Source organism: Phaenicophaeus curvirostris, unplaced genomic scaffold (assembly GCF_032191515.1).
Source record: "Phaenicophaeus curvirostris isolate KB17595 unplaced genomic scaffold, BPBGC_Pcur_1.0 scaffold_46, whole genome shotgun sequence".
NCBI classification, from domain to species: Eukaryota; Metazoa; Chordata; class Aves; order Cuculiformes; family Cuculidae; genus Phaenicophaeus; species Phaenicophaeus curvirostris.
In genome coordinates this window covers 287,952-419,220 of record NW_027206669.1, presented here as the reverse complement: position 1 = coordinate 419,220, position 131,269 = coordinate 287,952, and the positions used below count along the sequence as shown (strand labels likewise).

At 38.4% G+C, this 131,269-nt stretch overlaps 3 protein-coding genes across 3 annotated transcripts; all 3 read left to right on the top strand.

The window, feature by feature from the left end:
* Positions 1 to 20,491: 20,491 nt before the first annotated feature.
* Positions 20,492 to 22,991, top strand: LOC138733932 (endogenous retrovirus group K member 10 Gag polyprotein-like). The gene is made up of 2 exons (XM_069881450.1): positions 20,492 to 20,732; positions 21,889 to 22,991. The coding sequence occupies exons 1-2, from the start codon at positions 20,715 to 20,717 to the stop codon at positions 22,654 to 22,656; spliced, it is 786 nt and encodes a 261-aa protein (XP_069737551.1). The 5' UTR covers positions 20,492 to 20,714; the 3' UTR covers positions 22,657 to 22,991.
* Positions 22,992 to 23,409: 418 nt separating this feature from the next.
* LOC138733915 (cilia- and flagella-associated protein 43-like) lies at positions 23,410 to 78,323 on the top strand. Its single transcript, XM_069881431.1, is given in 54 exon segments — positions 23,410 to 23,419; positions 25,908 to 25,967; positions 26,863 to 26,942; positions 29,892 to 29,972; positions 30,695 to 30,752; positions 32,144 to 32,164; positions 32,827 to 32,940; positions 33,988 to 34,157; positions 34,889 to 35,041; positions 35,479 to 35,609; positions 36,327 to 36,492; positions 37,067 to 37,180; positions 38,150 to 38,227; positions 38,958 to 39,083; positions 39,536 to 39,640; positions 40,395 to 40,511; positions 41,322 to 41,531; positions 43,218 to 43,424; positions 44,196 to 44,285; positions 46,312 to 46,462; positions 48,213 to 48,272; positions 49,169 to 49,248; positions 49,983 to 50,114; positions 50,981 to 51,097; positions 52,200 to 52,280; positions 53,098 to 53,163; positions 53,165 to 53,247; positions 54,261 to 54,364; positions 55,135 to 55,275; positions 56,323 to 56,492; positions 57,224 to 57,376; positions 57,814 to 57,944; positions 58,662 to 58,827; positions 59,411 to 59,524; positions 60,494 to 60,571; positions 61,302 to 61,427; positions 61,880 to 61,984; positions 62,740 to 62,856; positions 63,667 to 63,876; positions 65,562 to 65,768; positions 66,540 to 66,629; positions 67,396 to 67,473; positions 68,308 to 68,433; positions 68,921 to 69,040; positions 69,122 to 69,229; positions 70,314 to 70,400; positions 70,702 to 70,790; positions 71,162 to 71,369; positions 72,288 to 72,400; positions 73,117 to 73,273; positions 74,091 to 74,255; positions 76,064 to 76,144; positions 77,436 to 77,589; positions 78,166 to 78,323. Coding segments are annotated over 54 exon segments (6,417 nt in total).
* A 3,269-nt stretch (positions 78,324 to 81,592) lies between these two features.
* Positions 81,593 to 123,621, top strand: LOC138733914 (cilia- and flagella-associated protein 43-like). The gene is given in 46 exon segments (XM_069881430.1): positions 81,593 to 81,640; positions 83,798 to 83,948; positions 85,698 to 85,757; positions 86,658 to 86,737; positions 87,472 to 87,603; positions 88,470 to 88,586; positions 89,687 to 89,767; positions 90,585 to 90,650; positions 90,652 to 90,734; positions 91,748 to 91,851; positions 92,613 to 92,753; positions 93,801 to 93,970; positions 94,701 to 94,853; positions 95,291 to 95,421; positions 96,139 to 96,304; positions 96,888 to 97,001; positions 97,971 to 98,048; positions 98,779 to 98,904; positions 99,357 to 99,461; positions 100,217 to 100,333; positions 101,144 to 101,353; positions 103,039 to 103,245; positions 104,017 to 104,106; positions 104,873 to 104,950; positions 105,785 to 105,910; positions 106,398 to 106,517; positions 106,599 to 106,706; positions 107,791 to 107,877; positions 108,179 to 108,267; positions 108,639 to 108,846; positions 109,767 to 109,879; positions 110,596 to 110,752; positions 111,570 to 111,734; positions 113,256 to 113,360; positions 114,116 to 114,232; positions 115,043 to 115,252; positions 116,938 to 117,144; positions 117,916 to 118,005; positions 118,771 to 118,848; positions 119,683 to 119,808; positions 120,296 to 120,415; positions 120,497 to 120,604; positions 121,689 to 121,775; positions 122,077 to 122,165; positions 122,537 to 122,828; positions 123,601 to 123,621. Coding segments are annotated over 46 exon segments (5,631 nt in total).
* Positions 123,622 to 131,269: the final 7,648 nt, after the last annotated feature.

Below are 131,269 nucleotides of genomic sequence, written 5' to 3'. Positions count from 1 at the left end.
AACCTTTTATATGTTTACAGGAGAAATGATTAATAGCTTTTGTGCTAGTAGACAGCCAAATGAATAGCCTCTGGAAAAACAGTGGCAGGGAAATAATTTCTGTTCATTCTAGTTTAAATTGGAATAAGTGATGCTAGAATGGGTTCTCTACTGCTTAGTTTTAGTAACTTTGTTTAGAACTGCAATCACTTGTGATTTAGTTGAGTTAGGATTTAGGGTTTGTTTCAAATGTTTTGTTTTGGGCTCCACAATACAAAAAAGGCATTCACGTAGTGGACAAAGTTCAGCACAGGGCCACAAAGATTATTGCAGAGTCTGCGTGTGTCATACAAAGATGGGCTGTGAGAACTCTCTTCAGCCCAGTGGAAAGGAAATGGGGGATTTTACTGTTGCTTCAGCTACTCATGAAAGGTTACAGACAGGATGGAACCTGACAGGCAAAGGGCACAGTTTGCATCAATGGAAATTCTGAGTAGAAATTAGGGAAAAAAAATACTTCCACAGTGAAGGTTGCCAGACATTGGGACAAGTTTTGATTTCTCAAATTAATTTCTAATTCATCAGACCACAGTAGTACTGTCACTTTAAATTATGTGTACCAGCCTTGTCCTTCATCATCACAGCACAAAGTCCAAAGAATATATAGCCCGTTGAGCCTTTTTACTCACAAGTAGTAAATCATCTCAGATTTGAAGTTGGGACACATGGTTGCAATGAATTAAACTTGATGTTTCTTGTTGCCTTTGTGCTTTCAGGTGGCAAACCAGAGGATCCACAACAATCAGTTTTATTTGCCGTGGCATTTTGTAACGGGGGACTGTATGCAGCTGGAAATGTAAGGCATCCTTTATGCTTGTAACTTATTGTGTGAAAACCAAAAAGCATTCAAATGGAGTGTATTTGCAGAGCTCACTGCAAAGACAGAAGTCAGAAAAAAAGTGGAGGTCCTCTCTGGTTTTGTCATATATCTTCTTTGTTAGAACTTGAGACAAGAACTCAGAAAGGAGCAGGGAGGGAAGAGATTCCATTTTTTAAGTCAAAGAAGGAACCAAAGAGGACAATACTATTTTTAACAAAAGGCAAAGAGAGTTCTAGAGGAACAGGAAAGAAGGATGGACAAAAAATAGGAGAGGAGAAAAAAATGACCAAGAGAACCACCAAATTGTTTTGTGCTGAATCTCACTCAATATTTAATCCAAAATGATGATTACATTATACAGTGCTGCTTAAGAGAGGGACAAATCCCTATACTGTCACAAAAGAAACAATGTGGAATCTCAAGTGTTTACTAATGAGAGAGTCTGTTATCAAACATGGACTGTTAGTAAGACTTGTATTAAAAAACACCTTGATTTTTCAAAAAATGCGTTATGCAGGATAAGAGTCATCTGGATTTAAACGTCATGAAGGCAGATGAGACCATTAGCAATGGGATACAGTTAAACACACTTGCTCCAGAGAATTTCAGAAGGTTTTGCCAGTTCAGTTTGCCAGAGTGGGTGGGTTAATTGACCTTCAGGCTGGGATAATTGACCTTGACCTGATGTGGATTTGTACTTTTCTGCACAGGGGGGCGTTTTATTCTTTTATCACATCAAAGATCTGCAGTATGAGACGAAAATCTGCGTTGATATCTTAAAACCCATATCCAGCCTCATATTCTCACCTGATTACGCTGTGCTTCTGCTTGTCACTGACCAGGTATAGCATTTGAGATAACGGCATTATATAATGGCATGTTCCTTTTATTCTGTATGTGCATGCTGGCACTGCCAGTATGAAATGTCTGTAATGTAATCACACAAGTCAACAAATTATACCAGAGGTAAACTTAGCCCATCTTGTGTTTGCAATGAAATCTTGGGCCTTGGGTACATCAGACCTACTGTGGCTATGCGGGAGACTTGTTCTGTGCATCTATCTGAATTTGTCTGGCCACCCAGTCAAAGATCCTTCTTTGACCAGCCTGATGTCCAGAAATCTTACACAAGAGTCCCAAATCCTCAAATTATCCCTGGTTTTCCAGACCTTTAATAATTTAAATTGGCATTTAAATGTGGTTTGTTTGGGTTTTTTTGTGGGGGTAACTTTGGTCACACTTTGTCTCTGATTTCACTCTCCTTTTGTAAAATGCGTAGAGAAGTTCTAAAATCTATGTCTACATTAGTTATGAATTGTTTCTAAAAGGTTTTGAGGTCTTTAGATAAAAACATCTTTTGAAGCTTAAGATTTATTATTTGTGTTTTATGTTGCTTTAGAATATTGATTGGTTTCTGGAGCAATACGAAATAGGGTGGTTTTAAATTAAAGCAGTTATGAGAAACAAAACTTGGAAACGTGACTAGCTGGATCACTCTCAAATGAACCATCCTGATTTTCAGCTAGTGTAAATTTATATAATTTACTAAATTCAGTTGAATTCTACTGGGCACTTTTTACCTCAATTTAGAGTAGAGTATGAAACTTTAAAGAGCTCAGGAAGATGAGTATTTTTTCTTGAAGTCTTTGACAGCTTTTAATGAGAAGTCTCATAGCCCAGGGATGGATTATCTCTCTCTGTTTGTCAGGGGACAATCTATGCTTACAAACCTGCCCACAGTGGAGAAGCTGTCAAACTCCTGGACACATGCAGTAGTTGTTTCCTGACAGCTGATTTTCTTACTCCAGGGGACAAGTACTGTGTGGTAAGAAATTATTTTCTTCCTTATATATAATTGTGGCTCTTTTCAGATGACCAAAACGTTGGTAAGACACAAAATCAAAAGCCTTGCAGAGATCGTGACTGTTCTGGTGTTTGTTACAGTTGTGGAAAACCTTCTCATTACGGAATTAAATGGCATTAATTCAGGTATGGCCTATAGAAGGGTCAGAACTTGCCCTGGAATGCAGGGTGGATAATTCGCAGGCTGCTAAAATGTTGTATGGTTCTGCTGTTTATTTGCTGTCTCACTAGTGGTCAGGAACACAGCTGAGCAAAAGGTTGATTCAATTCAGAGAACAGATGTCGGAACAAGGAATCCCTGCTGATCTTTTCAGCCTCCAGCACAAACTGGAATAGCCTGAGAGATGCCTTTGTCCCAGGTCCAGGGACAACGAGGCATTACTCATGGATCTGTTCATTCTGAAATATTCCTTGCTTTCCTCCTGTGTCTTGGACTCCTGCAACTCTGATTCATCTCAAGGCCATGAATTCTTCAAGTAGCCAGCCCTGAAATTCTGGGGTGTGAATCAATTAGTTTTGCTGATAATCTGTTTGTTTGTCAGTAACATGGGAATGACAAATTTTACCTGAGTCTGAATGAGTGATGTGAGGGTTGATTGATCTCTAGCCACACTTCACTGTGGAATTATAAAATTTCCTGGTTATAAGAAGGCCTCAAAAACATGATACACATAATTTTTCATGTGAGAAAACCAGATGTCACCTTAAGCCCTTTCCTGTGCAAACAAAATGATAAGCAGGTTTTCTATTGCAGGCTGAATGGTGGGAGTGCTAATATTGATCAAGCTTACATGTTTTGCCCTAGATTGTCTCATTCTGCTTAAAAAACATTCCTGTATTTGCATCAATTCACAGAAATGATTACACATTTTCCGTAGGTAGGCGTACCTTGCAGCAACTGGACTTAAAGGGAATTCAAGGTAATTTCAAGCAAAACTAGTAATCCTTGATCTGCTCTGCTCAGACACTATTTGAATTTATATTCTATAAAAGATCACTAGTCATTTCCAGACTATTTGGTTATTCCACTCTCTTTTGACTATGTTTTTTTCTCTGTTCAATAGTCTGTAACAATTTCAGGTGAAGTACAAGTTTGGTTCCTGGAAGATGGAACTTGCCTCAGCAAGCTCAACCTTGATATTCAGGTACACGCAACCAGGAGCTCATTTAGTGACTGATGCTTGAAGTTTTCTTTAGTATTTCTTAATTCATAGCATAATATTCCACAGATTTGGATCAACCTGTGGTGAGGAAAGATCAGTAGTGTCTCTGTACAACCCATGAAAGAGATTTAAAAATATTACGTTTACTTGAACTAATCATCTATTGAACTGGGCCATAAAGCAGAGGCAACATGTCAACCTCATGTCATAGAATCATTGAATGGTTTGGGTTGTTGTCGTGATGTGTCTTTAAGCACATATTTGTAAATAACAATCTAAATTTTTATAATATTTGATGAAATATTTATTTTTAATGAGTGTCAGAACTGAATGGAAAAGTTTTGAGTCTGTAAAAACTAAATGCCTTGAATGACCAGGCTCTTGAAACTGAGTTGATAAAAGTATTTAAAACTGTTAATGCTTTGTCCTGATTTAAGATGCATTCAAACCCTGAAATCTGACACAGTAAGAGACTCATCCCTTTCTGTAAGAGCTGTACACATAACAATGCACTCACTGTTTCATTGAGGTGGGACTTATTTCACTTTAAATGTGGATATAATGATTTTTTTCTGAGGAGTGCAGAATTGGCTTTTGATATGTAGATACAGAGCATAGGGAAAAAAGCCAAGACGTCTCTAAAATACTTTGTTAAAAACAAGTTTTTTAGCTGAACCATTTGAGGTTTCTTCTTCAAATTTTAGGGACTTCTAAATAGTAAAAGAAGTCGCATACTAACATACAGAATAGTTGTAAAAAAAGGTATGGAACTGTTAATCATATTTTGTTTCTCAACTAGGCAACAGCTATGGCTTGCTGTCCCTCCTCCAGCAGCGTTGCTGTTGGGACCATAAGAGGTCAAATCTTATTTTCTTGATGTTACCAAAGCTGAAGCTCCACGGGTTGTTCACAGAATTTTTCTTTCCAAATTTCCAGTGTTGTCTTTGCAGTAAGTATGAAGCAGCAGGGGCAGTAATATTGTCAATCTGTTTCTTGAGTAACACTGTTAGTTGAACAAAAAAACTGTTCAAGCTTTGATTCCAAAAATAACAAAGTAAAATATTTTGATGGTTTCAATTATTTTCCAACATATTCTGAATTGCTTGCAAGAGAGGTAGTGGCAGGATTTATATGAGAGAAATATAATAAACCTGTATTTTAAGAAGGTTTAACTGAGCACTGAAAATACTCATGTATAAGATCCTTTCTGGCAGATCACTGTGTGCAATAATTATGCACAATTCCATGTATCCAACTTTAGAGGGCCATTTCTCACTAGAAGTAAATTTAAGTTTTTGTGAAATTAAGTTTAAGCCTTTTGGTCATCCCTTTTTATACGGTGGATTTTTATTACCATTGTTAATTATTCATTTGCTCACTGTTCTGGAATTTACCAGTCCTCCTGTAATAAGCTCTAGTGATGTAAAAGGCTTTTTTTGTTTGGTTGGTTGCTTTTTTCCATTATTGAAAAATCTGAGAGTATTTTACTTCTACTTTTTAAAAAATAAAATGGATATTGAACAGTTAAACTTTAATATTAGTCTGCCTGTTATTTGGAGACTCAGATGTGATCACTTTCCACAGCTACCTAAGATAAAACATTAAAAATAGATACGGAAAGCAACTCATTCAAGGTCAAATCAATATAAACAGAGCCATGTCTATTAAAAATAATATCAAAATCTGTATAGCCGTTTTATTTTTAAAAACATAAACTTCATTAAAGATTTGCTGAAGTTGTTAACAGACTGCTATGGAGCATCGTTAGCTTTAGATTGACCACCCACACAATTAGAAATTGCACTCATAACTGCACTTTATATCAGACCCTAATCCTGTAAACCTAGAAGCTGAAATTTCAGTTGCGTTTATGCCCTCAGTGAAGTCAGCAGAGTTATTGGAGTGGAATTATTTGACTCTTTTTATTGAGCTGTTTTCTATTTGGATTTTTTTTTTCACCTAGTTATGACCAGAGTGGCCGGTTCCTCATCACTAGGGCTGCAGAAGGACATATCTTTATTCTAGATGCCCGGCCTTCAAAATTATTCCAAGTTCTTGGATATGTAGGTAATAAATGTTACAGCATTAACGACACTGTGTTTTCACTATTTACTGTATTTTAGGTGTACTTGCTTTTTTTTTTTTTTTATTTAGTTTTAGTTAGCAAAGGAGCAGGTAAGTCAGAGGGAAGAGAATGGATTAGCTAACCAGCTGATCACAACTCCAGCACAAAAGGAATAGTAGTGGCAAAGAACTTAAGACTTTTGTGGCTCATCTTGAGAGAATTTAGAGTAAAAATCATGATAGCTGGGTGCAATTGCCTGCCCCGGACATCTTTAACGTGAGGACTGCTGGAACTGTCAGCTTTGCTGCTGGATGCTAAAGAATAAAAATGATGGAATTTTAAGTCACAGAATAATTCTTCAGAAATTTGTGTATTTGTTTTTGCAGCCTCTCAATTCCACTAACGTTATACTTACAGATCGCATCTATAAGTATAGAACTTCATCATAACTTTAAGTGGTGGTTATCAGCAGAGAACCTCAAAATTGCTACAGTTCAAGCTGGATGTAAAGTCATATTTGAATGTTTAATGTCATAGTAACACTTAGCACTCTCAGTGCTGGATGCCTCTAGCTGAAGTTGTGTGCGTGCCGCACTTTCCAAAACCAGGTTGTGGCTTGTCTGATATTTTCATGCAAGTTCCAAACTGTGTGGTTGAGCTGAGATGTGTCCTGAACATGGGTCTCTTTGTTTGATGTGATAACTCAGCAAAAACGTTACCGTGATTCAGTAACAATTTGCATTGATGTTCCCTACCTGCTTCAGCCTTAGCAGATGAAGTGCTGGATCTCTCTGTAGTTTCTGACTTCAACAAGGACTTAGTTGAAGTGGCGGCACTTCTTAATGTGGGAGCGGGCCAGAGAGCAAGACTGGAAGTTTTTTATCTACCTTCAGAACTCACAACAGGTAAGAATATATATTCTGTGATATTTTTCTAAGGGAAGATCATATTATTGCCATCCATTAACACAAATCTTAATCTCTTTCTTCATCTCCTCTGTACATTCTCCTGGGACATCATTTCTCATACAGCATTCGGTAGGCTTTATAGTCAGCTCAATCATTGCAAAATGTGATCTTTTAAGGGAAGGCCAAGGAAGGAAGAAGTAATTCATTTGCAGATTCACAAAGCCATCGCTTAACAACTACTTCTACTGGTGGTGGTTGTTATTGCTGTTATTATTACTATTGAGTGGGCAATGCCCGAAGCCAGTCACAGAGACCTTGTTCTAGGCATCACCCTTTTGCAGACTAGCATATCGGGTGTTCAAAGGGGAATCAATCCCACCAGCCTCTTCAAAGAATTATTATAGGTATGTAATAGCTCAGAAGGAAAATATTAAAGGTTGATCTATCTAAAAAAATAGTGATTCCCTGTCTTTGTTATAGCTTTTCTGTGTAAAAGCACCAAGGAAAAAGTCTACTGTGTTTAAAAAATATTACCTTGTGTCCCAATAGGAAATGTTAAAGAAACTTTCTATGAGAAAAGTGTCACTATGAGGAAAAGGGGGGGGTGGGTTAAGGACGCCTAAGAAAGGCAAACTTCCATTCACCTTCTGGAAAACTGATATTCTTGGAATGATCAGTTCGGGGCACTTTCTGGAAACAGGTGGAAAACTAATTCAGTTGTCATGAGAGGTCTTAAATGCATAAATTTAACTAAGGCACAGCAGAGCAGGGTAAATCAGGGTATGCAAACAATTACATCACTGTGGTTAAACCGTTTCTAGGACTTCTTTAGAGCTGTCTCTCTGCTTCACTGCAGTGTGCTAGATTGGCACGACCCCCAGAGTAAGTGTCAAACCTAGGTGTCTTAATTCCTAGTCTCCTTGAAAACTCACATAATGCTCACTCCTTGCTGAGACTGATTTTCTTAATTACTTGATGGGTGAAGCACCTGCATTAGTGGTAATGATGCCTTTTCCTCCCTGTTTCTTTTTTCACGCTTCTAGATAATGATGAGTATGTTAATGACCAAGGAATGTTTGATGCTAGTGCCATTAAACAGGAGCGTTATGATCTGGATTGCCCTTTGAGCTCAGCAGTCAGATTGAAGGATAATATTGTGTATGGTTACTGTACCTCTGGACTTTTCATCTGTAAATATCATCTCACTGAAAAGGTAATTTTCTGAAGCTGCTTTATTTTGGGTGATGGTTAAATACCATCAAACAAAGGCTGTAGCTGAAGTTAATATAGCAGGATATTATCATAAAAAGTCATCTCTGCACTCAAAATATCTACTCCATCCATAAACATCAACTTTTAGTATCCTACCACCTGCTCAGAAATCTGGCAAAAGCAATCTTCTTGTTTGATTACAGAGAAAGCCAAATGTTGCTTCTTAAAACTTGTACAGCTTGCAGGCACTTCATGTGTAGCTTCTGTGTTGGAGCTGTGCTTTTGTGCAGTCTGCTGAGTAACTGGAGTATCCAGCTCTTAAAAGCACTGAGCCCATGTGAGCCCATGACGCTAAGACACAACTGCAAACCCAGCTCAGCCCTGCCTGAAATTAAGTAGTGGTCACTGTCATTGCCTGCTGATGAACTGGACCTCTCTGTAGCTCATAGGTCTCCCCCAGTTTGAGTCAGGTCAAGGAAGAAGGTGAATTCCAAAGGTGGGCATTCCTCCTTGACAACTCTGGGCCCAGGCACATAAAAACACACAGACCCTTTTGAAGAGATGAGAAGCAAATCATCGTAGCAATGTTACTGCTTCCTGAGCTCAGAAATCCAAGTGTTTGGATTGTAAATCACCACATGTGATAACCCACAAAACTGCCATCAGCCTTCTCAAAATGGCATAGACATCTCCATAATCTGAACTGCTGCTAACATTTTCTTTGTTCGGCAGACTATATCGGAAGACCCATCAGTATTTTTATCAGAGAAGAGGATTCGTAGCAATCAGTTTGGATCGGGGATCCTCTGTTTATCACCCAACGGCCGGTGGCTGGCATCAGCAGCGAACGATGGTGTTTTGTTCGTCTATCACACTCCTACTATGGTAGGTAGGCATCCAGGTACAGGCTTTGTTTGGTGTACGCGAGGAAGAGGTGTGCAAGCTACTTTCTTTCACTGGAAGCTTTTCTTTGCTTGAATATAAAGTGTTCCAGAAAAATTTACGTTGAACATGAACTGTCATAACATTATATAGTACAATTGTTTTTATAACTGATGATTATACAAACTACTTACTTTCTTCTCCAGCAAATCTTGGGGTAGATAATTTTACTACTTTTCGTTATCATCACCTGCAAAATTAGTATTCTAGAAACTTGTCCCATCTGTAGTCAAAAATCACAAAATCATAAATCCTAGGCTTTTATATACTTCGTGTTGACATTTTGGATTGACTTCTATAAGAAAATACAGAAGCATAGTTTATAGACATACCCTGTTACAAAAACATATTTACTCATACTGCTTCTGTGACTTTTCTAGGATATACTCGCTCGTATGCATTGTCACTCATATCAAGGAGGAGGAATCAGATCCACGGTATTTTCTCTGGATAGCAAATTTATCCTTGTTATTGGGAAAAATGATGGTGCCCTGGTGTGCCTGAAATGGAAGTATGTATAATATTGATGGTGTGAATTTTTGTATCCTGACAGGCAAATTTTGCATCTATTTGTGATTCTAGACTTTTTATTAGTCTCAAAGTAAGGTTAAGAATTAGATGAAGTCACTCCTCTCATCATTAGAGGTAGCTTCCCTAGCTCATTTAAAGCTTCCCACCAGTGTTGTGGAGAATGTCTTGGACTTTGGGTGCAGTTGCAATACAAGATAAAGGAGTGTCTTCTGATAAGCATTACCCATAATAAGCTGCTTATCACTCTCAAATAAACCATCTGGAATGGGGTGTCTGAGGATCTAAGCCATATAATCTCATGAGATACCATTTTATTTCAGTGATTAGGGGACATTACAGATTTAATGGGAGGGAATTGAACTGTGCCCATAGAGAGCTCTTAGCAAACATTAGGAGTGAGGGACACATGAAACTACAGCTTTTCTGTGGTATAACAAATGTTCAGGCAGATGCATAAATGGAAGATGGGTCCACCAGAGTGGTATTTCTACTCTGGGTAATGAATCTTTCAGAATTTCTAATTCTGAAGAAACTTCACTTAATTATGAATGCTAGAACTCAAACAATATTAAATCATATGTAAAAATATTGAATAGGCATTTTTGAACAACTTAGTAATTTTGTTATATGGAATATTTAATAATTTGTCCTTTATTATAAGACATAAAAATACATCAATTTATTTTCTATTTACTAGGAAGATAAAGAATACTGAAGCTGAGGAAGCTGATCTTCACTGGCGATCTCTTCTTGCTATACTGAACAAGTCCACTTCAAATGAAAATACTGTTTTACAATCCATGGCAGAACGGCATTTTGACCCAGAATCCACAGCAGAATCACTTCCAGAAGGGAAATTTAAGGTGGGGTGTTTTTTTTATTTTTAGGGAAGCGGGGGGAAGGTTTGATCATTCTCCTAAAATTGCACATGATAAAAACTGTCCTCCAAACAAACTCTGATCCTTTTGCAGAAGTAGCAAAATACTCCCAAGGATAGGCTGAATATGCTTAATTCTTAATTTGTAGAATAGCATAAACAAGGAAATGGAATAGTTATGGGAAGATGGCATTCACAGCTTCAGTTTCACATGGTTTCTTCAGCCACAGAAAACTCTGTGAAAGTCAATTTCTCCTCATGTGAAATTATTTGTCATTTCCAGTGTGATATTACTGCTATACATTGTGTGTTGTTTGTTTTCCTGTTGAAATCAAGCAAAGCAGAAGTTAGTAATGTCAGGCCATTTGAGTCAAAAGGCTTTGCATAACAGCAAGGGTTTTCTGGACCAAATCTGGAGCCTGGTTAGGGAGTAAAAATATTGTAACATTCTCTTTAATGACGTGGTGGTGCTTCTAATGTGAGTCCAATTTTTATTTTATTTTGGTCTCTCTCTTATTCTCTCTAAGTACCTGAGATGGATGTTTATATCCTTAATTTCAGGATGCATCGCTTAAATCTTCCAATGTAGAGGTGACAGAGGAAGACGGAAACGTCACCAGTTCATATTCAGCCAATACCAATGAAATGACGTGGATAGATCAGAAAATGAAGAAGGTACTTTGATAGAACAAGTAATAATCAAAACAGGAGTTTTCAAGAGTCAGTAGTGATTTGAATTATGTGCTGTAAAGTAATCTACTTTCTAAAGCTCTTCTGACATTTGGGCCTCCCTTTAAGGCGTTGCCATCTAGACCTTTAGAAAAGTTAGGGTCAACGTTATAAACACACCAGAGCAGGTACTGAGCACAATAGGAGCTCTAAAGGCCAAAAGGCCACTTCTACACAAGGAGTAAATGAAAAAAAAAAGAAATTGCCAGAGAAATCGGCTTCCTTTAGAAACTTGTAAAGATGTTTTTCTTCTAAATGTCAAGAAGTTACACTGAAGATTATTACCAGAAACCAAGCAGGTGCTTCTTCCCAAGGGCCAGAATAAAAAATTCTACAGCACTGATAAATCAATAGTCAACAATATGACATTAATTGCAAACCCCCTGAGGTTTGTTTCAGGTTAAGGTTGAGGTGAGTATGATGTGGAACCAAAGTTTTTTAAGAGTAAAAGTTCATCAAAGATCTAATAGTGTGCAGAGAGGGGATTTAGTGCTTTGTGAGTCTGGAAATTGCTATATTAATGTTAACATAGATAATTTTTTTCCTCAGAAATATGAATTATGGGTGGTAGCAGGTTCATTTTGTTATGAACCAGAGCTGTATATATTCTCCAGCTTCTGGGGCTCAATGATAAGATGAAATATCATTGCTTTCTGTGTGATCTCAGGAGTGACTTTCTTTCTTTCCTTACTTTAAGCTCTGTTTCTGTATAACCAGTTTACAGTGTGAACTGGGTGTACAATCATTTTTCTTTTTAGCAGTTCTAAGAATCAACCTATTGAATTAAGCTTATGTCTATTTCAGTTATTAATCCCTTCTGAGTTTTGTTTTCTGTACAGATAATGTTCCTTTAGATCACTTCAGTCGTTTCCTGGGTTATTTTTTATTTTCAAAAATATATCTGTTGTATGTCAGGTCATTAGAGAAGAGACTGAGAGGTTTGCTAACCAGAAGAAAGAGCTGCAAATGGGAATTAAAAAGCTGCATGAAACTGTGAGTTTCTTACAAGTGTAATGGCTTAGCTTACAGTTTTGTTTACATGTACACTTCCTTTACAACTATCAGCTCTAGTGCTTAGTTACATTTTTGTCATAAACACTGAGCAGACAGGTAATAGAGAGATTTGTCTCTTCAGGGACAGCGTGCTGAACCTGTCAGGAACAACTGTCTGGTTCTGAGGTTCCTTTGCTCCAACTAAAAAATTTGTACCACCCTTATATCTTGAGCAATCTATCCCCTCAGCAGGCTAGTTTCTGCTGGTCTAACAGCCTTCCGTTATAGAAACTGTCATCCTCTCCTCTTCCTTCTCCAGTTTGTTTTCCAGTTGCTCAGCTCCCAGCATATCCTGCTGCATGGGGCTGTTCCTCCCCAGATGCAGGATTTTGCATTTCCCTTTGTTGAACTGCATGAGATAGATAAAAACTTTTGAAAGTTCTCAGAACTAAAGAATGAACAATTCCATGCTACAGATTCTTAGAAAGTATGCACAACTCCACATATAACATCCAAATGAGCTTTAAGGGAAGGATGAAATATATTCACATAGTAGTCTCTGTCACTAGGTACAGGCAGCACGTTCTACCAATTACCATGAAGCAGTTAAAAGTGGAGGCAATTAAAATGATTTTCTCTGTTATCAAGTTCCACAGTGTTAAAACCAGTGTTTCCTCTATTCACATTCGAATTACTTTTTATTCCTTATACTTATTTTTTAAAAAAACAGATTCAGAAAATGATGCATGAAAATGAACTGGTGCCAGACATTGAGAAACTGGAGCAGCAGGAGTTCAACCTGGATGTAGAAGAACAGGAAAGAGCACAAGAAAAGGCTGAAGAAGAAGTGGCCAGGGTATGATAGAGTGGAAAGAGAACATTTTAAAACTAGCAGTGAAAAGGAGAAGCAATAACTGAAGAATAGAAGATGATCTCAAAGTTGTTCACTGTTGAGAAGCAGGAAAGCGTAAAAGTATTTTAAGTCACTTTTTGAAGCAGGTGAATCTGCTAATGCAGATATTGCCAGTTGGAATATGATCTATGCCAGAAACTGTAAATCTGGCACTGTGACCTTGGGTACAGCGCTGCTTAAGTTCTGGAATGCTTTTCTTCACATATGAAATGACACCTTTCAGTAGCAGTAGTATGCAATATCATTTTTGGAGAAGATAGCTGCAGTAGTCTAAGATTATGAAATACGGGTAATTCATTTAATCTGCCAGGTTTGTTTCAACAACTCAATACAAATTGCCTATATCTTGTTGGTTTGCACCACATGTCATTATTTTCTTTTCTGTATCTTGAAAGGTGAGGAAGGAGATTGAAATGGAGAATTTAGCCAACTGCTATTTGCAGAGTGTCATCAAACATGAGTGCTGGGATCCAATGTGTGTAAAAGGACGTGCTGTTAAGGTAACCATCACTTTCTAACTCACTTACTGCAGTAGTTTATTGATTCCTTAAGGTACTGAAACAAAATAAATAGAAGTATAACACATTTCTGGTTTGCTTATGGTATGAGGAAAAAACCCACTTCTTTCCAGGGCTCATGCAAATCTTTCATTCTGTTGATTTTGACCGAGCCTGGCTGATTTTACCTTTTAAAGTGGATAAATGTGCTAATAAGCAAATAAGTAACTCCTTAGTTCCTAGATACTAGAGAATATCTTCATGCAGTGTTGCTAAAAGGAGAAGGTAAATATTATATTTCTGTGTTGGGTCAGTAGGACTTCTGCAACACAGAATGTAAAAGCAAAATTTAACCCTGATTTTGCCTATTTTAAACAGAGGGATATTAGTCAAACTAGTGATACTAGATTATCTCAAGGGTGGTTAAAGACCGAGTAATTTTACCAAAAATCTTGTCCTGGTTGAATTCTGTGAATAAAGAGGACATAGCCAGAGGTTATTTAAAAAAAAAAATAAATAAAGGCAGCAAATTTTAAACCAACCATTTTTACTACCAAAAAGGCAAGTGGTTTTTTTCTGACTCCTATATTCTTGCTGGATTGTCTACATTAATTGATCATCAATATTACTTCTGATTTTAAGAAGCCTCTGTAACTATTTAGCATTCAGTTTTTGGACAAATGAATTAACAGATGTGTTCTGAAGAAGTTTTTACCTTGGGTGTTTTTGTTTTCTAAAAAAAAAATATAATTGAACAGTGCTTCCATATAGCTTCTGAAGTGAAAAATTATCCAATGAAGGAACGTACTGAAGAAGAACTGAAAATTCTGGAGAAAGTTCTCCAGTTAAAGAAGATTGAGACAGCTGATGATGAGGTACAATCCCTTTGAAGTACTGCATATAGGCATTTCAGATCAGAATGCTCTGAGTTGGCATCTTAACCCCTTTTTTACATAGACACATTTCTTGGGTCCGTTTTCGCTGTAGAAATACTTCCCTAAAAATTTGAAGATATTCGTAAAGATGAAATGTTGTGGTTTTACTTAGAACAAATGCATTAGTATTGAAGAATCACAGAAGAGCTGAGGTTAGATAAGCCATTTGGAAGTCATCTACTCCAGCCCACCTAGAACAATTTACTCAGCTCCATGTCCAGTCAGGTTTGGAATATCTCCAAGGATGGAGGATTCCATAACCTCTATAGGCTACCTTCTCCCATGTTTGACAACCTTCAGAGGAAATGTGTTTCATTATATTTAAGTTGGATGTTCTGTATTTTGATGTATAACCATTTCCTTTCAATCTGTCACCGACACCGCTGAGAAGAGTCTGGCTCTGTTGTCCTTACTCCTCAGGTTTTTATATGTGTTATTAAACACCACCCCCCAAGCCTCCTCCTTCTTGAGGCTAAACAATCCCAGCACGCTCAGCTTCTTTTCACATATTAGGTGCTTCAAACCCTTAATTGTATTAGTGGCCTATCGCTGGGTTTGCTCCGGAATGCCCGTGTCTTTCTTGTACTGGGGATCCTACAACTGGACCAAATATTCTGTATACGTTCACTTCAACTTGTGGGTTTTTGATCACTGGGCTTAATTGCAGAATATGATCTCTAGAATTTTTTCATACGTGTGCCACTGGTTCGTATACAAAATTAACACAGTTGTCATGTTTGTGATATTCAGGCTCAGAAGAAAAATCCTGAGACTGAGTCTGAGACTGTATTACCTGAGGAAGAACGAGAGAAGACAGAAGACGTAACGGCTGATGATAATGCATCTTCCTGCCTGATTGGAAGTCTGAGCTCTCAGTATGGTGGAGATACATCTATCCTGTACCACCAACTGGACTTGCACAGTAGGGAGCAGAAAGTCAATCAGATAGTGTTATTAAAGGTGATGTCTTTTCAAGTTTGTATTACTGTAGTGGCACTGCCACACCTTTGGGTTCTCATAGCAGTCACAGACGCTCAGATTTTGGGTGTACTGACACTACAATGGAGAGTTGCACAGGCCACTGTGTTACAGATAAATGCACATCGTGCAGCAAAGCACCATGTGGATTTGCCAGCTCAGGTGTGGAAGAAAAACGTTTTTATGAAATTGGTTACCCAGTTTGAGAGTATTTCTATTTGTCCTCTGGTGTTTGTATAGCTGGCTTGCACAGCTCAGCATGCCTGTGGAAACATGACCTCTTTCCATACTATTTGCTGCTGAATGAAAGTTCAGCTGTATCCTCACACCATTTCATTTCTTTACAGTCTTATCAGCCCTTCATTTGGAGCCTTCAGTGTTTCTGTTATTTAATATTCTTTACTATCCGACTCTCCCTTCTCTTACCCTGGCCTGTTTATTAAGCAGTAAACATGCTACATAAAAGGCTTCTTATGAAGATGATCTGCAAGGGCAGAAGTGGTTAAACAACAGTAAAGCATTGCCTCATCAGAGCTCTTTAAGGCTACAACTGGTAGCAGAGCTCAACAGTTATGCGTTGTAATACATAAAATCTAGTAGATACACTAGTTTTTAAAGCAGATGGGGAAGAAACACAAGGAGCAATTTTAGATGTAAGTTTGGATGTAACGAGATCTTTCTACTGTGTGGCTTTCAAGATGCATACGATCTATCTAATAGCAGACAAGTCTGCTGTGTTCTTGGCCAGTGCAGTGAATTTGCTGAGAGTTAGATAGGTAGCTGACAAACACTTGAGCACAGCCTTTTGTCTCCCAGCAACACTTTATGTTATCTGCCATCCTGCCTTACTACATCATAACTTATTATTATATTAGAAACCAATGAAATAATCATGGCCACAAAAATATTTATTGTAATACAAATTGCAGACAGCTAAGCATCTCAAAATGTAAAATCTGGTGATAGAACTGAAATCCTTTCCATGTTTCATTTTATTAAATTGATGTAGTAGGAGACACACATAGTTTTCTCTCTTAATATTCTGTTCTGCTTTGTTGAGGTCAATTCTGTAGGCTAAAGGAAGAATTTAAGCACCGAGAATATATGCTTTTTAAAATCATTGTAAGGTCTTAGCTGTTTTAAAAAAATAGTTTACGACTTTTGTTTATTTATTTAATGAGGGAATTTTTCTTACATATGCCAGGCAGAAAATCACATAAAAGCATTATTGAAACTGCAGGATGAATCACTTAAAAATCAGGAAAATATGTCCTTAGCGTGTATGTCCCTTAAAAGTATGCCCCTCTACCTGTGATTTACAGTCTCTAGATTTATAGGTCATGTGTTTTTTTCCTTTGAGGCCCCTTCTTTCAGCCAAAGAATTCAAAAACAAGCAAATAGAATTTTCTATCCAGTGTTTGCAGCAATATGCAGCAATAAAAATTTCTATGCGGGAAAAAAACCCCACGAATGATAGTTTGCCCACCTCTATTTAACAAAGCTTGAACTCTGCCTATATGATTTTCATTAAAGGGCTTTACCAGTTTATCTCCCTGTCACACATACAATTACACACATTTATGGTTTTGATGGCTTGAGGAGTGGTCCCATAATCATGGATGGATGTGACCTGTGCCATATTGCTGTTTCCCTTTTTGGTATTTCAGGACATCATTTACAAACTGAAAACTGCTTTTAATAAGGAATTTGACATAGTTGCACAACAAAAGGAGCAGGAGATAGAACGAGTGAAAGAAAGAAACCTGAGGATCCGAGAAATCTTGGAACAACTTGATCTGCAGTTGGAAGTGTGGGAGCCAGCTCTTACAGATGATGAGATACCAGAGCGAGCACTCACAGTTCAGGATTCAGAGGTGTTTGAAAAATGAATCTTTCTCTTTCACCTACTCAAATATATTTATTTAATTCCTGTCATTGCCAGACATTGAAAAGCTGAAAACAGATGTGTCTGTGTACTTAAAATCATCTTTTTGTCTCTTTTGCTTCCCTTCACTCTTTAGGGAGAAAACTTATAATAAGTCAATCCAAAATGAATAAGATGTATACAATCTTAATTCGTTGATGTTAAGTTTTTAATTGGCTATAAATTAGGTAGATATTCCCCCTGTTCCTGAGTGTAAGATTCAAGCCAGGCTTGGAGGGTTTACTTCCATAGATAAGGGTTTCTCTGTTTATTCTGAGCACCATTTTGAGACTAAGTAGTTTTAGACTAAGTGTGTGGGTACTAAACCGTGCTTAGTACTGTAATTATAAATTGAAATGATAATTTATAAAGAAGCACCATGCTTCTTATACAATATATTCCACCAATCTCATGCTCTTTTGGTCAGTCTTTCCCAATTCTCTCTGTTCTCTCACCAGTTCGTGTTATTCACTGTCAGAAAAGGTATGCAAGAAATACAACTAATCTCAACAAAAATGATGGTAGTTTCTATTTTAGCATTTTTAAATATGCTTTCAGGGGTGTTCGAAAGAACAATGTCCTCTTGAGGAGTATTATCATGGAGCAGAGATACAAAAAGCATCAAGAATTAGTATTGCCCCTCTTTCCAAAGGTTCTTAGTCTGCATGTGATCACATTTGGAGAGAAGAACCCTGATATGACCCTCATTTTCTTCCTTCAGATTAAAGTTGAAAAATACTTGACTCAAGAAGAGAGAGAGAAAGCAGAAATGCTGGCTAAGCTTGAAATGGAAAGACGTCTTGCTGAGAAGGTACTTAAAGTAGTTTCCTTTTTTACTGTGTAGGCCTTTGTCTCTGGTCAGGCTTATTTAGTTAATGCTGCACTGAAATATTCCAGTCATGTAGCATGGGAGAATAAAGTGTAAATGGTAGGTAATGATGATGTGTGCCTTTTCCTTCTTATTATCGTTTACAATTGGAACTACCTAGACCAGCCGGGGGGAGAAAAGATTTAGTATTAGGCTCAACATTTTCTAAAAAAAATGGCAGTTAAAAATACTCTATCAGGTGACTAGGGATTAGATAAATTTCTAAATGCATGCTGCTGCTCAAGAGAGAGCTTTCTGCTTTATCTGTGTTTGTTAACTGAGCGACCTGTGCTCTTCAGGGATAAGGCAAGGGTGTTGTAATGCTTTCCTCTGGCTTTAAAATGCATCTGGGCAGAACCTAAAATGGTTCTGTTCCCAAAAGAGATGCTCAATGAGACAATAACACAATAGCCTCCTTCAGCCTAGCCTACCAACTGCACAGGAGTAGTCTATACCTGTGTATTCTTTTCTAGAATGCCAGAATGGCAGTTTGAGTAAGTTATTTGGTACGTGAACATCCGTCCACCAGAAAAAACTCTGAGACTTTCATCATGTTTCACAGGCATCACCGAAGTGCATTAATCTACTAGTGACACACCGTATAATTGTACAGATGATCTAGATGTGAACTACCCTATTATCCCTCTCAAAACTTCCAATTACTACACTTCCTTTTGCAAACAAAAATATTTTTTGTGGTTGTTTGCAGGACAATGACAGACTGCGTGCTCTTAATGACATGATGGGTGGAGTCCTAGAAGTCAAAAAGGAAGACGTCTTGAAGATGGTGAGCTGTGTTTCTGCCATATCATTTAGGTGGTTTGTGGGCTTTTAGAGGACGTGTGAAATTCAACTAGCAAATATTTCAAACCTAAGTGATAGGAGAAAGTCAGAGACTTGTAGAATTGCATTAAACCTACATAGACTCTGTAAGAGACCACACACTGGACTCAAAAGAGACCACAGAGTTCTAGTGCCTGCATATGACTTATCCATAACACCTGTCCCTGTCACAGTGGAATACTGCAGGAACATAATCTGGTATTACCATTATAACAACTGGTGGAGGAAGAGCCTGTTTTCCATCACTGTGATCTCACAGAAAAATACTGTATTCCATTTTAACTCAGCCAATATAGATAGTACACAAGTAAAGAAAGGAACAAATGTGAAATGTCACAGAAAAAGAGTACGGCAGGACCAAGCATTTTCCCTGGAATTGATCTCTTTTGGAAAATTAGGGCTCCACTTAGAAGTATACGTTAGCATGGAGTTAGATTTGGGTTACCTTTTTGAGTTAGATTTTTTTCTGAAGCAGAAAACGTGAGGTATCTAGTATCTACAGCAGTATGTTTGAGTACAAAATACTTGTCCTTTACAAGATCCAGCAGTGAATTCCTATAAGCAATTGAGAGAGAATAGCACAATATGTGTCACCAAAATTACTGTGCAAGTGACAGACCAGAGAAACAGAATATATAGGTAACTTAGACTTAAGTCTTGTACCTTATTTACCACTAAGGAATACCTTTAACTCATCTTGAGATGTGCTAGAGTTTGTTAGTGTGCAGATGGGGACTTAATGTTGCTTTTGAAACATATTTATCTTTAATGCTTCCAGGATATTCCTCCACCTCCTTTTCTTTCCAAGCCTGAGCATCTTTGGAATGAAGAAGAAAAGAGAATATTTAGAGAATATGAGATAAAAGTCAAGGAACTGAATGAAGAAAAAGAGGAATATAGAAGGGTAAATTAAAATGAGAAAAGGAGTGGTTTTGTTAACATGCTCATCACCAGAGTTTCAGGAGCTACTTCTGAAAATGCTAATACACAGAATAAATGAAGAACAAATGAAGAACAAAGATCATGTGGCATATGAAAGAAGTCCTAGCTTAGACTAGACAATCTCTACTTATACCAAGTAATACAAGCCAAGGCCTGTGGCATCTCACAGACAGTAACTTTCCTTCACAAATGTACCAGTATTCCTAAAATTTTTTTCAGGTTCCATTCCCAGAGTTGCTGATGCCATACGCAAATGATACAACTCTTTTTATTCTTCGAAGTCGTATTTGGACAACATAACTCGGTAGCCTGGCAGCACTCTCCTTCCAAACAAATAATTTCTGGGACCTTTTGGCTAAAGGATACAATTCCATATTTTCATTCTACAGTATCTGAGCTTCTTTGTTCTTCTAGATATGATATTGCTGCTCTTGTCCTTCCCTTCTCCAGGCACTGCAAGATGAACTGAAGAAACTTAAAGCTTCCATCCAGGAAACTGAACCAGGTCGCCACGCCTCCGGAGGCAACGCCCCCCGAAGGCGGGGGTGGTGCCGAAACCCGGGGGCCGGGAAGGAGCTCCGGGAATCGGGAAGTCGCTTGGAATCGGGTGAACGACGGCCGGTGCGGCTGGACCAGCCCGGCGGGGAGGACGCTCCCGGACCCGCAAGGAAGATGGAAGCCCTTGTGAAGGTCGTATCGCAATTATATAAGACAGAGTGTAAGCCTAAAGATTTTATTCTCGCCGTTGCGAGACTTTTAGAGCTTGGGGTCATTGACCAGCCGGTGGATATTCTCCACCCCGGCCCCGCGGACTCTGCCCCCCCCACGTGGTGATGATTATGCAGAATCTAAATGTTTGCGAGAGGGGGATGCGTCCCCTCAATCCTCAAACCCCGGCCCGCTTACGGAGGGACAGAAACGAGCGGAATCCTTCTGGGGCGGGTTGGCCGGGGAGGCCGGGGGCGCCGCTGGAAAAGCGGAGCCCGAGGCAATCTCGGAAAGGCCGCCACCTTATGCGGCCCAAGATGGCGCCGAGCGGGAAAGGCGGGGTGAGAACGCTCGCGGCGGGAACAGGGAGGTAGCGCTGGAATTGAACGGCGCGTGCGAGCGTGAGGGGGAGGAGAACATAAAAGAGAAGGGTGGTGCCCGCGAGGGGCGGAGAGCCAGTCAGCGCCCGTCTGCTCCGAGCAGCAGGCGGGGCGAGCCGCGGGGAGGGGGCGGCCCCACCCGCAAGGGAGGTGGGCGGGGCCGGGGCCCGACAGAAGGAGCTCGGGGCCCGGAAGTGACCGGTCAGTCGAGTTCTGACTCCGGCTCGGACGCTAGTCCGGGCGGGTGGGTCACAACCGACTCGAGCTCAGAGGAGGAGGAAGTGGGGGTGCATAGAGTTAAAAGCCGACGCATCCCCACTCAAATTAAAGAAAAGCCGAGAGGGGGACAAATCCCTCTCACGGATTGGAGAAAAATAAAGATGGCATGTGCCGATTGGGCCCCATCGGCCAAGCTAGCATTCCCGGTTCGGGTCACAGACGGGGGACAGAGGGTCCACTCACCAATAAACCCTAAGGACATACAAGCAATTGTTAAAGCAATTGCAGATAAAGGACTTAATTCTGCCATGGTCTCCACCCTCATAGACAGCGTTTTCGGTGGAGATGACATGCTGCCCTTTGATATAAAACAAGCTTGCAGATTAATATTGGACGGGGCAGGGATGATTGTGTTCAAACAAGAATGGGAGGACAACTGCGTAAAGCAGCTGGCCCAAGTAGCTGGGGCAGATCACCCACTGCACGGCTCCAGCCTGCAGCGGCTCATGGGAACAGACCCAACCATGATCACCCCTCAGGCGCAAGCTCAGGGCCTGCGGGCCCATGAAGTCATGGCAACTACCCGTGCGGCCAGAGAAGCCATTCGCACAGCTTCTAGAGTCATCGCCAAGCCATCATCATGGTCCACGATAAAACAAAGTGAAAGTGAGAGTTTCACACAATTCGTGGACCGTCTCCAGGCAGCAGTCGACTCTTCGAGCCTGCCTGCGGAAGCAAAAGGCCCGGTGGTAGCAGAATGCTTGCGTCAGCAGTGCAACTCGGCAACCAAAGAAATTCTGCGGTCATTGCCGGTGGGGTCGAGTATCGCAGACATGATCAAGCATGTCGCGAAGGAAGAGCGTCTAGCCCCAATCCAGATGGCCGTTAGCACTGCAATAGCCAACGTGATGGCATGCTCTAAATGTGGCCAGGTGGGTCACGTTGTAACAAACTGCCCTCGGTTTCATGACTTGCCAACAGCATTCCCCCTGCGCCAGAATCGACCCAGAGGACCGTGTTGGGTCTGCGGGAAGCAAGGGCACTTTGCCAAGGAATGCAGCTCTAAAACTCAGGGAAACGGGAGGGGGAGAGGGCACCTGGGCCGCGCACGGCTCTCTCCCACTTGGGACACCAGGCGGCCCAACTATGCCAACCCCGAATGGGGCGAAGCACCCCTGAACCTGCAGCCCCCCCGACAAGCAACCAACTTTATGGCTCAACCAGCGGTCCAGTCGAACCTGCCCATATCTCAGGGACAGCAAGGACCACCCTCTGGGGGCGAGACCCCAGGGTGGCCCTGGCAGTGAAGTGTGATAACCCACCAGTGGTGTGGGGGACTTGTTCCCTTTATAATACCCTAAATGGCACCACTATTAGTGTCCCCTGAGATCAATGTTTTCCCCATTGATGTAAGCATCCAAAGTGGAGGACCAATTATTTAGATTGTCATTTAAGGGATTTGTCCTCAACCTGTAGTCCATGGCCCTTAGAAGCTGTAGCCAACTCCTAAAGAATGTGTGAGAGGCAAGAAAGAAAAGCAAGACCACTGCCAATGCTCTCGTTGGCTCCTTTGAAATGTGTTAGGATTCCAGGCTCTAGAACAAGACCCTGTGGCTGGGTATTTACCAAAGTGTTAACCACAACGGGGCAGCAGGGGGAAAGGAATGGAACTATCCTACAGCTTTCAATCTTATTCTTTCTTCCATTAGATTAATTTAGTTTTGTTACAATATTTCTTACATTTGGGACCTGAGGTTTCTGAATATGCTTTGCCATGACACAACCACTTGAGTCCTCTTGGCATCCAGTACCAATTTTATTTAATTGTCCTTTTATAAAACTTTTCATTACAAGGATCCATCATGGATTTTTTTTCTCTGAAGAGTTGCTACTTAAAAGGGAGAGAAGCTCAAAGAAAGACAGCATTATCATCATCATCATTATTATAATTTTATACACCACCTTACTAATGCGCAGTTCAGGAAGCAACCTAGTTTAGAATTTACACAATCTCATCCTCAGTTTTCCATATTTTATTTAGTTTATGTGTTAAGACAGTCATGGCAGCAGGTACAAAGGAATATTATAGAAGTCATCTTTACACAGAAAGCTCCTGATTCACAGGAGCTCAGTTGCAGCCTTCCCAAAGATTTGTGATGTTCAAGAGTCATAAAATCAGCAAAAATGCCTATATTAAATGTTTTTCTGGGTGATGTAAAGCCCCATTTGTTATAGATTTATTACTGTTAGTCCTATTTGATTTATAAAGTAAATATTAATATACTTTATTTCTGTAACATTTCCCCGCTGAGAAATTCAAAATGCTTTGTAAGCATAAATAGAGAGTAGGCTTCTTACCCAGAATCATGTAGCCAGCCCTTGGCATATTTTACTAGCAACATCTAGGCGCTTATGAATCTCTGTCCTATGTTTTCATCCCAAGTCCACCTATATTTCCTTTTTATAGAACCTTTATTGAGACAGCAGGTGTTGTTTTATAGAATTATAGACTCTTCATTCTTTTTCATCCATCTTATTGTCTAGTGTTCCTCACCACTTCTGCTCACATGCTTTGGATCTTCTCTTAAATGTTCTTACAAGGTTTTCTTGTGTTTTCTTCCCCTTTTCCCCTCCCCAAACCCTGTTCCATCTATTTCTTTCTATCGTGGTATTTATATGACCCCTATTACTATTGTATTTGAGCAGATCACTGTCTTTAATAACATTTGATGGTGAATTTCTGTTCTTCCTGATTTGAGAATGATAGATTTATGAGATTTATTTCAGTGAAATGAAATTCAAGGCACATGCAAAGTCTGTGGCAAGGATATTTCTGGAACTAATTTGCAGATGACACAAAGGTTGACAGAGCTGTTTTACAGAGTAATTTGGATTATATGATACGCTAAACTATTCAAACAAAGTGTGCTTTAGTACTGCCAAGTATGCAAGACCACATGTGCAAGTAATGTCTATGCAGTGGAAGACTATGTTGAAAAGTAATTTGAAAAACATTTGTCAGGGTGAGATAATAGTGGGTAACCATTTCAATTTGGGCTTCCAGTGCTATTCTGACATTAAAAAAAAACCACAACAAACTTCTGGGGTCTCAGAGTGTTGAATTTTATCATAATTTTATCATTAAAATATTGGTTATGGTGGGTCAGCATTGTTGCAAGGGTAGGGAAAGTACCGGATGGATTCCAAGCTAGGGGACAAACCTGTAACAGACACAAGCGCTGGAGAATAAATTCAGATAAATTCAAATTTTAAAATATGTAATTTTAAAATGAAAATATAATTCATCATTCAGACAAGCTTCTAGAGAGAGAGGTGAGTTCTCCACCACTGTCTCCAGACAGACTTCTCTGGAGAATGTTCTCGTTTTTCAAATTATAGAATTATAGAATTATAGAATCATAGAATAACCAGATTGGAAGAGACCCATCGGATCATCGAGTCCAACCATTCCCATCAATCACTAACCCATGTCCCTCAGCACCTCATCCACCCGTCCCTTAAACCCCTCCAAGGAAGGTGACTCAACCCCCTCCCTGGGCAGCCTCTGCCAGTGCCCAATGACCCTTTCCGTGAAAAATTATTATTTCTATCACTAGAACTGGATAATATCCTTCTGTAGACCAGCATAGCAATGTTTAATAAACACTGAATCAGTGTTAATGGACAGGCTGATGATAATCTTGTTTTCTTCTTTTGCCATGTAATACATTATTTTTTTAAGCTGCTGTAAATATCCCTGACTTTCCCAAAGTTCTGTATCTCTATCCAGTTTTGATAGTCAGCACAGAAATGGAAGGCAGCTCTGAAAAAAAAATCAGCAAACCAGCACTATTCCTCTGTTTTTGAAACCATCAAACTCTTAAGTTTGCCATATCAAGAGCTGAAAATCACAAACAAATATAAAGCTGAGGCGTGACCAGAAATGGTTTGCCAGTTCGTTAGAAGGCAATAAGAATTTTTGCCATTTGGGATTTTCCTCCACTTGTGTATTCTTTGAGTCCTGTCCTAAATCTGTGTGAGAACACTGTCTGTATTCGTATTTTACTGAAGCTTCTGCTTAATTTAAGATGTACTGCAATCTGTATCTGCTCAGCAGAATGCTTACATGTGTGTCCAACTCGAAGCACGTGCCAAGCTCCTGTTATGGTTTTGCAAACAGAACCGTAAGCAGCCACAACATTTCACTTGGGCAGTTTTCAGGCTGGCTAAACTTTCCTTTGTAAGTAAATCTAATTAAAAAATTATGAATGGAAATAACAAAACCAGAACTTAGCACTAGAAGATAGATAAATCTGCATCTGGATCACAGTCCATGTATGACTATCTCCCTTTTATAGCTGTAAGCTGAACCACGTAACGACTGTGCCAGCTCAGATGCATAAATGACAGAGATGGTGGATATTGGAGAAGAATGCACATTTTTGATTCAATATACCAAACTTCACCTTTTGTTCAGTAGACTGGGCTATAACTGACTTTTATTGCAATACTGACATATAAACAAGGTTGACGTTATATATTGTTTTCTTTTGTGCAGAATACGTGTGTAAAGTGTCAGACATCGTGTCATATGTTCGAGGAGCGCAGAAAAAGAAAGGTATTTCCATGTTCAAATCAAGCTAATTGATTTTTAGCCAGCATCAATGATGTCTGGGAGTAATAATATGTGAGTACAGCAGGAAGCCACTGGTTAGAAAAACTCAGCTCACACTGACCTCTGTAAGACACATCAATGGCAACCTTTTATATGTTTACAGGAGAAATGATTAATAGCTTTTGTGCTAGTAGACAGCCAAATGAATAGCCTCTGGAAAAACAGTGGCAGGGAAATAATTTCTGTTCATTCTAGTTTAAATTGGAATAAGTGATGCTAGAATGGGTTCTCTACTGCTTAGTTTTAGTAACTTTGTTTAGAACTGCAATCACTTGTGATTTAGTTGAGTTAGGATTTAGGGTTTGTTTCAAATGTTTTGTTTTGGGCTCCACAATACAAAAAAGGCATTCACGTAGTGGACAAAGTTCAGCACAGGGCCACAAAGATTATTGCAGAGTCTGCGTGTGTCATACAAAGATGGGCTGTGAGAACTCTCTTCAGCCCAGTGGAAAGGAAATGGGGGATTTTACTGTTGCTTCAGCTACTCATGAAAGGTTACAGACAGGATGGAACCTGACAGGCAAAGGGCACAGTTTGCATCAATGGAAATTCTGAGTAGAAATTAGGGAAAAAAAATACTTCCACAGTGAAGGTTGCCAGACATTGGGACAAGTTTTGATTTCTCAAATTAATTTCTAATTCATCAGACCACAGTAGTACTGTCACTTTAAATTATGTGTACCAGCCTTGTCCTTCATCATCACAGCACAAAGTCCAAAGAATATATAGCCCGTTGAGCCTTTTTACTCACAAGTAGTAAATCATCTCAGATTTGAAGTTGGGACACATGGTTGCAATGAATTAAACTTGATGTTTCTTGTTGCCTTTGTGCTTTCAGGTGGCAAACCAGAGGATCCACAACAATCAGTTTTATTTGCCGTGGCATTTTGTAACGGGGGACTGTATGCAGCTGGAAATGTAAGGCATCCTTTATGCTTGTAACTTATTGTGTGAAAATCAAAAAGCATTCAAATGGAGTGTATTTGCAGAGCTCACTGCAAAGACAGAAGTCAGAAAAAAAGTGGAGGTCCTCTCTGGTTTTGTCATATATCTTCTTTGTTAGAACTTGAGACAAGAACTCAGAAAGGAGCAGGGAGGGAAGAGATTCCATTTTTTAAGTCAAAGAAGGAACCAAAGAGGACAATACTATTTTTAACAAAAGGCAAAGAGAGTTCTAGAGGAACAGGAAAGAAGGATGGACAAAAAATAGGAGAGGAGAAAAAAATGACCAAGAGAACCACCAAATTGTTTTGTGCTGAATCTCACTCAATATTTAATCCAAAATGATGATTACATTATACAGTGCTGCTTAAGAGAGGGACAAATCCCTATACTGTCACAAAAGAAACAATGTGGAATCTCAAGTGTTTACTAATGAGAGAGTCTGTTATCAAACATGGACTGTTAGTAAGACTTGTATTAAAAAACACCTTGATTTTTCAAAAAATGCGTTATGCAGGATAAGAGTCATCTGGATTTAAACGTCATGAAGGCAGATGAGACCATTAGCAATGGGATACAGTTAAACACACTTGCTCCAGAGAATTTCAGAAGGTTTTGCCAGTTCAGTTTGCCAGAGTGGGTGGGATAATTGACCTTCAGGCTGGGATAATTGACCTTGACCTGATGTGGATTTGTACTTTTCTGCACAGGGGGGCGTTTTATTCTTTTATCACATCAAAGATCTGCAGTATGAGACGAAAATCTGCGTTGATATCTTAAAACCCATATCCAGCCTCATATTCTCACCTGATTACGCTGTGCTTCTGCTTGTCACTGACCAGGTATAGCATTTGAGATAACGGCATTATATAATGGCATGTTCCTTTTATTCTGTATGTGCATGCTGGCACTGCCAGTATGAAATGTCTGTAATGTAATCACACAAGTCAACAAATTATACCAGAGGTAAACTTAGCCCATCTTGTGTTTGCAATGAAATCTTGGGCCTTGGGTACATCAGACCTACTGTGGCTATGCGGGAGACTTGTGCTGTGCATCTATCTGAATTTGTCTGGCCACCCAGTCAAAGATCCTTCTTTGACCAGCCTGATGTCCAGAAATCTTACACAAGAGTCCCAAATCCTCAAATTATCCCTGGTTTTCCAGACCTTTAATAATTTAAATTGGCATTTAAATGTGGTTTGTTTGGGTTTTTTTGTGGGGGTAACTTTGGTCACACTTTGTCTCTGATTTCACTCTCCTTTTGTAAAATGCGTAGAGAAGTTCTAAAATCTATGTCTACATTAGTTATGAATTGTTTCTAAAAGGTTTTGAGGTCTTTAGATAAAAACATCTTTTGAAGCTTAAGATTTATTATTTGTGTTTTATGTTGCTTTAGAATATTGATTGGTTTCTGGAGCAATACGAAATAGGGTGGTTTTAAATTAAAGCAGTTATGAGAAACAAAACTTGGAAACGTGACTAGCTGGATCACTCTCAAATGAACCATCCTGATTTTCAGCTAGTGTAAATTTATATAATTTACTAAATTCAGTTGAATTCTACTGGGCACTTTTTACCTCAATTTAGAGTAGAGTTTGAAACTTTAAAGAGCTCAGGAAGATGAGTATTTTTTCTTGAAGTCTTTGACAGCTTTTAATGAGAAGTCTCATAGCCCAGGGATGGATTATCTCTCTCTGTCTGTCAGGGGACAATCTATGCTTACAAACCTGCCCACAGTGGAGAAGCTGTCAAACTCCTGGACACATGCAGTAGTTGTTTCCTGACAGCTGATTTTCTTACTCCAGGGGACAAGTACTGTGTGGTAAGAAATTATTTTCTTCCTTATATATAATTGTGGCTCTTTTCAGATGACCAAAACGTTGGTAAGACACAAAATCAAAAGCCTTGCAGAGATCGTGACTGTTCTGGTGTTTGTTACAGTTGTGGAAAACCTTCTCATTACGGAATTAAATGGCATTAATTCAGGTATGGCCTATAGAAGGGTCAGAACTTGCCCTGGAATGCAGGGTGGATAATTCGCAGGCTGCTAAAATGTTGTATGGTTCTGCTGTTTATTTGCTGTCTCACTAGTGGTCAGGAACACAGCTGAGCAAAAGGTTGATTCAATTCAGAGAACAGATGTCGGAACAAGGAATCCCTGCTGATCTTTTCAGCCTCCAGCACAAACTGGAATAGCCTGAGAGATGCCTTTGTCCCAGGTCCAGGGACAACGAGGCATTACTCATGGATCTGTTCATTCTGAAATATTCCTTGCTTTCCTCCTGTGTCTTGGACTCCTGCAACTGATTCATCTCAAGGCCATGAATTCTTCAAGTAGCCAGCCCTGAAATTCTGGGGTGTGAATCAATTAGTTTTGCTGATAATCTGTTTGTTTGTCAGTAACATGGGAATGACAAATTTTACCTGAGTCTGAATGAGTGATGTGAGGGTTGATTGATCTCTAGCCATACTTCACTGTGGAATTATAAAATTTCCTGGTTATAAGAAGGCCTCAAAAACATGATACACATAATTTTTCATGTGAGAAAACCAGATGTCACCTTAAGCCCTTTCCTGTGCAAAGAAAATGATAAGCAGGTTTTCTATTGCAGGCTGAATGGTGGGAGTGCTAATATTGATCAAGCTTACATGTTTTGCCCTAGATTGTCTCATTCTGCTTAAAAAACATTCCTGTATTTGCATCAATTCACAGAAATGATTACACATTTTCCGTAGGTAGGCGTACCTTGCAGCAACTGGACTTAAAGGGAATTCAAGGTAATTTCAAGCAAAACTAGTAATCCTTGATCTGCTCTGCTCAGACACTATTTGAATTTATATTCTATAAAAGATCACTAGTCATTTCCAGACTATTTGGTTATTCCACTCTCTTTTGACTATGTTTTTTTCTCTGTTCAATAGTCTGTAACAATTTCAGGTGAAGTACAAGTTTGGTTCCTGGAAGATGGAACTTGCCTCAGCAAGCTCAACCTTGATATTCAGGTACACGCAACCAGGAGCTCATTTAGTGACTGATGCTTGAAGTTTTCTTTAGTATTTCTTAATTCATAGCATAATATTCCACAGATTTGGATCAACCTGTGGTGAGGAAAGATCAGTAGTGTCTCTGTACAACCCATGAAAGAGATTTAAAAATATTACGTTTACTTGAACTAATCGTCTATTGAACTGGGCCATAAAGCAGAGGCAACATGTCAACCTCATGTCATAGAATCATTGAATGGTTTGGGTTGTTGTAGTGATGTGTCTTTAAGCACATATTTGTAAATAACAATCTAAATTTTTATAATATTTGATGAAATATTTATTTTTAATGAGTGTCAGAACTGAATGGAAAAGTTTTGAGTCTGTAAAAACTAAATGCCTTGAATGACCAGGCTCTTGAAACTGAGTTGATAAAAGTATTTAAAACTGTTAATGCTTTGTCCTGATTTAAGATGCATTCAAACCCTGAAATCTGACACAGTAAGAGACTCATCCCTTTCTGTAAGAGCTGTACACATAACAATGCACTCACTGTTTCATTGAGGTGGGACTTATTTCACTTTAAATGTGGATATAATGATTTTTTTCTGAGGAGTGCAGAATTGGCTTTTGATATGTAGATAGAGAGCATAGGGAAAAAAGCCAAGACGTCTCTAAAATACTTTGTTAAAAACAAGTTTTTTAGCTGAACCATTTGAGGTTTCTTCTTCAAATTTTAGGGACTTCTAAATAGTAAAAGAAGTCGCATACTAACATACAGAATAGTTGTAAAAAAAGGTATGGAACTGTTAATCATATTTTGTTTCTCAACTAGGCAACAGCTATGGCTTGCTGTCCCTCCTCCAGCAGCGTTGCTGTTGGGACCATAAGAGGTCAAATCTTATTTTCTTGATGTTACCAAAGCTGAAGCTCCACGGGTTGTTCACAGAATTTTTCTTTCCAAATTTCCAGTGTTGTCTTTGCAGTAAGTATGAAGCAGCAGGGGCAGTAATATTGTCAATCTGTTTCTTGAGTAACGCTGTTAGTTGAACAAAAAAACTGTTCAAGCTTTGATTCCAAAAATAACAAAGTAAAATATTTTAATGGTTTCAATTATTTTCCAACATATTCTGAATTGCTTGCAAGAGAGGTAGTGGCAGGATTTATATGAGAGAAATATAATAAACCTGTATTTTAAGAAGGTTTAACTGAGCACTGAAAATACTCATGTATAAGATCCTTTCTGGCAGATCACTGTGTGCAATAATTATGCACAATTCCATGTATCCAACTTTAGAGGGCCATTTCTCACTAGAAGTAAATTTAAGTTTTTGTGAAATTAAGTATAAGCCTTTTGGTCATCCCTTTTTATACGGTGGATTTTTATTACCATTGTTAATTATTCATTTGCTCACTGTTCTGGAATTTACCAGTCCTCCTGTAATAAGCTCTAGTGATGTAAAAGGCTTTTTTTGTTTGGTTGGTTGCTTTTTTCCATTATTGAAAAATCTGAGAGTATTTTACTTCTACTTTTTAAAAAATAAAATGGATATTGAACAGTTAAACTTTAATATTAGTCTGCCTGTTATTTGGAGACTCAGATGTGATCACTTTCCACAGCTACCTAAGATAAAACATTAAAAATAGATACGGAAAGCAACTCATTCAAGGTCAAATCAATATAAACAGAGCCATGTCTATTAAAAATAATATCAAAATCTGTATAGCCGTTTTATTTTTAAAAACATAAACTTCATTAAAGATTTGCTGAAGTTGTTAACAGACTGCTATGGAGCATCGTTAGCTTTAGATTGACCACCCACACAATTAGAAATTGCACTCATAACTGCACTTTATATCAGACCCTAATCCTGTAAACCTAGAAGCTGAAATTTCAGTTGCGTTTATGCCCTCAGTGAAGTCAGCAGAGTTATTGGAGTGGAATTATTTGACTCTTTTTATTGAGCTGTTTTCTATTTGGATTTTTTTTTCACCTAGTTATGACCAGAGTGGCCGGTTCCTCATCACTAGGGCTGCAGAAGGACATATCTTTATTCTAGATGCCCGGCCTTCAAAATTATTCCAAGTTCTTGGATATGTAGGTAATAAATGTTACAGCATTAACTACACTGTGTTTTCACTATTTACTGTATTTTAGGTGTACTTGCTTTCTTTTTTTTTTTATTTAGTTTTAGTTAGCAAAGGAGCAGGTAAGTCAGAGGGAAGAGAATGGATTAGCTAACTAGCTGATCACAACTCCAGCACAAAAGGAATAGTAGTGGCAAAGAACTTAAGACTTTTGTGGCTCATCTTGAGAGAATTTAGAGTAAAAATCCATAGGTCATGATAGCTGGGTGCAATTGCCTGCCCCGGACATCTTTAACGTGAGGACTGCTGGAACTGTCAGCTTTGCTGCTGGATGCTAAAGAATAAAAATGATGGAATTTTAAGTCACAGAATAATTCTTCAGAAATTTGTGTATTTGTTTTTGCAGCCTCTCAATTCCACTAACGTTATACTTACAGATCGCATCTATAAGTATAGACCTTCATCATAACTTTAAGTGGTGGTTATCAGCAGAGAACCTCAAAATTGCTACAGTTCAAGCTGGATGTAAAGTCATATTTGAATGTTTAATGTCATAGTAACACTTAGCACTCTCAGTGCTGGATGCCTCTAGCTGAAGTTGTGTGCGTGCCGCACTTTCCAAAACCAGGTTGTGGCTTGTCTGATATTTTCATGCAAGTTCCAAACTGTGTGGTTGAGCTGAGATGTGTCCTGAACATGGGTCTCTTTGTTTGATGTGATAACTCAGCAAAAACGTTACCGTGATTCAGTAACAATTTGCATTGATGTTCCCTACCTGCTTCAGCCTTAGCAGATGAAGTGCTGGATCTCTCTGTAGTTTCTGACTTCAACAAGGACTTAGTTGCAAGTCTTAGAGCAAGACTGGAAGTTTTTTATCTACCTTCAGAACTCACAACAGGTAAGAATATATATTCTGTGATATTTTTCTAAGGGAAGATCATATTATTGCCATCCATTAACACAAATCTTAATCTCTTTCTTCATCTCCTCTGTACATTCTCCTGGGACATCATTTCTCATACAGCATTCGGTAGGCTTTATAGTCAGCTCAATCATTGCAAAATGTGATCTTTTAAGGGAAGGCCAAGGAAGGAAGAAGTAATTCATTTGCAGATTCACAAAGCCATCGCTTAACAACTACTTCTACTGGTGGTGGTTGTTATTGCTGTTATTATTACTATTGAGTGGGCAATGCCCGAAGCCAGTCACAGAGACCTTGTTCTAGGCATCACCCTTTTGCAGACTAGCATATCGGGTGTTCAAAGGGGAATCAATCCCACCAGCCTCTTCAAAGAATTATTATAGGTATGTAATAGCTCAGAAGGAAAATATTAAAGGTTGATCTATCTAAAAAAATAGTGATTCCCTGTCTTTGTTATAGCTTTTCTGTGTAAAAGCACCAAGGAAAAAGTCTACTGTGTTTAAAAAATATTACCTTGTGTCCCAATAGGAAATGTTAAAGAAACTTTCTATGAGAAAAGTGTCACTATGAGGAAAAGGGGGGGGGGGGGTTAAGGACGCCTAAGAAAGGCAAACTTCCATTCACCTTCTGGAAAACTGATATTCTTGGAATGATCAGTTCGGGGCACTTTCTGGAAACAGGTGGAAAACTAATTCAGTTGTCATGAGAGGTCTTAAATGCATAAATTTAACTAAGGCACAGCAGAGCAGGGTAAATCAGGGTATGCAAACAATTACATCACTGTGGTTAAACCGTTTCTAGGACTTCTTTAGAGCTGTCTCTCTGCTTCACTGCAGTGTGCTAGATTGGCACGACCCCCAGAGTAAGTGTCAAACCTAGGTGTCTTAATTCCTAGTCTCCTTGAAAACTCACATAATGCTCACTCCTTGCTGAGACTGATTTTCTTAATTACTTGATGGGTGAAGCACCTGCATTAGTGGTAATGATGCCTTTTCCTCCCTGTTTCTTTTTTCACGCTTCTAGATAATGATGAGTATGTTAATGACCAAGGAATGTTTGATGCTAGTGCCATTAAACAGGAGCGTTATGATCTGGATTGCCCTTTGAGCTCAGCAGTCAGATTGAAGGATAATATTGTGTATGGTTACTGTACCTCTGGACTTTTCATCTGTAAATATCATCTCACTGAAAAGGTAATTTTCTGAAGCTGCTTTATTTTGGGTGATGGTTAAATACCATCAAACAAAGGCTGTAGCTGAAGTTAATATAGCAGGATATTATCATAAAAAGTCATCTCTGCACTCAAAATATCTACTCCATCCATAAACATCAACTTTTAGTATCCTACCACCTGCTCAGAAATCTGGCAAAAGCAATCTTCTTGTTTGATTACAGAGAAAGCCAAATGTTGCTTCTTAAAACTTGTACAGCTTGCAGGCACTTCATGTGTAGCTTCTGTGTTGGAGCTGTGCTTTTGTGCAGTCTGCTGAGTAACTGGAGTATCCAGCTCTTAAAAGCACTGAGCCCATGTGAGCCCATGACTCTAAGACACAACTGCAAACCCAGCTCAGCCCTGCCTGAAATGAAGTAGTGGTCACTGTCATTGCCTGCTGATGAACTGGACCTCTCTGTAGCTCATAGGTCTCCCCCAGTTTGAGTCAGGTCAAGGAAGAAGGTGAATTCCAAAGGTGGGCATTCGTCCTTGACAACTCTGGGCCCAGGCACATAAAAACACACAGACCCTTTTGAAGAGATGAGAAGCAAATCATCGTAGCAATGTTACTGCTTCCTGAGCTCAGAAATCCAAGTGTTTGGATTGTAAATCACCACATGTGATAACCCACAAAACTGCCATCAGCCTTCTCAAAATGGCATAGACATCTCCATAATCTGAACTGCTGCTAACATTTTCTTTGTTCGGCAGACTATATCGGAAGACCCATCAGTATTTTTATCAGAGAAGAGGATTCGTAGCAATCAGTTTGGATCGGGGATCCTCTGTTTATCACCCAACGGCCGGTGGCTGGCATCAGCAGCGAACGATGGTGTTTTGTTCGTCTATCACACTCCTACTATGGTAGGTAGGCATCCAGGTACAGGCTTTGTTTGGTGTACGCGAGGAAGAGGTGTGCAAGCTACTTTCTTTCACTGGAAGCTTTTCTTTGCTTGAATATAAAGTGTTCCAGAAAAATTTACGTTGAACATGAACTGTCATAACATTATATAGTACAATTGTTTTTATAACTGATGATTATACAAACTACTTACTTTCTTCTCCAGCAAATCTTGGGGTAGATAATTTTACTACTTTTCGTTATCATCACCTGCAAAATTAGTATTCTAGAAACTTGTCCCATCTGTAGTCAAAAATCACAAAATCATAAATCCTAGGCTTTTATATACTTCGTGTTGACATTTTGGATTGACTTCTATAAGAAAATACAGAAGCATAGTTTATAGACATACCCTGTTACAAAAACATATTTACTCATACTGCTTCTGTGACTTTTCTAGGATATACTCGCTCGTATGCATTGTCACTCATATCAAGGAGGAGGAATCAGATCCACGGTATTTTCTCTGGATAGCAAATTTATCCTTGTTATTGGGAAAAATGATGGTGCCCTGGTGTGCCTGAAATGGAAGTATGTATAATATTGATGGTGTGAATTTTTGTATCCTGACAGGCAAATTTTGCATCTATTTGTGATTCTAGACTTTTTATTAGTCTCAAAGTAAGGTTAAGAATTAGATGAAGTCACTCCTCTCATCCTTAGAGGTAGCTTCCCTAGCTCATTTAAAGCTTCCCACCAGTGTTGTGGAGAATGTCTTGGACTTTGGGTGCGGTTGCAATACAAGATAAAGGAGTGTCTTCTGATAAGCATTACCCATAATAAGCTGCTTATCACTCTCAAATAAACCATCTGGAATGGGGTGTCTGAGGATCTAAGCCATATAATCTCATGAGATACCATTTTATTTCAGTGATTAGGGGACATCACAGATTTAACGGGAGGGAATTGAACTGTGCCCATAGAGAGCTCTTAGCAAACATTAGGAGTGAGGGACACGTGAAACTACAGCTTTTCTGTGGTATAACAAATGTTCAGGCAGATGCATAAATGGAAGATGGGTCCACCAGAGTGGTATTTCTACTCTGGGTAATGAATCTTTCAGAATTTCTAATTCTGAAGAAACTTCACTTAATTATGAATGCTAGAACTCAAACAATATTAAATCATATGTAAAAATATTGAATAGGCATTTTTGAACAACTTAGTAATTTTGTTATATGGAATATTTAATAATTTGTCCTTTATTATAAGACATAAAAATACATCAATTTATTTTCTATTTACTAGGAAGATAAAGAATACTGAAGCTGAGGAAGCTGATCTTCACTGGCGATCTCTTCTTGCTATACTGAACAAGTCCACTTCAAATGAAAATACTGTTTTACAATCCATGGCAGAACGGCATTTTGACCCAGAATCCACAGCAGAATCACTTCCAGAAGGGAAATTTAAGGTGGGGGTTTTTTTTATTTTTAGGGAAGCGGGGGGAAGGTTTGATCATTATCCTAAAATTGCACATGATAAAAACTGTCCTCCAAACAAACTCTGATCCTTTTGCAGAAGTAGCAAAATACTCCCAAGGATAGGCTGAATATGCTTAATTCTTAATTTGTAGAATAGTATAAACAAGGAAATGGAATAGTTATGGGAAGATGGCATTCACAGCTTCAGTTTCACATGGTTTCTTCAGCCACAGAAAACTCTGTGAAAGTCAATTTCTCCTCATGTGAAATTATTTGTCATTTCCAGTGTGATATTACTGCTATACATTGTGTGTTGTTTGTTTTCCTGTTGAAATCAAGCAAAGCAGAAGTTAGTAATGTCAGGCCATTTGAGTCAAAAGGCTTTGCATAACAGCAAGGGTTTTCTGGACCAAATCTGGAGCCTGGTTAGGGAGTAAAAATATTGTAACATTCTCTTTAATGACGTGGTGGTGCTTCTAATGCGAGTCCAATTTTTATTTTATTTTGGTCTCTCTCTTATTCTCTCTAAGTACCTGAGATGGATGTTTATATCCTTAATTTCAGGATGCATCGCTTAAATCTTCCAATGTAGAGGTGACAGAGGAAGACGGAAACGTCACCAGTTCATATTCAGCCAATACCAATGAAATGACGTGGATAGATCAGAAAATGAAGAAGGTACTTCGATAGAACAAGTAATAATCAAAACAGGAGTTTTCAAGAGTCAGTAGTGATTTGAATTATGTGCTGTAAAGTAATCTACTTTCTAAAGCTCTTCTGACATTTGGGCCTCCCTTTAAGGCGTTGCCATCTAGACCTTTAGAAAAGTTAGGGTCAACGTTATAAACACACCAGAGCAGGTACTGAGCACAATAGGAGCTCTAAAGGCCAAAAGGCCACTTCTACACAAGGAGTAAATGAAAAAAAAAAGAAATTGCCAGAGAAATCGGCTTCCTTTAGAAACTTGTAAAGATGTTTTTCTTCTAAATGTCAAGAAGTTACACTGAAGATTATTACCAGAAACCAAGCAGGTGCTTCTTCCCAAGGGCCAGAATAAAAAATTCTACAGCACTGATAAATCAATAGTCAACAATATGACATTAATTGCAAACCCCCTGAGGTTTGTTTCAGGTTAAGGTTGAGGTGAGTATGATGTGGAACCAAAGTTTTTTAAGAGTAAAAGTTCATCAAAGATCTAATAGTGTGCAGAGAGGGGATTTAGTGCTTTGTGAGTCTGGAAATTGCTATATTAATGTTAACATAGATAATTTTTTTCCTCAGAAATATGAATTATGGGTGGTAGCAGGTTCTTTTTGTTATGAACCAGAGCTGTATACATTCTCCAGCTTCTGGGGCTCAATGATAAGATGAAATATCATTGCTTTCTGTGTGATCTCAGGAGTGACTTTCTTTCTTTCCTTACTTTAAGCTCTGTTTCTGTATAACCAGTTTACAGTGTGAACTGGGTGTACAATCATTTTTCTTTTTAGCAGTTCTAAGAATCAACCTATTGAATTAAGCTTATGTCTATTTCAGTTATTAATCCCTTCTGAGTTTTGTTTTCTGTACAGATAATGTTCCTTTAGATCACTTCAGTCGTTTCCTGGGTTATTTTTTATTTTCAAAAATATATCTGTTGTATGTCAGGTCATTAGAGAAGAGACTGAGAGGTTTGCTAACCAGAAGAAAGAGCTGCAAATGGGAATTAAAAAGCTGCATGAAACTGTGAGTTTCTTACAAGTGTAATGGCTTAGCTTACAGTTTTGTTTACATGTACACTTCCTTTACAACTATCAGCTCTAGTGCTTAGTTACATTTTTGTCATAAACACTGAGCAGACAGGTAATAGAGAGATTTGTCTCTTCAGGGACAGCGTGCTGAACCTGTCAGGAACAACTGTCTGGTTCTGAGGTGCCTTTGCTCCAACTAAAAAATTTGTACCACCCTTATATCTTGAGCAATCTATCCCCTCAGCAGGCTAGTTTCTGCTGGTCTAACAGCCTTCCGTTATAGAAACTGTCATCCTCTCCTCTTCCTTCTCCAGTTTGTTTTCCAGTTGCTCAGCTCCCAGCATATCCTGCTGCATGGGGCTGTTCCTCCCCAGATGCAGGATTTTGCATTTCCCTTTGTTGAACTGCATGAGATAGATAAAAACTTTTGAAAGTTCTCAGAACTAAAGAATGAACAATTCCATGCTACAGATTCTTAGAAAGTATGCACAACTCCACATATAACATCCAAATGAGCTTTAAGGGAAGGATGAAATATATTCACATAGTAGTCTCTGTCACTAGGTACAGGCAGCACGTTCTACCAATTACCATGAAGCAGTTAAAAGTGGAGGCAATTAAAATGATTTTCTCTGTTATCAAGTTCCACAGTGTTAAAACCAGTGTTTCCTCTATTCACATTCGAATTACTTTTTATTCCTTATACTTATTTTTTAAAAAAACAGATTCAGAAAATGATGCATGAAAATGAACTGGTGGCAGACATTGAGAAACTGGAGCAGCAGGAGTTCAACCTGGATGTAGAAGAACAGGAAAGAGCACAAGAAAAGGCTGAAGAAGAAGTGGCCAGGGTATGATAGAGTGGAAAGAGAACATTTTAAAACTAGCAGTGAAAAGGAGAAGCAATAACTGAAGAATAGAAGATGATCTCAAAGTTGTTCACTGTTGAGAAGCAGGAAAGCGTAAAAGTATTTTAAGTCACTTTTTGAAGCAGGTGAATCTGCTAATGCAGATATTGCCAGTTGGAATATGATCTATGCTAGAAACTGTAAATCTGACACTGTGACCTTGGGTACAGCGCTGCTTAAGTTCTGGAATGCTTTTCTTCACATATGAAATGACACCTTTCAGTAGCAGTAGTATGCAATATCATTTTTGGAGAAGATAGCTGCAGTAGTCTAAGATTATGAAATACGGGTAATTCATTTAATCTGCCAGGTTTGTTTCAACAACTCAATACAAATTGCCTATATCTTGTTGGTTTGCACCACATGTCATTATTTTCTTTTCTGTATCTTGAAAGGTGAGGAAGGAGATTGAAATGGAGAATTTAGCCAACTGCTATTTGCAGAGTGTCATCAAACATGAGTGCTGGGATCCAATGTGTGTAAAAGGACGTGCTGTTAAGGTAACCATCACTTTCTAACTCACTTACTGCAGTAGTTTATTGATTCCTTAAGGTACTGAAACAAAATAAATAGAAGTATAACACATTTCTGGTTTGCTTATGGTATGAGGAAAAAAACCACTTCTTTCCAGGGCTCATGCAAATCTTTCATTCTGTTGATTTTGACCGAGCCTGGCTGATTTTGCCTTTTAAAGTGGATAAATGTGCTAATAAGCAAATAAGTAACTCCTTAGTTCCTAGATACTAGAGAATATCTTCATGCAGTGTTGCTAAAAGGAGAAGGTAAATATTATATTTCTGTGTTGGGTCAGTAGGACTTCTGCAACACAGAATGTAAAAGCAAAATTTAACCCTGATTTTGCCTATTTTAAACAGAGGGATATTAGTCAAACTAGTGATACTAGATTATCTCAAGGGTGGTTAAAGACCGAGTAATTTTACCAAAAATCTTGTCCTGGTTGAATTCTGTGAATAAAGAGGACATAGCCAGAGGTTATTTAAAAAAAAAAATAAATAAAGGCAGCAAATTTTAAACCAACCATTTTTACTACCAAAAAGGCAAATGGTTTTTTTCTGACTCCTATATTCTTGCTGGATTGTCTACATTAATTGATCATCAATATTATTTCTGATTTTAAGAAGCCTCTGTAACTATTTAGCATTCAGTTTTTGGACAAATGAATTAACAGATGTGTTCTGAAGAAGTTTTTACCTTGGGTGTTTTTGTTTTCTAAAAAAAAATATAATTGAACAGTGCTTCCATATAGCTTCTGAAGTGAAAAATTATCCAATGAAGGAACGTACTGAAGAAGAACTGAAAATTCTGGAGAAAGTTCTCCAGTTAAAGAAGATTGAGACAGCTGATGATGAGGTACAATCCCTTTGAAGTACTGCATATAGGCATTTCAGATCAGAATGCTCTGAGTTGGCATCTTAACCCCTTTTTTACATAGACACATTTCTTGGGTCCGTTTTCGCTGTAGAAATACTTCCCTAAAAATTTGAAGATATTCGTAAAGATGAAATGTTGTGGTTTTACTTAGAACAAATGCATTAGTATTGAAGAATCACAGAAGAGCTGAGGTTAGATAAGCCATTTGGAAGTCATCTACTCCAGCCCACCTAGAACAATTTACTCAGCTCCACGTCCAGTCAGGTTTGGAATATCTCCAAGGATGGAGGATTCCATAACCTCTATAGGCTACCTTCTCCCATGTTTGACAACCTTCAGAGGAAATGTGTTTCATTATACTTAAGTTGGATGTTCTGTATTTTGATGTATAACCATTTCCTTTCAATCTGTCAGCGACACCGCTGAGAAGAGTCTGGCTCTGTTGTCCTTACTCCTCAGGTTTTTATATGTGTTACTAAACACCACCCCCCAAGCCTTCTCCTTCTTGAGGCTAAACAATCCCAGCACCCTCCGCTTCTTTTCACGTATTAGGTGCTTCAAACCCTTAATTGTATTAGTGGCCTATCGCTGGGTTTGCTCCGGAATGCCTGTGTCTTTCTTGTACTGGGGATCCTACAACTGGGCCAAATACTCTGTATATGTTCACTTCAACTTGTGGGTTTTTGATCACTGGGCTTAATTGCAGAATATGATCTCTAGAATTTTTTCATACGTGTGCCACTGGTTCGTATACAAAATTAACACAGTTGTCATGTTTGTGATATTCAGGCTCAGAAGAAAAATCCTGAGACTGAGTCTGAGACTGTATTACCTGAGGAAGAACGAGAGAAGACAGAAGACGTAACGGCTGATGATAATGCATCTTCCTGCCTGATTGGAAGTCTGAGCTCTCAGTATGGTGGAGATACATCTATCCTGTACCACCAACTGGACTTGCACAGTAGGGAGCAGAAAGTCAATCAGATAGTGTTATTAAAGGTGATGTCTTTTCAAGTTTGTATTACTGTAGTGGCACTGCCACACCTTTGGGTTCTCATAGCAGTCACAGACGCTCAGATTTTGGGTGTACTGACACTACAATGGAGAGTTGCACAGGCCACTGTGTTACAGATAAATGCACATCGTGCAGCAAAGCACCATGTGGATTTGCCAGCTCAGGTGTGGAAGAAAAACGTTTTTATGAAATTGGTTACCCAATTTGAGAGTATTTCTATTTGTCCTCTGGTGTTTGTATAGCTGGCTTGCACAGCTCAGCATGCCTGTGGAAACATGACCTCTTTCCATACTATTTGCTGCTGAATGAAAGTTCAGCTGTATCCTCACACCATTTCATTTCTTTACAGTCTTATCAGCCCTTCATTTGGAGCCTTCAGTGTTTCTGTTATTTAATATTCTTTACTATCCGACTCTCCCTTCTCTTACCCTGGCCTGTTTATTAAGCAGTAAACATGCTACATAAAAGGCTTCTTATGAAGATGATCTGCAAGGGCAGAAGTGGTTAAACAACAGTAAAGCATTGCCTCATCAGAGCTCTTTAAGGCTACAACTGGTAGCAGAGCTCAACAGTTATGCGTTGTAATACATAAAATCTAGTAGATACACTAGTTTTTAAAGCAGATGGGGAAGAAACACAAGGAGCAATTTTAGATGTAAGTTTGGATGTAACGAGATCTTTCTACTGTGTGGCTTTCAAGATGCATACGATATATCTAATAGCAGACAAGTCTGCTGTGTTTTTGGCCAGTGCAGTGAATTTGCTGAGAGTTAGATAGGTAGCTGACAAACACTTGAGCACAGCCTTTTGTCTCCCAGCAACACTTTATGTTATCTGCCATCCTGCCTTACTACATCATAACTTATTATTATATTAGAAACCAATGAAATAATCATGGCCACAAAAATATTTATTGTAATACAAATTGCAGACAGCTAAAGCATCTCAAAATGTAAAATCTGGTGATAGAACTGAAATCCTTTCCATGTTTCATTTTATTAAATTGATGTAGTAGGAGACACACATAGTTTTCTCTCTTAATATTCTGTTCTGCTTTGTTGAGGTCAATTCTGTAGGCTAAAGGAAGAATTTAAGCACCGAGAATATATGATTTTTAAAATCATTGTAAGGTCTTAGCTGTTTTAAAAAAATAGTTTACGACTTCTGTTTATTTATTTAATGAGGGAATTTTTCTTACATATGCCAGGCAGAAAATCACATAAAAGCATTATTGAAACTGCAGGATGAATCACTTAAAAATCAGGAAAATATGTCCTTAGCGTGTATGTCCCTTAAAAGTATGCCCCTCTACCTGTGATTTACAGTCTCTAGATTTATAGGTCATGTGTTTTTTTTCTTTGAGGCCCCTTCTTTCAGCCAAAGAATTCAAAAACAAGCAAATAGAATTTTCTATCCAGTGTTTGCAGCAATATGCAGCAATAAAAATTTCTATGCGGGAAAAAAACCCCACGAATGATAGTTTGCCCACCTCTATTTAACAAAGCTTGAACTCTGCCTATATGATTTTCATTAAAGGGCTTTACCAGTTTATCTCCCTGTCACACATACAATTACACACATTTATGGTTTTGATGGCTTGAGGAGTGGTCCCATAATCATGGATGGATGTGACCTGTGCCATATTGCTGTTTCCCTTTTTGGTATTTCAGGACATCATTTACAAACTGAAAACTGCTTTTAATAAGGAATTTGACATAGTTGCACAACAAAAGGAGCAGGAGATAGAACGAGTGAAAGAAAGAAACCTGAGGATCCGAGAAATCTTGGAACAACTTGATCTGCAGTTGGAAGTGTGGGAGCCAGCTCTTACAGATGATGAGATACCAGAGCGAGCACTCACAGTTCAGGATTCAGAGGTGTTTGAAAAATGAATCTTTCTCTTTCACCTACTCAAATATATTTATTTAATTCCTGTCATTGCCAGACATTGAAAAGCTGAAAACAGATGTGTCTGTGTACTTAAAATCATCTTTTTGTCTCTTTTGCTTCCCTTCACTCTTTAGGGAGAAAACTTATAATAAGTCAATCCAAAATGAATAAGATGTATACAATCTTAATTCGTTGATGTTAAGTTTTTAATTGGCTATAAATTAGGTAGATATTCCCCCTGTTCCTGAGTGTAAGATTCAAGCCAGGCTTGGAGGGTTTACTTCCATAGATAAGGGTTTCTCTGTTTATTCTGAGCACCATTTTGAGACTAAGTAGTTTTAGACTAAGTGTGTGGGTACTAAACCGTGCTTAGTACTGTAATTATAAATTGAAATGATAATTTATAAAGAAGCACCATGCTTCTTATACAATATATTCCACCAATCTCATGCTCTTTTGGTCAGTCTTTCCCAATTCTCTCTGTTCTCTCACCAGTTCGTGTTATTCACTGTCAGAAAAGGTATGCAAGAAATACAACTAATCTCAACAAAAATGATGGTAGTTTCTATTTTAGCATTTTTAAATATGCTTTCAGGGGTGTTCGAAAGAACAATGTCCTCTTGAGGAGTATTATCATGGAGCAGAGATACAAAAAGCATCAAGAATTAGTATTGCCCCTCTTTCCAAAGGTTCTTAGTCTGCATGTGATCACATTTGGAGAGAAGAACCCTGATATGACCCTCATTTTCTTCCTTCAGATTAAAGTTGAAAAATACTTGACTCAAGAAGAGAGAGAGAAAGCAGAAATGCTGGCTAAGCTTGAAATGGAAAGACGTCTTGCTGAGAAGGTACTTAAAGTAGTTTCCTTTTTACTGTGTAGGCCTTTGTCTCTGGTCAGGCTTATTTAGTTAATGCTGCACTGAAATATTCCAGTCATGTAGCATGGGAGAATAAAGTGTAAATGGTAGGTAATGATGATGTGTGCCTTTTCCTTCTTATTATCGTTTACAATTGGAACTACCTAGACCAGCCGGGGGGAGAAAAGATTTAGTATTAGGCTCAACATTTTCTAAAAAAAATGGCAGTTAAAAATACTTGAGTCCTCTTGGCCTCCAGTACCAATTTTATTTAATTGTCCTTTTATAAAACTTTTCATTACAAGGATCCATCATGGATTTTTTTTCTCTGAAGAGTTGCTACTTAAAAGGGAGAGAAGCTCAAAGAAAGACAGCATTATCATCATCATCATTATTATAATTTTATACACCACCTTACTAATGCGCAGTTCAGGAAGCAACCTAGTTTAGAATTTACACAATCTCATCCTCAGTTTTCCATATTTTATTTAGTTTATGTGTTAAGACAGTCATGGCAGCAGGTACAAAGGAATATTATAGAACTCATCTTTACACAGAAAGCTCCTGATTCACAGGAGCTCAGTTGCAGCCTTCCCAAAGATTTGTGATCTTCAAGAGTCATAAAATCAGCAAAAATGCCTATATTAAATGTTTTTCTGGGTGATGTAAAGCCCCATTTGTTATAGATTTATTACTGTTAGTCCTATTTGATTTATAAAGTAAATATTAATATACTTTATTTCTGTAACATTTCCCCGCTGAGAAATTCAAAATGCTTTGTAAGCATAAATAGAGAGTAGGCTTCTTACCCAGAATCATGTAGCCAGCCCTTGGCATATTTTACTAGCAACATCTAGGCGCTTATGAATCTCTGTCCTATGTTTTCATCCCAAGTCCACCTATATTTCCTTTTTATAGAACCTTTATTGAGACAGCAGGTGTTGTTTTATAGAATTATAGACTCTTCATTCTTTTTCATCCATCTTATTGTCTAGTGTTCCTCACCACTTCTGCTCACATGCTTTGGATCTTCTCTTAAATGTTCTTACAAGGTTTTCTTGTGTTTTCTTCCCCTTTTCCCCTCCCCAAACCCTGTTCCATCTATTTCTTTCTATCGTGGTATTTATATGACCCCTATTACTATTGTATTTGAGCAGATCACTGTCTTTAATAACATTTGATGGTGAATTTCTGTTCTTCCTGATTTGAGAATGATAGATTTATGAGATTTATTTCAGTGAAATGAAATTCAAGGCACATGCAAAGTCTGTGGCAAGGATATTTCTGGAACTAATTTGCAGATGACACAAAGGTTGACAGAGCTGTTTTACAGAGTAATTTGGATTATATGATACGCTAAACTATTCAAACAAAGTGTGCTTTAGTACTGCCAAGTATGCAAGACCACATGTGCAAGTAATGTCTATGCAGTGGAAGACTATGTTGAAAAGTAATTTGAAAAACATTTGTCAGGGTGAGATAATAGTGGGTAACCGTTTCAATTTGGGCTTCCAGTGCTATTCTGACATTAAAAAAAAACCACAACAAACTTCTGGGGTCTCAGAGTGTTGAATTTTATCATAATTTTATCATTAAAATATTGGTTATGGTGGGTCAGCATTGTTGCAAGGGTAGGGAAAGTACCGGATGGATTCCAAGCTAGGGGACAAACCTGTAACAGACACAAGCGCTGGAGAATAAATTCAGATAAATTCAAATTTTAAAATATGTAATTTTAAAATGAAAATATAATTCATCATTCAGACAAGCTTCTAGAGAGAGAGGTGAGTTCTCCACCACTGTCTCCAGACAGACTTCTCTGGAGAATGTTCTCGTTTTTCAAATTACTCCCCTCAGTGAAGGACTAACTGAATAAATAGGACTGAAGTTATACAGGTGCTCAGGCTCTATGAGGGAGTGCTCTTTTTTTTTTTTTTTTTTGCTGTAAAATGTACGTAACTGCTTGTACAGATATTTGTCAATCGTTAATTGAACTTGTTTATTTTTTTTGCTGAAGCCAAGAGATTCTGCTAAGCCGTCAGTGCATCCTACTGCCCACTGCTGGACTGCGACCTCAGAGATTTACTTGGGCCGTAAGGAAGGATATGTTATGGCAATTGATGCTGAGAGAGGCAGTGTTTCTGTTCTTCAACAAAAACCTCTCCCTGGTAAGAAATAGCTGTGTGGTGTCTTTTATTCAAGTAGGGAGGAAAAAGGATAGGTGAAAGCTTTTTTTGCTTTCTGCTGTTCTGCTATTGTATATCTTACAGAAATTGTAAAGACATATTTCTTTTATTAGTAGGATAAACATTCAGAACTTCTGGGTGGGTTTCTTTAGCACCCAACAATTTGCTTTCATTTTTTTTTGGAAAAAAAAAAAAGAAAAACTTCTAAATACATCAAAATTGATAAAATGAACAATAGTTACAGCAGTCCTGATCTTATTAACCAGCCCTACTAGGTTAACAATAAACTATTAATATACCAGCTATATGTATTTTTACTGTTAGTTAAGCACCAGTAATGCATTTTATTTTGCATGAAATATTGGACTGTCCTCCTCTGATACGGTAGATGATGTTAGAACAGATGAGCTCATGATGAATCTTTAAAAAACGAAACCAAATTTGACGTAATATTGCTTAATAGAATTCCTTAAGGTCAGCAATTATAGGAACTATTTTGTATTCAAAACAAGTCTATAAAGATTATCAGGCATTAATGCATTACATATGAAGCACAGAAAGTGAACAGAAGACGTCTTTGACTTCATAGAATCATAGAATCACCAGGTTGGAAAAGACCCACCAGATCACTGAGTCCAACCATTCCCATCAATCACTAACCCATGTCCCTCAGCACCTCATCCACCCGTCCCTTAAACCCCTCCAAGGAAGGTGACTCAACCCCCTCCCTGGGCAGCCTCTGCCAGTGCCCAATGACCCTTTCCGTGAAAAATTATTATTTCTATCACTAGAACTGGATAATATCCTTCTGTAGACCAGCATAGCAATGTTTAATAAACACTGAATCAGTGTTAATGGACAGGCTGATGATAATCTTGTTTTCTTCTTTTGCCATGTAATACATTATTTTTTTAAGCTGCTGTAAATATCCCTGACTTTCCCAAAGTTCTGTATCTCTATCCAGTTTTGATAGTCAGCACAGAAATGGAAGGCAGCTCTGAAAAAAAAATCAGCAAACCAGCACTATTCCTCTGTTTTTGAAACCATCAAACTCTTAAGTTTGCCATATCAAGAGCTGAAAATCACAAACAAATATAAAGCTGAGGCGTGACCAGAAATGGTTTGCCAGTTCGTTAGAAGGCAATAAGAATTTTTGCCATTTGGGATTTTCCTCCACTTGTGTATTCTTTGAGTCCTGTCCTAAATCTGTGTGAGAACACTGTGTGTATTCGTATTTTACTGAAGCTTCTGCTTAATTTAAGATGTACTGCAATCTGTATCTGCTCAGCAGAATGCTTACATGTGTGTCCAACTCGAAGCACGTGCCAAGCTCCTGTTATGGTTTTGCAAACAGAACCGTAAGCAGCCACAACATTTCACTTGGGCAATTTTCAGGCTGGCTAAACTTTCCTTTGTAAGTAAATCTAATTAAAAAATTATGAATGGAAATAACAAAACCAGAACTTAGCACTAGAAGATAGATAAATCTGCATCTGGATCACAGTCCATGTATGACTATCTCCCTTTTATAGCTGTAAGCTGAACCACGTAACGACTGTGCCAGCTCAGATGCATAAATGACAGAGATGGTGGATATTGGAGAAGAATGCACATTTTTGATTCAATATACCAAACTTCACCTTTTGTTCAGTAGACTGGGCTATAACTGGCTTTTATTGCAATACTGACATATAAACAAGGTTGACGTTATATATTGTTTTCTTTTGTGCAGAATACGTGTGTAAAGTGTCAGACATCGTGTCATATGTTCGAGGAGCGCAGAAAAAGAAAGGTATTTCCATGTTCAAATCAAGCTAATTGATTTTTAGCCAGCATCAATGATGTCTGGGAGTAATAATATGTGAGTACAGCAGGAAGCCACTGGTTAGAAAAACCTCAGCTCACACTGACCTCTGTAAGACACATCAATGGCAACCTTTTATATGTTTACAGGAGAAATGATTAATAGCTTTTGTGCTAGTAGACAGCCAAATGAATAGCCTCTGGAAAAACAGTGGCAGGGAAATAATTTCTGTTCATTCTAGTTTAAATTGGAATAAGTGATGCTAGAATGGGTTCTCTACTGCTTAGTTTTAGTAACTTTGTTTAGAACTGCAATCACTTGTGATTTAGTTGAGTTAGGATTTAGGGTTTGTTTCAAATGTTTTGTTTTGGGCTCCACAATACAAAAAAGGCATTCACGTAGTGGACAAAGTTCAGCACAGGGCCACAAAGATTATTGCAGAGTCTGCGTGTGTCATACAAAGATGGGCTGTGAGAACTCTCTTCAGCCCAGTGGAAAGGAAATGGGGGATTTTACTGTTGCTTCAGCTACTCATGAAAGGTTACAGACAGGATGGAACCTGACAGGCAAAGGGCACAGTTTGCATCAATGGAAATTCTGAGTAGAAATTAGGGAAAAAAAATACTTCCACAGTGAAGGTTGCCAGACATTGGGACAAGTTTTGATTTCTCAAATTAATTTCTAATTCATCAGACCACAGTAGTACTGTCACTTTAAATTATGTGTACCAGCCTTGTCCTTCATCATCACAGCACAAAGTCCAAAGAATATATAGCCCGTTGAGCCTTTTTACTCACAAGTAGTAAATCATCTCAGATTTGAAGTTGGGACACATGGTTGCAATGAATTAAACTTGATGTTTCTTGTTGCCTTTGTGCTTTCAGGTGGCAAACCAGAGGATCCACAACAATCAGTTTTATTTGCCGTGGCATTTTGTAACGGGGGACTGTATGCAGCTGGAAATGTAAGGCATCCTTTATGCTTGTAACTTATTGTGTGAAAATCAAAAAGCATTCAAATGGAGTGTATTTGCAGAGCTCACTGCAAAGACAGAAGTCAGAAAAAAAGTGGAGGTCCTCTCTGGTTTTGTCATATATCTTCTTTGTTAGAACTTGAGACAAGAACTCAGAAAGGAGCAGGGAGGGAAGAGATTCCATTTTTTAAGTCAAAGAAGGAACCAAAGAGGACAATACTATTTTTAACAAAAGGCAAAGAGAGTTCTAGAGGAACAGGAAAGAAGGATGGACAAAAAATAGGAGAGGAGAAAAAAATGACCAAGAGAACCACCAAATTGTTTTGTGCTGAATCTCACTCAATATTTAATCCAAAATGATGATTACATTATACAGTGCTGCTTAAGAGAGGGACAAATCCCTATACTGTCACAAAAGAAACAATGTGGAATCTCAAGTGTTTACTAATGAGAGAGTCTGTTGTCAAACATGGACTGTTAGTAAGACTTGTATTAAAAAACACCTTGATTTTTCAAAAAATGCGTTATGCAGGATAAGAGTCATCTGGATTTAAACGTCATGAAGGCAGATGAGACCATTAGCAATGGGATACAGTTAAACACACTTGCTCCAGAGAATTTCAGAAGGTTTTGCCAGTTCAGTTTGCCAGAGTGGGTGGGATAATTGACCTTCAGGCTGGGATAATTGACCTTGACCTGATGTGGATTTGTACTTTTCTGCACAGGGGGGCGTTTTATTCTTTTATCACATCAAAGATCTGCAGTATGAGACGAAAATCTGCGTTGATATCTTAAAACCCATATCCAGCCTCATATTCTCACCTGATTACGCTGTGCTTCTGCTTGTCACTGACCAGGTATAGCATTTGAGATAACGGCATTATATAATGGCATGTTCCTTTTATTCTGTATGTGCATGCTGGCACTGCCAGTATGAAATGTCTGTAATGTAATCACACAAGTCAACAAATTATACCAGAGGTAAACTTAGCCCATCTTGTGTTTGCAATGAAATCTTGGGCCTTGGGTACATCAGACCTACTGTGGCTATGCGGGAGACTTGTTCTGTGCATCTATCTGAATTTGTCTGGCCACCCAGTCAAAGATCCTTCTTTGACCAGCCTGATGTCCAGAAATCTTACACAAGAGTCCCAAATCCTCAAATTATCCCTGGTTTTCCAGACCTTTAATAATTTAAATTGGCATTTAAATGTGGTTTGTTTGGGTTTTTTTGTGGGGGTAACTTTGGTCACACTTTGTCTCTGATTTCACTCTCCTTTTGTAAAATGCGTAGAGAAGTTCTAAAATCTATGTCTACATTAGTTATGAATTGTTTCTAAAAGGTTTTGAGGTCTTTAGATAAAAACATCTTTTGAAGCTTAAGATTTATTATTTGTGTTTTATGTTGCTTTAGAATATTGATTGGTTTCTGGAGCAATACGAAATAGGGTGGTTTTAAATTAAAGCAGTTATGAGAAACAAAACTTGGAAACGTGACTAGCTGGATCACTCTCAAATGAACCATCCTGATTTTCAGCTAGTGTAAATTTATATAATTTACTAAATTCAGTTGAATTCTACTGGGCACTTTTTACCTCAATTTAGAGTAGAGTATGAAACTTTAAAGAGCTCAGGAAGATGAGTATTTTTTCTTGAAGTCTTTGACAGCTTTTAATGAGAAGTCTCATAGCCCAGGGATGGATTATCTCTCTCTGTCTGTCAGGGGACAATCTATGCTTACAAACCTGCCCACAGTGGAGAAGCTGTCAAACTCCTGGACACATGCAGTAGTTGTTTCCTGACAGCTGATTTTCTTACTCCAGGGGACAAGTACTGTGTGGTAAGAAATTATTTTCTTCCTTATATATAATTGTGGCTCTTTTCAGATGACCAAAACGTTGGTAAGACACAAAATCAAAAGCCTTGCAGAGATCGTGACTGTTCTGGTGTTTGTTACAGTTGTGGAAAACCTTCTCATTACGGAATTAAATGGCATTAATTCAGGTATGGCCTATAGAAGGGTCAGAACTTGCCCTGGAATGCAGGGTGGATAATTCGCAGGCTGCTAAAATGTTGTATGGTTCTGCTGTTTATTTGCTGTCTCACTAGTGGTCAGGAACACAGCTGAGCAAACGGTTGATTCAATTCAGAGAACAGATGTCGGAACAAGGAATCCCTGCTGATCTTTTCAGCCTCCAGCACAAACTGGAACAGCCTGAGAGATGCCTTTGTCCCAGGTCCAGGGACAACGAGGCATTACTCATGGATCTGTTCATTCTGAAATATTCCTTGCTTTCCTCCTGTGTCTTGGATTCCTGCAACTCTGATTCATCTCAAGGCCATGAATTCTTCAAGTAGCCAGCCCTGAAATTCTGGGGTGTGAATCAATTAGTTTTGCTGATAATCTGTTTGTTTGTCAGTAACATGGGAATGACAAATTTTACCTGAGTCTGAATGAGTGATGTGAGGGTTGATTGATCTCTAGCCACACTTCACTGTGGAATTATAAAATTTCCTGGTTATAAGAAGGCCTCAAAAACATGATACACATAATTTTTCATGTGAGAAAACCAGATGTCACCTTAAGCCCTTTCCTGTGCAAACAAAATTATAAGCAGGTTTTCTATTGCAGGCTGAATGGTGGGAGTGCTAATATTGATCAAGCTTACATGTTTTGCCCTAGATTGTCTCATTCTGCTTAAAAAACATTCCTGTATTTGCATCAATTCACAGAAATGATTACACATTTTCCGTAGGTAGGCGTACCTTGCAGCAACTGGACTTAAAGGGAATTCAAGGTAATTTCAAGCAAAACTAGTAATCCTTGATCTGCTCTGCTCAGACACTATTTGAATTTATATTCTATAAAAGATCACTAGTCATTTCCAGACTATTTGGTTATTCCACTCTCTTTTGACTATGTTTTTTTCTCTGTTCAATAGTCTGTAACAATTTCAGGTGAAGTACAAGTTTGGTTCCTGGAAGATGGAACTTGCCTCAGCAAGCTCAACCTTGATATTCAGGTACACGCAACCAGGAGCTCATTTAGTGACTGATGCTTGAAGTTTTCTTTAGTATTTCTTAATTCATAGCATAATATTCCACAGATTTGGATCAACCTGTGGTGAGGAAAGATCAGTAGTGTCTCTGTACAACCCATGAAAGAGATTTAAAAATATTACGTTTACTTGAACTAATCGTCTATTGAACTGGGCCATAAAGCAGAGGCAACATGTCAACCTCATGTCATAGAATCATTGAATGGTTTGGGTTGTTGTAGTGATGTGTCTTTAAGCACATATTTGTAAATAACAATCTAAATTTTTATAATATTTGATGAAATATTTATTTTTAATGAGTGTCAGAACTGAATGGAAAAGTTTTGAGTCTGTAAAAACTAAATGCCTTGAATGACCAGGCTCTTGAAACTGAGTTGATAAAAGTATTTAAAACTGTTAATGCTTTGTCCTGATTTAAGATGCATTCAAACCCTGAAATCTGACACAGTAAGAGACTCATCCCTTTCTGTAAGAGCTGTACACATAACAATGCACTCACTGTTTCATTGAGGTGGGACTTATTTCACTTTAAATGTGGATATAATGATTTTTTTCTGAGGAGTGCAGAATTGGCTTTTGATATGTAGATACAGAGCATAGGGAAAAAAGCCAAGACGTCTCTAAAATACTTTGTTAAAAACAAGTTTTTTAGCTGAACCATTTGAGGTTTCTTCTTCAAATTTTAGGGACTTCTAAATAGTAAAAGAAGTCGCATACTAACATACAGAATAGTTGTAAAAAAAGGTATGGAACTGTTAATCATATTTTGTTTCTCAACTAGGCAACAGCTATGGCTTGCTGTCCCTCCTCCAGCAGCGTTGCTGTTGGGACCATAAGAGGTCAAATCTTATTTTCTTGATGTTACCAAAGCTGAAGCTCCACGGGTTGTTCACAGAATTTTTCTTTCCAAATTTCCAGTGTTGTCTTTGCAGTAAGTATGAAGCAGCAGGGGCAGTAATATTGTCAATCTGTTTCTTGAGTAACGCTGTTAGTTGAACAAAAAAACTGTTCAAGCTTTGATTCCAAAAATAACAAAGTAAAATATTTTGATGGTTTCAATTATTTTCCAACATATTCTGAATTGCTTGCAAGAGAGGTAGTGGCAGGATTTATATGAGAGAAATATAATAAACCTGTATTTTAAGAAGGTTTAACTGAGCACTGAAAATACTCATGTATAAGATCCTTTCTGGCAGATCACTGTGTGCAATAATTATGCACAATTCCATGTATCCAACTTTAGAGGGCCATTTCTCACTAGAAGTAAATTTAAGTTTTTGTGAAATTAAGTATAAGCCTTTTGGTCATCCCTTTTTATACGGTGGATTTTTATTACCATTGTTAATTATTCATTTGCTCACTGTTCTGGAATTTACCAGTCCTCCTGTAATAAGCTCTAGTGATGTAAAAGGCTTTTTTTGTTTGGTTGGTTGCTTTTTTCCATTATTGAAAAATCTGAGAGTATTTTACTTCTACTTTTTAAAAAACAAAATGGATATTGAACAGTTAAACTTTAATATTAGTCTGCCTGTTATTTGGAGACTCAGATGTGATCACTTTCCACAGCTACCTAAGATAAAACATTAAAAATAGATACGGAAAGCAACTCATTCAAGGTCAAATCAATATAAACAGAGCCATGTCTATTAAAAATAATATCAAAATCTGTATAGCCATTTTATTTTTAAAAACATAAACTTCATTAAAGATTTGCTGAAGTTGTTAACAGACTGCTATGGAGCATCGTTAGCTTTAGATTGACCACCCACACAATTAGAAATTGCACTCATAACTGCACTTTATATCAGACCCTAATCCTGTAAACCTAGAAGCTGAAATTTCAGTTGCGTTTATGCCCTCAGTGAAGTCAGCAGAGTTATTGGAGTGGAATTATTTGACTCTTTTTATTGAGCTGTTTTCTATTTGGATTTTTTTTTCACCTAGTTATGACCAGAGTGGCCGGTTCCTCATCACTAGGGCTGCAGAAGGACATATCTTTATTCTAGATGCCCGGCCTTCAAAATTATTCCAAGTTCTTGGATATGTAGGTAATAAATGTTACAGCATTAACTACACTGTGTTTTCACTATTTACTGTATTTTAGGTGTACTTGCTTTTTTTTTTTTTTTATTTAGTTTTAGTTAGCAAAGGAGCAGGTCAGTCAGAGGGAAGAGAATGGATTAGCTAACCAGCTGATCACAACTCCAGCACAAAAGGAATAGTAGTGGCAAAGAACTTAAGACTTTTGTGGCTCATCTTGAGAGAATTTAGAGTAAAAATCCATAGGTCATGATAGCTGGGTGCAATTGCCTGCCCCGGACATCTTTAACGTGAGGACTGCTGGAACTGTCAGCTTTGCTGCTGGATGCTAAAGAATAAAAATGATGGAATTTTAAGTCACAGAATAATTCTTCAGAAATTTGTGTATTTGTTTTTGCAGCCTCTCAATTCCACTAACGTTATACTTACAGATCGCATCTATAAGTATAGAACTTCATCATAACTTTAAGTGGTGGTTATCAGCAGAGAACCTCAAAATTGCTACAGTTCAAGCTGGATGTAAAGTCATATTTGAATGTTTAATGTCATAGTAACACTTAGCACTCTCAGTGCTGGATGCCTCTAGCTGAAGTTGTGTGCGTGCCGCACTTTCCAAAACCAGGTTGTGGCTTGTCTGATATTTTCATGCAAGTTCCAAACTGTGTGGTTGAGCTGAGATGTGTCCTGAACATGGGTCTCTTTGTTTGATGTGATAACTCAGCAAAAACGTTACCGTGATTCAGTAACAATTTGCATTGATGTTCCCTACCTGCTTCAGCCTTAGCAGATGAAGTGCTGGATCTCTCTGTAGTTTCTGACTTCAACAAGGACTTAGTTGAAGTGGCGGCACTTCTTAATGTGGGAGCGGGCCAGAGAGCAAGACTGGAAGTTTTTTATCTACCTTCAGAACTCACAACAGGTAAGAATATATATTCTGTGATATTTTTCTAAGGGAAGATCATATTATTGCCATCCATTAACACAAATCTTAATCTCTTTCTTCATCTCCTCTGTACATTCTCCTGGGACATCATTTCTCATACAGCATTCGGTAGGCTTTATAGTCAGCTCAATCATTGCAAAATGTGATCTTTTAAGGGAAGGCCAAGGAAGGAAGAAGTAATTCATTTGCAGATTCACAAAGCCATCGCTTAACAACTACTTCTACTGGTGGTGGTTGTTATTGCTGTTATTATTACTATTGAGTGGGCAATGCCCGAAGCCAGTCACAGAGACCTTGTTCTAGGCATCACCCTTTTGCAGACTAGCATATCGGGTGTTCAAAGGGGAATCAATCCCACCAGCCTCTTCAAAGAATTATTATAGGTATGTAATAGCTCAGAAGGAAAATATTAAAGGTTGATCTATCTAAAAAAATAGTGATTCCCTGTCTTTGTTATAGCTTTTCTGTGTAAAAGCACCAAGGAAAAAGTCTACTGTGTTTAAAAAATATTACCTTGTGTCCCAATAGGAAATGTTAAAGAAACTTTCTATGAGAAAAGTGTCACTATGAGGAAAAGGGGGGGGGGGGGTTAAGGACGCCTAAGAAAGGCAAACTTCCATTCACCTTCTGGAAAACTGATATTCTTGGAATGATCAGTTCGGGGCACTTTCTGGAAACAGGTGGAAAACTAATTCAGTTGTCATGAGAGGTCTTAAATGCATAAATTTAACTAAGGCACAGCAGAGCAGGGTAAATCAGGGTATGCAAACAATTACATCACTGTGGTTAAACCGTTTCTAGGACTTCTTTAGAGCTGTCTCTCTGCTTCACTGCAGTGTGCTAGATTGGCACGACCCCCAGAGTAAGTGTCAAACCTAGGTGTCTTAATTCCTAGTCTCCTTGAAAACTCACATAATGCTCACTCCTTGCTGAGACTGATTTTCTTAATTACTTGATGGGTGAAGCACCTGCATTAGTGGTAATGATGCCTTTTCCTCCCTGTTTCTTTTTTCACGCTTCTAGATAATGATGAGTATGTTAATGACCAAGGAATGTTTGATGCTAGTGCCATTAAACAGGAGCGTTATGATCTGGATTGCCCTTTGAGCTCAGCAGTCAGATTGAAGGATAATATTGTGTATGGTTACTGTACCTCTGGACTTTTCATCTGTAAATATCATCTCACTGAAAAGGTAATTTTCTGAAGCTGCTTTATTTTGGGTGATGGTTAAATACCATCAAACAAAGGCTGTAGCTGAAGTTAATATAGCAGGATATTATCATAAAAAGTCATCTCTGCACTCAAAATATCTACTCCATCCATAAACATCAACTTTTAGTATCCTACCACCTGCTCAGAAATCTGGCAAAAGCAATCTTCTTGTTTGATTACAGAGAAAGCCAAATGTTGCTTCTTAAAACTTGTACAGCTTGCAGGCACTTCATGTGTAGCTTCTGTGTTGGAGCTGTGCTTTTGTGCAGTCTGCTGAGTAACTGGAGTATCCAGCTCTTAAAAGCACTGAGCCCATGTGAGCCCATGACTCTAAGACACAACTGCAAACCCAGCTCAGCCCTGCCTGAAATGAAGTAGTGGTCACTGTCATTGCCTGCTGATGAACTGGACCTCTCTGTAGCTCATAGGTCTCCCCCAGTTTGAGTCAGGTCAAGGAAGAAGGTGAATTCCAAAGGTGGGCATTCGTCCTTGACAACTCTGGGCCCAGGCACATAAAAACACACAGACCCTTTTGAAGAGATGAGAAGCAAATCATCGTAGCAATGTTACTGCTTCCTGAGCTCAGAAATCCAAGTGTTTGGATTGTAAATCACCACATGTGATAACCCACAAAACTGCCATCAGCCTTCTCAAAATGGCATAGACATCTCCATAATCTGAACTGCTGCTAACATTTTCTTTGTTCGGCAGACTATATCGGAAGACCCATCAGTATTTTTATCAGAGAAGAGGATTCGTAGCAATCAGTTTGGATCGGGGATCCTCTGTTTATCACCCAACGGCCGGTGGCTGGCATCAGCAGCGAACGATGGTGTTTTGTTCGTCTATCACACTCCTACTATGGTAGGTAGGCATCCAGGTACAGGCTTTGTTTGGTGTACGCGAGGAAGAGGTGTGCAAGCTACTTTCTTTCACTGGAAGCTTTTCTTTGCTTGAATATAAAGTGTTCCAGAAAAATTTACGTTGAACATGAACTGTCATAACATTATATAGTACAATTGTTTTTATAACTGATGATTATACAAACTACTTACTTTCTTCTCCAGCAAATCTTGGGGTAGATAATTTTACTACTTTTCGTTATCATCACCTGCAAAATTAGTATTCTAGAAACTTGTCCCATCTGTAGTCAAAAATCACAAAATCATAAATCCTAGGCTTTTATATACTTCGTGTTGACATTTTGGATTGACTTCTATAAGAAAATACAGAAGCATAGTTTATAGACATACCCTGTTACAAAAACATATTTACTCATACTGCTTCTGTGACTTTTCTAGGATATACTCGCTCGTATGCATTGTCACTCATATCAAGGAGGAGGAATCAGATCCACGGTATTTTCTCTGGATAGCAAATTTATCCTTGTTATTGGGAAAAATGATGGTGCCCTGGTGTGCCTGAAATGGAAGTATGTATAATATTGATGGTGTGAATTTTTGTATCCTGACAGGCAAATTTTGCATCTATTTGTGATTCTAGACTTTTTATTAGTCTCAAAGTAAGGTTAAGAATTAGATGAAGTCACTCCTCTCATCCTTAGAGGTAGCTTCCCTAGCTCATTTAAAGCTTCCCACCAGTGTTGTGGAGAATGTCTTGGACTTTGGGTGCGGTTGCAATACAAGATAAAGGAGTGTCTTCTGATAAGCATTACCCATAATAAGCTGCTTATCACTCTCAAATAAACCATCTGGAATGGGGTGTCTGAGGATCTAAGCCATATAATCTCATGAGATACCATTTTATTTCAGTGATTAGGGGACATTACAGATTTAACGGGAGGGAATTGAACTGTGCCCATAGAGAGCTCTTAGCAAACATTAGGAGTGAGGGACACGTGAAACTACAGCTTTTCTGTGGTATAACAAATGTTCAGGCAGATGCATAAATGGAAGATGGGTCCACCAGAGTGGTATTTCTACTCTGGGTAATGAATCTTTCAGAATTTCTAATTCTGAAGAAACTTCACTTAATTATGAATGCTAGAACTCAAACAATATTAAATCATATGTAAAAATATTGAATAGGCATTTTTGAACAACTTAGTAATTTTGTTATATGGAATATTTAATAATTTGTCCTTTATTATAAGACATAAAAATACATCAATTTATTTTCTATTTACTAGGAAGATAAAGAATACTGAAGCTGAGGAAGCTGATCTTCACTGGCGATCTCTTCTTGCTATACTGAACAAGTCCACTTCAAATGAAAATACTGTTTTACAATCCATGGCAGAACGGCATTTTGACCCAGAATCCACAGCAGAATCACTTCCAGAAGGGAAATTTAAGGTGGGGTTTTTTTTTATTTTTAGGGAAGCGGGGGGAAGGTTTGATCATTATCCTAAAATTGCACATGATAAAAACTGTCCTCCAAACAAACTCTGATCCTTTTGCAGAAGTAGCAAAATACTCCCAAGGATAGGCTGAATATGCTTAATTCTTAATTTGTAGAATAGTATAAACAAGGAAATGGAATAGTTATGGGAAGATGGCATTCACAGCTTCAGTTTCACATGGTTTCTTCAGCCACAGAAAACTCTGTGAAAGTCAATTTCTCCTCATGTGAAATTATTTGTCATTTCCAGTGTGATATTACTGCTATACATTGTGTGTTGTTTGTTTTCCTGTTGAAATCAAGCAAAGCAGCAATTACAGAAGTTAGTAATGTCAGGCCATTTGAGTCAAAAGGCTTTGCATAACAGCAAGGGTTTTCTGGACCAAATCTGGAGCCTGGTTAGGGAGTAAAAATATTGTAACATTCTCTTTAATGACGTGGTGGTGCTTCTAATGCGAGTCCAATTTTTATTTTATTTTGGTCTCTCTCTTATTCTCTCTAAGTACCTGAGATGGATGTTTATATCCTTAATTTCAGGATGCATCGCTTAAATCTTCCAATGTAGAGGTGACAGAGGAAGACGGAAACGTCACCAGTTCATATTCAGCCAATACCAATGAAATGACGTGGATAGATCAGAAAATGAAGAAGGTACTTCGATAGAACAAGTAATAATCAAAACAGGAGTTTTCAAGAGTCAGTAGTGATTTGAATTATGTGCTGTAAAGTAATCTACTTTCTAAAGCTCTTCTGACATTTGGGCCTCCCTTTAAGGCGTTGCCATCTAGACCTTTAGAAAAGTTAGGGTCAACGTTATAAACACACCAGAGCAGGTACTGAGCACAATAGGAGCTCTAAAGGCCAAAAGGCCACTTCTACACAAGGAGTAAATGAAAAAAAAAAGAAATTGCCAGAGAAATCGGCTTCCTTTAGAAACTTGTAAAGATGTTTTTCTTCTAAATGTCAAGAAGTTACACTGAAGATTATTACCAGAAACCAAGCAGGTGCTTCTTCCCAAGGGCCAGAATAAAAAATTCTACAGCACTGATAAATCAATAGTCAACAATATGACATTAATTGCAAACCCCCTGAGGTTTATTTCAGGTTAAGGTTGAGGTGAGTATGATGTGGAACCAAAGTTTTTTAAGAGTAAAAGTTCATCAAAGATCTAATAGTGTGCAGAGAGGGGATTTAGTGCTTTGTGAGTCTGGAAATTGCTATATTAATGTTAGCATAGATAATTTTTTTCCTCAGAAATATGAATTATGGGTGGTAGCAGGTTCTTTTTGTTATGAACCAGAGCTGTATATATTCTCCAGCTTCTGGGGCTCAATGATAAGATGAAATATCATTGCTTTCTGTGTGATCTCAGGAGTGACTTTCTTTCTTTCCTTATTTTAAGCTCTGTTTCTGTATAACCAGTTTACAGTGTGAACTGGGTGTACAATCATTTTTCTTTTTAGCAGTTCTAAGAATCAACCTATTGAATTAAGCTTATGTCTATTTCAGTTATTAATCCCTTCTGAGTTTTGTTTTCTGTACAGATAATGTTCCTTTAGATCACTTCAGTCGTTTCCTGGGTTATTTTTTATTTTCAAAAATATATCTGTTGTATGTCAGGTCATTAGAGAAGAGACTGAGAGGTTTGCTAACCAGAAGAAAGAGCTGCAAATGGGAATTAAAAAGCTGCATGAAACTGTGAGTTTCTTACAAGTGTAATGGCTTAGCTTACAGTTTTGTTTACATGTACACTTCCTTTACAACTATCAGCTCTAGTGCTTAGTTACATTTTTGTCATAAACACTGAGCAGACAGGTAATAGAGAGATTTGTCTCTTCAGGGACAGCGTGCTGAACCTGTCAGGAACAACTGTCTGGTTCTGAGGTTCCTTTGCTCCAACTAAAAAATTTGTACCACCCTTATATCTTGAGCAATCTATCCCCTCAGCAGGCTAGTTTCTGCTGGTCTAACAGCCTTCCGTTATAGAAACTGTCATCCTCTCCTCTTCCTTCTCCAGTTTGTTTTCCAGTTGCTCAGCTCCCAGCATATCCTGCTGCATGGGGCTGTTCCTCCCCAGATGCAGGATTTTGCATTTCCCTTTGTTGAACTGCATGAGATAGATAAAAACTTTTGAAAGTTCTCAGAACTAAAGAATGAACAATTCCATGCTACAGATTCTTAGAAAGTATGCACAACTCCACATATAACATCCAAATGAGCTTTAAGGGAAGGATGAAATATATTCACATAGTAGTCTCTGTCACTAGGTACAGGCAGCACGTTCTACCAATTACCATGAAGCAGTTAAAAGTGGAGGCAATTAAAATGATTTTCTCTGTTATCAAGTTCCACAGTGTTAAAACCAGTGTTTCCTCTATTCACATTCGAATTACTTTTTATTCCTTATACTTATTTTTTAAAAAAACAGATTCAGAAAATGATGCATGAAAATGAACTGGTGGCAGACATTGAGAAACTGGAGCAGCAGGAGTTCAACCTGGATGTAGAAGAACAGGAAAGAGCACAAGAAAAGGCTGAAGAAGAAGTGGCCAGGGTATGATAGAGTGGAAAGAGAACATTTTAAAACTAGCAGTGAAAAGGAGAAGCAATAACTGAAGAATAGAAGATGATCTCAAAGTTGTTCACTGTTGAGAAGCAGGAAAGCGTAAAAGTATTTTAAGTCACTTTTTGAAGCAGGTGAATCTGCTAATGCAGATATTGCCAGTTGGAATATGATCTATGCCAGAAACTGTAAATCTGACACTGTGACCTTGGGTACAGCGCTGCTTAAGTTCTGGAATGCTTTTCTTCACATATGAAATGACACCTTTCAGTAGCAGTAGTATGCAATATCATTTTTGGAGAAGATAGCTGCAGTAGTCTAAGATTATGAAATACGGGTAATTCATTTAATCTGCCAGGTTTGTTTCAACAACTCAATACAAATTGCCTATATCTTGTTGGTTTGCACCACATGTCATTATTTTCTTTTCTGTATCTTGAAAGGTGAGGAAGGAGATTGAAATGGAGAATTTAGCCAACTGCTATTTGCAGAGTGTCATCAAACATGAGTGCTGGGATCCAATGTGTGTAAAAGGACGTGCTGTTAAGGTAACCATCACTTTCTAACTCACTTACTGCAGTAGTTTATTGATTCCTTAAGGTACTGAAACAAAATAAATAGAAGTATAACACATTTCTGGTTTGCTTATGGTATGAGGAAAAAAACCACTTCTTTCCAGGGCTCATGCAAATCTTTCATTCTGTTGATTTTGACCGAGCCTGGCTGATTTTGCCTTTTAAAGTGGATAAATGTGCTAATAAGCAAATAAGTAACTCCTTAGTTCCTAGATACTAGAGAATATCTTCATGCAGTGTTGCTAAAAGGAGAAGGTAAATATTATATTTCTGTGTTGGGTCAGTAGGACTTCTGCAACACAGAATGTAAAAGCAAAATTTAACCCTGATTTTGCCTATTTTAAACAGAGGGATATTAGTCAAACTAGTGATACTAGATTATCTCAAGGGTGGTTAAAGACCGAGTAATTTTACCAAAAATCTTGTCCTGGTTGAATTCTGTGAATAAAGAGGACATAGCCAGAGGTTATTTAAAAAAAAAAATAAATAAAGGCAGCAAATTTTAAACCAACCATTTTTACTACCAAAAAGGCAAGTGGTTTTTTTCTGACTCCTATATTCTTGCTGGATTGTCTACATTAATTGATCATCAATATTCTTTCTGATTTTAAGAAGCCTCTGTAACTATTTAGCATTCAGTTTTTGGACAAATGAATTAACAGATGTGTTCTGAAGAAGTTTTTACCTTGGGTGTTTTTGTTTTCTAAAAAAAAAATATAATTGAACAGTGCTTCCATATAGCTTCTGAAGTGAAAAATTATCCAATGAAGGAACGTACTGAAGAAGAACTGAAAATTCTGGAGAAAGTTCTCCAGTTAAAGAAGATTGAGACAGCTGATGATGAGGTACAATCCCTTTGAAGTACTGCATATAGGCATTTCAGATCAGAATGCTCTGAGTTGGCATCTTAACCCCTTTTTTACATAGACACATTTCTTGGGTCCGTTTTCGCTGTAGAAATACTTCCCTAAAAATTTGAAGATATTCGTAAAGATGAAATGTTGTGGTTTTACTTAGAACAAATGCATTAGTATTGAAGAATCACAGAAGAGCTGAGGTTAGATAAGCCATTTGGAAGTCATCTACTCCAGCCCACCTAGAACAATTTACTCAGCTCCATGTCCAGTCAGGTTTGGAATATCTCCAAGGATGGAGGATTCCATAACCTCTATAGGCTACCTTCTCCCATGTTTGACAACCTTCAGAGGAAATGTGTTTCATTATATTTAAGTTGGATGTTCTGTATTTTGATGTATAACCATTTCCTTTCAATCTGTCACCGACACCGCTGAGAAGAGTCTGGCTCTGTTGTCCTTACTCCTCAGGTTTTTATATGTGTTATTAAACACCACCCCCCAAGCCTTCTCCTTCTTGAGGCTAAACAATCCCAGCACGCTCAGCTTCTTTTCACATATTAGGTGCTTCAAACCCTTAATTGTATTAGTGGCCTATCGCTGGGTTTGCTCCGGAATGCCCGTGTCTTTCTTGTACTGGGGATCCTACAACTGGACCAAATATTCTGTATACGTTCACTTCAACTTGTGGGTTTTTGATCACTGGGCTTAATTGCAGAATATGATCTCTAGAATTTTTTCATACGTGTGCCACTGGTTCGTATACAAAATTAACACAGTTGTCATGTTTGTGATATTCAGGCTCAGAAGAAAAATCCTGAGACTGAGTCTGAGACTGTATTACCTGAGGAAGAACGAGAGAAGACAGAAGACGTAACGGCTGATGATAATGCATCTTCCTGCCTGATTGGAAGTCTGAGCTCTCAGTATGGTGGAGATACATCTATCCTGTACCACCAACTGGACTTGCACAGTAGGGAGCAGAAAGTCAATCAGATAGTGTTATTAAAGGTGATGTCTTTTCAAGTTTGTATTACTGTAGTGGCACTGCCACACCTTTGGGTTCTCATAGCAGTCACAGACGCTCAGATTTTGGGTGTACTGACACTACAATGGAGAGTTGCACAGGCCACTGTGTTACAGATAAATGCACATCGTGCAGCAAAGCACCATGTGGATTTGCCAGCTCAGGTGTGGAAGAAAAACGTTTTTATGAAATTGGTTACCCAGTTTGAGAGTATTTCTATTTGTCCTCTGGTGTTTGTATAGCTGGCTTGCACAGCTCAGCATGCCTGTGGAAACATGACCTCTTTCCATACTATTTGCTGCTGAATGAAAGTTCAGCTGTATCCTCACACCATTTCATTTCTTTACAGTCTTATCAGCCCTTCATTTGGAGCCTTCAGTGTTTCTGTTATTTAATATTCTTTACTATCCGACTCTCCCTTCTCTTACCCTGGCCTGTTTATTAAGCAGTAAACATGCTACATAAAAGGCTTCTTATGAAGATGATCTGCAAGGGCAGAAGTGGTTAAACAACAGTAAAGCATTGCCTCATCAGAGCTCTTTAAGGCTACAACTGGTAGCAGAGCTCAACAGTTATGCGTTGTAATACATAAAATCTAGTAGATACACTAGTTTTTAAAGCAGATGGGGAAGAAACACAAGGAGCAATTTTAGATGTAAGTTTGGATGTAACGAGATCTTTCTACTGTGTGGCTTTCAAGATGCATACGATATATCTAATAGCAGACAAGTCTGCTGTGTTCTTGGCCAGTGCAGTGAATTTGCTGAGAGTTAGATAGGTAGCTGACAAACACTTGAGCACAGCCTTTTGTCTCCCAGCAACACTTTATGTTATCTGCCATCCTGCCTTACTACATCATAACTTATTATTGTATTAGAAACCAATGAAATAATCATGGCCACAAAAATATTTATTGTAATACAAATTGCAGACAGCTAAGCATCTCAAAATGTAAAATCTGGTGAGAGAACTGAAATCCTTTCCATGTTTCATTTTATTAAATTGATGTAGTAGGAGACACACATAGTTTTCTCTCTTAATATTCTATTCTGCTTTGTTGAGGTCAATTCTGTAGGCTAAAGGAAGAATTTAAGCACCGAGAATATATGATTTTTAAAATCATTGTAAGGTCTTAGCTGTTTTAAAAAAATAGTTTACGACTTCTGTTTATTTATTTAATGAGGGAATTTTTCTTACATATGCCAGGCAGAAAATCACATAAAAGCATTATTGAAACTGCAGGATGAATCACTTAAAAATCAGGAAAATATGTCCTTAGCGTGTATGTCCCTTAAAAGTATGCCCCTCTACCTGTGATTTACAGTCTCTAGATTTATAGGTCATGTGTTTTTTTTCTTTGAGGCCCCTTCTTTCAGCCAAAGAATTCAAAAACAAGCAAATAGAATTTTCTATCCAGTGTTTGCAGCAATATGCAGCAATAAAAATTTCTATGCGGGAAAAAAACCCCACGAATGATAGTTTGCCCACCTCTATTTAACAAAGCTTGAACTCTGCCTATATGATTTTCATTAAAGGGCTTTACCAGTTTATCTCCCTGTCACACATACAATTACACACATTTATGGTTTTGATGGCTTGAGGAGTGGTCCCATAATCATGGATGGATGTGACCTGTGCCATATTGCTGTTTCCCTTTTTGGTATTTCAGGACATCATTTACAAACTGAAAACTGCTTTTAATAAGGAATTTGACATAGTTGCACAACAAAAGGAGCAGGAGATAGAACGAGTGAAAGAAAGAAACCTGAGGATCCGAGAAATCTTGGAACAACTTGATCTGCAGTTGGAAGTGTGGGAGCCAGCTCTTACAGATGATGAGATACCAGAGCGAGCACTCACAGTTCAGGATTCAGAGGTGTTTGAAAAATGAATCTTTCTCTTTCACCTACTCAAATATATTTATTTAATTCCTGTCATTGCCAGACATTGAAAAGCTGAAAACAGATGTGTCTGTGTACTTAAAATCATCTTTTTGTCTCTTTTGCTTCCCTTCACTCTTTAGGGAGAAAACTTATAATAAGTCAATCCAAAATGAATAAGATGTATACAATCTTAATTCGTTGATGTTAAGTTTTTAATTGGCTATAAATTAGGTAGATATTCCCCCTGTTCCTGAGTGTAAGATTCAAGCCAGGCTTGGAGGGTTTACTTCCATAGATAAGGGTTTCTCTGTTTATTCTGAGCACCATTTTGAGACTAAGTAGTTTTAGACTAAGTGTGTGGGTACTAAACCGTGCTTAGTACTGTAATTATAAATTGAAATGATAATTTATAAAGAAGCACCATGCTTCTTATACAATATATTCCACCAATCTCATGCTCTTTTGGTCAGTCTTTCCCAATTCTCTCTGTTCTCTCACCAGTTCGTGTTATTCACTGTCAGAAAAGGTATGCAAGAAATACAACTAATCTCAACAAAAATGATGGTAGTTTCTATTTTAGCATTTTTAAATATGCTTTCAGGGGTGTTCGAAAGAACAATGTCCTCTTGAGGAGTATTATCATGGAGCAGAGATACAAAAAGCATCAAGAATTAGTATTGCCCCTCTTTCCAAAGGTTCTTAGTCTGCATGTGATCACATTTGGAGAGAAGAACCCTGATATGACCCTCATTTTCTTCCTTCAGATTAAAGTTGAAAAATACTTGACTCAAGAAGAGAGAGAGAAAGCAGAAATGCTGGCTAAGCTTGAAATGGAAAGACGTCTTGCTGAGAAGGTACTTAAAGTAGTTTCCTTTTTTACTGTGTAGGCCTTTGTCTCTGGTCAGGCTTATTTAGTTAATGCTGCACTGAAATATTCCAGTCATGTAGCATGGGAGAATAAAGTGTAAATGGTAGGTAATGATGATGTGTGCCTTTTCCTTCTTATTATCGTTTACAATTGGAACTACCTAGACCAGCCGGGGGGAGAAAAGATTTAGTATTAGGCTCAACATTTTCTAAAAAAAATGGCAGTTAAAAATACTCTATCAGGTGACTAGGGATTAGATAAATTTCTAAATGCATGCTGCTGCTCAAGAGAGAGCTTTCTGCTTTATCTGTGTTTGTTAACTGAGCGACCTGTGCTCTTCAGGGATAAGGCAAGGGTGTTGTAATGCTTTCCTCTGGCTTTAAAATGCATCTGGGCAGAACCTAAAATGGTTCTGTTCCCAAAAGAGATGCTCAATGAGACAATAACACAATAGCCTCCTTCAGCCTAGCCTACCAACTGCACAGGAGTAGTCTATACCTGTGTATTCTTTTCTAGAATGCCAGAATGGCAGTTTGAGTAAGTTATTTGGTACGTGAACATCCGTCCACCAGAAAAAACTCTGAGACTTTCATCATGTTTCACAGGCATCACCGAAGTGCATTAATCTACTAGTGACACACCGTATAATTGTACAGATGATCTAGATGTGAACTACCCTATTATCCCTCTCAAAACTTCCAATTACTACACTTCCTTTTGCAAACAAAAATGTTTTTTGTGGTTGTTTGCAGGACAATGACAGACTGCGTGCTCTTAATGACATGATGGGTGGAGTCCTAGAAGTCAAAAAGGAAGACGTCTTGAAGATGGTGAGCTGTGTTTCTGCCATATCATTTAGGTGGTTTGTGGGCTTTTAGAGGACGTGTGAAATTCAACTAGCAAATATTTCAAACCTAAGTGATAGGAGAAAGTCAGAGACTTGTAGAATTGCATTAAACCTACATAGACTCTGTAAGAGACCACACACTGGACTCAAAAGAGACCACAGAGTTCTAGTGCCTGCGTATGACTTATCCATAACACCTGTCCCTGTCACAGTGGAATACTGCAGGAACATAATCTGGTATTACCATTATAACAACTGGTGGAGGAAGAGCCTGTTTTCCATCACTGTGATCTCACAGAAAAATACTGTATTCCATTTTAACTCAGCCAATATAGATAGTACACAAGTAAAGAAAGGAACAAATGTGAAATGTCACAGAAAAAGAGTACGGCAGGACCAAGCATTTTCCCTGGAATTGATCTCTTTTGGAAAATAAGGGCTCCACTTAGAAGTATACGTTAGCATGGAGTTAGATTTGGGTTACCTTTTTGAGTTAGATTTTTTTCTGAAGCAGAAAACGTGAGGTATCTAGTATCTACAGCAGTATGTTTGAGTACAAAATACTTGTCTTTTACAAGATCCAGCAGTGAATTCCTATAAGCAATTGAGAGAGAATAGCACAATATGTGTCACCAAAATTACTGTGCAAGTGGCAGACCAGAGAAACAGAATATATAGGTAACTTAGACTTAAGTCTTGTACCTTATTTACCACTAAGGAATACCTTTAACTCATCTTGAGATGTGCTAGAGTTTGTTAGTGTGCAGATGGGGACTTAATGTTGCTTTTGAAACATATTTGTCTTTAATTCTTCCAGGATATTCCTCCACCTCCTTTTCTGTCCAAGCCTGAGCATCTTTGGAATGAAGAAGAAAAGAGAATATTTAGAGAATATGAGATAAAAGTCAAGGAACTGAATGAAGAAAAAGAGGAATATAGAAGGGTAAATTAAAATGAGAAAAGGAGTGGTTTTGTTAACATGCTCATCACCAGAGTTTCAGGAGCTACTTCTGAAAATGCTAATACACAGAATAAATGGAGAACAAGTGAAGAACAAAGATCATGTGGCATATGAAAAAAGTCCTAGCTTAGACTAGACAATCTCTACTTATACCAAGTAATACAAGCCAAGGCCTGTGGCATCTCACAGACAGTAACTTTCCTTCACAAATGTACCAGTATTCCTAAAATTTTTTTCAGGTTCCATTCCCAGAGTTGCTGATGCCATACGCAAATGATACAACTCTTTTTATTCTTCGAAGTCGTATTTGGACAACATAACTCGGTAGCCTGGCAGCACCTCCTTCCAAACAAATAATTTCTGGGACCTTTTGGCTAAAGGATACAATTCCATATTTTCATTCTACAATATCTGAGCTTTTTTGTTCTTCTAGATATGATATTGCTGCTCTTGTCCTTTCCTTCTCCAGGCACTGGAAGATGAACTGAAGAAACTTAAAGCTTCCATCCAGGAAACAACACGAAATTTTGATGAGATTGTGTGTAAACTCTCTGAAAGGAAAGTGAAATCAGAGATGGTCATCTACCAGGTATTGCAGAGAACATTAATTTTTCTTCTCTGTCACTGTGCATCAGGAAAGTTAACATTTTTTAATACAATCATTTTACAGGAAGAACTCAAAATAGTCAATCTTGTTTACGCTTTACTGTTGGATGAGGAGTTGGACACTAGAAAAGCTGGACTTCATAATTTTCTTGTGAAAAAGGAGAAAGAAAAAGTAAGTAGTCATTTGGAATGCTGTTCTTAGGAAAAGTGTAATATTTACAAAACATTTTCTTGTGAGGACTGCTCTTTCCAAATAAAAATTTTGCTGTAGATTATTTTCTGACAATTTACAGGGTCACTGATATATTTTTCAACTTGTACAGGTGACATACTTTATAAATACATATGTTTTTTAATAGATATACTCATTTTGGTTCAGCTGGAGTTGTTTGGTAAAATTCTATGCATTCAGAAGGGCATGCTGCTAATGGTTGTTATATATAGTATTTTTCAGTATCCAGTGTCAAGCTGGAAGCAGCAACTATGATGCTTTTAGGACATGAAGATGTGTAATGCCATCAAGTTTTTCACTGAAGTGAGGGCCATGCTGACTTGTGTTTGCCAGTTCAAAGCATAGACAGAGGTTGCTTTTGAGTATCTGACACACATACCCTTGAGCACAAAGTGTTTATAATCTTATTGACCAATTTAGTCTCCTGAAGCGTTTACCCATCCCTGCCAAATCATATAAAAAAAAAAATTCTAACTCTTCCCATAGGTAGATCTTTTGGTCCATACAAACTGTGAAATACAGGAGAAGGATCTCCCCAGCAGAGTAGAGGCATTTAACAGCCTCAGTAAGACGTAGTATCCTGACAGGTAGCAGAACTATGTTATGACGAAAGGGAAGCTGCATTCTCAAATTAAAACACTCCATTGAACAGCATTTGTGAATTTTTGCACTGTGTTACCTGTGATGATGTGAAAGGAAAAGGAAATTTTTGTGCAAGTGAAAACAACTATCAACAAAGGTCCTTACATTCAGATTTTAATATGAAGACTTGTAAGCATTTGTATATTTCTTCCACAAATTTCTTACTGTCTTAAGCAGGGGACTAATTTAATTTCACACCTGCTCACCCATTAGCAGTATCTACAATTAACCTGCAGAAGAAGGCATTGACTTGTTAGTGAAAACAGCTCACATGTTTTTCTCTAGAAATAAGAAAGCGTCAGCTTCATCAGTGTAAATGAGTGGCTGCTTGGTGCTTCTGCTGGGTGAGTTTCATTCCTGAAATGTTTTGGTTTTGCTATAGGACAAGACTACGAAAACACTCCAGACTACAGAACATAAAATTGTGGCTTACATGGACACCTATGAAAATGCAATAGTTGAAGAGAAGGTGAGACTCTTGACAAACACAAGGAGGTTCACAAATTAAAAAGTTAATGCTGTGTCTTGATAACAAGAAGAATGTACTTCACTGTGAGCATGGGATGAGTTCTGGTCAACTTGCTGATTGCTGAAATTCAGTTGTAAAGGAGAGTATGTGCAGAGAAAAATTAATGAAGTATCCCGGATTCCTGTGATGCTTGACAGTGCTTGGAAGAGCACCATGTTCTATATTTCTAAGGTATGAGCAGGTTAATGCTTTTTTAAAAATAACGTTTTGGTAACAAGAAAGCTTTCTGTTTCCCTCCTAGAAACTGGAATGTGGTTTTACAAAGGAGTTTGCTGACCTACCTGCTGATCTCCTTAATGAGCTTTCCCAACTTTACAAACGTCGACCAGAGTAAGATCCTCCTGATGCCATCTGCTTAAATATTGGTGTTTCTTGGGAGTCAAGAATGAGAATGCTATTTATTTCAATGGTCAAAATTATTTTGATAATCAGTGGGCTGCCTGCTTTTTATTGGCTATTTAACAATTGCTTTTTTGAGTACTTATATTTCCTCATTCACCCCCCACGATCTATTTTAAATGCAATCTAAATAATCATGAGGTTTCAAAAACATATATTCTTATTTTGTGTAAGATGCAGTCTTACCTATTTGTTCTTTGCTAGGAACTTGAAAGAATGAAATGTTCATAGTTGTTTTTGCACTTCTTTTGTGCAAGAGATAATAAAAAGTAAATATTTTATGTACTCTATATGTGCACTAGGGCCCCAGTGACAGAAATGGCCTTTGACACTGCAAACCCGTATGGCAATTGTTCAGGCTCAGCTGAAGATTACAAAGATGCACGTACCCTGTTAAGGAAATCCATGGATGAACTGGATAGTCCTGAGTACATGCCTAATGGCTTAGACCCATCTATATGGGAACGCTTTTGTCTAGCTAGAAGAAATAAAATGGAAACTGAGGAGCTGGTATGTAAAATTCTTTATTTTTCCAGTATACTTCTTGATATTTTCGGATCTGATAGTTCTACGGAGTTCAAGTGCAGGGTCAAGGTAATGGTGAAACAACAATGCAGCACACACACAAGCTGCATTTGAGTTTGAAGGTTGCTTCTGACCACATTCAGTTCAGAATAATAGAAATGCTATGAAGGGAAATGGGATCTAGTTCTCCTTCACAGGAAAAATTAGCATATTAATGTGAATGGATTTTATCAGAATGATTATGATTTTGGTGTGGTTTCATTAAAAAAAAAAAAAAAATTACCTTTCCTCTGTCCATACCAAAAAAAATATTAAGGCATTCGGTTTTCATCATCTGTTGGAGTTGTTCTCTCCCTTTATCAGTCTACATTTGCAGCCATGCATTCCCATATTGTTTTAGAATGTCAAGAGCAATTCCTAACAGATGGTGTGGAAAAGTTCTAGCAAGCTGTTTGTTCAGCTTAAAAGCATGAAGGTGTAAATCTCAGTTTTCCAGAGACAGAGATACATGAGCTTTGACCAAAAGATATACAGATTTCCTTTCATGTGAATAAAATACGTGTAAATGAATAAATTATTTTCTGAGCAGTGTATAAAGATGCCCCAACACTGGAAACATTCAAGGTCAGGTTGGATGGGACTCTGATATCGAGTTGAAGATGTCCGTGCTCACTGCAGGGGGGTTGGACTAGCTATCTTCATGATCCCTTCCAGGGCAACCATTCTATGATTCTATGATTGTAACCTCCTTGTCCATGTGCTGAGATTCTCAAAATACCAGGCTATGTATTTATACATATGTTTGTCTTCTTAAGAACTTGTCTTCTCTGTTCTTGAAGAGTCTTGCCCTGCCATACTGACAAAGTTGAAAAAATTCAGAATGTCACAATATTGCTTGCTTAGGTGAAACAGAAAGACCAAACACTGGCAGAGATGCAGGCCTTTCTCCAGAGAAGAATGGATGACGATGAGAAGATTAAGTCAGAACTAGAAGGCATTTTCCAAGAACTTAGATGGTATTTTTTTTTCTTTTCCTATATTTTGCTATGTTTTACTACTCTACCGACACAGAGCTGAAAGTTACATACAAAATTATGCAGTGGTGTTCTCCAACACTCTTTTCTCTAGGATCCATCCTAGAGACCTACAATATTTCAGAAATGAGGTGCGATTGCACCACATGTGAGCAGGCCAAACCAAAATTTTTCACAGAAAGGGTCATTGGGCACTGGCAGAGGCTGCCCAGGGAGGGGGTTGTGTCACCTTCCCTGGAGGGGTTTAAGGGACGGGTGGACGAGGCGCTGAGGGACATGGGTTAGTGATTGATGGGAATGGTTGGACTCGATGATCCGATGGGTCTCTTCCAATCTGGTTATTCTATGATTCTATAATTCTAAATCTGGGGATAAATTATACAAGAAAAAGGGTGCTGGCTGGAGTCTTCTCCATATCCTTCTCAGTTGTTATTAAAACTTCTGTTCAGTAACAGACACCTTCTCTCAGAACATGAGCTGGAGTATGTCAAACTGAATCAGTGGTTGAAAACTTCATGTATGGAAATAAGTTGCAAATTCTGTAGTCGCTTTGGGCGCAAGTACAAGACAGGCTCTTAAAGAGTAACCCCTACATGAAAATACCTCTCACCAGTAATAAATAAAAACATTCTGAGAATCATAGGAGGATTTATGCAAACCTGTTGAAATCACTAACTTCTTGTTTTCTGCCATTATAGGGTGCAGGAAGAGAAGAAGAAATTTCAAAGGAATTTGACTGTCCAGTTTTTGCTAAAGCAAGGACAGGTGGAATTGGAAAGTACTGGGATCCCAGACTACAGTGATGCCATTCTCATTAATAGGAGTGTTATTGAAGAACTGAATTCCTCTATCATGGTAATTTGCATTATCTGAAGGAAATCTAAGCTTTTTAAACAAATGTATTGTCCTTCAGGGGCTCTGCTTTTTCTCCAGTTTGACATCTAGTTTCAATTCATTACTACACACCAGGAGGCTCAATTGTAATCTAGAAGCTATTAAGGATTCCGTAATGTCTCTTATCACGATGTACAGATTGCAATATAGATTGCTTTCTTGATGTTTGATCAATATAATTCAGACCAATAAAATGGCAACAGTTTTTAGACACACCATCACTTACACACGCTGTAAACAGAAAATGCTAATCCAGTCTGAAAATTCCCTCAAGGCAAAGGCACAGTTAAGAAGCATTTGAACAGTAGCTTACATTAAGATTTAAAAAATAATACACTTTTTTATGTAAGGTGAAAATGGTGATGCTACTTAAAACAGTGCTTCATACTCCCATTAAAAGGTTCTTTTCTTAGGCATTCTAGCTGTACAAAAACTGCTACTGGACAAAGCCTTCAGCAATGACTGCAGAATACCTTATAGAGGGCTGATTTGTATTCTGTAGAGCTAAAATGCCTTCATGTTCAAAAGACAGAAAGGTGGAGAGAGAGGTTAGCTGTAATTTTCTCCATCTCCTCCTCTGATCTAAGGCTGTGGCACAGAGCATAAAAGGGAAAAAATTCTACAAAAGATAACCATCTGGAGCAAAGTCTAGAAAGAGACTGCAGTATAGCACGTTCTTCTTACTAAAATTATAACTTTGGAAGCTTGTCCAACTTGTTGCAAATAATTATTCCATAATTTGCAAAATATGTTAATGAAGATTAATCTATTTTTTCAGGCTCAAGGAAGAAAAAAGATTGCTAGCGTGGTGGAATGTAAAGACTTCTCTAAAGTGATATTTCATCTGGAATGGGAGCACAAGAAAATGAGAATGCAGATAGAAGATCTGGAACAGAAGGCTCGGGATATAGCAACGCTATCTATTTCAAAAGACCGCCAGCTAGTGAGTTACTTTCTTTATATTTTGACCACAGAAAATTTTGCTGGCTATACCTGTAAGATCATTTATACCTCTTAAGTCCCTTACTCCTATGGAGAAACCTGATGCCCACTAAGTCAACAATTTAGTTTTCAGAGTAAAGTTTTATTCTTGAGAGTGATCAGTGATGCAGCTGTTTGGTATGTTCAGCTGTAAACAAAGGCAAAATTAGCCCTAACTCTCGTTGTTTCAAAATCGGCACCGAGATTAAGGAATGAGGATTTTGCAGCCTCAGAAGACAGATCCTTTAAATAAAAGACTATAACTTCCTTTAAAGTGAAAGGTCTGAGGTGCTCCCATCTGGTATCTCACTGGGCTTTGAACAAGCCCAGCTGGCAGGCCAAAAACTGTAGGAAAAGGTAAGAGCCAAGGATACCAGTGGGAGAGGAGAGGATGAAGCCAGCTTGTAGGGGAAGCCTGAGCATATTGCAGTATGGGATATAGAGGACTGCAAGGAAAGCTGATGGTTTTGTTGTGCTAAGGTGAGGGGCATAAAGGTTTGGAGTAAGAGTTGTTGGAGGATGGGTAAGCTATGGATATTGCAGTGGGGAGAGCTATAAAGCACAGAGAAAATGAAGAATGTTGGAGGGCAAGTAAGGATATTGCAATTCAATCAAAAGATTAAAAGAAAATCCTAAACACCTGTTTTAGTCAGGCTTCATTTTGCTGCCCTCCAAACTGCTTGTTCACTTCTGAATCAGAGCCAAGGGACTTTCTGTAACTGCCACCCACAAAACAGCCTTCCAAAGAGGTGATGTGACAACACACTGAAAAGTTCTTGTAGCAAATTAGTCACCAGTGTTGCTGTTATGTGTTAGCTTTTAAACTTCATTTTAACTGATGAGCAGAACTGTTGCTCTTTAGAGAGTTAGGCTTGCCCATAACAAAGGCAAATACCAGTTTAATCAGAATTTGAATGCTTTGAGGGGCTTGACTTCACTCTCTGAGTAGAAATGTGGGGCTAGCAGGAAAGACAAGGCAACAGAGACCCCAACAACAAGAATAGAAAGAAAGGTGGCTTATATAAACGGCGACAGAGTGGGACAAAACCCAGAGACCACCTGGAATAAGGACTATTTGTGAAGCAGTGAGTGAAAGCAGTTTTGTGCTGAAGGTCTGCTGGGCCTTTCCTGTTTCTCCTTTTCTGACCAGAGCAGTTCACAAAATTTTACATGTCACTTCGGTGGGACAGTATCCTGAAAGGATAGATCTACATCTACAAAAACCTTTTTACTGCCCATTATGGGTTACACAGGCTGTTTATCCTTTGTCAATCGATAAAGGGATATTTTAGTAGCAGTGTGCTGAAGAAACACATCTTTAATAACTTCTGTGCAACCTGAATTACTATGCAGGTACAAGAACAATAAAACAGAACTACGGAGAGACCACTCAAAAGAAAACAATCACTTTCCTCTCTGGTCTAAACACAGACTGTATAGCACCTTGGCCTCCAGCTGTGTTAGGTTAGACTACCTTATAAGCAAAAATGTAGCTGAGGTTTTTGGATCAACTCACAACAAATTAGGTTGGTCTTGGTTTCATTAACACATAATAGATAACATTATTTTTAACAGCTCTACAGTCTAGTAGTCACACAGCATCCAAGAATATATTTACCATGTCCATTTATGATCATTAGTAAAACTTTCCAATGTGCAGACTTCTAGTTTTTTGAGTTTTGCAATGTATGATTGTCTTTACAAAATTATGAAATGGTTAAGAACAAACAGGCTTAATGAGATGGCTTCTTTCTGCTTTTAATTCTTCAGTTCCTAAGTATGATGAACTACGACACCCACATCACCCACCAGATTTCAGCGATGGAGCAGAGTCTTGGCATCATGGATAAGGTAAATCCTAAGAGAACCACCACGTCTGAGAGGCACATTTTTAGTTTAAATGCAAGTCCTCTCCTTCATTAGCAAGAGGTGTTGGTAAGAAATAACTGCAACTGATACAGGCATAATGACTCTTCAGCTAACTCTAGGACTGCTGGAGCATAGCCAGAACAGCACACACAGGTGAATATATATCTCAGAATCATAGAATAGTTTGGGTTGGAAGGGATCTTAAAGATCATCCAGTTCCAACCCCTCTGCCATGGGCTCATGTCAAGCTTCTCATCAACCTGCACCCCCGAGTCCTTCTCTGCGGGGCATCTCTCAATCACATCATCCCCCATCCTGTACTGAAATCAGGGATTGCCCCGGCCCAGCTGCAGGATCTTGCACTTGGCCTTGTAGAACCTCATGAGGTTTGCGTAGGCCCACTGCTCCGGCCTGTCCAGGTATTTATTCATTAATAATCGCCTTTCAGTAGTTTTTTCAGCTTGTGCTGAGCTGTCTAGAGCAGCAGTTCTCTAGAGTCTTTCGAAGCAGTCTGCATTCATTGATTGCTGCATAGATCAACCCTATGGAGAGAAATCTACTTGCTTTGTTACCGGAATTAAATGCTTTCCTTCCTGATCCGAATGCAGATCTGCTTAACACTTTTTGCACAGCTTTGCCTATAGAAGTCACTCTTCCATTTCTAATGAAGCATTCTTCCAAATCTTCACTCCTTACTGTGTCTCTCCAGGAGTGCCAGCCTGTTCATAATACCACTGCCCCTCTGTTTTCAAAATAACACAGACACAACAATCTGATTTGCTGGCTCTCTCATCTATTTCAATATTCAGATGACGATTATCCTTGATTTTAAGTGATTCCACTGGATTTTCTCCAGGTTGCTGTAGCTGGCATCAGCCTCCTCATCCTCTTCAAGCTTCAATATTTGTGTTGTCACCTTACAGCCCATCTGACAGCTTCAGCACAACAACCCTTTTTTCAGCAGCTCAGAGCAGCCAAGAGAATGTTCTCAGCTCACACATTCCATTGACTTTCTTTGCTCTCTTTGCCTTTCAAGTTTTATCTTTAATATATCTCTTACCCTGACCTCTTGTCAGCTCCTTAATCAGAACTTTACAAAGCATATTGAAATATTTGTGAAAGACAAAGTAAAGCCAAAATGTGCTACTAGTTACATCCAAATACGCAAAAGTTTACTGAGGTACAAGGAAGTCATTAAGATTATAGGTTTCCATCATAAGTATGTCTTTTGTATAATCTCATATGTTTTCTGTATTCATTTGGGAACGGACAGCTGCACAAGAAGAACGTGAAGAAACGTCAGAAAAGAATTAAAGAGTTGGAAAAGTGCATCAGTTTAGAAGAGCAAGCAAACTACAACCTCAGCCTGCAGCTGAAAGAAATGCTTGTCTCTGTCTCAGAAAGGAGGCACATCTTTGAGGCAGCTGGTGAGTCACAATTTAAGTTACAAGCAAAGAACGTTCAGAAGATATTGCCAAGGCCAGATGGTCCTGTTCTCCATCAGCATCAGCTAAGGGACAAGGAGCACCTACTTCTTATTTTATGTGCACTACTAGTAGTACTTTTTCTACCACAATGTTTACTTAAGAGCATGCCCTTGTAACCAAAGTTAATTGACTAAATTGCTGAAACGATTTATAGTCATTAATACCTTCAGTAGGCAACAGGGCATCATTCTTTCACTTCTTTCCACCCATTCAAGGGAATGGAGGAAGTAAGGTGAAGGGTATTCACCATTGGTAAAACTGTAGAGATCTTTCCCGTAGCAAAAGATTTTCAAAACTGTGGGTACTTGCCAGAAACTAAAGGAAGCATTCCAGTGCCTTTTGAATTTTTCTGCTTTATTCAGAACTGTAAAGACTCTTCAGCCGAACTGTGAGTCTCTTTTAAAATGCTTGCTTATTCTATACAAAACTTAGAAGAACCCCAGGACAGGGCCATATAAATACAAACTATACATCATCTGCAAATACAGGCTAACCCTTATATTTCATTTTATGCAGACACACAGCACATTTCTAATGAGATTGCAAAGCAGCGCTACCAGGAGATTTTGAAGCAGAAACACTTACGGGATCTTGTAGAGGAACAGGAAGAACAGTTTGAAACTCTTCAGGCAGAAGCAGAAAGATGGAGATTAAGAACATTTCCTATCTTTTAGTAATCAAAGTCCAGGTAGATGTATAATACCGTGGTCTTGTCTGAGAAAAAGATCTTGTATGTCTGCCTTTTCTCTCTGAACTTTTCTTTCCACAAACAATTTCTTCTGTAACTTCTTTAAAAATAACTTCAGTTTGAGAGATACCTGTTTGTCCGTTTTGTACAATTTATACCTAGTCTTATCCCCATTATATTTCAACTCGTGAGATTTATTTCTGCTCTTTTGATTTTATAAACCACATCACTCATTACAGAAAACAAATGGTGCAAGAAATTGTAGACTGATAGAAGAACAGGTGAGGTGTGCTTGTACATCCTTAGTCTGCAATATGCAACTGCAGACATTTTGAAGGCAAAATAGTGCAGGAAAACTATGAATTTTCAGCTGCTTCAGTTCATGGCTACGGCTTTGACTTAATTTTGCTTTTTAAATATGTTTTAACCTGTGATGTCACTGTGGGTGGCTAAGGCCCGGCGGTCGGAAGATCTCGCGATGTACGGAAAGGTAGGACCCCCTCCCGGGTAGCCAATTGCGTATTAGTTCATGATGTAAGCAGACGGAAGTGAGGTCGTAAGCCCAGGCTATATAAGGCTGTGTTACGTATCAATAAACGCCATTTGCCGTCCACCACCATACTGACAAAGTTGAAAAAATTCAGAATGTCACAATATTGCTTGCTTACAACTCTTTTTATTCTTCGAAGTCGTATTTGGACAACATAACTCGGTAGCCTGGCAGCACTCTCCTTCCAAACAAATAATTTCTGGGACCTTTTGGCTAAAGGATACAATTCCATATTTTCATTCTACAATATCTGAGCTTTTTTGTTCTTCTAGATATGATATTGCTGCTCTTGTCCTTCCCTTCTCCAGGCACTGGAAGATGAACTGAAGAAACTTAAAGCTTCCATCCAGGAAACTGAACCAGGTCGCCACGCCTCCGGAGGCAACGCCCCCCGAAGGCGGGGGTGGTGCCGAAACCCGGGGGCCGGGAAGGAGCTCCGGGAATCGGGAAGTCGCTTGGAATCGTCTGAACGACGGCCGGTGCGGCTGGACCAGCCCGGCGGGGAGGACGCTCCCGGACCCGCAAGGAAGATGGAAGCCCTTGTGAAGGTCGTATCGCAATTATATAAGACAGAGTGTAAGCCTAAAGATTTTATTCTCGCCGTTGCGAGACTTTTAGAGCTTGGGGTCATTGACCAGCCGGTGGATATTCTCCACCCCGAGGTGCGGGATGAATGCACCAAAGCGTTATACGAGGAGGCGATGTTCTCGGGTTGTGGGAAAAGCCTTAAGTCGTGGGGGAAAGTTGTACAGGCCCTGCAGGAGGCCACGCAGGAGCAGGAGACCTGGGGGGCGGCAAGGGACTGTTTGCCGGCCACCCCGGGATTGGGGGTCGGGGCGGCCCCGCGGACTCTGCCCCCCCCACGTGGTGATGATTATGCAGAATCTAAATGTTTGCGAGAGGGGGATGCGTCCCCTCAATCCTCAAACCCCGGCCCGCTTACGGAGGGACAGAAACGAGCGGAATCCTTCTGGGGCGGGTTGGCCGGGGAGGCCGGGGGCGCCGCTGGAAAAGCGGAGCCCGAGGCAATCTCGGAAAGGCCGCCACCTTATGCGGCCCAAGATGGCGCCGAGCGGGAAAGGCGGGGTGAGAACGCTCGCGGCGGGAACAGGGAGGTAGCGCTGGAATTGAACGGCGCGTGCGAGCGTGAGGGGGAGGAGAACATAAAAGAGAAGGGTGGTGCCCGCGAGGGGCGGAGAGCCAGTCAGCGCCCGTCTGCTCCGAGCAGCAGGCGGGGCGAGCCGCGGGGAGGGGGCGGCCCCACCCGCAAGGGAGGTGGGCGGGGCCGGGGCCCGACAGAAGGAGCTCGGGGCCCGGAAGTGACCGGTCAGTCGAGTTCTGACTCCGGCTCGGACGCTAGTCCGGGCGGGTGGGTCACAACCGACTCGAGCTCAGAGGAGGAGGAAGTGGGGGTGCATAGAGTTAAAAGCCGACGCATCCCCACTCAAATTAAAGAAAAGCCGAGAGGGGGACAAATCCCTCTCACGGATTGGAGAAAAATAAAGATGGCATGTGCCGATTGGGCCCCATCGGCCAAGCTAGCATTCCCGGTTCGGGTCACAGACGGGGGACAGAGGGTCCACTCACCAATAAACCCTAAGGACATACAAGCAATTGTTAAAGCAATTGCAGATAAAGGACTTAATTCTGCCATGGTCTCCACCCTCATAGACAGCGTTTTCGGTGGAGATGACATGCTGCCCTTTGATATAAAACAAGCTTGCAGATTAATATTGGACGGGGCAGGGATGATTGTGTTCAAACAAGAATGGGAGGACAACTGCGTAAAGCAGCTGGCCCAAGTAGCTGGGGCAGATCACCCACTGCACGGCTCCAGCCTGCAGCGGCTCATGGGAACAGACCCAACCATGATCACCCCTCAGGCGCAAGCTCAGGGCCTGCGGGCCCATGAAGTCATGGCAACTACCCGTGCGGCCAGAGAAGCCATTCGCACAGCTTCTAGAGTCATCGCCAAGCCATCATCATGGTCCACGATAAAACAAAGTGAAAGTGAGAGTTTCACACAATTCGTGGACCGTCTCCAGGCAGCAGTCGACTCTTCGAGCCTGCCTGCGGAAGCAAAAGGCCCGGTGGTAGCAGAATGCTTGCGTCAGCAGTGCAACTCGGCAACCAAAGAAATTCTGCGGTCATTGCCGGTGGGGTCGAGTATCGCAGACATGATCAAGCATGTCGCGAAGGAAGAGCGTCTAGCCCCAATCCAGATGGCCGTTAGCACTGCAATAGCCAACGTGATGGCATGCTCTAAATGTGGCCAGGTGGGTCACGTTGTAACAAACTGCCCTCGGTTTCATGACTTGCCAACAGCATTCCCCCTGCGCCAGAATCGACCCAGAGGACCGTGTTGGGTCTGCGGGAAGCAAGGGCACTTTGCCAAGGAATGCAGCTCTAAAACTCAGGGAAACGGGAGGGGGAGAGGGCACCTGGGCCGCGCACGGCTCTCTCCCACTTGGGACACCAGGCGGCCCAACTATGCCAACCCCGAATGGGGCGAAGCACCCCTGAACCTGCAGCCCCCCCGACAAGCAACCAACTTTATGGCTCAACCAGCGGTCCAGTCGAACCTGCCCATATCTCAGGGACAGCAAGGACCACCCTCTGGGGGCGAGACCCCAGGGTGGCCCTGGCAGTGAAGTGTGATAACCCACCAGTGGTGTGGGGGACTTGTTCCCTTTATAATACCCTAAATGGCACCACTATTAGTGTCCCCTGAGATCAATGTTTTCCCCATTGATGTAAGCATCCAAAGTGGAGGACCAATTATTTAGATTGTCATTTAAGGGATTTGTCCTCAACCTGTAGTCCATGGCCCTTAGAAGCTGTAGCCAACTCCTAAAGAATGTGTGAGAGGCAAGAAAGAAAAGCAAGACCACTGCCAATGCTCTCGTTGGCTCCTTTGAAATGTGTTAGGATTCCAGGCTCTAGAACAAGACCCTGTGGCTGGGTATTTACCAAAGTGTTAACCACAACGGGGCAGCAGAGGGAAAGGAATGGAACTATCCTACAGCTTTCAATCTTATTCTTTCTTCCATTAGATTAATTTAGTTTTGTTACAATATTTCTTACATTTGGGACCTGAGGTTTCTGAATATGCTTTGCCATGACACAACCACTTGAGTCCTCTTGGCATCCAGTACCAATTTTATTTAATTGTCCTTTTATAAAACTTTTCATTACAAGGATCCATCATGGATTTTTTTTCTCTGAAGAGTTGCTACTTAAAAGGGAGAGAAGCTCAAAGAAAGACAGCATTATCATCATCATCATTATTATAATTTTATACACCACCTTACTAATGCGCAGTTCAGGAAGCAACCTAGTTTAGAATTTACACAATCTCATCCTCAGTTTTCCATATTTTATTTAGTTTATGTGTTAAGACAGTCATGGCAGCAGGTACAAAGGAATATTATAGAACTCATCTTTACACAGAAAGCTCCTGATTCACAGGAGCTCAGTTGCAGCCTTCCCAAAGATTTGTGATCTTCAAGAGTCATAAAATCAGCAAAAATGCCTATATTAAATGTTTTTCTGGGTGATGTAAAGCCCCATTTGTTATAGATTTATTACTGTTAGTCCTATTTGATTTATAAAGTAAATATTAATATACTTTATTTCTGTAACATTTCCCCGCTGAGAAATTCAAAATGCTTTGTAAGCATAAATAGAGAGTAGGCTTCTTACCCAGAATCATGTAGCCAGCCCTTGGCATATTTTACTAGCAACATCTAGGCGCTTATGAATCTCTGTCCTATGTTTTCATCCCAAGTCCACCTATATTTCCTTTTTATAGAACCTTTATTGAGACAGCAGGTGTTGTTTTATAGAATTACAGACTCTTCATTCTTTTTCATCCATCTTATTGTCTAGTGTTCCTCACCACTTCTGCTCACATGCTTTGGATCTTCTCTTAAATGTTCTTACAAGGTTTTCTTGTGTTTTCTTCCCCTTTTCCCCTCCCCAAACCCTGTTCCATCTATTTCTTTCTATCGTGGTATTTATATGACCCCTATTACTATTGTATTTGAGCAGATCACTGTCTTTAATAACATTTGATGGTGAATTTCTGTTCTTCCTGATTTGAGAACGATAGATTTATGAGATTTATTTCAGTGAAATGAAATTCAAGGCACATGCAAAGTCTGTGGCAAGGATATTTCTGGAACTAATTTGCAGATGACACAAAGGTTGACAGAGCTGTTTTACAGAGTAATTTGGATTATATGATACGCTAAACTATTCAAACAAAGTGTGCTTTAGTACTGCCAAGTATGCAAGACCACATGTGCAAGTAATGTCTATGCAGTGGAAGACTATGTTGAAAAGTAATTTGAAAAACATTTGTCAGGGTGAGATAATAGTGGGTAACCATTTCAATTTGGGCTTCCAGTGCTATTCTGACATTAAAAAAAAACCACAACAAACTTCTGGGGTCTCAGAGTGTTGAATTTTATCATAATTTTATCATTAAAATATTGGTTATGGTGGGTCAGCATTGTTGCAAGGGTAGGGAAAGTACCGGATGGATTCCAAGCTAGGGGACAAACCTGTAACAGACACAAGCGCTGGAGAATAAATTCAGATAAATTCAAATTTTAAAATATGTAATTTTAAAATGAAAATATAATTCATCATTCAGACAAGCTTCTAGAGAGAGAGGTGAGTTCTCCACCACTGTCTCCAGACAGACTTCTCTGGAGAATGTTCTCGTTTTTCAAATTACTCCCCTCAGTGAAGGACTAACTGAATAAATAGGACTGAAGTTATACAGGTGCTCAGGCTCTATGAGGGAGTGCTCTTTTTTTTTTTTTTTTTTGCTGTAAAATGTACGTAACTGCTTGTACAGATATTTGTCAATCGTTAATTGAACTTGTTTATTTTTTTTGCTGAAGCCAAGAGATTCTGCTAAGCCGTCAGTGCATCCTACTGCCCACTGCTGGACTGCGACCTCAGAGATTTACTTGGGCTGTAAGGAAGGATATGTTATGGCAATTGATGCTGAGAGAGGCAGTGTTTCTGTTCTTCAACAAAAACCTCTCCCTGGTAAGAAATAGCTGTGTGGTGTCTTTTATTCAAGTAGGGAGGAAAAAGGATAGGTGAAAGCTTTTTTTGCTTTCTGCTGTTCTGCTATTGTATATCTTACAGAAATTGTAAAGACATATTTCTTTTATTAGTAGGATAAACATTCAGAACTTCTGGGTGGGTTTCTTTAGCACCCAACAATTTGCTTTCATTTTTTTTTGGAAAAAAAAAAAGAAAAACTTCTAAATACATCAAAATTGATAAAATGAACAATAGTTACAGCAGTCCTGATCTTATTAACCAGCCCTACTAGGTTAACAATAAACTATTAATATACCAGCTATATGTATTTTTACTGTTAGTTAAGCACCAGTAATGCATTTTATTTTGCATGAAATATTGGACTGTCCTCCTCTGATACGGTAGATGATGTTAGAACAGATGAGCTCATGATGAATCTTTAAAAAACGAAACCAAATTTGACGTAATATTGCTTAATAGAATTCCTTAAGGTCAGCAATTATAGGAACTATTTTGTATTCAAAACAAGTCTATAAAGATTATCAGGCATTAATGCATTACATATGAAGCACAGAAAGTGAACAGAAGACGTCTTTGACTTCATAGAATCATAGAATCACCAGGTTGGAAAAGACCCACCAGATCACTGAGTCCAACCATTCCCATCAGTCACTAACCCATGTCCCTCAGCACCTCATCCACCCGTCCCTTAAACCCCTCCAAGGAAGGTGACTCAACCCCCTCCCTGGGCAGCCTCTGCCAGTGCCCAATGACCCTTTCCGTGAAAAATTATTATTTCTATCACTAGAACTGGATAATATCCTTCTGTAGACCAGCATAGCAATGTTTAATAAACACTGAATCAGTGTTAATGGACAGGCTGATGATAATCTTGTTTTCTTCTTTTGCCATGTAATACATTATTTTTTTAAGCTGCTGTAAATATCCCTGACTTTCCCAAAGTTCTGTATCTCTATCCAGTTTTGATAGTCAGCACAGAAATGGAAGGCAGCTCTGAAAAAAAAATCAGCAAACCAGCACTATTCCTCTGTTTTTGAAACCATCAAACTCTTAAGTTTGCCATATCAAGAGCTGAAAATCACAAACAAATATAAAGCTGAGGCGTGACCAGAAATGGTTTGCCAGTTCGTTAGAAGGCAATAAGAATTTTTGCCATTTGGGATTTTCCTCCACTTGTGTATTCTTTGAGTCCTGTCCTAAATCTGTGTGAGAACACTGTGTGTATTCGTATTTTACTGAAGCTTCTGCTTAATTTAAGATGTACTGCAATCTGTATCTGCTCAGCAGAATGCTTACATGTGTGTCCAACTCGAAGCACGTGCCAAGCTCCTGTTATGGTTTTGCAAACAGAACCGTAAGCAGCCACAACATTTCACTTGGGCAATTTTCAGGCTGGCTAAACTTTCCTTTGTAAGTAAATCTAATTAAAAAATTATGAATGGAAATAACAAAACCAGAACTTAGCACTAGAAGATAGATAAATCTGCATCTGGATCACAGTCCATGTATGACTATCTCCCTTTTATAGCTGTAAGCTGAACCACGTAACGACTGTGCCAGCTCAGATGCATAAATGACAGAGATGGTGGATATTGGAGAAGAATGCACATTTTTGATTCAATATACCAAACTTCACCTTTTGTTCAGTAGACTGGGCTATAACTGACTTTTATTGCAATACTGACATATAAACAAGGTTGACGTTATATATTGTTTTCTTTTGTGCAGAATACGTGTGTAAAGTGTCAGACATCGTGTCATATGTTCGAGGAGCGCAGAAAAAGAAAGGTATTTCCATGTTCAAATCAAGCTAATTGATTTTTAGCCAGCATCAATGATGTCTGGGAGTAATAATATGTGAGTACAGCAGGAAGCCACTGGTTAGAAAAACTCAGCTCACACTGACCTCTGTAAGACACATCAATGGCAACCTTTTATATGTTTACAGGAGAAATGATTAATAGCTTTTGTGCTAGTAGACAGCCAAATGAATAGCCTCTGGAAAAACAGTGGCAGGGAAATAATTTCTGTTCATTCTAGTTTAAATTGGAATAAGTGATGCTAGAATGGGTTCTCTACTGCTTAGTTTTAGTAACTTTGTTTAGAACTGCAATCACTTGTGATTTAGTTGAGTTAGGATTTAGGGTTTGTTTCAAATGTTTTGTTTTGTTTTGGGCTCCACAATACAAAAAAGGCATTCACGTAGTGGACAAAGTTCAGCACAGGGCCACAAAGATTATTGCAGAGTCTGCGTGTGTCATACAAAGATGGGCTGTGAGAACTCTCTTCAGCCCAGTGGAAAGGAAATGGGGGATTTTACTGTTGCTTCAGCTACTCATGAAAGGTTACAGACAGGATGGAACCTGACAGGCAAAGGGCACAGTTTGCATCAATGGAAATTCTGAGTAGAAATTAGGGAAAAAAAATACTTCCACAGTGAAGGTTGCCAGACATTGGGACAAGTTTTGATTTCTCAAATTAATTTCTAATTCATCAGACCACAGTAGTACTGTCACTTTAAATTATGTGTACCAGCCTTGTCCTTCATCATCACAGCACAAAGTCCAAAGAATATATAGCCCGTTGAGCCTTTTTACTCACAAGTAGTAAATCATCTCAGATTTGAAGTTGGGACACATGGTTGCAATGAATTAAACTTGATGTTTCTTGTTGCCTTTGTGCTTTCAGGTGGCAAACCAGAGGATCCACAACAATCAGTTTTATTTGCCGTGGCATTTTGTAACGGGGGACTGTATGCAGCTGGAAATGTAAGGCATCCTTTATGCTTGTAACTTATTGTGTGAAAATCAAAAAGCATTCAAATGGAGTGTATTTGCAGAGCTCACTGCAAAGACAGAAGTCAGAAAAAAAGTGGAGGTCCTCTCTGGTTTTGTCATATATCTTCTTTGTTAGAACTTGAGACAAGAACTCAGAAAGGAGCAGGGAGGGAAGAGATTCCATTTTTTAAGTCAAAGAAGGAACCAAAGAGGACAATACTATTTTTAACAAAAGGCAAAGAGAGTTCTAGAGGAACAGGAAAGAAGGATGGACAAAAAATAGGAGAGGAGAAAAAAATGACCAAGAGAACCACCAAATTGTTTTGTGCTGAATCTCACTCAATATTTAATCCAAAATGATGATTACATTATACAGTGCTGCTTAAGAGAGGGACAAATCCCTATACTGTCACAAAAGAAACAATGTGGAATCTCAAGTGTTTACTAATGAGAGAGTCTGTTGTCAAACATGGACTGTTAGTAAGACTTGTATTAAAAAACACCTTGATTTTTCAAAAAATGCGTTATGCAGGATAAGAGTCATCTGGATTTAAACATCATGAAGGCAGATGAGACCATTAGCAATGGGATACAGTTAAACACACTTGCTCCAGAGAATTTCAGAAGGTTTTGCCAGTTCAGTTTGCCAGAGTGGGTGGGATAATTGACCTTCAGGCTGGGATAATTGACCTTGACCTGATGTGGATTTGTACTTTTCTGCACAGGGGGGCGTTTTATTCTTTTATCACATCAAAGATCTGCAGTATGAGACGAAAATCTGCGTTGATATCTTAAAACCCATATCCAGCCTCATATTCTCACCTGATTACGCTGTGCTTCTGCTTGTCACTGACCAGGTATAGCATTTGAGATAACGGCATTATATAATGGCATGTTCCTTTTATTCTGTATGTGCATGCTGGCACTGCCAGTATGAAATGTCTGTAATGTAATCACACAAGTCAACAAATTATACCAGAGGTAAACTTAGCCCATCTTGTGTTTGCAATGAAATCTTGGGCCTTGGGTACATCAGACCTACTGTGGCTATGCGGGAGACTTGTTCTGTGCATCTATCTGAATTTGTCTGGCCACCCAGTCAAAGATCCTTCTTTGACCAGCCTGATGTCCAGAAATCTTACACAAGAGTCCCAAATCCTCAAATTATCCCTGGTTTTCCAGACCTTTAATAATTTAAATTGGCATTTAAATGTGGTTTGTTTGGGTTTTTTTGTGGGGGTAACTTTGGTCACACTTTGTCTCTGATTTCACTCTCCTTTTGTAAAATGCGTAGAGAAGTTCTAAAATCTATGTCTACATTAGTTATGAATTGTTTCTAAAAGGTTTTGAGGTCTTTAGATAAAAACATCTTTTGAAGCTTAAGATTTATTATTTGTGTTTTATGTTGCTTTAGAATATTGATTGGTTTCTGGAGCAATACGAAATAGGGTGGTTTTAAATTAAAGCAGTTATGAGAAACAAAACTTGGAAACGTGACTAGCTGGATCACTCTCAAATGAACCATCCTGATTTTCAGCTAGTGTAAATTTATATAATTTACTAAATTCAGTTGAATTCTACTGGGCACTTTTTACCTCAATTTAGAGTAGAGTATGAAACTTTAAAGAGCTCAGGAAGACGAGTATTTTTTCTTGAAGTCTTTGACAGCTTTTAATGAGAAGTCTCATAGCCCAGGGATGGATTATCTCTCTCTGTCTGTCAGGGGACAATCTATGCTTACAAACCTGCCCACAGTGGAGAAGCTGTCAAACTCCTGGACACATGCAGTAGTTGTTTCCTGACAGCTGATTTTCTTACTCCAGGGGACAAGTACTGTGTGGTAAGAAATTATTTTCTTCCTTATATATAATTGTGGCTCTTTTCAGATGACCAAAACGTTGGTAAGACACAAAATCAAAAGCCTTGCAGAGATCGTGACTGTTCTGGTGTTTGTTACAGTTGTGGAAAACCTTCTCATTACGGAATTAAATGGCATTAATTCAGGTATGGCCTATAGAAGGGTCAGAACTTGCCCTGGAATGCAGGGTGGATAATTCGCAGGCTGCTAAAATGTTGTATGGTTCTGCTGTTTATTTGCTGTCTCACTAGTGGTCAGGAACACAGCTGAGCAAAAGGTTGATTCAATTCAGAGAACAGATGTCGGAACAAGGAATCCCTGCTGATCTTTTCAGCCTCCAGCACAAACTGGAATAGCCTGAGAGATGCCTTTGTCCCAGGTCCAGGGACAACGAGGCATTACTCATGGATCTGTTCATTCTGAAATATTCCTTGCTTTCCTCCTGTGTCTTGGACTCCTGCAACTGATTCATCTCAAGGCCATGAATTCTTCAAGTAGCCAGCCCTGAAATTCTGGGGTGTGAATCAATTAGTTTTGCTGATAATCTGTTTGTTTGTCAGTAACATGGGAATGACAAATTTTACCTGAGTCTGAATGAGTGATGTGAGGGTTGATTGATCTCTAGCCACACTTCACTGTGGAATTATAAAATTTCCTGGTTATAAGAAGGCCTCAAAAACATGATACACATAATTTTTCATGTGAGAAAACCAGATGTCACCTTAAGCCCTTTCCTGTGCAAAGAAAATGATAAGCAGGTTTTCTATTGCAGGCTGAATGGTGGGAGTGCTAATATTGATCAAGCTTACATGTTTTGCCCTAGATTGTCTCATTCTGCTTAAAAAACATTCCTGTATTTGCATCAATTCACAGAAATGATTACACATTTTCCGTAGGTAGGCGTACCTTGCAGCAACTGGACTTAAAGGGAATTCAAGGTAATTTCAAGCAAAACTAGTAATCCTTGATCTGCTCTGCTCAGACACTATTTGAATTTATATTCTATAAAAGATCACTAGTCATTTCCAGACTATTTGGTTATTCCACTCTCTTTTGACTATGTTTTTTTCTCTGTTCAATAGTCTGTAACAATTTCAGGTGAAGTACAAGTTTGGTTCCTGGAAGATGGAACTTGCCTCAGCAAGCTCAACCTTGATATTCAGGTACACGCAACCAGGAGCTCATTTAGTGACTGATGCTTGAAGTTTTCTTTAGTATTTCTTAATTCATAGCATAATATTCCACAGATTTGGATCAACCTGTGGTGAGGAAAGATCAGTAGTGTCTCTGTACAACCCATGAAAGAGATTTAAAAATATTACGTTTACTTGAACTAATCGTCTATTGAACTGGGCCATAAAGCAGAGGCAACATGTCAACCTCATGTCATAGAATCATTGAATGGTTTGGGTTGTTGTAGTGATGTGTCTTTAAGCACATATTTGTAAATAACAATCTAAATTTTTATAATATTTGATGAAATATTTATTTTTAATGAGTGTCAGAACTGAATGGAAAAGTTTTGAGTCTGTAAAAACTAAATGCCTTGAATGACCAGGCTCTTGAAACTGAGTTGATAAAAGTATTTAAAACTGTTAATGCTTTGTCCTGATTTAAGATGCATTCAAACCCTGAAATCTGACACAGTAAGAGACTCATCCCTTTCTGTAAGAGCTGTACACATAACAATGCACTCACTGTTTCATTGAGGTGGGACTTATTTCACTTTAAATGTGGATATAATGATTTTTTTCTGAGGAGTGCAGAATTGGCTTTTGATATGTAGATAGAGAGCATAGGGAAAAAAGCCAAGACGTCTCTAAAATACTTTGTTAAAAACAAGTTTTTTAGCTGAACCATTTGAGGTTTCTTCTTCAAATTTTAGGGACTTCTAAATAGTAAAAGAAGTCGCATACTAACATACAGAATAGTTGTAAAAAAAGGTATGGAACTGTTAATCATATTTTGTTTCTCAACTAGGCAACAGCTATGGCTTGCTGTCCCTCCTCCAGCAGCGTTGCTGTTGGGACCATAAGAGGTCAAATCTTATTTTCTTGATGTTACCAAAGCTGAAGCTCCACGGGTTGTTCACAGAATTTTTCTTTCCAAATTTCCAGTGTTGTCTTTGCAGTAAGTATGAAGCAGCAGGGGCAGTAATATTGTCAATCTGTTTCTTGAGTAACGCTGTTAGTTGAACAAAAAAACTGTTCAAGCTTTGATTCCAAAAATAACAAAGTAAAATATTTTGATGGTTTCAATTATTTTCCAACATATTCTGAATTGCTTGCAAGAGAGGTAGTGGCAGGATTTATATGAGAGAAATATAATAAACCTGTATTTTAAGAAGGTTTAACTGAGCACTGAAAATACTCATGTATAAGATCCTTTCTGGCAGATCACTGTGTGCAATAATTATGCACAATTCCATGTATCCAACTTTAGAGGGCCATTTCTCACTAGAAGTAAATTTAAGTTTTTGTGAAATTAAGTATAAGCCTTTTGGTCATCCCTTTTTATACGGTGGATTTTTATTACCATTGTTAATTATTCATTTGCTCACTGTTCTGGAATTTACCAGTCCTCCTGTAATAAGCTCTAGTGATGTAAAAGGCTTTTTTTGTTTGGTTGGTTGCTTTTTTCCATTATTGAAAAATCTGAGAGTATTTTACTTCTACTTTTTAAAAAACAAAATGGATATTGAACAGTTAAACTTTAATATTAGTCTGCCTGTTATTTGGAGACTCAGATGTGATCACTTTCCACAGCTACCTAAGATAAAACATTAAAAATAGATACGGAAAGCAACTCATTCAAGGTCAAATCAATATAAACAGAGCCATGTCTATTAAAAATAATATCAAAATCTGTATAGCCATTTTATTTTTAAAAACATAAACTTCATTAAAGATTTGCTGAAGTTGTTAACAGACTGCTATGGAGCATCGTTAGCTTTAGATTGACCACCCACACAATTAGAAATTGCACTCATAACTGCACTTTATATCAGACCCTAATCCTGTAAACCTAGAAGCTGAAATTTCAGTTGCGTTTATGCCCTCAGTGAAGTCAGCAGAGTTATTGGAGTGGAATTATTTGACTCTTTTTATTGAGCTGTTTTCTATTTGGATTTTTTTTTCACCTAGTTATGACCAGAGTGGCCGGTTCCTCATCACTAGGGCTGCAGAAGGACATATCTTTATTCTAGATGCCCGGCCTTCAAAATTATTCCAAGTTCTTGGATATGTAGGTAATAAATGTTACAGCATTAACTACACTGTGTTTTCACTATTTACTGTATTTTAGGTGTACTTGCTTTTTTTTTTTTTTATTTAGTTTTAGTTAGCAAAGGAGCAGGTAAGTCAGAGGGAAGAGAATGGATTAGCTAACCAGCTGATCACAACTCCAGCACAAAAGGAATAGTAGTGGCAAAGAACTTAAGACTTTTGTGGCTCATCTTGAGAGAATTTAGAGTAAAAATCATGATAGCTGGGTGCAATTGCCTGCCCCGGACATCTTTAACGTGAGGACTGCTGGAACTGTCAGCTTTGCTGCTGGATGCTAAAGAATGAAAATGATGGAATTTTAAGTCACAGAATAATTCTTCAGAAATTTGTGTATTTGTTTTTGCAGCCTCTCAATTCCACTAACGTTATACTTACAGATCGCATCTATAAGTATAGAACTTCATCATAACTTTAAGTGGTGGTTATCAGCAGAGAACCTCAAAATTGCTACAGTTCAAGCTGGATGTAAAGTCATATTTGAATGTTTAATGTCATAGTAACACTTAGCACTCTCAGTGCTGGATGCCTCTAGCTGAAGTTGTGTGCGTGCCGCACTTTCCAAAACCAGGTTGTGGCTTGTCTGATATTTTCATGCAAGTTCCAAACTGTGTGGTTGAGCTGAGATGTGTCCTGAACATGGGTCTCTTTGTTTGATGTGATAACTCAGCAAAAACGTTACCGTGATTCAGTAACAATTTGCATTGATGTTCCCTACCTGCTTCAGCCTTAGCAGATGAAGTGCTGGATCTCTCTGTAGTTTCTGACTTCAACAAGGACTTAGTTGAAGTGGCGGCACTTCTTAATGTGGGAGCGGGCCAGAGAGCAAGACTGGAAGTTTTTTATCTACCTTCAGAACTCACAACAGGTAAGAATATATATTCTGTGATATTTTTCTAAGGGAAGATCATATTATTGCCATCCATTAACACAAATCTTAATCTCTTTCTTCATCTCCTCTGTACATTCTCCTGGGACATCATTTCTCATACAGCATTCGGTAGGCTTTATAGTCAGCTCAATCATTGCAAAATGTGATCTTTTAAGGGAAGGCCAAGGAAGGAAGAAGTAATTCATTTGCAGATTCACAAAGCCATCGCTTAACAACTACTTCTACTGGTGGTGGTTGTTATTGCTGTTATTATTACTATTGAGTGGGCAATGCCCGAAGCCAGTCACAGAGACCTTGTTCTAGGCATCACCCTTTTGCAGACTAGCATATCGGGTGTTCAAAGGGGAATCAATCCCACCAGCCTCTTCAAAGAATTATTATAGGTATGTAATAGCTCAGAAGGAAAATATTAAAGGTTGATCTATCTAAAAAAATAGTGATTCCCTGTCTTTGTTATAGCTTTTCTGTGTAAAAGCACCAAGGAAAAAGTCTACTGTGTTTAAAAAATATTACCTTGTGTCCCAATAGGAAATGTTAAAGAAACTTTCTATGAGAAAAGTGTCACTATGAGGAAAAGGGGGGGGGGGGGTTAAGGACGCCTAAGAAAGGCAAACTTCCATTCACCTTCTGGAAAACTGATATTCTTGGAATGATCAGTTCGGGGCACTTTCTGGAAACAGGTGGAAAACTAATTCAGTTGTCATGAGAGGTCTTAAATGCATAAATTTAACTAAGGCACAGCAGAGCAGGGTAAATCAGGGTATGCAAACAATTACATCACTGTGGTTAAACTGTTTCTAGGACTTCTTTAGAGCTGTCTCTCTGCTTCACTGCAGTGTGCTAGATTGGCACGACCCCCAGAGTAAGTGTCAAACCTAGGTGTCTTAATTCCTAGTCTCCTTGAAAACTCACATAATGCTCACTCCTTGCTGAGACTGATTTTCTTAATTACTTGATGGGTGAAGCACCTGCATTAGTGGTAATGATGCCTTTTCCTCCCTGTTTCTTTTTTCACGCTTCTAGATAATGATGAGTATGTTAATGACCAAGGAATGTTTGATGCTAGTGCCATTAAACAGGAGCGTTATGATCTGGATTGCCCTTTGAGCTCAGCAGTCAGATTGAAGGATAATATTGTGTATGGTTACTGTACCTCTGGACTTTTCATCTGTAAATATCATCTCACTGAAAAGGTAATTTTCTGAAGCTGCTTTATTTTGGGTGATGGTTAAATACCATCAAACAAAGGCTGTAGCTGAAGTTAATATAGCAGGATATTATCATAAAAAGTCATCTCTGCACTCAAAATATCTACTCCATCCATAAACATCAACTTTTAGTATCCTACCACCTGCTCAGAAATCTGGCAAAAGCAATCTTCTTGTTTGATTACAGAGAAAGCCAAATGTTGCTTCTTAAAACTTGTACAGCTTGCAGGCACTTCATGTGTAGCTTCTGTGTTGGAGCTGTGCTTTTGTGCAGTCTGCTGAGTAACTGGAGTATCCAGCTCTTAAAAGCACTGAGCCCATGTGAGCCCATGACTCTAAGACACAACTGCAAACCCAGCTCAGCCCTGCCTGAAATGAAGTAGTGGTCACTGTCATTGCCTGCTGATGAACTGGACCTCTCTGTAGCTCATAGGTCTCCCCCAGTTTGAGTCAGGTCAAGGAAGAAGGTGAATTCCAAAGGTGGCATTCCTCCTTGACAACTCTGGGCCCAGGCACATAAAAACACACAGACCCTTTTGAAGAGATGAGAAGCAAATCATCGTAGCAATGTTACTGCTTCCTGAGCTCAGAAATCCAAGTGTTTGGATTGTAAATCACCACATGTGATAACCCACAAAACTGCCATCAGCCTTCTCAAAATGGCATAGACATCTCCATAATCTGAACTGCTGCTAACGTTTTCTTTGTTCGGCAGACTATATCGGAAGACCCATCAGTATTTTTATCAGAGAAGAGGATTCGTAGCAATCAGTTTGGATCGGGGATCCTCTGTTTATCACCCAACGGCCGGTGGCTGGCATCAGCAGCGAACGATGGTGTTTTGTTCGTCTATCACACTCCTACTATGGTAGGTAGGCATCCAGGTACAGGCTTTGTTTGGTGTACGCGAGGAAGAGGTGTGCAAGCTACTTTCTTTCACTGGAAGCTTTTCTTTGCTTGAATATAAAGTGTTCCAGAAAAATTTACGTTGAACATGAACTGTCATAACATTATATAGTACAATTGTTTTTATAACTGATGATTATACAAACTACTTACTTTCTTCTCCAGCAAATCTTGGGGTAGATAATTTTACTACTTTTCGTTATCATCACCTGCAAAATTAGTATTCTAGAAACTTGTCCCATCTGTAGTCAAAAATCACAAAATCATAAATCCTAGGCTTTTATATACTTCGTGTTGACATTTTGGATTGACTTCTATAAGAAAATACAGAAGCATAGTTTATAGACATACCCTGTTACAAAAACATATTTACTCATACTGCTTCTGTGACTTTTCTAGGATATACTCGCTCGTATGCATTGTCACTCATATCAAGGAGGAGGAATCAGATCCACGGTATTTTCTCTGGATAGCAAATTTATCCTTGTTATTGGGAAAAATGATGGTGCCCTGGTGTGCCTGAAATGGAAGTATGTATAATATTGATGGTGTGAATTTTTGTATCCTGACAGACAAATTTTGCATCTATTTGTGATTCTAGACTTTTTATTAGTCTCAAAGTAAGGTTAAGAATTAGATGAAGTCACTCCTCTCATCATTAGAGGTAGCTTCCCTAGCTCATTTAAAGCTTCCCACCAGTGTTGTGGAGAATGTCTTGGACTTTGGGTGCGGTTGCAATACAAGATAAAGGAGTGTCTTCTGATAAGCATTACCCATAATAAGCTGCTTATCACTCTCAAATAAACCATCTGGAATGGGGTGTCTGAGGATCTAAGCCATATAATCTCATGAGATACCATTTTATTTCAGTGATTAGGGGACATCACAGATTTAACGGGAGGGAATTGAACTGTGCCCATAGAGAGCTCTTAGCAAGCATTAGGAGTGAGGGACACGTGAAACTACAGCTTTTCTGTGGTATAACAAATGTTCAGGCAGATGCATAAATGGAAGATGGGTCCACCAGAGTGGTATTTCTACTCTGGGGAATGAATCTTTCAGAATTTCTAATTCTGAAGAAACTTCACTTAATTATGAATGCTAGAACTCAAACAATATTAAATCATATGTAAAAATATTGAATAGGCATTTTTGAACAACTTAGTAATTTTGTTATATGGAATATTTAATAATTTGTCCTTTATTATAAGACATAAAAATACATCAATTTATTTTCTATTTACTAGGAAGATAAAGAATACTGAAGCTGAGGAAGCTGATCTTCACTGGCGATCTCTTCTTGCTATACTGAACAAGTCCACTTCAAATGAAAATACTGTTTTACAATCCATGGCAGAACGGCATTTTGACCCAGAATCCACAGCAGAATCACTTCCAGAAGGGAAATTTAAGGTGGGGGTTTTTTTTATTTTTAGGGAAGCGGGGGGAAGGTTTGATCATTATCCTAAAATTGCACATGATAAAAACTGTCCTCCAAACAAACTCTGATCCTTTTGCAGAAGTAGCAAAATACTCCCAAGGATAGGCTGAATATGCTTAATTCTTAATTTGTAGAATAGTATAAACAAGGAAATGGAATAGTTATGGGAAGATGGCATTCACAGCTTCAGTTTCACATGGTTTCTTCAGCCACAGAAAACTCTGTGAAAGTCAATTTCTCCTCATGTGAAATTATTTGTCATTTCCAGTGTGATATTACTGCTATACATTGTGTGTTGTTTGTTTTCCTGTTGAAATCAAGCAAAGCAGCAATTACAGAAGTTAGTAATGTCAGGCCATTTGAGTCAAAAGGCTTTGCATAACAGCAAGGGTTTTCTGGACCAAATCTGGAGCCTGGTTAGGGAGTAAAAATATTGTAACATTCTCTTTAATGACGTGGTGGTGCTTCTAATGCGAGTCCAATTTTTATTTTATTTTGGTCTCTCTCTTATTCTCTCTAAGTACCTGAGATGGATGTTTATATCCTTAATTTCAGGATGCATCGCTTAAATCTTCCAATGTAGAGGTGACAGAGGAAGACGGAAACGTCACCAGTTCATATTCAGCCAATACCAATGAAATGACGTGGATAGATCAGAAAATGAAGAAGGTACTTCGATAGAACAAGTAATAATCAAAACAGGAGTTTTCAAGAGTCAGTAGTGATTTGAATTATGTGCTGTAAAGTAATCTACTTTCTAAAGCTCTTCTGACATTTGGGCCTCCCTTTAAGGCGTTGCCATCTAGACCTTTAGAAAAGTTAGGGTCAACGTTATAAACACACCAGAGCAGGTACTGAGCACAATAGGAGCTCTAAAGGCCAAAAGGCCACTTCTACACAAGGAGTAAATGAAAAAAAAAAGAAATTGCCAGAGAAATCGGCTTCCTTTAGAAACTTGTAAAGATGTTTTTCTTCTAAATGTCAAGAAGTTACACTGAAGATTATTACCAGAAACCAAGCAGGTGCTTCTTCCCAAGGGCCAGAATAAAAAATTCTACAGCACTGATAAATCAATAGTCAACAATATGACATTAATTGCAAACCCCCTGAGGTTTATTTCAGGTTAAGGTTGAGGTGAGTATGATGTGGAACCAAAGTTTTTTAAGAGTAAAAGTTCATCAAAGATCTAATAGTGTGCAGAGAGGGGATTTAGTGCTTTGTGAGTCTGGAAATTGCTATATTAATGTTAGCATAGATAATTTTTTTCCTCAGAAATATGAATTATGGGTGGTAGCAGGTTCTTTTTGTTATGAACCAGAGCTGTATATATTCTCCAGCTTCTGGGGCTCAATGATAAGATGAAATATCATTGCTTTCTGTGTGATCTCAGGAGTGACTTTCTTTCTTTCCTTATTTTAAGCTCTGTTTCTGTATAACCAGTTTACAGTGTGAACTGGGTGTACAATCATTTTTCTTTTTAGCAGTTCTAAGAATCAACCTATTGAATTAAGCTTATGTCTATTTCAGTTATTAATCCCTTCTGAGTTTTGTTTTCTGTACAGATAATGTTCCTTTAGATCACTTCAGTCGTTTCCTGGGTTATTTTTTATTTTCAAAAATATATCTGTTGTATGTCAGGTCATTAGAGAAGAGACTGAGAGGTTTGCTAACCAGAAGAAAGAGCTGCAAATGGGAATTAAAAAGCTGCATGAAACTGTGAGTTTCTTACAAGTGTAATGGCTTAGCTTACAGTTTTGTTTACATGTACACTTCCTTTACAACTATCAGCTCTAGTGCTTAGTTACATTTTTGTCATAAACACTGAGCAGACAGGTAATAGAGAGATTTGTCTCTTCAGGGACAGCGTGCTGAACCTGTCAGGAACAACTGTCTGGTTCTGAGGTTCCTTTGCTCCAACTAAAAAATTTGTACCACCCTTATATCTTGAGCAATCTATCCCCTCAGCAGGCTAGTTTCTGCTGGTCTAACAGCCTTCCGTTATAGAAACTGTCATCCTCTCCTCTTCCTTCTCCAGTTTGTTTTCCAGTTGCTCAGCTCCCAGCATATCCTGCTGCATGGGGCTGTTCCTCCCCAGATGCAGGATTTTGCATTTCCCTTTGTTGAACTGCATGAGATAGATAAAAACTTTTGAAAGTTCTCAGAACTAAAGAATGAACAATTCCATGCTACAGATTCTTAGAAAGTATGCACAACTCCACATATAACATCCAAATGAGCTTTAAGGGAAGGATGAAATATATTCACATAGTAGTCTCTGTCACTAGGTACAGGCAGCACGTTCTACCAATTACCATGAAGCAGTTAAAAGTGGAGGCAATTAAAATGATTTTCTCTGTTATCAAGTTCCACAGTGTTAAAACCAGTGTTTCCTCTATTCACATTCGAATTACTTTTTATTCCTTATACTTATTTTTTAAAAAAACAGATTCAGAAAATGATGCATGAAAATGAACTGGTGCCAGACATTGAGAAACTGGAGCAGCAGGAGTTCAACCTGGATGTAGAAGAACAGGAAAGAGCACAAGAAAAGGCTGAAGAAGAAGTGGCCAGGGTATGATAGAGTGGAAAGAGAACATTTTAAAACTAGCAGTGAAAAGGAGAAGCAATAACTGAAGAATAGAAGATGATCTCAAAGTTGTTCACTGTTGAGAAGCAGGAAAGCGTAAAAGTATTTTAAGTCACTTTTTGAAGCAGGTGAATCTGCTAATGCAGATATTGCCAGTTGGAATATGATCTATGCCAGAAACTGTAAATCTGACACTGTGACCTTGGGTACAGCGCTGCTTAAGTTCTGGAATGCTTTTCTTCACATATGAAATGACACCTTTCAGTAGCAGTAGTATGCAATATCATTTTTGGAGAAGATAGCTGCAGTAGTCTAAGATTATGAAATACGGGTAATTCATTTAATCTGCCAGGTTTGTTTCAACAACTCAATACAAATTGCCTATATCTTGTTGGTTTGCACCACATGTCATTATTTTCTTTTCTGTATCTTGAAAGGTGAGGAAGGAGATTGAAATGGAGAATTTAGCCAACTGCTATTTGCAGAGTGTCATCAAACATGAGTGCTGGGATCCAATGTGTGTAAAAGGACGTGCTGTTAAGGTAACCATCACTTTCTAACTCACTTACTGCAGTAGTTTATTGATTCCTTAAGGTACTGAAACAAAATAAATAGAAGTATAACACATTTCTGGTTTGCTTATGGTATGAGGAAAAAAACCACTTCTTTCCAGGGCTCATGCAAATCTTTCATTCTGTTGATTTTGACCGAGCCTGGCTGATTTTGCCTTTTAAAGTGGATAAATGTGCTAATAAGCAAATAAGTAACTCCTTAGTTCCTAGATACTAGAGAATATCTTCATGCAGTGTTGCTAAAAGGAGAAGGTAAATATTATATTTCTGTGTTGGGTCAGTAGGACTTCTGCAACACAGAATGTAAAAGCAAAATTTAACCCTGATTTTGCCTATTTTAAACAGAGGGATATTAGTCAAACTAGTGATACTAGATTATCTCAAGGGTGGTTAAAGACCGAGTAATTTTACCAAAAATCTTGTCCTGGTTGAATTCTGTGAATAAAGAGGACATAGCCAGAGGTTATTTAAAAAAAAAAATAAATAAAGGCAGCAAATTTTAAACCAACCATTTTTACTACCAAAAAGGCAAGTGGTTTTTTTCTGACTCCTATATTCTTGCTGGATTGTCTACATTAATTGATCATCAATATTCTTTCTGATTTTAAGAAGCCTCTGTAACTATTTAGCATTCAGTTTTTGGACAAATGAATTAACAGATGTGTTCTGAAGAAGTTTTTACCTTGGGTGTTTTTGTTTTCTAAAAAAAAAATATAATTGAACAGTGCTTCCATATAGCTTCTGAAGTGAAAAATTATCCAATGAAGGAACGTACTGAAGAAGAACTGAAAATTCTGGAGAAAGTTCTCCAGTTAAAGAAGATTGAGACAGCTGATGATGAGGTACAATCCCTTTGAAGTACTGCATATAGGCATTTCAGATCAGAATGCTCTGAGTTGGCATCTTAACCCCTTTTTTACATAGACACATTTCTTGGGTCCGTTTTCGCTGTAGAAATACTTCCCTAAAAATTTGAAGATATTCGTAAAGATGAAATGTTGTGGTTTTACTTAGAACAAATGCATTAGTATTGAAGAATCACAGAAGAGCTGAGGTTAGATAAGCCATTTGGAAGTCATCTACTCCAGCCCACCTAGAACAATTTACTCAGCTCCATGTCCAGTCAGGTTTGGAATATCTCCAAGGATGGAGGATTCCATAACCTCTATAGGCTACCTTCTCCCATGTTTGACAACCTTCAGAGGAAATGTGTTTCATTATATTTAAGTTGGATGTTCTGTATTTTGATGTATAACCATTTCCTTTCAATCTGTCACCGACACCGCTGAGAAGAGTCTGGCTCTGTTGTCCTTACTCCTCAGGTTTTTATATGTGTTATTAAACACCACCCCCCAAGCCTTCTCCTTCTTGAGGCTAAACAATCCCAGCACGCTCAGCTTCTTTTCACATATTAGGTGCTTCAAACCCTTAATTGTATTAGTGGCCTATCGCTGGGTTTGCTCCGGAATGCCCGTGTCTTTCTTGTACTGGGGATCCTACAACTGGACCAAATATTCTGTATACGTTCACTTCAACTTGTGGGTTTTTGATCACTGGGCTTAATTGCAGAATATGATCTCTAGAATTTTTTCATACGTGTGCCACTGGTTCGTATACAAAATTAACACAGTTGTCATGTTTGTGATATTCAGGCTCAGAAGAAAAATCCTGAGACTGAGTCTGAGACTGTATTACCTGAGGAAGAACGAGAGAAGACAGAAGACGTAACGGCTGATGATAATGCATCTTCCTGCCTGATTGGAAGTCTGAGCTCTCAGTATGGTGGAGATACATCTATCCTGTACCACCAACTGGACTTGCACAGTAGGGAGCAGAAAGTCAATCAGATAGTGTTATTAAAGGTGATGTCTTTTCAAGTTTGTATTACTGTAGTGGCACTGCCACACCTTTGGGTTCTCATAGCAGTCACAGACGCTCAGATTTTGGGTGTACTGACACTACAATGGAGAGTTGCACAGGCCACTGTGTTACAGATAAATGCACATCGTGCAGCAAAGCACCATGTGGATTTGCCAGCTCAGGTGTGGAAGAAAAACGTTTTTATGAAATTGGTTACCCAGTTTGAGAGTATTTCTATTTGTCCTCTGGTGTTTGTATAGCTGGCTTGCACAGCTCAGCATGCCTGTGGAAACATGACCTCTTTCCATACTATTTGCTGCTGAATGAAAGTTCAGCTGTATCCTCACACCATTTCATTTCTTTACAGTCTTATCAGCCCTTCATTTGGAGCCTTCAGTGTTTCTGTTATTTAATATTCTTTACTATCCGACTCTCCCTTCTCTTACCCTGGCCTGTTTATTAAGCAGTAAACATGCTACATAAAAGGCTTCTTATGAAGATGATCTGCAAGGGCAGAAGTGGTTAAACAACAGTAAAGCATTGCCTCATCAGAGCTCTTTAAGGCTACAACTGGTAGCAGAGCTCAACAGTTATGCGTTGTAATACATAAAATCTAGTAGATACACTAGTTTTTAAAGCAGATGGGGAAGAAACACAAGGAGCAATTTTAGATGTAAGTTTGGATGTAACGAGATCTTTCTACTGTGTGGCTTTCAAGATGCATACGATATATCTAATAGCAGACAAGTCTGCTGTGTTCTTGGCCAGTGCAGTGAATTTGCTGAGAGTTAGATAGGTAGCTGACAAACACTTGAGCACAGCCTTTTGTCTCCCAGCAACACTTTATGTTATCTGCCATCCTGCCTTACTACATCATAACTTATTATTGTATTAGAAACCAATGAAATAATCATGGCCACAAAAATATTTATTGTAATACAAATTGCAGACAGCTAAGCATCTCAAAATGTAAAATCTGGTGATAGAACTGAAATCCTTTCCATGTTTCATTTTATTAAATTGATGTAGTAGGAGACACACATAGTTTTCTCTCTTAATATTCTATTCTGCTTTGTTGAGGTCAATTCTGTAGGCTAAAGGAAGAATTTAAGCACCGAGAATATATGATTTTTAAAATCATTGTAAGGTCTTAGCTGTTTTAAAAAAATAGTTTACGACTTCTGTTTATTTATTTAATGAGGGAATTTTTCTTACATATGCCAGGCAGAAAATCACATAAAAGCATTATTGAAACTGCAGGATGAATCACTTAAAAATCAGGAAAATATGTCCTTAGCGTGTATGTCCCTTAAAAGTATGCCCCTCTACCTGTGATTTACAGTCTCTAGATTTATAGGTCATGTGTTTTTTTTCTTTGAGGCCCCTTCTTTCAGCCAAAGAATTCAAAAACAAGCAAATAGAATTTTCTATCCAGTGTTTGCAGCAATATGCAGCAATAAAAATTTCTATGCGGGAAAAAAACCCCACGAATGATAGTTTGCCCACCTCTATTTAACAAAGCTTGAACTCTGCCTATATGATTTTCATTAAAGGGCTTTACCAGTTTATCTCCCTGTCACACATACAATTACACACATTTATGGTTTTGATGGCTTGAGGAGTGGTCCCATAATCATGGATGGATGTGACCTGTGCCATATTGCTGTTTCCCTTTTTGGTATTTCAGGACATCATTTACAAACTGAAAACTGCTTTTAATAAGGAATTTGACATAGTTGCACAACAAAAGGAGCAGGAGATAGAACGAGTGAAAGAAAGAAACCTGAGGATCCGAGAAATCTTGGAACAACTTGATCTGCAGTTGGAAGTGTGGGAGCCAGCTCTTACAGATGATGAGATACCAGAGCGAGCACTCACAGTTCAGGATTCAGAGGTGTTTGAAAAATGAATCTTTCTCTTTCACCTACTCAAATATATTTATTTAATTCCTGTCATTGCCAGACATTGAAAAGCTGAAAACAGATGTGTCTGTGTACTTAAAATCATCTTTTTGTCTCTTTTGCTTCCCTTCACTCTTTAGGGAGAAAACTTATAATAAGTCAATCCAAAATGAATAAGATGTATACAATCTTAATTCGTTGATGTTAAGTTTTTAATTGGCTATAAATTAGGTAGATATTCCCCCTGTTCCTGAGTGTAAGATTCAAGCCAGGCTTGGAGGGTTTACTTCCATAGATAAGGGTTTCTCTGTTTATTCTGAGCACCATTTTGAGACTAAGTAGTTTTAGACTAAGTGTGTGGGTACTAAACCGTGCTTAGTACTGTAATTATAAATTGAAATGATAATTTATAAAGAAGCACCATGCTTCTTATACAATATATTCCACCAATCTCATGCTCTTTTGGTCAGTCTTTCCCAATTCTCTCTGTTCTCTCACCAGTTCGTGTTATTCACTGTCAGAAAAGGTATGCAAGAAATACAACTAATCTCAACAAAAATGATGGTAGTTTCTATTTTAGCATTTTTAAATATGCTTTCAGGGGTGTTCGAAAGAACAATGTCCTCTTGAGGAGTATTATCATGGAGCAGAGATACAAAAAGCATCAAGAATTAGTATTGCCCCTCTTTCCAAAGGTTCTTAGTCTGCATGTGATCACATTTGGAGAGAAGAACCCTGATATGACCCTCATTTTCTTCCTTCAGATTAAAGTTGAAAAATACTTGACTCAAGAAGAGAGAGAGAAAGCAGAAATGCTGGCTAAGCTTGAAATGGAAAGACGTCTTGCTGAGAAGGTACTTAAAGTAGTTTCCTTTTTTACTGTGTAGGCCTTTGTCTCTGGTCAGGCTTATTTAGTTAATGCTGCACTGAAATATTCCAGTCATGTAGCATGGGAGAATAAAGTGTAAATGGTAGGTAATGATGATGTGTGCCTTTTCCTTCTTATTATCGTTTACAATTGGAACTACCTAGACCAGCCGGGGGGAGAAAAGATTTAGTATTAGGCTCAACATTTTCTAAAAAAAATGGCAGTTAAAAATACTCTATCAGGTGACCAGGGATTAGATAAATTTCTAAATGCATGCTGCTGCTCAAGAGAGAGCTTTCTGCTTTATCTGTGTTTGTTAACTGAGCGACCTGTGCTCTTCAGGGATAAGGCAAGGGTGTTGTAATGCTTTCCTCTGGCTTTAAAATGCATCTGTGCAGAACCTAAAATGGTTCTGTTCCCAAAAGAGATGCTCAATGAGACAATAACACAATAGCCTCCTTCAGCCTAGCCTACCAACTGCACAGGAGTAGTCTATACCTGTGTATTCTTTTCTAGAATGCCAGAATGGCAGTTTGAGTAAGTTATTTGGTACGTGAACATCCGTCCACCAGAAAAAACTCTGAGACTTTCATCATGTTTCACAGGCATCACCGAAGTGCATTAATCTACTAGTGACACACCGTATAATTGTACAGATGATCTAGATGTGAACTACCCTATTATCCCTCTCAAAACTTCCAATTACTACACTTCCTTTTGCAAACAAAAATATTTTTTGTGGTTGTTTGCAGGACAATGACAGACTGCGTGCTCTTAATGACATGATGGGTGGAGTCCTAGAAGTCAAAAAGGAAGACGTCTTGAAGATGGTGAGCTGTGTTTCTGCCATATCATTTAGGTGGTTTGTGGGCTTTTAGAGGACGTGTGAAATTCAACTAGCAAATATTTCAAACCTAAGTGATAGGAGAAAGTCAGAGACTTGTAGAATTGCATTAAACCTACATAGACTCTGTAAGAGACCACACACTGGACTCAAAAGAGACCACAGAGTTCTAGTGCCTGCGTATGACTTATCCATAACACCTGTCCCTGTCACAGTGGAATACTGCAGGAACATAATCTGGTATTACCATTATAACAACTGGTGGAGGAAGAGCCTGTTTTCCATCACTGTGATCTCACAGAAAAATACTGTATTCCATTTTAACTCAGCCAATATAGATAGTACACAAGTAAAGAAAGGAACAAATGTGAAATGTCACAGAAAAAGAGTACGGCAGGACCAAGCATTTTCCCTGGAATTGATCTCTTTTGGAAAATAAGGGCTCCACTTAGAAGTATACGTTAGCATGGAGTTAGATTTGGGTTACCTTTTTGAGTTAGATTTTTTTCTGAAGCAGAAAACGTGAGGTATCTAGTATCTACAGCAGTATGTTTGAGTACAAAATACTTGTCTTTTACAAGATCCAGCAGTGAATTCCTATAAGCAATTGAGAGAGAATAGCACAATATGTGTCACCAAAATTACTGTGCAAGTGGCAGACCAGAGAAACAGAATATATAGGTAACTTAGACTTAAGTCTTGTACCTTATTTACCACTAAGGAATACCTTTAACTCATCTTGAGATGTGCTAGAGTTTGTTAGTGTGCAGATGGGGACTTAATGTTGCTTTTGAAACATATTTGTCTTTAATTCTTCCAGGATATTCCTCCACCTCCTTTTCTGTCCAAGCCTGAGCATCTTTGGAATGAAGAAGAAAAGAGAATATTTAGAGAATATGAGATAAAAGTCAAGGAACTGAATGAAGAAAAAGAGGAATATAGAAGGGTAAATTAAAATGAGAAAAGGAGTGGTTTTGTTAACATGCTCATCACCAGAGTTTCAGGAGCTACTTCTGAAAATGCTAATACACAGAATAAATGGAGAACAAGTGAAGAACAAAGATCATGTGGCATATGAAAGAAGTCCTAGCTTAGACTAGACAATCTCTACTTATACCAAGTAATACAAGCCAAAGCCTGTGGCATCTCACAGACAGTAACTTTCCTTCACAAATGTACCAGTATTCCTAAAATTTTTTTCAGGTTCCATTCCCAGAGTTGCTGATGCCATACGCAAATGATACAACTCTTTTTATTCTTCGAAGTCATATTTGGACAACATAATTCGGTAGCCTGGCATCACCTCCTTCCAAACAAATAATTTCTGGGACCTTTTGGCTAAAGGATACAATTCCATATTTTCATTCTACAATATCTGAGCTTCTTTGTTCTTCTAGATGTGATATTGCTGCTCTTGTCCTTCCCTTCTCCAGGCACTGGAAGATGAACTGAAGAAACTTAAAGCTTCCATCCAGGAAACAACACGAAATTTTGATGAGATTGTGTGTAAACTCTCTGAAAGGAAAGTGAAATCAGAGATGGTCGTCTACCAGGTATTGCAGAGAACATTGATTTTTCTTCTCTGTCACTGTGCATCAGGAAAGTTAACATTTTTTAATACAATCATTTTACAGGAAGAACTCAAAATAGTCAATCTTGTTTACGCTTTACTGTTGGATGAGGAGTTGGACACTAGAAAAGCTGGACTTCATAATTTTCTTGTGAAAAAGGAGAAAGAAAAAGTAAGTAGTCATTTGGAATGCTGTTCTTAGGAAAAGTGTAATATTTACAAAACATTTTCTTGTGAGGACTGCTCTTTCCAAATAAAAATTTTGCTGTAGATTATTTTCTGACAATTTACAGGGTCACTGATATATTTTTCAACTTGTACAGGTGACATACTTTATAAATACATATGTTTTTTAATAGATATACTCATTTTGGTTCAGCTGGAGTTGTTTGGTAAAATTCTATGCATTCAGAAGGGCATGCTGCTAATGGTTGTTATATATAGTATTTTTCAGTATCCAGTGTCAAGCTGGAAGCAGCAACTATGATGCTTTTAGGACATGAAGATGTGTAATGCCATCAAGTTTTTCACTGAAGTGAGGGCCATGCTGACTTGTGTTTGCCAGTTCAAAGCATAGACAGAGGTTGCTTTTGAGTATCTGACACACATACCCTTGAGCACAAAGTGTTTATAATCTTATTGACCAATTTAGTCTCCTGAAGCGTTTACCCATCCCTGCCAAATCATATAAAAAAAAAAATTCTAACTCTTCCCATAGGTAGATCTTTTGGTCCATACAAACTGTGAAATACAGGAGAAGGATCTCCCCAGCAGAGTAGAGGCATTTAACAGCCTCAGTAAGACGTAGTATCCTGACAGGTAGCAGAACTATGTTATGACGAAAGGGAAGCTGCATTCTCAAATTAAAACACTCCATTGAACAGCATTTGTGAATTTTTGCACTGTGTTACCTGTGATGATGTGAAAGGAAAAGGAAATTTTTGTGCAAGTGAAAACAACTATCAACAAAGGTCCTTACATTCAGATTTTAATATGAAGACTTGTAAGCATTTGTATATTTCTTCCACAAATTTCTTACTGTCTTAAGCAGGGGACTAATTTAATTTCACACCTGCTCACCCATTAGCAGTATCTACAATTAACCTGCAGAAGAAGGCATTGACTTGTTAGTGAAAACAGCTCACATGTTTTTCTCTAGAAATAAGAAAGCGTCAGCTTCATCAGTGTAAATGAGTGGCTGCTTGGTGCTTCTGCTGGGTGAGTTTCATTCCTGAAATGTTTTGGTTTTGCTATAGGACAAGACTACGAAAACACTCCAGACTACAGAACATAAAATTGTGGCTTACATGGACACCTATGAAAATGCAATAGTTGAAGAGAAGGTGAGACTCTTGACAAACACAAGGAGGTTCACAAATTAAAAAGTTAATGCTGTGTCTTGATAACAAGAAGAATGTACTTCACTGTGAGCATGGGATGAGTTCTGGTCAACTTGCTGATTGCTGAAATTCAGTTGTAAAGGAGAGTATGTGCAGAGAAAAATTAATGAAGTATCCCGGATTCCTGTGATGCTTGACAGTGCTTGGAAGAGCACCATGTTCTATATTTCTAAGGTATGAGCAGGTTAATGCTTTTTTAAAAATAACGTTTTGGTAACAAGAAAGCTTTCTGTTTCCCTCCTAGAAACTGGAATGTGGTTTTACAAAGGAGTTTGCTGACCTACCTGCTGATCTCCTTAATGAGCTTTCCCAACTTTACAAACGTCGACCAGAGTAAGATCCTCCTGATGCCATCTGCTTAAATATTGGTGTTTCTTGGGAGACAAGAATGAGAATGCTATTTATTTCAATGGTCAAAATTATTTTGATAATCAGTGGGCTGCCTGCTTTTTATTGGCTATTTAACAATTGCTTTTTTGAGTACTTATATTTCCTCATTCACCCCCCACAATCTATTTTAAATGCAATCTAAATAATCATGAGGTTTCAAAAACATATATTCTTATTTTGTGTAAGATGCAGTCTTACCTATTTGTTCTTTGCTAGGAACTTGAAAGAATGAAATGTTCATAGTTGTTTTTGCACTTCTTTTGTGCAAGAGATAATAAAAAGTAAATATTTTATGTACTCTATATGTGCACTAGGGCCCCAGTGACAGAAATGGCCTTTGACACTGCAAACCCGTATGGCAATTGTTCAGGCTCAGCTGAAGATTACAAAGATGCACGTACCCTGTTAAGGAAATCCATGGATGAACTGGATAGTCCTGAGTACATGCCTAATGGCTTAGACCCATCTATATGGGAACGCTTTTGTCTAGCTAGAAGAAATAAAATGGAAACTGAGGAGCTGGTATGTAAAATTCTTTATTTTTCCAGTATACTTCTTGATATTTTCGGATCTGATAGTTCTACGGAGTTCAAGTGCAGGGTCAAGGTAATGGTGAAACAACAATGCAGCACACACACAAGCTGCATTTGAGTTTGAAGGTTGCTTCTGACCACATTCAGTTCAGAATAATAGAAATGCTATGAAGGGAAATGGGATCTAGTTCTCCTTCACAGGAAAAATTAGCATATTAATGTGAATGGATTTTATCAGAATGATTATGATTTTGGTGTGGTTTCATTAAAAAAAAAAAAAAAAAATTACCTTTCCTCTGTCCATACCAAAAAAAATATTAAGGCATTCGGTTTTCATCATCTGTTGGAGTTGTTCTCTCCCTTTATCAGTCTACATTTGCAGCCATGCATTCCCATATTGTTTTAGAATGTCAAGAGCAATTCCTAACAGATGGTGTGGAAAAGTTCTAGCAAGCTGTTTGTTCAGCTTAAAAGCATGAAGGTGTAAATCTCAGTTTTCCAGAGACAGAGATACATGAGCTTTGAGCAAAAGATATACAGATTTCCTTTCATGTGAATAAAATACGTGTAAATGAATAAATTATTTTCTGAGCAGTGTATAAAGATGCCCCAACACTGGAAACATTCAAGGTCAGGTTGGATGGGACTCTGATATCGAGTTGAAGATGTCCGTGCTCACTGCAGGGGGGTTGGACTAGCTATCTTCATGATCCCTTCCAGTGCAACCATTCTATGATTCTATGATTGTAACCTCCTTGTCCATGTGCTGAGATTCTCAAAATACCAGGCTATGTATTTATACATATGTTTGTCTTCTTAAGAACTTGTCTTCTCTGTTCTTGAAGAGTCTTGCCCTGCCATACTGACAAAGTTGAAAAAATTCAGAATGTCACAATATTGCTTGCTTAGGTGAAACAGAAAGACCGAACACTGGCAGAGATGCAGGCCTTTCTCCAGAGAAGAATGGATGACGATGAGAAGATTAAGTCAGAACTAGAAGGCATTTTCCAAGAACTTAGATGGTATTTTTTTTTCTTTTCCTATATTTTGCTATGTTTTACTACTCTACCGACACAGAGCTGAAAGTTACATACAAAATTATGCAGTGGTGTTCTCCAACACTCTTTTCTCTAGGATCCATCCTAGAGACCTACAATATTTCTGAAATGAGGTGCGATTGCACCACATGTGAGCAGGCCAAACCAAAATTTTTCACAGAAAGGGTCATTGGGCACTGGCAGAGGCTGCCCAGGGAGGGGGTTGAGTCCCCTTCCCTGGAGGGGTTTAAGGGACGGGTGGACGAGGCGCTGAGGGACATGGGTTAGTGATTGATGGGAATGGTTGGACTCGATGATCCGATGGGTCTCTTCCAATCTGGTTATTCTATGATTCTATAATTCTAAATCTGGGGATAAATTATACAAGAAAAAGGGTGCTGGCTGGAGTCTTCTCCATATCCTTCTCAGTTGTTATTAAAACTTCTGTTCAGTAACAGACACCTTCTCTCAGAACATGAGCTGGAGTATGTCAAACTGAATCAGTGGTTGAAAACTTCATGTATGGAAATAAGTTGCAAATTCTGTAGTCGCTTTGGGCGCAAGTACAAGACAGGCTCTTAAAGAGTAACCCCTACATGAAAATACCTCTCACCAGTAATAAATAAAAACATTCTGAGAATCATAGGAGGATTTATGCAAACCTGTTGAAATCACTAACTTCTTGTTTTCTGCCATTATAGGGTGCAGGAAGAGAAGAAGAAATTTCAAAGGAATTTGACTGTCCAGTTTTTGCTAAAGCAAGGACAGGTGGAATTGGAAAGTACTGGGATCCCAGACTACAGTGATGCCATTCTCATTAATAGTAATGTTATTGAAGAACTGAATTCCTCTATCATGGTAATTTGCATTATCTGAAGGAAATCTAAGCTTTTTAAACAAATGTATTGTCCTTCAGGGGCTCTGCTTTTTCTCCAGTTTGACATCTAGTTTCAATTCATTACTACACACCAGGAGGCTCAATTGTAATCTAGAAGCTATTAAGGATTCCGTAATGTCTCTTATCACGATGTACAGATTGCAATATAGATTGCTTTCTTGATGTTTGATCAATATAATTCAGACCAATAAAATGGCAACAGTTTTTAGACACACCATCACTTACACACGCTGTAAACAGAAAATGCTAATCCAGTCTGAAAATTCCCTCAAGGCAAAGGCACAGTTAAGAAGCATTTGAACAGTAGCTTACATTAAGATTTAAAAAATAATACACTTTTTTATGTAAGGTGAAAATGGTGATGCTACTTAAAACAGTGCTTCATACTCCCATTAAAAGGTTCTTTTCTTAGGCATTCTAGCTGTACAAAAACTGCTACTGGACAAAGCCTTCAGTAATGACTGCAGAATACCTTATAGAGGGCTGATTTGTATTCTGTAGAGCTAAAATGCCTTCATGTTCAAAAGACAGAAAGGTGGAGAGAGAGGTTAGCTGTAATTTTCTCCATCTCCTCCTCTGATCTAAGGCTGTGGCACAGAGCATAAAAGGGAAAAAATTCTACAAAAGATAACCATCTGGAGCAAAGTCTAGAAAGAGACTGCAGTATAGCACGTTCTTCTTACTAAAATTATAACTTTGGAAGCTTGTCCAACTTGTTGCAAATAATTATTCCATAATTTGCAAAATATGTTAATGAAGATTAATCTATTTTTTCAGGCTCAAGGAAGAAAAAAGATTGCTAGCATGGTGGAATGTAAAGACTTCTCTAAAGTGATATTTCATCTGGAATGGGAGCACAAGAAAATGAGAATGCAGATAGAAGATCTGGAACAGAAGGCTCGGGATATAGCAACGCTATCTATTTCAAAAGACCGCCAGCTAGTGAGTTACTTTCTTTATATTTTGACCACAGAAAATTTTGCTGGCTATACCTGTAAGATCATTTATACCTCTTAAGTCCCTTACTCCTATGGAGAAACCTGATGCCCACTAAGTCAACAATTTAGTTTTCAGAGTAAAGTTTTATTCTTGAGAGTGATCAGTGATGCAGCTGTTTGGTATGTTCAGCTGTAAACAAAGGCAAAATTAGCCCTAACTCTCACTGTTTCAAAATCGGCACCGAGATTAAGGAATGAGGATTTTGCAGCCTCAGAAGACAGATCCTTTAAATAAAAGACTATAACTTCCTTTAAAGTGAAAGGTCTGAGGTGCTCCCATCTGGTATCTCACTGGGCTTTGAACAAGCCCAGCTGGCAGGCCAAAAACTGTAGGAAAAGGTAAGAGCCAAGGATACCAGTGGGAGAGGAGAGGATGAAGCCAGCTTGTAGGGGAAGCCTGAGCATATTGCAGTATGGGATATAGAGGACTGCAAGGAAAGCTGATGGTTTTATTGTGCTAAGGTGAGGGGCATAAAGGTTTGGAGTAAGAGTTGTTGGAGGATGGGTAAGCTATGGATATTGCAGTGGGGAGAGCTATAAAGCACAGAGAAAATGAAGAATGTTGGAGGGCAAGTAAGGATATTGCAATTCAATCAAAAGATTAAAAGAAAATCCTAAACACCTGTTTTAGTCAGGCTTCATTTTGCTGCCCTCCAAACTGCTTGTTCACTTCTGAATCAGAGCCAAGGGACTTTCTGTAACTGCCACCCACAAAACAGCCTTCCAAAGAGGTGATGTGACAACACACTGAAAAGTTCTTGTAGCAAATTAGTCACCAGTGTTGCTGTTATGTGTTAGCTTTTAAACTTCATTTTAACTGATGAGCAGAACTGTTGCTCTTTAGAGAGTTAGGCTTGCCCATAACAAAGGCAAATACCAGTTTAATCAGAATTTGAATGCTTTGAGGGGCTTGACTTCACTCTCTGAGTAGAAATGTGGGGCTAGCAGGAAAGTTCAACCTGGATGTAGAACAGGAAAGAGCACAAGAAAAGGCTGAAGAAGAAGTGGCCAGGGTATGATAGAGTGGAAAGAGAACATTTTAAAACTAGCAGTGAAAAGGAGAAGCAATAACTGAAGAATAGAAGATGATCTCAAAGTTGTTCACTGTTGAGAAGCAGGAAAGCGTAAAAGTATTTTAAGTCACTTTTTGAAGCAGGTGAATCTGCTAATGCAGATATTGCCAGTTGGAATATGATCTATGCCAGAAACTGTAAATCTGACACTGTGACCTTGGGTACAGCGCTGCTTAAGTTCTGGAATGCTTTTCTTCACATATGAAATGACACCTTTCAGTAGCAGTAGTATGCAATATCATTTTTGGAGAAGATAGCTGCAGTAGTCTAAGATTATGAAATACGGGTAATTCATTTAATCTGCCAGGTTTGTTTCAACAACTCAATACAAATTGCCTATATCTTGTTGGTTTGCACCACATGTCATTATTTTCTTTTCTGTATCTTGAAAGGTGAGGAAGGAGATTGAAATGGAGAATTTAGCCAACTGCTATTTGCAGAGTGTCATCAAACATGAGTGCTGGGATCCAATGTGTGTAAAAGGACGTGCTGTTAAGGTAACCATCACTTTCTAACTCACTTACTGCAGTAGTTTATTGATTCCTTAAGGTACTGAAACAAAATAAATAGAAGTATAACACATTTCTGGTTTGCTTATGGTATGAGGAAAAAAACCACTTCTTTCCAGGGCTCATGCAAATCTTTCATTCTGTTGATTTTGACCGAGCCTGGCTGATTTTGCCTTTTAAAGTGGATAAATGTGCTAATAAGCAAATAAGTAACTCCTTAGTTCCTAGATACTAGAGAATATCTTCATGCAGTGTTGCTAAAAGGAGAAGGTAAATATTATATTTCTGTGTTGGGTCAGTAGGACTTCTGCAACACAGAATGTAAAAGCAAAATTTAACCCTGATTTTGCCTATTTTAAACAGAGGGATATTAGTCAAACTAGTGATACTAGATTATCTCAAGGGTGGTTAAAGACCGAGTAATTTTACCAAAAATCTTGTCCTGGTTGAATTCTGTGAATAAAGAGGACATAGCCAGAGGTTATTTAAAAAAAAAAATAAATAAAGGCAGCAAATTTTAAACCAACCATTTTTACTACCAAAAAGGCAAATGGTTTTTTTCTGACTCCTATATTCTTGCTGGATTGTCTACATTAATTGATCATCAATATTATTTCTGATTTTAAGAAGCCTCTGTAACTATTTAGCATTCAGTTTTTGGACAAATGAATTAACAGATGTGTTCTGAAGAAGTTTTTACCTTGGGTGTTTTTGTTTTCTAAAAAAAAAATATAATTGAACAGTGCTTCCATATAGCTTCTGAAGTGAAAAATTATCCAATGAAGGAACGTACTGAAGAAGAACTGAAAATTCTGGAGAAAGTTCTCCAGTTAAAGAAGATTGAGACAGCTGATGATGAGGTACAATCCCTTTGAAGTACTGCATATAGGCATTTCAGATCAGAATGCTCTGAGTTGGCATCTTAACCCCTTTTTTACATAGACACATTTCTTGGGTCCGTTTTCGCTGTAGAAATACTTCCCTAAAAATTTGAAGATATTCGTAAAGATGAAATGTTGTGGTTTTACTTAGAACAAATGCATTAGTATTGAAGAATCACAGAAGAGCTGAGGTTAGATAAGCCATTTGGAAGTCATCTACTCCAGCCCACCTAGAACAATTTACTCAGCTCCATGTCCAGTCAGGTTTGGAATATCTCCAAGGATGGAGGATTCCATAACCTCTATAGGCTACCTTCTCCCATGTTTGACAACCTTCAGAGGAAATGTGTTTCATTATATTTAAGTTGGATGTTCTGTATTTTGATGTATAACCATTTCCTTTCAATCTGTCACCGACACCGCTGAGAAGAGTCTGGCTCTGTTGTCCTTACTCCTCAGGTTTTTATATGTGTTATTAAACACCACCCCCCAAGCCTTCTCCTTCTTGAGGCTAAACAATCCCAGCACGCTCAGCTTCTTTTCACATATTAGGTGCTTCAAACCCTTAATTGTATTAGTGGCCTATCGCTGGGTTTGCTCCGGAATGCCCGTGTCTTTCTTGTACTGGGGATCCTACAACTGGACCAAATATTCTGTATACGTTCACTTCAACTTGTGGGTTTTTGATCACTGGGCTTAATTGCAGAATATGATCTCTAGAATTTTTTCATACGTGTGCCACTGGTTCGTATACAAAATTAACACAGTTGTCATGTTTGTGATATTCAGGCTCAGAAGAAAAATCCTGAGACTGAGTCTGAGACTGTATTACCTGAGGAAGAACGAGAGAAGACAGAAGACGTAACGGCTGATGATAATGCATCTTCCTGCCTGATTGGAAGTCTGAGCTCTCAGTATGGTGGAGATACATCTATCCTGTACCACCAACTGGACTTGCACAGTAGGGAGCAGAAAGTCAATCAGATAGTGTTATTAAAGGTGATGTCTTTTCAAGTTTGTATTACTGTAGTGGCACTGCCACACCTTTGGGTTCTCATAGCAGTCACAGACGCTCAGATTTTGGGTGTACTGACACTACAATGGAGAGTTGCACAGGCCACTGTGTTACAGATAAATGCACATCGTGCAGCAAAGCACCATGTGGATTTGCCAGCTCAGGTGTGGAAGAAAAACGTTTTTATGAAATTGGTTACCCAGTTTGAGAGTATTTCTATTTGTCCTCTGGTGTTTGTATAGCTGGCTTGCACAGCTCAGCATGCCTGTGGAAACATGACCTCTTTCCATACTATTTGCTGCTGAATGAAAGTTCAGCTGTATCCTCACACCATTTCATTTCTTTACAGTCTTATCAGCCCTTCATTTGGAGCCTTCAGTGTTTCTGTTATTTAATATTCTTTACTATCCGACTCTCCCTTCTCTTACCCTGGCCTGTTTATTAAGCAGTAAACATGCTACATAAAAGGCTTCTTATGAAGATGATCTGCAAGGGCAGAAGTGGTTAAACAACAGTAAAGCATTGCCTCATCAGAGCTCTTTAAGGCTACAACTGGTAGCAGAGCTCAACAGTTATGCGTTGTAATACATAAAATCTAGTAGATACACTAGTTTTTAAAGCAGATGGGGAAGAAACACAAGGAGCAATTTTAGATGTAAGTTTGGATGTAACGAGATCTTTCTACTGTGTGGCTTTCAAGATGCATACGATATATCTAATAGCAGACAAGTCTGCTGTGTTCTTGGCCAGTGCAGTGAATTTGCTGAGAGTTAGATAGGTAGCTGACAAACACTTGAGCACAGCCTTTTGTCTCCCAGCAACACTTTATGTTATCTGCCATCCTGCCTTACTACATCATAACTTATTATTGTATTAGAAACCAATGAAATAATCATGGCCACAAAAATATTTATTGTAATACAAATTGCAGACAGCTAAGCATCTCAAAATGTAAAATCTGGTGATAGAACTGAAATCCTTTCCATGTTTCATTTTATTAAATTGATGTAGTAGGAGACACACATAGTTTTCTCTCTTAATATTCTATTCTGCTTTGTTGAGGTCAATTCTGTAGGCTAAAGGAAGAATTTAAGCACCGAGAATATATGATTTTTAAAATCATTGTAAGGTCTTAGCTGTTTTAAAAAAATAGTTTACGACTTCTGTTTATTTATTTAATGAGGGAATTTTTCTTACATATGCCAGGCAGAAAATCACATAAAAGCATTATTGAAACTGCAGGATGAATCACTTAAAAATCAGGAAAATATGTCCTTAGCGTGTATGTCCCTTAAAAGTATGCCCCTCTACCTGTGATTTACAGTCTCTAGATTTATAGGTCATGTGTTTTTTTTCTTTGAGGCCCCTTCTTTCAGCCAAAGAATTCAAAAACAAGCAAATAGAATTTTCTATCCAGTGTTTGCAGCAATATGCAGCAATAAAAATTTCTATGCGGGAAAAAAACCCCACGAATGATAGTTTGCCCACCTCTATTTAACAAAGCTTGAACTCTGCCTATATGATTTTCATTAAAGGGCTTTACCAGTTTATCTCCCTGTCACACATACAATTACACACATTTATGGTTTTGATGGCTTGAGGAGTGGTCCCATAATCATGGATGGATGTGACCTGTGCCATATTGCTGTTTCCCTTTTTGGTATTTCAGGACATCATTTACAAACTGAAAACTGCTTTTAATAAGGAATTTGACATAGTTGCACAACAAAAGGAGCAGGAGATAGAACGAGTGAAAGAAAGAAACCTGAGGATCCGAGAAATCTTGGAACAACTTGATCTGCAGTTGGAAGTGTGGGAGCCAGCTCTTACAGATGATGAGATACCAGAGCGAGCACTCACAGTTCAGGATTCAGAGGTGTTTGAAAAATGAATCTTTCTCTTTCACCTACTCAAATATATTTATTTAATTCCTGTCATTGCCAGACATTGAAAAGCTGAAAACAGATGTGTCTGTGTACTTAAAATCATCTTTTTGTCTCTTTTGCTTCCCTTCACTCTTTAGGGAGAAAACTTATAATAAGTCAATCCAAAATGAATAAGATGTATACAATCTTAATTCGTTGATGTTAAGTTTTTAATTGGCTATAAATTAGGTAGATATTCCCCCTGTTCCTGAGTGTAAGATTCAAGCCAGGCTTGGAGGGTTTACTTCCATAGATAAGGGTTTCTCTGTTTATTCTGAGCACCATTTTGAGACTAAGTAGTTTTAGACTAAGTGTGTGGGTACTAAACCGTGCTTAGTACTGTAATTATAAATTGAAATGATAATTTATAAAGAAGCACCATGCTTCTTATACAATATATTCCACCAATCTCATGCTCTTTTGGTCAGTCTTTCCCAATTCTCTCTGTTCTCTCACCAGTTCGTGTTATTCACTGTCAGAAAAGGTATGCAAGAAATACAACTAATCTCAACAAAAATGATGGTAGTTTCTATTTTAGCATTTTTAAATATGCTTTCAGGGGTGTTCGAAAGAACAATGTCCTCTTGAGGAGTATTATCATGGAGCAGAGATACAAAAAGCATCAAGAATTAGTATTGCCCCTCTTTCCAAAGGTTCTTAGTCTGCATGTGATCACATTTGGAGAGAAGAACCCTGATATGACCCTCATTTTCTTCCTTCAGATTAAAGTTGAAAAATACTTGACTCAAGAAGAGAGAGAGAAAGCAGAAATGCTGGCTAAGCTTGAAATGGAAAGACGTCTTGCTGAGAAGGTACTTAAAGTAGTTTCCTTTTTACTGTGTAGGCCTTTGTCTCTGGTCAGGCTTATTTAGTTAATGCTGCACTGAAATATTCCAGTCATGTAGCATGGGAGAATAAAGTGTAAATGGTAGGTAATGATGATGTGTGCCTTTTCCTTCTTATTATCGTTTACAATTGGAACTACCTAGACCAGCCGGGGGGAGAAAAGATTTAGTATTAGGCTCAACATTTTCTAAAAAAAATGGCAGTTAAAAATACTCTATCAGGTGACTAGGGATTAGATAAATTTCTAAATGCATGCTGCTGCTCAAGAGAGAGCTTTCTGCTTTATCTGTGTTTGTTAACTGAGCGACCTGTGCTCTTCAGGGATAAGGCAAGGGTGTTGTAATGCTTTCCTCTGGCTTTAAAATGCATCTGGGCAGAACCTAAAATGGTTCTGTTCCCAAAAGAGATGCTCAATGAGACAATAACACAATAGCCTCCTTCAGCCTAGCCTACCAACTGCACAGGAGTAGTCTATACCTGTGTATTCTTTTCTAGAATGCCAGAATGGCAGTTTGAGTAAGTTATTTGGTACGTGAACATCCGTCCACCAGAAAAAACTCTGAGACTTTCATCATGTTTCACAGGCATCACCGAAGTGCATTAATCTACTAGTGACACACCGTATAATTGTACAGATGATCTAGATGTGAACTACCCTATTATCCCTCTCAAAACTTCCAATTACTACACTTCCTTTTGCAAACAAAAATATTTTTTGTGGTTGTTTGCAGGACAATGACAGACTGCGTGCTCTTAATGACATGATGGGTGGAGTCCTAGAAGTCAAAAAGGAAGACGTCTTGAAGATGGTGAGCTGTGTTTCTGCCATATCATTTAGGTGGTTTGTGGGCTTTTAGAGGACGTGTGAAATTCAACTAGCAAATATTTCAAACCTAAGTGATAGGAGAAAGTCAGAGACTTGTAGAATTGCATTAAACCTACATAGACTCTGTAAGAGACCACACACTGGACTCAAAAGAGACCACAGAGTTCTAGTGCCTGCGTATGACTTATCCATAACACCTGTCCCTGTCACAGTGGAATACTGCAGGAACATAATCTGGTATTACCATTATAACAACTGGTGGAGGAAGAGCCTGTTTTCCATCACTGTGATCTCACAGAAAAATACTGTATTCCATTTTAACTCAGCCAATATAGATAGTACACAAGTAAAGAAAGGAACAAATGTGAAATGTCACAGAAAAAGAGTACGGCAGGACCAAGCATTTTCCCTGGAATTGATCTCTTTTGGAAAATAAGGGCTCCACTTAGAAGTATACGTTAGCATGGAGTTAGATTTGGGTTACCTTTTTGAGTTAGATTTTTTTCTGAAGCAGAAAACGTGAGGTATCTAGTATCTACAGCAGTATGTTTGAGTACAAAATACTTGTCTTTTACAAGATCCAGCAGTGAATTCCTATAAGCAATTGAGAGAGAATAGCACAATATGTGTCACCAAAATTACTGTGCAAGTGGCAGACCAGAGAAACAGAATATATAGGTAACTTAGACTTAAGTCTTGTACCTTATTTACCACTAAGGAATACCTTTAACTCATCTTGAGATGTGCTAGAGTTTGTTAGTGTGCAGATGGGGACTTAATGTTGCTTTTGAAACATATTTGTCTTTAATTCTTCCAGGATATTCCTCCACCTCCTTTTCTGTCCAAGCCTGAGCATCTTTGGAATGAAGAAGAAAAGAGAATATTTAGAGAATATGAGATAAAAGTCAAGGAACTGAATGAAGAAAAAGAGGAATATAGAAGGGTAAATTAAAATGAGAAAAGGAGTGGTTTTGTTAACATGCTCATCACCAGAGTTTCAGGAGCTACTTCTGAAAATGCTAATACACAGAATAAATGGAGAACAAGTGAAGAACAAAGATCATGTGGCATATGAAAGAAGTCCTAGCTTAGACTAGACAATCTCTACTTATACCAAGTAATACAAGCCAAAGCCTGTGGCATCTCACAGACAGTAACTTTCCTTCACAAATGTACCAGTATTCCTAAAATTTTTTTCAGGTTCCATTCCCAGAGTTGCTGATGCCATACGCAAATGATACAACTCTTTTTATTCTTCGAAGTCATATTTGGACAACATAATTCGGTAGCCTGGCATCACCTCCTTCCAAACAAATAATTTCTGGGACCTTTTGGCTAAAGGATACAATTCCATATTTTCATTCTACAATATCTGAGCTTCTTTGTTCTTCTAGATGTGATATTGCTGCTCTTGTCCTTCCCTTCTCCAGGCACTGGAAGATGAACTGAAGAAACTTAAAGCTTCCATCCAGGAAACAACACGAAATTTTGATGAGATTGTGTGTAAACTCTCTGAAAGGAAAGTGAAATCAGAGATGGTCGTCTACCAGGTATTGCAGAGAACATTGATTTTTCTTCTCTGTCACTGTGCATCAGGAAAGTTAACATTTTTTAATACAATCATTTTACAGGAAGAACTCAAAATAGTCAATCTTGTTTACGCTTTACTGTTGGATGAGGAGTTGGACACTAGAAAAGCTGGACTTCATAATTTTCTTGTGAAAAAGGAGAAAGAAAAAGTAAGTAGTCATTTGGAATGCTGTTCTTAGGAAAAGTGTAATATTTACAAAACATTTTCTTGTGAGGACTGCTCTTTCCAAATAAAAATTTTGCTGTAGATTATTTTCTGACAATTTACAGGGTCACTGATATATTTTTCAACTTGTACAGGTGACATACTTTATAAATACATATGTTTTTTAATAGATATACTCATTTTGGTTCAGCTGGAGTTGTTTGGTAAAATTCTATGCATTCAGAAGGGCATGCTGCTAATGGTTGTTATATATAGTATTTTTCAGTATCCAGTGTCAAGCTGGAAGCAGCAACTATGATGCTTTTAGGACATGAAGATGTGTAATGCCATCAAGTTTTTCACTGAAGTGAGGGCCATGCTGACTTGTGTTTGCCAGTTCAAAGCATAGACAGAGGTTGCTTTTGAGTATCTGACACACATACCCTTGAGCACAAAGTGTTTATAATCTTATTGACCAATTTAGTCTCCTGAAGCGTTTACCCATCCCTGCCAAATCATATAAAAAAAAAAATTCTAACTCTTCCCATAGGTAGATCTTTTGGTCCATACAAACTGTGAAATACAGGAGAAGGATCTCCCCAGCAGAGTAGAGGCATTTAACAGCCTCAGTAAGACGTAGTATCCTGACAGGTAGCAGAACTATGTTATGACGAAAGGGAAGCTGCATTCTCAAATTAAAACACTCCATTGAACAGCATTTGTGAATTTTTGCACTGTGTTACCTGTGATGATGTGAAAGGAAAAGGAAATTTTTGTGCAAGTGAAAACAACTATCAACAAAGGTCCTTACATTCAGATTTTAATATGAAGACTTGTAAGCATTTGTATATTTCTTCCACAAATTTCTTACTGTCTTAAGCAGGGGACTAATTTAATTTCACACCTGCTCACCCATTAGCAGTATCTACAATTAACCTGCAGAAGAAGGCATTGACTTGTTAGTGAAAACAGCTCACATGTTTTTCTCTAGAAATAAGAAAGCGTCAGCTTCATCAGTGTAAATGAGTGGCTGCTTGGTGCTTCTGCTGGGTGAGTTTCATTCCTGAAATGTTTTGGTTTTGCTATAGGACAAGACTACGAAAACACTCCAGACTACAGAACATAAAATTGTGGCTTACATGGACACCTATGAAAATGCAATAGTTGAAGAGAAGGTGAGACTCTTGACAAACACAAGGAGGTTCACAAATTAAAAAGTTAATGCTGTGTCTTGATAACAAGAAGAATGTACTTCACTGTGAGCATGGGATGAGTTCTGGTCAACTTGCTGATTGCTGAAATTCAGTTGTAAAGGAGAGTATGTGCAGAGAAAAATTAATGAAGTATCCCGGATTCCTGTGATGCTTGACAGTGCTTGGAAGAGCACCATGTTCTATATTTCTAAGGTATGAGCAGGTTAATGCTTTTTTAAAAATAACGTTTTGGTAACAAGAAAGCTTTCTGTTTCCCTCCTAGAAACTGGAATGTGGTTTTACAAAGGAGTTTGCTGACCTACCTGCTGATCTCCTTAATGAGCTTTCCCAACTTTACAAACGTCGACCAGAGTAAGATCCTCCTGATGCCATCTGCTTAAATATTGGTGTTTCTTGGGAGACAAGAATGAGAATGCTATTTATTTCAATGGTCAAAATTATTTTGATAATCAGTGGGCTGCCTGCTTTTTATTGGCTATTTAACAATTGCTTTTTTGAGTACTTATATTTCCTCATTCACCCCCCACAATCTATTTTAAATGCAATCTAAATAATCATGAGGTTTCAAAAACATATATTCTTATTTTGTGTAAGATGCAGTCTTACCTATTTGTTCTTTGCTAGGAACTTGAAAGAATGAAATGTTCATAGTTGTTTTTGCACTTCTTTTGTGCAAGAGATAATAAAAAGTAAATATTTTATGTACTCTATATGTGCACTAGGGCCCCAGTGACAGAAATGGCCTTTGACACTGCAAACCCGTATGGCAATTGTTCAGGCTCAGCTGAAGATTACAAACATGCACGTACCCTGTTAAGGAAATCCATGGATGAACTGGATAGTCCTGAGTACATGCCTAATGGCTTAGACCCATCTATATGGGAACGCTTTTGTCTAGCTAGAAGAAATAAAATGGAAACTGAGGAGCTGGTATGTAAAATTCTTTATTTTTCCAGTATACTTCTTGATATTTTCGGATCTGATAGTTCTACGGAGTTCAAGTGCAGGGTCAAGGTAATGGTGAAACAACAATGCAGCACACACACAAGCTGCATTTGAGTTTGAAGGTTGCTTCTGACCACATTCAGTTCAGAATAATAGAAATGCTATGAAGGGAAATGGGATCTAGTTCTCCTTCACAGGAAAAATTAGCATATTAATGTGAATGGATTTTATCAGAATGATTATGATTTTGGTGTGGTTTCATTAAAAAAAAAAAAAAAAAATTACCTTTCCTCTGTCCATACCAAAAAAAATATTAAGGCATTCGGTTTTCATCATCTGTTGGAGTTGTTCTCTCCCTTTATCAGTCTACATTTGCAGCCATGCATTCCCATATTGTTTTAGAATGTCAAGAGCAATTCCTAACAGATGGTGTGGAAAAGTTCTAGCAAGCTGTTTGTTCAGCTTAAAAGCATGAAGGTGTAAATCTCAGTTTTCCAGAGACAGAGATACATGAGCTTTGAGCAAAAGATATACAGATTTCCTTTCATGTGAATAAAATACGTGTAAATGAATAAATTATTTTCTGAGCAGTGTATAAAGATGCCCCAACACTGGAAACATTCAAGGTCAGGTTGGATGGGACTCTGATATCGAGTTGAAGATGTCCGTGCTCACTGCAGGGGGGTTGGACTAGCTATCTTCATGATCCCTTCCAGTGCAACCATTCTATGATTCTATGATTGTAACCTCCTTGTCCATGTGCTGAGATTCTCAAAATACCAGGCTATGTATTTATACATATGTTTGTCTTCTTAAGAACTTGTCTTCTCTGTTCTTGAAGAGTCTTGCCCTGCCATACTGACAAAGTTGAAAAAATTCAGAATGTCACAATATTGCTTGCTTAGGTGAAACAGAAAGACCGAACACTGGCAGAGATGCAGGCCTTTCTCCAGAGAAGAATGGATGACGATGAGAAGATTAAGTCAGAACTAGAAGGCATTTTCCAAGAACTTAGATGGTATTTTTTTTTCTTTTCCTATATTTTGCTATGTTTTACTACTCTACCGACACAGAGCTGAAAGTTACATACAAAATTATGCAGTGGTGTTCTCCAACACTCTTTTCTCTAGGATCCATCCTAGAGACCTACAATATTTCTGAAATGAGGTGCGATTGCACCACATGTGAGCAGGCCAAACCAAAATTTTTCACAGAAAGGGTCATTGGGCACTGGCAGAGGCTGCCCAGGGAGGGGGTTGAGTCCCCTTCCCTGGAGGGGTTTAAGGGACGGGTGGACGAGGCGCTGAGGGACATGGGTTAGTGATTGATGGGAATGGTTGGACTCGATGATCCGATGGGTCTCTTCCAATCTGGTTATTCTATGATTCTATAATTCTAAATCTGGGGATAAATTATACAAGAAAAAGGGTGCTGGCTGGAGTCTTCTCCATATCCTTCTCAGTTGTTATTAAAACTTCTGTTCAGTAACAGACACCTTCTCTCAGAACATGAGCTGGAGTATGTCAAACTGAATCAGTGGTTGAAAACTTCATGTATGGAAATAAGTTGCAAATTCTGTAGTCGCTTTGGGCGCAAGTACAAGACAGGCTCTTAAAGAGTAACCCCTACATGAAAATACCTCTCACCAGTAATAAATAAAAACATTCTGAGAATCATAGGAGGATTTATGCAAACCTGTTGAAATCACTAACTTCTTGTTTTCTGCCATTATAGGGTGCAGGAAGAGAAGAAGAAATTTCAAAGGAATTTGACTGTCCAGTTTTTGCTAAAGCAAGGACAGGTGGAATTGGAAAGTACTGGGATCCCAGACTACAGTGATGCCATTCTCATTAATAGTAATGTTATTGAAGAACTGAATTCCTCTATCATGGTAATTTGCATTATCTGAAGGAAATCTAAGCTTTTTAAACAAATGTATTGTCCTTCAGGGGCTCTGCTTTTTCTCCAGTTTGACATCTAGTTTCAATTCATTACTACACACCAGGAGGCTCAATTGTAATCTAGAAGCTATTAAGGATTCCGTAATGTCTCTTATCACGATGTACAGATTGCAATATAGATTGCTTTCTTGATGTTTGATCAATATAATTCAGACCAATAAAATGGCAACAGTTTTTAGACACACCATCACTTACACACGCTGTAAACAGAAAATGCTAATCCAGTCTGAAAATTCCCTCAAGGCAAAGGCACAGTTAAGAAGCATTTGAACAGTAGCTTACATTAAGATTTAAAAAATAATACACTTTTTTATGTAAGGTGAAAATGGTGATGCTACTTAAAACAGTGCTTCATACTCCCATTAAAAGGTTCTTTTCTTAGGCATTCTAGCTGTACAAAAACTGCTACTGGACAAAGCCTTCAGTAATGACTGCAGAATACCTTATAGAGGGCTGATTTGTATTCTGTAGAGCTAAAATGCCTTCATGTTCAAAAGACAGAAAGGTGGAGAGAGAGGTTAGCTGTAATTTTCTCCATCTCCTCCTCTGATCTAAGGCTGTGGCACAGAGCATAAAAGGGAAAAAATTCTACAAAAGATAACCATCTGGAGCAAAGTCTAGAAAGAGACTGCAGTATAGCACGTTCTTCTTACTAAAATTATAACTTTGGAAGCTTGTCCAACTTGTTGCAAATAATTATTCCATAATTTGCAAAATATGTTAATGAAGATTAATCTATTTTTTCAGGCTCAAGGAAGAAAAAAGATTGCTAGCATGGTGGAATGTAAAGACTTCTCTAAAGTGATATTTCATCTGGAATGGGAGCACAAGAAAATGAGAATGCAGATAGAAGATCTGGAACAGAAGGCTCGGGATATAGCAACGCTATCTATTTCAAAAGACCGCCAGCTAGTGAGTTACTTTCTTTATATTTTGACCACAGAAAATTTTGCTGGCTATACCTGTAAGATCATTTATACCTCTTAAGTCCCTTACTCCTATGGAGAAACCTGATGCCCACTAAGTCAACAATTTAGTTTTCAGAGTAAAGTTTTATTCTTGAGAGTGATCAGTGATGCAGCTGTTTGGTATGTTCAGCTGTAAACAAAGGCAAAATTAGCCCTAACTCTCACTGTTTCAAAATCGGCACCGAGATTAAGGAATGAGGATTTTGCAGCCTCAGAAGACAGATCCTTTAAATAAAAGACTATAACTTCCTTTAAAGTGAAAGGTCTGAGGTGCTCCCATCTGGTATCTCACTGGGCTTTGAACAAGCCCAGCTGGCAGGCCAAAAACTGTAGGAAAAGGTAAGAGCCAAGGATACCAGTGGGAGAGGAGAGGATGAAGCCAGCTTGTAGGGGAAGCCTGAGCATATTGCAGTATGGGATATAGAGGACTGCAAGGAAAGCTGATGGTTTTATTGTGCTAAGGTGAGGGGCATAAAGGTTTGGAGTAAGAGTTGTTGGAGGATGGGTAAGCTATGGATATTGCAGTGGGGAGAGCTATAAAGCACAGAGAAAATGAAGAATGTTGGAGGGCAAGTAAGGATATTGCAATTCAATCAAAAGATTAAAAGAAAATCCTAAACACCTGTTTTAGTCAGGCTTCATTTTGCTGCCCTCCAAACTGCTTGTTCACTTCTGAATCAGAGCCAAGGGACTTTCTGTAACTGCCACCCACAAAACAGCCTTCCAAAGAGGTGATGTGACAACACACTGAAAAGTTCTTGTAGCAAATTAGTCACCAGTGTTGCTGTTATGTGTTAGCTTTTAAACTTCATTTTAACTGATGAGCAGAACTGTTGCTCTTTAGAGAGTTAGGCTTGCCCATAACAAAGGCAAATACCAGTTTAATCAGAATTTGAATGCTTTGAGGGGCTTGACTTCACTCTCTGAGTAGAAATGTGGGGCTAGCAGGAAAGTTCAACCTGGATGTAGAACAGGAAAGAGCACAAGAAAAGGCTGAAGAAGAAGTGGCCAGGGTATGATAGAGTGGAAAGAGAACATTTTAAAACTAGCAGTGAAAAGGAGAAGCAATAACTGAAGAATAGAAGATGATCTCAAAGTTGTTCACTGTTGAGAAGCAGGAAAGCGTAAAAGTATTTTAAGTCACTTTTTGAAGCAGGTGAATCTGCTAATGCAGATATTGCCAGTTGGAATATGATCTATGCCAGAAACTGTAAATCTGACACTGTGACCTTGGGTACAGCGCTGCTTAAGTTCTGGAATGCTTTTCTTCACATATGAAATGACACCTTTCAGTAGCAGTAGTATGCAATATCATTTTTGGAGAAGATAGCTGCAGTAGTCTAAGATTATGAAATACGGGTAATTCATTTAATCTGCCAGGTTTGTTTCAACAACTCAATACAAATTGCCTATATCTTGTTGGTTTGCACCACATGTCATTATTTTCTTTTCTGTATCTTGAAAGGTGAGGAAGGAGATTGAAATGGAGAATTTAGCCAACTGCTATTTGCAGAGTGTCATCAAACATGAGTGCTGGGATCCAATGTGTGTAAAAGGACGTGCTGTTAAGGTAACCATCACTTTCTAACTCACTTACTGCAGTAGTTTATTGATTCCTTAAGGTACTGAAACAAAATAAATAGAAGTATAACACATTTCTGGTTTGCTTATGGTATGAGGAAAAAAACCACTTCTTTCCAGGGCTCATGCAAATCTTTCATTCTGTTGATTTTGACCGAGCCTGGCTGATTTTGCCTTTTAAAGTGGATAAATGTGCTAATAAGCAAATAAGTAACTCCTTAGTTCCTAGATACTAGAGAATATCTTCATGCAGTGTTGCTAAAAGGAGAAGGTAAATATTATATTTCTGTGTTGGGTCAGTAGGACTTCTGCAACACAGAATGTAAAAGCAAAATTTAACCCTGATTTTGCCTATTTTAAACAGAGGGATATTAGTCAAACTAGTGATACTAGATTATCTCAAGGGTGGTTAAAGACCGAGTAATTTTACCAAAAATCTTGTCCTGGTTGAATTCTGTGAATAAAGAGGACATAGCCAGAGGTTATTTAAAAAAAAAAATAAATAAAGGCAGCAAATTTTAAACCAACCATTTTTACTACCAAAAAGGCAAATGGTTTTTTTCTGACTCCTATATTCTTGCTGGATTGTCTACATTAATTGATCATCAATATTATTTCTGATTTTAAGAAGCCTCTGTAACTATTTAGCATTCAGTTTTTGGACAAATGAATTAACAGATGTGTTCTGAAGAAGTTTTTACCTTGGGTGTTTTTGTTTTCTAAAAAAAAAATATAATTGAACAGTGCTTCCATATAGCTTCTGAAGTGAAAAATTATCCAATGAAGGAACGTACTGAAGAAGAACTGAAAATTCTGGAGAAAGTTCTCCAGTTAAAGAAGATTGAGACAGCTGATGATGAGGTACAATCCCTTTGAAGTACTGCATATAGGCATTTCAGATCAGAATGCTCTGAGTTGGCATCTTAACCCCTTTTTTACATAGACACATTTCTTGGGTCCGTTTTCGCTGTAGAAATACTTCCCTAAAAATTTGAAGATATTCGTAAAGATGAAATGTTGTGGTTTTACTTAGAACAAATGCATTAGTATTGAAGAATCACAGAATAGCTGAGGTTAGATAAGCCATTTGGAAGTCATCTACTCCAGCCCACCTAGAACAATTTACTCAGCTCCATGTCCAGTCAGGTTTGGAATATCTCCAAGGATGGAGGATTCCATGACCTCTATAGGCTACCTTCTCCCATGTTTGACAACCTTCAGAGGAAATGTGTTTCATTATACTTAAGTTGGATGTTCTGTATTTTGATGTATAACCATTTCCTTTCAATCTGTCACCGACACCGCTGAGAAGAGTCTGGCTCTGTTGTCCTTACTCCTCAGGTTTTTATATGTGTTATTAAACACCACCCCCCAAGCCTTCTCCTTCTTGAGGCTAAACAATCCCAGCACGCTCAGCTTCTTTTCACATATTAGGTGCTTCAAACCCTTAATTGTATTAGTGGCCTATCGCTGGGTTTGCTCCGGAATGCCCGTGTCTTTCTTGTACTGGGGATCCTACAACTGGACCAAATATTCTGTATATGTTCACTTCAACTTGTGGGTTTTTGATCACTGGGCTTAATTGCAGAATATGATCTCTAGAATTTTTTCATACGTGTGCCACTGGTTCGTATACAAAATTAACACAGTTGTCATGTTTGTGATATTCAGGCTCAGAAGAAAAATCCTGAGACTGAGTCTGAGACTGTATTACCTGAGGAAGAACGAGAGAAGACAGAAGATGTAACGGCTGATGATAATGCATCTTCCTGCCTGATTGGAAGTCTGAGCTCTCAGTATGGTGGAGATACATCTATCCTGTACCACCAACTGGACTTGCACAGTAGGGAGCAGAAAGTCAATCAGATAGTGTTATTAAAGGTGATGTCTTTTCAAGTTTGTATTACTGTAGTGGCACTGCCACACCTTTGGGTTCTCATAGCAGTCACAGACGCTCAGATTTTGGGTGTACTGACACTACAATGGAGAGTTGCACAGGCCACTGTGTTACAGATAAATGCACATCGTGCAGCAAAGCACCATGTGGATTTGCCAGCTCAGGTGTGGAAGAAAAACGTTTTTATGAAATTGGTTACCCAGTTTGAGAGTATTTCTATTTGTCCTCTGGTGTTTGTATAGCTGGCTTGCACAGCTCAGCATGCCTGTGGAAACATGACCTCTTTCCATACTATTTGCTGCTGAATGAAAGTTCAGCTGTATCCTCACACCATTTCATTTCTTTACAGTCTTATCAGCCCTTCATTTGGAGCCTTCAGTGTTTCTGTTATTTAATATTCTTTACTATCCGACTCTCCCTTCTCTTACCCTGGCCTGTTTATTAAGCAGTAAACATGCTACATAAAAGGCTTCTTATGAAGATGATCTGCAAGGGCAGAAGTGGTTAAACAACAGTAAAGCCTCATCAGAGCTCTTTAAGGCTACAACTGGTAGCAGAGCTCAACAGTTATGCGTTGTAATACATAAAATCTAGTAGATACACTAGTTTTTAAAGCAGATGGGGAAGAAACACAAGGAGCAATTTTAGATGTAAGTTTGGATGTAACGAGATCTTTCTACTGTGTGGCTTTCAAGATGCATACGATATATCTAATAGCAGACAAGTCTGCTGTGTTCTTGGCCAGTGCAGTGAATTTGCTGAGAGTTAGATAGGTAGCTGACAAACACTTGAGCACAGCCTTTTGTCTCCCAGCAACACTTTATGTTATCTGCCATCCTGCCTTACTACATCATAACTTATTATTGTATTAGAAACCAATGAAATAATCATGGCCACAAAAATATTTATTGTAATACAAATTGCAGACAGCTAAAGCATCTCAAAATGTAAAATCTGGTGATAGAACTGAAATCCTTTCCATGTTTCATTTTATTAAATTGATGTAGTAGGAGACACACATAGTTTTCTCTCTTAATATTCTGTTCTGCTTTGTTGAGGTCAATTCTGTAGGCTAAAGGAAGAATTTAAGCACCGAGAATATATGATTTTTAAAATCATTGTAAGGTCTTAGCTGTTTTAAAAAAATAGTTTACGACTTTTGTTTATTTATTTAATGAGGGAATTTTTCTTACATATGCCAGGCAGAAAATCACATAAAAGCATTATTGAAACTGCAGGATGAATCACTTAAAAATCAGGAAAATATGTCCTTAGCGTGTATGTCCCTTAAAAGTATGCCCCTCTACCTGTGATTTACAGTCTCTAGATTTATAGGTCATGTGTTTTTTTTCTTTGAGGCCCCTTCTTTCAGCCAAAGAATTCAAAAACAAGCAAATAGAATTTTCTATCCAGTGTTTGCAGCAATATGCAGCAATAAAAATTTCTATGCGGGAAAAAAACCCCACGAATGATAGTTTGCCCACCTCTATTTAACAAAGCTTGAACTCTGCCTATATGATTTTCATTAAAGGGCTTTACCAGTTTATCTCCCTGTCACACATACAATTACACACATTTATGGTTTTGATGGCTTGAGGAGTGGTCCCATAATCATGGATGGATGTGACCTGTGCCATATTGCTGTTTCCCTTTTTGGTATTTCAGGACATCATTTACAAACTGAAAACTGCTTTTAATAAGGAATTTGACATAGTTGCACAACAAAAGGAGCAGGAGATAGAACGAGTGAAAGAAAGAAACCTGAGGATCCGAGAAATCTTGGAACAACTTGATCTGCAGTTGGAAGTGTGGGAGCCAGCTCTTACAGATGATGAGATACCAGAGCGAGCACTCACAGTTCAGGATTCAGAGGTGTTTGAAAAATGAATCTTTCTCTTTCACCTACTCAAATATATTTATTTAATTCCTGTCATTGCCAGACATTGAAAAGCTGAAAACAGATGTGTCTGTGTACTTAAAATCATCTTTTTGTCTCTTTTGCTTCCCTTCACTCTTTAGGGAGAAAACTTATAATAAGTCAATCCAAAATGAATAAGATGTATACAATCTTAATTCGTTGATGTTAAGTTTTTAATTGGCTAT